At 38.9% G+C, this 144,179-nt stretch overlaps 2 protein-coding genes across 3 annotated transcripts; one reads left to right on the top strand and one right to left on the bottom strand.

The window, feature by feature from the left end:
* Window positions 1-11,722: 11,722 nt before the first annotated feature.
* CEP126 (centrosomal protein 126) lies at window positions 11,723-54,462 on the bottom strand. Its single transcript, XM_030042711.2, has 12 exons — window positions 54,277-54,462; window positions 53,161-53,286; window positions 42,497-42,642; window positions 41,116-41,221; window positions 35,347-35,545; window positions 22,507-24,640; window positions 20,137-20,298; window positions 18,612-18,736; window positions 18,227-18,314; window positions 17,489-17,698; window positions 14,944-15,008; window positions 11,723-13,223 (listed from the first exon to the last, which is right to left on the bottom strand). The coding sequence occupies exons 1-12, from the start codon at window positions 54,372-54,374 to the stop codon at window positions 13,116-13,118; spliced, it is 3,567 nt and encodes a 1,188-aa protein (XP_029898571.1). The 5' UTR covers window positions 54,375-54,462; the 3' UTR covers window positions 11,723-13,115.
* Window positions 54,463-58,110: 3,648 nt separating this feature from the next.
* Window positions 58,111-71,461, top strand: ANGPTL5 (angiopoietin like 5). Of its 2 annotated transcripts, XM_041118528.1 has the most exons (9): window positions 58,111-58,209; window positions 58,598-58,669; window positions 59,959-60,106; window positions 61,094-61,221; window positions 61,794-61,887; window positions 62,809-62,909; window positions 67,776-67,896; window positions 68,939-69,124; window positions 70,346-71,461. In XM_041118528.1, exons 1-9 carry the CDS (start codon window positions 58,111-58,113, stop codon window positions 70,663-70,665), a joined length of 1,269 nt encoding a protein of 422 aa, XP_040974462.1. In that variant the 3' UTR covers window positions 70,666-71,461. The 2 variants fall into 2 exon arrangements, with proteins under 2 accessions (XP_040974462.1, XP_029898662.1); XM_030042802.1 differs by lacking the exon at window positions 58,598-58,669 and having other exon boundaries at window positions 61,118-61,221.
* Window positions 71,462-144,179: the final 72,718 nt, after the last annotated feature.

Raw genomic sequence — 144,179 nt, forward strand, 5'->3', positions numbered from 1 at the left:
TATTACTAGCTCCATGCAGCAAGCCACAAAACTCAAGCTTTTTCTTGGCTTCTCATTTTTGTAGAAGACACCAATATAAAAATAAGTATGTAATGACATTATTAGCAACATACAATAATATAGGTACACAATATAGTATATATACTATAGTGCTTATTTCATATATTTGTATATAAAAATATAAGAGTGTTGCAAAATAGCTTTTATAATGCTCCCCCTCCCTGTGGTGTAGATCCCCAACATTTGTAAAATCTGTGAGTAACAGATTCTGAGCTATCAGTATGCTGAGTTACGAGGGATATCCAACTCCCCAAATGGCATCTGATCTGTTATACCAATTTGTTCTAGAATATAATCATACTTAACAAATGGCATTTGGATTTAGTGTCTCCCAATAATCTCCTTCATCTAAACCCTTAATCAAGAGATTATGTGTTTTATATAGTTTCATTTAAAAATCTTTGATATGACTGATAAGGAACTTGAAATGTGCTTTCCTGGAACAGCCTGTTTGTGTAAATGCTACAAGCCAAAATGGACACTTGCAAAGAGAGGTGAAAGAATCTTAGTATTTACTGTTCTTGTAGGAATAACTGAGCCCAGATGATAGGACCTCAGAAAATAGGCCCTTGAGTCATTCTGCAGAGAGATGGTACTGACTTTCCTTCATGCTGTTCTGGTGTTGAGTTGAAAGTATGGAGTTTTCTTCTGTGTGGAGTCTCTCTTCCTCCGTTAATGGCAGATGCAGAAAAACTTAGAACTGTTCTCAAAGTTCCTTTTTGTATTGGATGAAGAATGGAGATGAGCCACTCTTAAAACAATTTCAGCATAGTTTTCTGTATGTTATTCAGGCCAGGTTTGCCCTGATGATGTTCTCATCATTTGGGTTGCTATAACACAAAACTATGCAACTATATTTGTGCAGAATCTCTCAAACAATATGTACACTATTCCTGATTCTTAGGAATCAGGTGAAAGAAGAGATGAGACTGATTCTGCTCTAAATCCCAATAAAAAGTAACACAAAACTAGGGGCAATATGCTCTCTCCAACTAGTATGCGTGAAGGACAGTTGCATTGGACCCTACACGGTGAATAAAGACCACAGCTGTGCTGGAGGTAGTTCAGTAGATCTGGCTGTTGAAATTACCAGGTGTGCCCAAATGGCTTTTGGCAAGCTCTGCACCTTGCTGCAGGGTCTCCTGGGAATGGTGCTGCCCATAGTTAGCTCTGTTTGCAACAACTCCTCCTTTCCTCTTCTCCTTCCCTGCCTGTGGAAGCTTGGATCCAGAAGTCTCTGCCTCTGGCCCTGCAACCATTCTCCTTAGATATTGCTCTGGCAATGGATTTAAAGACAGTAACAGAAAAAAAAAAAAAAAAAAAAAAAAAAAAAAAAAAAAAAAAAAAAATTAGGCCTAAACTGAGAAGAAAACAAGCTGCTTCTAACTGCAATCAGGAATCCTCGAGATATTAATCTAGGTAGCCACCACCTATGTATCTACGTAGCCACTGTCTTGACGTGCAGTGTCAAGTGCAGTTTCTGTGTTGGAAATGGTCTCTGTGCAGTGTTTATTATAGTGCCATCTCCTCTCCTATCCTGTCATGTTCTCATGGCAGGATAGAGCCTAAAACATCTACTAGGTCCCTGAAAAGAGGGGAAGGTGGGTGGGTATTGTGAGCATACATGGGCTCTCTCTTTTGGAATTATGTATTTTCTATCCAATTACTTCTTATTTGAATGTCCCCTGTCTAAGAGCACTTGGGGATAGCCTGGCAAACAGCACTGTTCTAAGGGTTTTTACTTCCCGTGCTATCCATGACGAGGCTTGTGAGTCAGAGCCCTGAGGTGCCCCAGGTCCCAGCCCTGGGTGTTAACTAACGTGTTCTGGGCTGTGAAGTAGAGCTGAGCCATGGAGATGCAGATCTCGAGAGACTGGGAGGGTGGACAGACGAGGTCTGTGACTCCTTAAGTGGCCCAACATTGGGCCATGGCTGGACTCGATGATCTTAAGGGTCTTTTCCAACCTAAATGATTCTGTGATTCTAACACAAGCTATCAGAGTTTGTGAGCAAGGGGCCTAATAGGGGTTCAATGGCACTGAGATTGGACCATGTGGTTGGACCATGGCAAAGAAAGACTCAGGAGATGGCTGTTTGTTTATTAGAGTGGGATGTAACCTCAATAATCTTGAAGAAGTCTTTTATATTGCTCTTCTCTGTCCTAATTCATTGAGATAATGAAACAGCACAACTGCTATGACTATTGGTGTGTATATATATATATTATACATATATATTAGAATGACTAGAAGCCAGAAATAATTATTTGGTTCTCTGAAGAACCAAACCTCTTGGTTTGGAACCAAACCTCTTAACCTCTGGGAAGATCCAGAATGACATGCACATATCTAAATGGATAAATAAGATCAGGACACAGGTCCAGTACCTAATCCATACCCAGAGTCTGGTTCCTGCCCATGCACAGGAATGCTGCTACCTCGGGTTAACAGACTATCTGGGCATCAGTCCTAGGTCTAAGGCATTTGAGAGTCCAAATCTACATGTCCCTGAGTATATGGGCTCTGAAAAGTGAGGTACCCTTAAAGTACACCTAACAGATGTAGATAACATGGAGCACACATCAGAGCAAGGTAAGGGGTGGAGGAGGTGGCCCTGGTTGCCTTTTGTGTAGGGGTCTAATGCTCAGAGCAGTCCCTCCGACCATCAGTTTGCCATAATGATTTGCTCTTACCAATAGGAGCCTTTCTGTCAATTTTATCTTTTTCAAAACCAAAGTGTGTGGGTCTAATAATGTGGCTCTTACCATTTTGATTGAGTGTGTGAATACAAAATATGATTTAAGAAAAGACATTGTGGGAGCTTGATTCCAAAGCTGAGGCCAGAAGCTTTTGCATAGCATCCTCCTGCATAAACAGCCCTGCTTTTCCTGCTCTGGGGCTAGGTCCTCAAAAACATGAAAAGTGCAGTTTTCAGAGGGGAGGCTGGGTGATCCTGCTGTAAGTACTGCAGTAGGAGGGTGTGAATGGCGCTGAGAGCTTTCCAAGAAGGGAAACACAGAAGACAATTGAAAGTGTTTTTTGGTTGCAAAGATTTAACATAGTATTCATTGCTTTAAGCATTGCCTTGTCAGATTGCTGCACTTTGACTGAGCTTTAGTAGCTGGAGTAGAACAAACTCTCTGGATTGTCTCTTCCAGCTCTTCATACTAACAGAAGCATAAAATGCTAGAAATCAACTGCACTTGGATAGGAAACTTGTAAAGGAGAACTTCCTTGATGGAAAATAAGATTTATGGGAAGTGTGGCTATTGTGGGAGATAAAGCATAGTTAATACATTTGGGGGAAAAAAAGAAGGAAAAGTTCACATTTTTCTGTCACTTAACACCAAACATTCAGCCAAAGGAAAACAGGTACGGATTAAGCAGAAGACTGCCAAAGTTAGTTAAAGTTTATCATTCACATATTGCCTAGAAAATGTCATCCATTACTATCCTAATTAGTCCATATTTGGGCTGTCTGGCATTCAGCGACAAGTCGTTAGCAAGATAGAAAAGCTGCTACTGCAGTACAGTCTGAACTCTTCTGGAAAAAGCTTGCAAAACAATGAATAGCACAGAAAAAGTGAGCAAGATGTTCCTATTTCCCCAGGGTCACCAGAGAGCAAAGGTACATGATATGAAGCTGAGATAACCTGACTCTATTTCAAAATCTGTTTAAAAAATGAAGATTAAAAATACTGTGCAACTGTTCTATAACAGTGAGGCCAGGAGCTGATTGAGAGGATGTTGCACTATTTCTTTTAATCTCTACTAGGAGTTCAGGCAGAGGAGACCAAAAAGAACATCTAGCTACAGTCCCACAATAGGATGTAAGGATGATCTCTGTTGCTAATTCAACATGCAAAGACTCAGCTGTTGTACCTTTACCAGGGAGAAATGCGTCCTATTTTCACAGTACAAATTGAACATACCAGAGATGTCATTGTCAATCTTCACAACACCCTCTTTCCCCCCATGCCCCTGCACTGCATAGTGTTACTGTCTTGCTTTCTACATGTGATATGGTTGATCCATGTTCTTTGCAACAGTAGATGCTATTTAGCAGCAGTTTTCCATGATGTGAATGGAGCTGGCTGCCATCTGAAGATTTGCTTGACATGTTTCTGCTCCTCACCTACTCTCAGCTGTTTAATATAAGTAAACTGGCCGTCGAATTTGGGTTTGAGTGGCCTCTTATCTGACATGTGCATCAGCTGTCTCGGACAACATAGCTTATGGGAGTATTACTACAGCACTCAATATTTGACAGGACTGTGAATAATAGGCTAATTGCACTGTATGCTTATTTATACCAGCAACAGCACAAAAGTCAGTGCAGGTGGAATTGGGAAGTCACATGCCTTGATAATGATAAACTGTCCATGTTTCACAGGAGTATGAAAAAGTGGTGATGACAGCTGGGTGGCACTTAGTTACTTTGAAGCCAGATACCTCCTGTATTCCAGATACACTGTCCTTTAATCTCCTAAGAGCCATGCTGGATTTTGCTGCACTCTGTGTGACTTCATCTCTTGCCGTGACACTCCAAGACAGCCTCCTGCTGAGGTAGCAGAATTGGTCTGCAGGCTTCAGAGCTGCGTTGTCAACACACACGGCTGGGTCAGTCTATTTTCTAGCATGGCAAGACTGGAAAAGGACCTCCATTTTCTTTTTACTGGTGGTCAGGCCAAATTGCCTGGCAGCATTGTTGAAATATTAATTAAAGTGCTGTGCATCCTCTTTTGCGCGCACAATGACTACTCGACTCTCAGCGAAGAGCAGGTTCCAAGGCCATGTCTTTATGACCTTTCATTTAGCACAGAGGCTCTGGGGGCGGCAGGAGAGAAAGTAGCTCTCGGGATATTATTGTTATTCCACCTACTAATGCTTCTTCTGCACTGGAAGAACATTCTCTTGGTGATTATGTATGATTTGCAAATAATAAGCTATCTTAGAGTGACTCAACCATGAACAAACATAAATATGTAAAAAGGCATTTTAAGCTGTGTCTCCACAAATCTTTACATGTAATAAGCTTGAGTGTGACGTTTGATCCAGTAATCAGTCTGAGACTTATTAAGGCCAGAAACATAAGCCGTAGTAAGTGCAGATTGAGACCACTCTATATTTGACTAGCTATTTTCCTGAGAACTTTCTGACCTAAGTGTGTGACAGAAGCTTTCTTTTTTAAATAACTTTATGAATGTTTGCTGGCATGGCAAACCAAAAGAACTAGATACAATAGCCTCTTGGTATAAATCTCTGTTAATGAGATCAGGACTAGAAACTTCATTGTTCAACTCACATTCTGTCTGAACGCAATCTGCTTCTCAAATTATAAATCAGAGGCAAGACACTGTACCATTGTGTAACCCTACACCCCGGCTCTGGAATGTTTCCTAGTCACAAGAGGATTGTCATCATTTCATTTACGAGAGAACTATCAAACAGGCTTGAGCCATATTTGGTCTACAACCCCCCCCCCCCCCAAATTAAGACAAATCCCCCCCCTTGCAGCAGGGTATTTTTGTAGGAACTACACAGAAGCATGCATTATAGTGTGCTACATCCTGAAATCTAAAAACAAAAGAAAAAGTTTATTATGTCTATCATCACTTGCAGAAGCAGTGCTAATTACTAAGGATTAAGAATTTGTTTATATATGCCTTATATATCTCCATCCCTCTAGAAAACAAACATGCATGTGTAATAGGATCATTGAATTGGAAGGTTTAGTTGTGTCTGCAAAGGCATATTGTGTGTGCAAAGCCTCTGCTGTCCCACAAGACCTTACAGCACATTCTGCTTCAGAAAGCAGATCCCTTCTGACGATCTGAGACAGTCAGAGTGAGGGACTTAATCACAGGGTGCGGATGGTGCAGTAATTTCGAGAGGTCTGAAGGACATAATTGCTTTCATGTTTTCATCCAGCTTTCTAACAATCCAAGAAAAAGAGGAAAGACTTACTATATTTATTACTGGCTTAGGAGCTGCCTAGGAAATCCCAAGCTCACTCTTCAGCTCCACCAAACGTAGTCCATTACACCCTTAAACTTACAATCTTTCTGGTCAGACAAGTCACCTTTCGTTTCTGGTAGGAGTCAGTCTACAGGAAGGCTCTCCAGGAAGGGATAGAGGTTCACCCTTAGCAACCTGTGGTCCATCTCCCTAGTTCTGTCTGCTGTTAAGAGCAATATCATGAAAGGTATGTGTAAATACTCATCCTTCTCCCCATATCCCTGCTAGCTGAAACCTCCCTGTGCTGTTCTCAACTACTGAGAACGTCTGTGTTGGTAGTGCCACAGCAGCTGTGCAAAGAAGCGCCATATAGGTCTGTTCTCCAAAGGGAGACTGTGGTCATGGGCTGACTAGAAAATACAGAGATCAGTGTTGCAAGGTGAATAACTAAGGGAAAATAACTCCAGCAACCCGATCAAAAGATCTCTGAAGGCCATGTTCTCCAGTGCCAAACCCTTTGCCTACAGCTGAGAACAGAGTTCATACCTCTTGAGTAGATCATGCAAATAATTTTTGCTTTTTATTAGATGGTCAAATGGAGAAATCAGAAGGGGAAATAATTAACGCTGGCAAGAAATTGCCAAAATATTTAAATGGACCTGAAACTAAATATTTCACATAGCTTTCAACTAATCTGATTAAGTTAAATTTAGGCTCAAAACCTTATCTTGAAGTGAAAAGTCAGATTTTAAATATAAAAAGAAATATTTCAACTTTAGTGATTTTTTTTTTTCTTTGACCAAAACTCTTTGCTGAATATGAAGTATTTCAGGAGCATTTCCTTCTTTAGAAAGAAATGTTTTCATTTATTTCAGTTTGCTTAATGGCACAGTTCTTCAATAACCGACACCATCAAATAACAGACAATGGTTCATTCTATTGGCATTTTTACCTAACTGCATGATAGCACAACCTTAAACAGATTCAGCATCTTTTAGAGTCTCATCCCAGCACCAGTACGAAACATTAAATATGAACAGACATTGCTGAAAATTGGACAAAAGGCATAAGAAAGTGATTTTTTTTTCTTTTTTCTCTTCTCTCCTCTCCCTTTCCTTTCCTTTCCTTTCCTTTCCTTTCCTTTCCTTTCCTTTCCTTTCCTTTCCTTTCCTTTCCTTTCCTTTCCTTTCCTTTCCTTTTCCTTTCCTTTCCTTTCCTTTCCTTTCCTTTCCTTTCCTTTCCTTTCCTTTCCTTTCCTTTCCTCTTTTCTTTCCTTTTTTCTTTTCTTTTCTTTTCTTTTCTTTTCTTTTCTTTTCTTTTCTTTTCTTTTCTTTTCTTTTCCTTTTCTTTTCTTTTCTCTTCTCTTCTTTTCTTTTCTTTTTCCTCTTCTTTCTTCTTCTTCTTCTTCTTCTTCTGTTTCTTCTTCTGTTTCTTCTGTTTCTTTTCCTGCCACTCTGAAAGAGCATGAACTATTGGATACAGATTAAACAAAAATGTTGAACAATTCCTTCCTTCTCAAAACAAACACAAAATTAATATATACAATAATAGAGACTTTATATGTAGATTTGTGTCACCCACAGCCACTTCTGTCACCTGGATCATTGCCACCATTGTTGCTGGCTTGGGATTTATATTCAATATTGAAGGAATCCTGCGGCTATGATTTGAAATACAATTCCAAAAACACTGTGGAGTCATCTCTAGTTATATGGGGTCAAATTCACTCTGGGTGAATAAAAGCAGTGGTGTTAGAGCAGGAATCATTATGAACCAGACTATTATGAATAATATGACGAAGAAAATTAAAGGATATGGAACCTCCTGTATATTTGATCGAGCAGATTTAAGTGTTTCAGTGTATTTGATGACAAGTGAGTCTGATTATTCCCACATACCAACAGCCATGTTTTAGATGGCACTCCCTGTATGCACTCTGCCCATATTTTGCTGATTTCTTTTCTAATGTACATTGTCATTCCTGTTTTGTCTGCAGAATTTGACAGCATCAGCCAGGTTCTCCTCCCCAGCAGTTTTACCACAGCTTCTGCCACACAGGTCAAGACTTGTGTACTAAATACTGTCCTAATACAGGTAAATGCATATTTCAAGGGTGCCCTTTAGTCTCAAGTGCTTTGAGGTACCCTTAGTCCTAATAGCCTATGGTTGTATAGAACGGCAATGTTCACTGCTGCAATTTAACACAAAAGTTGGCTGCCCCCAAACACTGTCATAAAGTAAAGGCTTATTTGTGCCTCTTTTGGCTAGAAAACATAGTGTTTAAAATATTTGAAACATGGAGTACAGCTGTAAATAGTCACTCTGCAAAGGCCTTCATCCCTTCACAAGGCTGCAGTTCTGTCATCCTGTGAATCTGGCAGCTACAGAAAACACTTTTTTCCCATGAAGGCTAATTGGCCAGGAGCAATGGCTGGAGGAGGAAGTTCTCTGGCATCTCCCAGACCCCATCTTCCCCCCCTAAAACCGCTGCAGCTCTTGCCACCACCAAGACCTTATCAACCAGCATAGGCAGGGACCCTGCTGCCTGATGCCCTGGGCTGGCAGAAAACTCCAGAAGAGGATGGAGAATTAGAGTCTTGTTCAGAAACCCCAGGCTGCTGTGGCAGCTCCAGCTGCAGCCCAGCCAGTCCCCGTCTCCCTGCCTGTCCCTGCCAGCACTGAAGACACGGCATAGTTCCCATGTGGCTGCACCTTCACCCAAGCCTCACACCCACAGCACCTTCATGCCTGTCACCGCTGCCTCCAGTGCCAAACGCAAGCAGGGGCCCTTCTCGCCCTGGTCAGGAGGCCTCAGTCCGTTGCCTCCTGACCCCCTAAAACCTAGCCGCAGGTGCTGGAATGGGAGGTGGCTATTAGCCGGCGGTGCCCTCCCAGATGTAGAGGTAGATAATATCCTTCCTGGTGTTGGAGGGCACTGCATAGGAGATGGAGGATAAGGTGGACCTTGGTGGGGGTGGTTTCATGCCCTGCAAACCCCTGATGGGGCATAAAGATTGTGTTAACATCAGCCCCTTTCTTCTAACCCTGGCCTTCTCCTGGCCATGTCTGCTTGTCAATGACCCCCTCATCTGGCTCTGCTCCACTGCTGTTTGCAACCCATTTGGGACATTCTCCCTGGCTGCTGCCTTGCATTAGCTGATGGGCTGAAGACAATGCTGTGTCTACACCACTATTGTAACTTTCCCCGAGTAAAGCTGGAATGGGTTTATCGTTACACGCTCCATATGGCCACAGAAGAGCTGTGGAGCTGCCATCTCATGCTGAAATCTTGCCTTCATTTGACCCTGGAGCTTTACTGCTTGCTTGCAGGCCTTGGATTTGTACCGTATTTATCACAATCAAGTTTTCCTGGGCATTGCGGTAGTATAAGTAAAATATTATGCCATGGGTAAATTTCCCTTATATATCCATGATTTATGGATGGGCCAATTTACTCAATGTTGCAGCTCAAGGAGCATATTAAACTAAGAGGGAAGCTGAGTGTAAAGCAGCAAATTTCTTTCCAAGAAGAAGAACACTTTTGCTTTCTGTGAAAGTTTAATCTTATCAATGAAAAATTAATTTTGTGCTCTGGCTCCCCCATACAACTTGATGCGACCTGTTGGTCTTTAGCCTTTTGCTTAAAGTTTACTTTGTCGCGTGGGAAAGGATACATACTGGGGACACATGGTTATTTTTTGGGACCATTTGCATGTTATTCTCTGTAAAAGCACTGAGCTGTGCTTGCACCTAAAACCATCCCTATGTATGCTCAATGAAGCTGAAAATTAGGCACATAGGTGCACATTTAGAGAAGCTTTGTGGGTGTTTTGTGTTTAGGCTTATGCTGGAAACTATAACTTTAACCTGGCTTTCAAGTTTTCTTTTCATATTAAAATTTTATTGTAGAAAGAAGATGGACTAATTTCTTTAAAAAGCAGCAAAAATGGTAGGCAGAGTGAAGAGTTTTTGAAAGAAATCTAGGGCACCAAGTTTTATTATGTTCATGTCTAAAACAAGCTTGTTGATTTTAACATAGTTACTTTTCTTCATACTTGAAAAATAAAATTAAGCCTTTTTTTTTTTTTTTTTTAAATTTCTATGTGATGAATAGAAAAGCCTGGAAACATCAGTCTGAAGAATAACCATCAACTGATGGGAAGAAAAGACCTTGTTGGCTCTTCACAAGTACTCAGAATCCAGCAGCTGCCTCTCGGTCCACTCTCATAATGCACATTCCTGATGCCTGAGAGTCACACTGTTTAGACACCTAAACAAAAACTATACTTTAGTATTGTCAAAAGAGCCAAAGTGATCTAGGAAACAAGGTTATTATCTTTGAGCTGAAGCTTGTCACCCTGAATCAAATAACTCATTTGAAAATATTTTCCTAGAAACATAAATGCAGGCACCTGTTTTTGGAAAAAATCTCTCCATTTAATTGAGGAAGCTGACTCATGGGCTTTGCTTTTGCCACCTAAACCGATTAACAGGAGAAGAAACCTGGTTAAGCTGGTACTCTGGCTTGCTGACTAGCAGGGTTGGTTTTGATCCATGGCCTCTGGTATTTGGATTATTTGCTTTCTTAATCTCTGTGGGGAAACTTTCTCTCACTATTTAAATATTAAATCCTCGCCATGCTGGAATGTCTCAGTGTACTGCATACAGACAGAGATGTAAGGACTCAGTATTTTCAGTGCAAACCAATTTTGAGTTCCAACTCAGAAGGCCTTTGTTCATTTGCTCTGAGATACATGCATATCTCTTGCTGGGAATTTGACATGTATTAGAGCACCAAAGACCCAATAAGTAGACACACATCAGAATCCTTTAGGCATGTGGACTGCAGCTATAGTTTCCCTTTTCTGGCGGCAGTGTCAGGGCAGATGGCAACAGCGACCATAAGACACCAAGTTTCTGCAACTTTGATGTTTACAGTTTATCTTAACAGGCTCCGGACTGAAGTCAGACCCTTTAAGCCTACCAGATTTTTCCTCCAAAGATGTTGCAATGCCTAGCTAGAGGAGAAAGGTAGCATTATTCCATTCTTGAAAACATTGTTTTGAAAAAATCAATCTTTCCTTAAACCTCCTTTGTAAAATTTCAGCTGTTAACTATTTGCTACATATATAGCTCACCTTAGTCTTGGGACACCATGCACCAGCAGGTAGCTCTAATCCCCTGATAAATTGTCTATTGTTATGATGGGCGCATTTTCCTCTTCTCTTCTTTTTTACAGGCTGGTTCCCTCCTAAGCAATGGCAGCACTTATTAAAGATAATGGTATGATGATCTTGGTATGATGGGGAATAACAAAGCTTCAAAAATACTTTTGCCAAATAATTCTTTAATCGCTTCTTTTGGGAAGATGCATTCCATTTGAAGAAATGCCAGTGTCCTTCTGGGTGCATGTTCCCATGGTTGCTCTGGTACAGCACTGAGCCCACTCCTGAAATACAACTCTCCTAAGCTCCCATACACTTTAACAAAGACGAGCAATAACAGTGTGTGGGGTTCAGGCACCTCTCTGGTGGAAATACGGTAGTGCTTAAGTCCCCCGACAAGCCCCACAATTCTTACTATATAGATACGAATGGAAAATCAGGCATCAAATAGGACTTATAAATCCAGAGATTTAGTAAATTGCTTTTATTGCTTCTAGCAGCTAATTACAAGCCTAGATTTGTTGACAAATTCCATGCATTGTATATACCTTCTACAGCTTGTTTCACTATTTATCTACTATGTACTGAAACAGCAGAGGAAGAGCAAAGAGAGGAAGTTAAAAAGTTACCACTCCTTAGCAATTAACTAACTTCACAGATTGAGGTATCATGCTAGTTAACTAACTAAAGGCCTTTAATCTAGAACTGACATAACAATGCAGACAGGTTTATCACCAAACACGTCAAATCTGTTGACAAGTTAATCATCATGCTACAGACGCATCTAAAATTGAGGGATCAATGTATAATCTGCCAATCCAAGACTGCCAAAACCAATCCGTCTCTCCAACCTAACTACTTGCAAAGACATCTGCAAGTGCATCTAGCTCTGCAGAAAGACACTCAGACACGTTCTTAGACTATATATGTCCTTATGCAGAAAATACTAATCTTTGGCTCCACCTGGGTGTCTTAAACACAGGAATGGAGTCCTCATCTCCAGGCCTGTTGTCCCCACTTTGCTTCCTTTTATGTAGAGATTTTGTAATAGTGATTACAAAGGTAAAGTCAATCAGGAAAACCAAAAGCCAACATTTGCTGATGAGCTAGCTGGGTACTTATGGTTTTGTGTTTCTAGAATAGTTGGTTTAGCCTAAAGCTGACATTGATGTAGAGAGGTTTACCTATGTGCTTCAGTGAAAGTGCATCTACATACCATTAGTTGTATGTTTCCTTCCAAAGCACCTTTCTTTCTAATTTTCTGACAGTTTCAGCCTGGGGTTCTTTACATGAGGAGCTGAGGAAGAATTCCTCTTTAAGTGCAAGTGTTGATAAATGTTGTTGGGAAAATCTGGAGAACAGGAATCTCCAACAAATTCAGCAAGACCTGCAGGAGCATATGCTAGGAGAAGTATGATGTTGGGAGCACAGTCAGTTTTAGAGCCATCAGATGTAGCTACTGAATAAGGGCAACACACAGTCTGCAATAATTTGCAATACAGACACCAATATAAAGATAAAAGGTGAAAGTCCAGGTATTATTTACTGATATCAAATAACTTTTACAATATATATTTTACAAGTGTAATAGAATCTATTAGCGAATCTTAAAAAAATCAAGAAGTTAGGAAAGTAGTTTACACATAATCTAAGTAGCAAAATATTTGTTTTCCTTTCACTTTAATTATGGGTACAGGAAATTTACACAAACAATACAAACACTAAAAATGTGACATATTTTCATTCTTTTAATTTTACAATAAAGTGCATAATAAAATAGACATAATTATCCCCAAAATGCTTACCAGTTAATTGACATTCATTATTTGAGTTACTGCTTTCGTCTTTATTTTGTTGCCAATTTTATAGTGTTAAATAGTATACATATTACTTATAAAGTACATAGAGCTGCAATATCCTGAAGCAGATAATGTCAGTATCTCCTGTACAATTGCAATCGATTGCTAGCTGAGGCATTCTGGTACTGCTGTGAGGCTATTGTAGTGCTCACCAAAGGGGAGGATATACATTGCTGAATACTCTATAATAAAATGGAGAATAATGAGATATACAGGTATATAAACAGAAATGTGATTATGTATAATATAACATTCAAGAAACATCATCTGATGATATCATGTGATCTGTTTTCCATTATATAAGCAACTGTGCAACTTCATCTGGATTTAGAGGTTGCTATTACAGGGTGCAATGTCATTCACGTGAATTACTGAGTGAATATCCATACTTTATTTGGCTGCTCTGAAACTAGGAGAGCTGAAGTGCGTTGTTCTCTTGGTGAAGTAAAAATCTTAAATCCCATTGCTTCTCATAGCGGAAGGGTTGATGAAATCTCAGTCTTCTATACTTTTTCTGCAGCTGGGAACTTGTATGACACTTGTTCACTCTTATCATCAGGAAGAATTCCAAGCCACTGCCTGAGATCTGAATGTATATCTACAGCTGGACACCTGTTTAAATGCTTAAGTATATATTTGTAGGGAAAGAAGGGTCTTAAATGTCCATCAGAGAACTTACAGTTCCAGAGACTGGACAGCCTGAGTAACATCTAGTGTTTATATCTTATTTATGAAACAAAAATCTTGTAGATGAGGAATTAGTGGGAGAAAGCTTTGTCACAGACCAGCCAGCCAAGAAGTCTGACTACTGAAAGCCAGGAAAATGCATTGGTGGGGGGAACAGCTTTTTTTTTTTTTTTTTTTTTTTTTTTTAAGTAGGACAGGCTGTGAAGACAGCCCCAGAGAATATACAAGCTCAAAAATGCTTTAGTAAAACACAGTTAGATCCAATAAAGGTAGCTATGCTACACTAATTGCTGAAAACTACAAAATTTACAAGTTGTTTAGCCATAAAGAATGAAATTTGTAAGGAGGCAGAAGAGAGGAAGCTGAGGTTCGAAGTCACACCTACTGCTAAGATTCACAAGAAGAGAGGTAATGATGTGCTCTGCGTTATTTTCATAGTCCCACTTCAAAACCAGGCAATCATTTTGAATTTAGGAGCCTGGATACTTTCTGGGGTTTTTCAGTCTCAAACTCAGTAAGTGGGAAAAGCCTTCTGAATAAAGTAAAGCATGTGAAGTACACAGTCGTCTGTCTATATTTTTTCCTCAGTACAAATATATAGTAAAGGAGGAGACTGATAATACAGAATTATAAATACTACTCCCACGTTATAAACTGAACACTTGAAATGTAAATTTTGTACTTCGGACACTCATCTGCCTATTCAGTTCTCTATATTCCAGGTATCATGATTATTTTGTTTGAAACTGACAAGATCTAGAATATATGGAACAAAATACAAACACTTATTGAAGCAAGGTAATACCTATCGCTTATAGAACATGGCATATCTGCAGGTCAAAGTAAGAATTCATTGTATTACCAATTACTTTATGCACTACCATGCATCATTCCCCCTTCCCTCTCTATGTTATGGACCCTGTTAAATTACTATTCCTTAAAAGTTCTTAGAACTTCCTGGACTTTGCAAGCGTCTTCAGATTCCAAAAGGAAAATTAAGCCAGAGGATGAGGCAGTCTGGTATAAACTGTTAAAGCCTGTTTACAGTACTATAAAGTTCATATGTATTTTTTTTACATAAATAGAAATCTGAAAATCTGGCAAGCCAGTTGAAGAGATTGATGTCAATATTTTCAATTATGTTTTTACTATAAAATAAGCCATAAGGTCAGTTTGTAGGAATTAAATCTGAACATATTTAAATGAAATACTTACTAAAGGCGTGGTTATCTGCAAAACACTTGCAGCAGATGGGTTTCTGGTGATGGCTTCTTGAACATCTGAAAAGAGCATAAAAGTATATCTTAAATATTATATAAACCAAATACTACAGTAGAAATATGATTCACAGTAAAATATTCAAAACACAACTTCCCAGCGATTGTGGAAAGGTAGTTTAATATCACTGTTCTTTTCTTCCCTACCAACAGCTGCTGAAGTATATGCCGCATCTGTATTTTTAAAATTTGCAATTTATTATCTGAACAAAAAATTTAATGTCAATAAAGAAATCTAAAGCTGGAGAAAAGAATGCCAGCTACTCTAAGCTGGCAACAAAAATTTCAGACTTAGGTTGGTTAGTGACTAACTGTTATTCATTAAAAAGACCACTATGAAGGTACACAGTTTTAGTCGCTTAATTTGGTAACATGTGAAAACAAAGCCAAAAAAGGGGTTCAAAAAGGTCACAGTTTAAAAAAGCAACATACTTACATGACATGTAAGTACTTACAACACTTTACTTACTTACTTACAGGTGCATACTTACATGTACTTACATGTCCTATAAGGCCACCTGTAAAATTTCCCAGCTTTTTACCAAGTAATCCCCAAATAATTAGGCAAGCTAATTAAATTTCTAAGATACATATATATATATATATGTATTACATTAATTTTCACAGTTACTTCATTTGCAATCAGTTAACTCCTATGATTCTTTCATTGTTTCTTTCATATTCCTTATGTACTTTTCTTATAGTTTCCATAGTTTTCCTTTTCACACTTTGCAAACTTCAGCTTTCTTGCTCCCAGTTCTTTTGCTGCATTTACCTTTGCCTCTATTTCTTTGTCATTTCTCTGTTATTTATACAGCAATTTATTTTATATTTTCTTGAATTTCTCTTTTCATATGTACTTTCTTAACCAGAGCACATCATACTAAAACTCCTCTCTGACAAAAGACAGAATTCTTCTCTTCTGTTTGCCTGGAAGCAATAACCATGAGGTACGATATAATGAAATTCTGAACCACTGTTTGACGTGAGCAAGAATTGGAAGCTACCGCTGCAGAAAGTTTCTAAGCGGTTGCAAAGATCTTTTATTCTGCTGTTGCAGTTTACAGGAAACTGAAGCCGTTTTCCTCAAAGTCAAGCAATCCACCATTTAATGTAGAAATGTATGGATAGTGTGCAGAAGCTTAATAAGCTCTGGTTTAGTCTGATTCCAGTTAATAAGGGGATAAACTTGGGTAACCTGACCATGAAATTGTGCAGTCCAGAAGGAAAAGTAGTGGAATAGTAAAATAAAATCAATGGACTTCAAGAAAGCAGACTCTTATAAACTAAAATAATTGGCATGTAAAATTTCATATGAAAAAAGTCTAAGGAAAACATAAAAATCCAGTTGGTAGTTCCATAAACAGCAAAAAATGGCAACCAGAATTTATTCCAATGATATGGAAAGCCAAGCAGTCCAGTGAAGAGACCATGTGGACTAAGTCACAAGGTCCCCACTGATTTCAAATACAGGATGGAGCACACAAAATACAGAAACTATGTCAAACTAATGAGAATTTTTATGAAAGACCTGTATGATCACGTAGGTCAAAGCAAATACTAACCATTAGATACAGTAGCAAGAGACCCAAGAAGGATGTTTGTTCTATGAGTACACTAGTTAAAATAGGATGATGAATGAAAGTGTTAGCTAACTAATCACTGGAGAGAAAAAATTATCAAGAACAAGTACAGATATTTCCCCACATTCTTCAGCAAAATGGAAACTGTGATTGGAGAGCTCATGTAAAAAGCACCACTATGAAGCAGGTAAGAAATCAGCCTGGCATAGAGAAAGAACAGGTTAGAGAACACTTAAGTAAGTTTGACGTTTGTAAAATAGTTACGCAAGTGATATTCACTAAAACATTCAGATTTGGCTGCAGCACTCTCAGAACTCAGTATTTGTGATCTTTAAGAATTCATGGAGAAGAGGAACATTCTAAAAGACTAGAAGAAAGAAAATGAAAAAACATTCATTATAAAGGGTTACATTTGCAAAAACATAGGATATATAATATAAAGGGTAAATATTCGCAAAAATAACTGCAAAAAAATTAAGGTGGATAAGCATTGGAACAGATTCCTAAGTGAGGCTGATACATCTGATAAATCTTTAAAGAACAATTTTGACAAACATCTGTTAGAAGAAACAACAGCTACTGTTGGGCTGAGCCAGTTTCTGAAGGTGTCCTCTAGTCACATTTTGAATGATTTTTTTGGACCAAGGCAAAGTCACCATTATTTTAAATTAATTTCATTGACTTTAAGAAAGGTTTCATGATTTTGATCTACTGTTTGCTACATTTAGTAAATACTACTACTACTACTACTACTAATAATAATTAGAATAAAAATATTTCTATCACAGGATTCATGTTTTTAAAAATTTAAATTTATTAATTTATTTAAAATTAATCCATGACAACAAAATATAGTTATTTAATCACTTGATATAGGATCCTTTTTATTATCAAACTTACTTTGTAGCCTTTGATCGAGACGATCAAGAGACTGGAAAATCTTCTGTTCTTCTACTGAAAGCGTACTCATGCCTGGACGTGGAGCCCTGTGAAGCAGTAAGGGCTGTCTATCTGGTTGCACACTTTCCATAGCTGCCAGGATTTCATCCTCTGCAATGGGTGTACTCGCTAGTTTTTCTGCCATAAGAAACTGAACAGTGCTTTCTGAAACTGAAGAGATTACAGGGGTAACTTCAAATGAGAAGAGCTCATTACATTTAAATATACTGCTTGATTTCATGACTATAGGTCTGTGAAACTCAAAATACACATTAAAAGATCAAAAAGGTTGCAAAGTCAGGAAGCATGATATGTTAGAAAATGACATAATTGAGATCACTAATGCATCTTGCAGTTGGCACTAGAGCAAGTTCTACTGACTTCGGAAATATGTAATGACAGCAAGCAATACCTTTCCATATCCTACAGTTATGTATGATGCATACAGCTGTCATACAGTTAAATACAAACAGGAATGGAATGAAACTTGAGTATACATTGTAATGCACTTATAAAACCATCAATATCATGACACATGATGCTATATCTTACATTTCCGTGAAAAAAATTAGGTTTAGACAACAAACTACCCTTTCTTACTTAGAATCAACGATGCCAAAAGACACAAGTGATGTTACGCAGTGGATATATTAGGTCACTATATATAACAGAGAATTGAAGTGAGATGTGTTACTGTACCTTCATCAGACTTATAGGTGTTATTCATATTTTGTACTGGATCAAATGCAGATTGAACAGGACTCAGCTGGACAGTACATAACGAATTCTATCAAAAATATTATAAGAATATTTTAAGTGTAATTTAAGGTAACTATACTACTTGTGAACATTTTTTGTTTATTATTTCATATTACTAAATAACTTCAAGTGCAAAAATATTAGTGTATACTAATACAGTGATGTATTCTAGTTTGTTTTATTCTTTTCATTAGCAGTGACAGCAAGCTGACTAAGCACACCAATTGAAAATTGTGTGACACTGAACAAATCTTTGGTATTCCTGAAACTCTTTCCATTCTGAAGATAAATAAGATTTTTATTTTTTATAGTATTTAATATCTACCTGCGCATGATGAGTAGGCTTCCATCTTTTAGAGGCTATGCTTTGTCTTCTGTGTTCTGAAAAACCTCTGTGTTTATTCTCATGGTTGTCAAAAACCTGTTTTTGTCTTGTAACAGGGGCAATACCTTAAATGACATGCATACAAAAATAAACCAAAAATGTGTAAAAACATGATAAAGATAGTAGTAGTAAAACTAATAATGGTGAGTAAATGTCTCTGTCCAAATTTAGATGTTTACCTTGTGTATGTTTACATCTGATCTTGCTAAATGTATTTTCTTATAGTGAAAAGAGAGAAACAGGCACTTCTAAGGCATATTTAATTTCATGTTAGCATAGGACTATGAGATACAGAAAGTAATGTTTTAGAAAATAAGAAGCAATTAGAGAACAATCCTAAAGTCTAATTGTCCAACACAGTAAATGCCTGTTGCAAAGATGCTGTATCTTATACCTTAATGGATTCAACATTTGTTAAGATTACATAGCACTGTGCAGAAAACATGTAATAGTTCACACAGTTTATTTGATTCACAGAATCACAGAATAGTAGAGGGGGGAAGGGACCTCTGGAGGTCATCTGGTCCAATCGCTCTGCTCAAGCAGGGCCACCTAGAGCTGGTTGCCCAGGACCATATCCAGGTGGCTTTTGAGTATCACCAAGGATGGAGACTCCACAAAGTCTCTGGGCAACTTGTGCCAGTGCTCCATCACCCTCACAATAAAAACCCAGTGTTTCTAAAGTTCAGAGGGAACCTCCTGTGTGTCAGTTTGTGCCCACTGAAAGGACCAGAGGCAATGGGCACAAAAGAGCCTGGCTCCGTCCCCTTTGCACCTTCTTTCCAGGTATTTATAGACAGTGCTAAGATCCCCCATGGCCTTCTCTTCCCCAGGCTGAACAGTCCCAGCTCTCTCAGCCTTTCCTCATAGGAGAGATGCTCCAGTCCCGTCATCTTCCTCGCACTTCATTGGGCTCTCTCCAGTCTGTCCATGTCTCTCTTGTACTGAGGAGCCCAGAACTGAACACAGTCATCCAGGTGTGGCCTCACAGGTGTGATTTGAATCATTGTTTAAAACCTTAGTGCTACAGCTTGGGATTTTCTAGTTAATCTTACTAATTTATATATCTGTATACTAATTTTAATGACAGTACTGCTATATACTATTTTCCCTCAACTAGAGAGGCCTAACCTAGACACTGTACCTCAAATTTATTTTAGTTTTGTCTGGTGTAATAATACATTTTCAAAATTAAAGCATCAAGTTTCAAAATTAAAATTAAGTTCTTAATTAAACTTTCATGCATACAAACTTGAGATGCAAGTCAGCATTTTCATGTGCAAGTCAGGAATCTACATATCCAAGGAGATATTATATTCTCATTTGTAAATGCAGTTACTTGATTTATACTTGAGAAGAAAAATTACCCATTCATGATTAGACCAAGAGGACTTTTAGTGATTTTAACAGAATTTTATTTCTTTAGTTGTTATTACAGTGATATTTAACAAAGCAGAACTCTTACCATTTGCAGGAAAAGAACACAATTCATTGATCCTAGAAGCAGACTTGAAACTAGTCATCTGGCTGCTGCCATCAGTGGTAACATGGGACACATTAGCTTTAAAAGGTTGCCATTTAGCTATATGTGAATTATTGTAATGTGACACATGGTGCTGAATAGCACCTGAAAAGAAAAGGAAATGTGATCATGTTATATTCAATACAAGGTAAAGTTTAAAAAGAAGCAAAGAAGAAACCCCTTGTTATATTAGTAATCACATAATGTTTTTCTGAAAAATAAAATCCAAAGTTGCTCTATTGATATGCATCAACACTTAATTAGTTTGCAAGACATGCTAGATCTATGCCAAGGAAAAGACTCCTTTGAGAAATGTAAGACAAAAATATAATAAGCAATAGTATCTTTGAAGGCATGAGATACTGAGCAGTCTACCCCTGTTTAACTATAAGGATGTGAATTAGTCCCGTATTTGTCACAGGCTAAATGTTAAACATATTTTTAAAGCATTTTACTGACTGAACACCAAAGAACTTCTAATCTTATATTATGTGTCAGCCAGAAGATACACCACTTGAAGCCTGGAAGTCCAATTAAAGGAAGATCCTCATGGACAACGATTTTATTTATTCATCTTGTTCCCACTTATTCTTTCTGTACATTTGGCCAAGCATTGCAACAGATCACATTTTCTACAGTGTCCTCCCAGACCTCACTGAACTTTGTAATAGTGCCACAGCAGATATTTTACTCAAGAACAATGCAGTATCCAGTCTCTCATAGCAAGAACTTCAGGACAAAGACTATGGTGATCTATGTGCATTTGCAGGCAATAGAACCAATAATTGCAACTCATTAAGAGTTATCTAGAGTATTTAAAACAAAGAGTTTCAAAACACAAGATCTAAGCAGATACTGAGAGAGGGCCATCTACCCAAATTTTAAAAAGAGGTTACTCAGCTCTTCCTCTAAAAGAGCTGGATCTATGTGACACTGTGGATGTAGCATTTAAAGTTGCAGTGAAAACAATATTAGTAGTGCACACCACTTTGACCCACTAAATTTCCTGATTCATTGATCTGATGTGCATATAAGGAGATCAAGAGGCAAGCATCTCTGCTGGAGGCGAGATACGGTAATGCAAGACTTCATTCATTTCCAATGTAAAATTAAATAGGTTAATTTAAGTCACACATATCTTAAGCTCATCTGTTTGACTTTGAACTGGAATGGAGAAGCAGATAACATTTCCCACCCCTGCTTTAGGCCAAGAATATTCACCTACCTCTGCTCTTACACAACAGAGCTCTTCTGAATCACTCCGTAGTTAAAACTATGCATTACTGTAGATAAAACTAGAAATTTAGTTTTTTACGTTATGGGAATTACTTGTGGTAGAAAGTATCTTTGAGCTGCATGGCCAAATCTCGGGGTGATCCCAGTACGTGAAGCAGTTTGGAGTGCTGCTTGTACCTGAAGCAGGGTCTACAGCTTCAGGAGCTCTGCCTCCAGCTGCAACCCTGAACAGGAAGCAAACCAGCATACAACATACAAATTACAAGCACAAGGGTGCCATCAATGCCCAAGGCACAGAATATAGCTAGGCTGCAGGGGTGAAACAAGGCATTAAATTAAAAAGCATGCAACCTATTTTGAAATGTAAAACCCATGAGATTAAAGTTTATTCTCCCAAAATTTCTTATGCATCTTTCCTCTAACTTACCAATCAATCTCTGCATCATATTGCTCCCAAGGTTAATTTTTAGTAAAAGGCAGGATTGGTCCTCAAATTTCTTAAAATTCTTTATAAATCAGACATACTTTGCAGCACAGCAAAATTTGCCTGGTATCAGCTCTTTATTTTTAACTTACATGTAATTTTTTTGAGCATTAATTGTGCTACTGGGACTAAAACTTAATAATTTTAGGCACTTACAGGGTCAGCATTTTAAAAACATGGTAGATCCACATTTCTTTCACTCTCAGGTGGCAGTGACTGTTGGACAACTAGCTATGACTCCCAGTTACCTTGTAAAACTTGTTCACATAAACTTAGTCACTTCCTCCTATATCATTATTTAGACCACCTGTCACATCTGCTCATTAGTCAGGAATATAATCTCAGGGAAAATACTTCCTTTTCATTTAATATTGTAGAGAGCTATTAAAAATGGGGATCGACATTTGAGAGGCCTCTGGGCACCACTAGAATAGAAATGACAATGACAAATGGTGAAAACTTCTTAAAACTGGCTGTATTGTGTGAATGGATGAAAGGCTGGATGTTTTATCTGAAAACAAATTGGTGATGTAATTGAAAAAGACTTTCGTCTGAACATCTCCCCACCCCAAACCCAGAAACTTGACTCTTACCAATAGCAAGGTCTTTTGGAGCTCGGGCAGTATGCGCTCCTTGCCAGGAGGTACTTGTTTTTCCAGCTGCTGGGATATGATGGAGATGTAATCCATTTTCTGCGTTAACAGGTCTTCTTTCAGTGCAGGTTGCTGGATGATTTTGACAGACACTTGTCTGAATGCTATTTACAGAACAAGTATTTTTTGCCCAAGGTTCGTATTTGGCCGTGCTGCAGCCAGGTGTAGATATCGCAGTGGCCAAGTCAGAACGACAAGTAATACTCTCACTGTTTTCTGTACCATTTCTATTTAAAACTCGATCTGCTAACACAACATGCCTTTCATTTAAATCATTCCTGCTTGTAGCGGTAGCTTGAAGGGCTGAAGGCGGCAGTGGCTGACACCCAGGGCTGGCTGCGTTTTTGCCACTTCTGTTTCCCGGCAGAGGTGCGGATGGTGGGTGAGGTGCTAGCAATTTCCCTGGAGCTTTTCGAGTTTTGTTGGCTTCAGCAGCTGACTGCGGTTGGATTATAGTGCCTGTTCTCTTCTTGGGCATAAAACTTGACTGGGCTGTTACAGATGTTGTTCTTCCAGTTATTTTTGCCTTATTTTTGAGTTGATTACCTTCATTAACTTTAGAATTATTACTACATACTGGGGGTTTACTTTCTTCCTCTTTTGATAACATCCAAGCTTTTTCAGCAGGAAAGGATCCAGTAGACATAAATATATTCAGAGGCATGCATTCTTTATTTGATTCTTCAGTATTAACATTTGGTTTTGATATATGAGAGTTTTCCTGATGATTTTTTATGAACATGGGGTTTGAAGGTTGAGCAACAATACTTGAATTAGTCTTAGGAGCATTATTTGTAGTTTGAACATATTGCAGCTGTGCAGAAGATATTTCACTGGTGTTTTTTCCATAGTCTTTTTCATTATTTTCTATTATTATCTGGTTAATTTGATCACACCATCTTAGCTTTCTATTGTATTTTTCATTTTCTGCACTTTTCTTCTTTATTTTTGCCAGTTCTAAACTGTCTCTGATAGAAGACATGGGTCTAGTTCCAAAACTGATCCCGTGGTTCATAACCACAGCTTTGAAATGACTGGGTACATATTTAGAATCCTTCTTTAAGATACTTCTGAATAACTTTGCTCTTTTTCTTTCAAGAATATTGTTCGTCAGGGTTTTGTGCTGTGCAGGAGTGCCAGAACTGAACTCTGTATCAGACACCAGTGACATAGTTTCAACCATATTTCCCTTTTCTTCCTCTTTGTCATTCTGTTTCTTAACATCACACAGAACTGAGGCATTTGGTATGCCCTGAAATAAAGATGATCCTGGATTAATGTCATCAATACATTTAATATTTCCTTCTTTTGTTTCAGTCATTTTTCCTGAGGTATTTTTTAAAAACTCTGTAATGATGTTTTTGTCCTTTGGTAATGTATCAGCTGTGCTAGGAATGCCAGTGGAACATCCCTGATTAGGAAATAAGATTACAGATGTTGCAATAGGTTGACTGGAGGTTTGCATAGATATAGTTCTTTTTTGTGGGGTCATTTTAAAACTTTGATCTTGCATCAGATCCTGAACTCTTTCTCCTGGAATAGAATCAGGGCTGGCCCAGGCTTTGCTAGGATTGAGAACAGGATGACCAGTGGCTAATGTGCTAGCCCTTCCAGAAGATGGCTTGCTTCTTTCTTCTTTTATATTTTGCAGAAACCTGAATGCATTACTTACAGAGCTTTCTTGCTTACCAGAGGTAGAGAACTCTGCAGGTTTTTTTTCAGATCTGTGAGAAGCAGATGATTCCTCTTCTGAACTGTTTACATGTTCAGCAGAAGTTAGAACATTATTTTTAGCTAAAATATCATGAATAGGTAAGTTGTGGTAGTATTGCGAATCTACCTTTCTCAGACAATTATTTAGATGCGTATTTTTAGAAGTACTTTGAGCTGTATAAAGCAAACCATTATTCCTAGTCTGTGATTTTTCTGGATTGTACAGGGCACAGTCACACTGTGTAGTCAAAGATGATTCACTCAGTGTTGTGTAATTTCCATTTTGTTCTCCAGCCTCAAGACTGTCAAGGCTTGACAGGCTTTCTGAATCATCTGTTTTCTTGACATCCTGATGAAAATTCTGAAATACAGGCATAAAACCAGACTCTTACATTTATCAGAAAAGCTTTTTTTTATACTAATTTCTCATTAATGAGAGCTTAGGCTAAAATACATTCAATACTGAGACTGGTGTTTTTATGACTTGGGGTCATAGCACCATGAGTGTTTCCACCAAGTCAAAATTTACCTGTGTTCAATTGCAAAGGAAAATGATGTAGTTTGGATATGAAATTCAGAGGAAAGAGCTGCATAGTTCAACAAAATTAATCCTAAGTTTTATATAAATTCTACAATATCAAAAAAGGAACAAGATTTGTCTAAACAACACTACGCTTTCTGGATTGCCCTATGACACAGGATGGTTTTCGTACTCTAACATGTAAGGGAGTTTACAAAATTAAAGACAATCCATGAAAATGCAGATTTGATAGTGGATCTGCCCCAAACTGGATTTTTTTCCATAATACTAGACTGAATATATTTATTTTCATACAAAGTGCCACAAGTGATGAGGACTTAAGCCTTGTCATGGCAAACACAGAAAACATCTCTCAGCTGTCATAATCACAGTGATTAACACCTCCCCCCAGTGAAACCCCTTCTTCTCATCTTTCAGAAATAAGAAAATACCATCTGATCTATGAGGAAAGATCAGGTCTAAGGGCATATGGGAGTCCCATCTACTCCCCCAACTTCTTCATCAAACTTTAATGTAGTGATGAAGAGCAACTAGCACCATTCAAATCACCACTCGGACAACTTCATGTATGCACTATACAGGCATTTTCTTCACTATTACTTCTCCATCCAAACACTGAGATGCCTGACATGGTTGAAAATACGTACTTATTTAAGTACAAGATTTCAAAATACACATAAATGTAAAGGAAAACAAGCATATCGACTATTTTCACAATCATCTCATTCATTCTCTCTTGTGGAAGTGGAAGTTCACTTCCACACAACTCAGCAGCTAAGTGATTTTAAACCATACATTGGAAAAATTTGGCCCGACAAACTAATGCGAAGCTGCATTAGATATGCAAACTTATGCAATGAAGACTTTTTTTTCATTAGTGACTTTAAATGGAAAATGTTTCAAGTAGCAAAATCTGTTAACCTAGGTAAGTGATTATATATCCCCTGGCAACTACAATGCATAAAATCCATTAGTAAATAAAAACATGTTTTTGTAGTAAACCTTCTTTTGTTCTAATAAAATTGTTATACCATAATATTGCGTAGTTTATAGCTGTACGAATATTTTAAATTGTAGAATAAAAAGCTTAGTGAGTCCTGAAAGACTTTTTATGATTGAATTAAATCTTATCTTGCACTAAATGTTCAGAGGTTGGTGCAGTCTTCCATTATAGTTATGATCTGAGATAAAGAAACTAAATAGAAGAACAAAGAACCAAGTGTAGGGAAAGATCCCTTTAGGGAACATTTTCAAACTAAAGCCATGCAAACCAGTGTCTTTCTAAGAGAAAAGAATAAATAACACTTTGTTAGTTTTTTATTAACCTTTACGTTTGGCTAAATTATATTGTTAACCTCTGCTTGAACTTCACCAAACAAGGAAAAGGCATATGCTCAGAGTTTTCTGTACCAGGCCAAATTTAAGAACTAACTTTGAAATTTTCAGATGGGAAGAAAAGAGTAAAAAGAAATTATAGGTGTCAGGCTTACTTCTTGTCGAATTTGGAAACTGCACCTGTACAGCTAAACATGTGTTTCTAAAATCACTAAGTTAAACAGAGGAAATAATTTGTAAGGATTGATTTTAAAAAACCTGTTCCGATAGCAGGTTAGCTTAAAACGGTAAATCTGGAGCATGCAAGAACAGTTGCAACTTTTAAAAATTAAGATCAAAAAAATTCTACCCAGTTGTGCTACAGAGGTTGAAAATAGACTTGATCCTGCATTATATATAATTTTACTCTCCTTGTAAAACAAAACCTCACGGGAACACAAAATCTCAGTTGAGGCAACCTCCAGAAATAAGTTAGGAACTAAAGAATAAAGAAGGATTCCTCATTTAAACACATACTCACTTTTATTTAGTTCATGCAAAGTTAGTTAATTTACATTTATTTTATTGCATCATACAATTTCATCATTTCACACATTAGAGATGCTTATCATTCTCATTAAAATATTTACATATTTTATTTCCCTTTCTAGCCTACTCTGTAATGAAAATGAATGTCACGTTTTCTTGCAAAAATGCATAACTAGAGCTACTTCTGCAGACCTGAAAAAGCATTCAACAATTATTCTTTTTTAGTGGCCAATAGCTACAGGGAAATAAACCTGGAAATCCCAATGATTTAATTTGATTTAATCTGTGAGAATATTATTGGATGATAAGGAAACAAAAATGTTCATAGAGTGTACTATCTTTTTATTTTCTGGATTTGCATATTGTTTCTGTTATATAATACAATTTATTGTATTACCTGTTGCATGCATTATCTTATGTCCTAATGCATGAAATCTAAACCCAGCCTGTCCACATACTTGGTATGCTAGGAAAGGGAACACTTACAAGGAGTTAAAGAGGTCACTGGGATGTCTTAAGACTTAGAACAGCTGTGTCAAGCAATTTCATTTCAGTGAAGCACTAAAACAAAGAGAAAACATGAGCCTAAGAAATCTTTCACGAGGCCAATGAAAGAACAACATTGCAACAAGTAAAACTTTAAGAGAACCTGACAAGTAAATTTTCTGCCAAAGGACTCTGTCAGAACACTATTACACTAAAGAGCTGCTATATGTATATTTGACATTTTCTGCAAAGGAGTGCTGACTGTTCACAATTCCAAGAGGTGAACAGGAACACTCTTCTGAAGATAAATGTTGGAAAAATGCTATGTACTCTGAAAACCCAGGCCCCTCACCTCTCACACTACTTGCTCTTTTTGATAATTTTGACCAGTTTATTTTCAGGAGTTCTTTCTGTGTTATATGTGGGTATATACAATGTTATATTTCACATTGATTGTGAAGTAAAAGACACCAATGGTCATACAGGTACAAAGCTACCTCTCAAAGCCAGTGAGGTACCTAAACACCTTTACTGCTTTTGAGTTTATCAACTACGGAATGGGAAAATCCATTAGAAAATTAATAACCTCTTTTCTATGCAAGTTTGGAAAACATAATGTACATGGCACTACACAATACTGATTTCACAGAAGATTTGGGAAGACCCAAGAAAGCAAAGGATTTCGGTGCTTACGTTACGCAAGAGATCCATTATACTGTGCCAAACTCATTAAAGAAGATATGGAGGTGTAGGATGACCAGAGAAAAGCTTCCTATCAACACCCTGGCTTTCCTAGGCTAACTCCTAGGTGCCTAATTCCCCCCCAAGCTATCTACAATACAGAAACTAGCTATCTATGAACCTGAGTATTCAAAAGGACCTGATTTGCCTGTTTGGAACATCATCACAGGATGCTAGAAATATGGGTTCAAACTTCTGGGGATAAAAAGAACTCACGTTTCCAATTTCATAGGCACTCAGGCACTTCAGTAAGCCGTACTGTAATGAAGGATTTTTACAGAGAAGTGACCTGAACACTGAATGTCAGGGTTTCAAGTTCTGACTTCCAGTTTTAATGAAGTCCTGAGGTAAATGTACATAACTGTGTAGGAAACAGGTTTTCAGCTAAACATTTCTCTCTGTTGCTTTCTATTAATTAATTTAGCATCTCAATAGTCAGAGCGCTGCTTCTCAGGATCCCTGTTCCAGGTGCATAACTCTCACAGACTAACCTAGTCATTCAGCTCCAGAAGTGGAATTCATAATGCTAGTTTTTAAATACTATTAAAATTATTAAATGATTAAATGTTGAGGCACTGAGCACCACAGTGTATTAGTCCCTTTTTTGTTTCTAACCCATCAATAAATTTGACGAGGCACCATCTACCCTGCAAATTTAAGAGATGGGGTCATGTAAAAATAGCATGGGACTGCATAATTGAAAACCATCATAAGGCAAATAGACATGGAGAGAAATTTGGCGTGCAATATGCAATATTAATTCTAGAAGTTCTTAACTGCTTAACTAATAATAATTTTAAAGTTATATATAAAATGCAATGAGCATTATAACTGAATGAGCAAATTCATAGTTATTTACAATCCACATTATATTCAATGTCATTTTGACAAATCCCCAAATAAGGAGAATGGAGATCTGCTAAAACTTATCCATTTTCACTTCTGTGGAATTTGAAGGTTGTAGGAGAAATTAGGTTTTAAAAAATATTTCGTAGATGAAGTTATTTCTAGACAATACCTTAGAGACAGAAATGAAAGGGAAACAATTCTCAGAGATTTTTTTCCATTTTAAAGCAAAGAAATAATCTTCTCTCTCACTGATGGTTAAGGTCTTAATGATGAAACTCAAAGCCCTGAAATTATCCTTTTCAGAAAAGCTTTCCAACAAATCTGATTTATGGGGAAAGAAGAGAAGAATAACTGATAGAGGAAAGTATTTCTTTGTCTTCTAGAAAACTCAGAATCTGTCTTCCTGGTTTATTCTTATTCACAAATACACAAATAAGGTAAAGCATTAGGGTTGACATATTTGAATGAACTGGAGCTGTAGCATCAAAAAAAAAATTATTAATACTATTTGACCAGTACACACCTCCTAAAAGACCCACAACCATACAGTGTGTGAATAGAATTTTAAAAATAATTCCTAGTTCAGCTGAGGGACTATCCTCCCAGATCTCTCTGACTTGCTAAAAAATTAGTATACATTTTTGCAGTCTATAAAAAGCATTACTTTTTCTTTCAGCAATGAATATATAATGCAAAGATGGAACAGTTTTTAACATGTTTCCACTCTATCTTGTGCACTGCACAGCAGCAACCAAGGTAGAAGGTGGATTTATATTAGGAAATCCTAAAGGTCAGATAGAGAAATACTTTTAGAATCATAGGATATCGTGAGTTGGAAGGGACCCAACAAGGATCATCAAGTCCAAAGCCTGACTCTACACAGGGCAACCTGAAAGTTAAACCATATATCTAAGAGTGTTTTCTAGTATTATATATTTATACCTCTCTAGAAATAAGTTTATCTAATGAGACAGTTTCATGTAATTGCCAACATTCACTGCATGCTTCATTAATATAATTACTTATCTTGAAAAAAAATATTTAGTAACTGTTACATTACCTGTTTTACAAATGCCATTTTTTCAATCAGATATTTTTCAAGACATACACTCCTCTTAAGAACTTTACCGATATGATTTTTAAGAGCATGTACAAGATTTCAGCATCTACCTCTCCCTAAACAGCCTACTGAATTTAAACACTGATTTTTTTTTTTCTTGCCACTGTTTGAAACAGTGTAATTCTTTAAGTTGTTTGTTACAAGATCTTTCAGTCTCCAGGGTCCCAGTTATTCTCTGCTTATTCCTGTCCTCTGAATTCTGGGTGTTTGGTTTAATGCTTTATTTCCCAGTTGGTGAGCCATACTTCCTTATGGAGATATGCCAGTATTGGGCATAAACTGCACAGCAAAGCTCAAACTACTAAATACCACAGAATTGCTGCTGCAGGTTTATAATAATTAACATTAAAAAAAAAGTTGAAAGAACTGATTAGGTTTCTGTGTACCCACGCCATCATGAGCCTACTAGGACAGAAGCAGAATACTGGAAGAAAAAAGTAGTTAAATTCTGTTTTGCTTTCCACTTCACAAAAGGTTTATCTCTTTAAAAAAAAGCCCAAACACAGCTCTGCCATCTTCAAAGCGGTAGAATTACTCTGGACAGTGATACTTTAATCTTGATGAGAAAGCAATAGATTTCCCAACATCCCCTTGAGACATTAATATATACTATCTCTGATAACACCAAGTTGTCATAATATAATATAGTAACCTGGCAGACCAGTATGCACAAACTTTTTTATCTTCCACTCCTTTCCTGCAAGCAAACATATTATTATTACCATAACCGCAGTAAACTAAAGATCAGACACTGCTATTTTTTATCTCTGTTCCTCCCTTTAGCTACATTTATGAACATTTTACTCTGTTACAGTAAAACAAATCACTTCAAAAATAGCTATGAAGTATGGTGGAAATAATTTAGTGCATAGCTATATATAAATATTTCATAGATACATATATATATTTGGATATATGTATATGAATGTAAAACCAAAAATGGAGTCATGCTAATATGTATGGCAGTTCTTATTAAAAAAGTATATGCTTGTAAATGAGGAGCAGGTATGTATTTGAAGACAATTCTCAATTTCCCTAGTTCTGTGGTTTGTGAGCTATGCTGTATGTATAAAAACCCTAACTTATCCACAACCACAGTCTTATTCATATATTAATCTACCTGTGAAACAAACTCTTTTGTCGTGAAAATGCTTGAAAATGCTGTTTCAGCTTCAATCCTACATTATCGCCTGTTCAAGCAGGGCTTTGAATTGAGGCAAGACACTCTTCAAATGACTGAACATCCAGATTATCAGAGATGAAGATTGTAATGTCATTTTATACAACACAGGCTTGGAATAAACCACTATTTTATGTAAAAAAAATACTCTTGAGGAATACACAATCAAAACAAGTTTGACTATTTGGGTAAAATAATTTAGTCTGGAGATACATTTCAATTTACCTTTATAGCAAATGTGAATTTTGGATTAGTGAAATAACGTGGAAGATAGTGGTATGTTGCAATATTGGTTGTAGGCCAATAAAACCTGAACACCTCTGATCTTGCCAAAAGGAAAATGAGTAGGGAAATCACTCAAGTTTGTCATATAATTTGTGATCAACATAAAATTTGTTAACATTCACAGTTACAAGTAAAAAATGGCCAATGTTTCTAGATTTAAGGTGACCATAGAAACGTATTCCAAATTTTGAACGGTCTCTTCAAAATCAAGTCTGACTTCAGTTCCAGTGCCATTTTATCCTAACCTTCCCCTTAAGAGTCTGTTTTCCCACTAACTAGCCCTGAGCATTCTACAAGTTCTTGACACTTGGGAGAGACTCTGTACACAGGCACTCCTTTTTTCCATGCTGGTCTTGTCTATGCCTCTGAAGAGTTAGACTGATACAATACACCTTGCAGAAGGAACCCTTGTTTAACTCATTCCACTCATACTACAAATGCACTTGAAAATGAATTCAGTTTTTCCATCAGTTACCTGAAACATCTCCATTTCATAGACACAGTCCAACCCTAAAAGCATAGTAACGCAAACAGCTAACATTCATACAGCTCAACTCACTCATTTAAGTAAGGCGATGTCCATGCCAGTGTGTTTGCAACATCTGTTGCTTTCATTCAGTGGAACATCACTTGGAAAACATTCTTCCATTATTTCTCAGAGACTTATTTAATTCTATATGTAACATACACGAACATACAGTATAACAGGATACAAAATTTTATTGTATTAGAGATAATATAGGAATAACCCTCTGACCTCATGGTTTGGGTTGCAATTTCTGAGAAATTATACCTGTGTTCCAGTCCCTATTTCAATAAATATTGAAGTATTTTATGCCAAGGGGAACAGTATCCACAGAAAGACTGATACTGGGTACTTCAACGGCTGCACAATATGCTTGGGAAAAAAGGAGAGCCAAGGTAAAAATCCTGCTTCAAATAAATCAGAAAGGGGTTTAAATTTGAATTTCACAGATACTACTTGAATAACCTAATTATGGTCATATAAAGAAGGGAAGAGGAAAATACAGTCTCCATGTTGTAATCTATACCTGTTTTGTCTGTGAATTAGCTCTTACATCCAATTATTTTGTTTAAAAAGTGAAACAATAGAGGTAAAATATTATGTCAATCAAACAGTTTAATTCAAGGATAATGTATTTTTCTGGAAGAGCATAAAAATATTGTAATGAACAGAACAATTTTTTATGGCCACTAAATTAAAGACTTAATGAAAAAAAAAAAAAAGACAAAAGATATCTGAATAATACTATTCCTTGTCACAGTTGAGCCATTTTAATGGAAATTTTCTAAATTATTCAGTTCAAGACAGGTGCCAGAAATGGAAAATTTCAATAAAAACAGTTAACATTTGGAAAAATTATAAGCACTTGGGAGTAATATCTTTTGGTGAAAAGCTGCATGCAGCCTTAGATAAAGATCGTACTACCAGCTCCACCTTAAAGATTTTATTTATGCCTGCAACAAAACCAGGAAGGGACTGTGCAACAAAACCTTTGATTGCAAATGAAGTTAACAATATTAATTTCTTAAAAACAGAACATACTTATGGACATATAACAAATAATAATTTGATGTGCTGGCTCAGACATAACTGTTGCACAAAATAAAATTTACAGCTCTCAATATTTAAGCCAAATAATTTGCTTAATTGGTAGAAAGAATGGTAGAAGGGTCACTAAAAACCTTGGCTTACTGCTGAAACTACACAAATTTTTAGGGATGGAAAGCAGGTAACACACCAAATCTACCGGTACGGGTCTACATAGAACTTTATTGCCCTGTAGGAAAGAAAAGAATTTTAGGAATCTTTATAATCCTGCTGGGCCTGTAAAAACAGAAACAAAGAGAGGTCAAAGGATCTCAATGGATGGTTAGGCTGCAAAGCATGTGCACAGTGAAATACTTTGACATTAGTTTCAGAAAGGGAAACACTGTTGAAATTACTTTGGACGACAGACAGTAACAAGACTGCTGAAGCCTATTCATGTCACTAAGAGTATTATAAATAATTATAAATTACAAATTTTATTAGTAAAAGTATTATAAATACTATTTCACATCACAGGAAGTCACAATACACATGCACACCAGCACAATCCAAGTATTAAACTTCCAAAACTCAGGCCTTAGAACAATGACAATAGCTTTCTTGACTATTTTTCTAATCAGTCCAAAGCATGCAATTTCAAGAAAGAAAGTCCAAATGTTTGAAGTATAAATATTTACAATTTGAAACTATTTATCAGAGGGAAGAAGCTGAGCAACCCCTAGTGGTAGCAGAAAAATATGTTCTGGGAAAAAAAGCAAAATTTTTTGAGGAACAAAGCATTTTCAAAAAGACATTAGTTTGTAAACACAAATTCCTATATTATATGCAGTGTCCAAAGCTGATGATAACATTTAGAAAAAACTATAAGTAAAAAATCAAGCATGACTCACAGCAGTTTTTCCCTGGAATTCAATGAGAATTTGATAATTGTGTTTGATAAAATACACTACAATATAGTTGTCTTAGAATATATTTAGAATAACTTTTTAATACATTTTTCTCAGAGAGATTGCAATTTTTTTCCTAATTCTAAGATGTCCTAATGCAGCTTCTGCCAAATTCAGCATCATCATGTAGGGAGGGATTTGCAAATACTATACCAATGAAATGCACAACGTGGTATTAAAAAAAAAAAAGCTTAGACCTTTTTGTATTTTGTTTGAAAGTGGTTATCCAGAATTCAGTTTTATCAGCTCTCTTCTATAAATTGCCATTTGCTCTTCCTTCTTTTATGCTTGGAAATAAGAATGAACACTAATCAACAACCTTGCAGTACAAACTGTACTTTCTGTCTTCTCAACCTTTTTGAAATTTACTCCCGTTGAGTGAAATTTTCTGTGTCAGCTATCAGCTGCTCAAGATCCTCATGAATAACCATCAGAACAAAGTAGGTACAAAGACAGAGGTCAATGTGCCTGAAAAAACCGATATCAAAGAACTTGAAATATATCTGAACTGTATACAGTCTTTCAAAAGTTATCCATACACATGTATTAAAAGGAAAAGCCCTTGCTCTATTGCCACCAATGATCCCATGCCTCTAACCATCACCAGTATAAAGGGACAGTGTTTCGTAGTGAAGGTCATTTCAGACACAACGAGTCCAGATACCAGTAGATAAAAGTACAGAAATAAAAGAATGAGTCCAAAATTATGTCCTCTTCTTTCCAAAAGATGTAACATGAAGACAATATTTCCAAAATCAAAGACAACACTGACAGACCTAAAATCACATTAAAAGTTCAGTTATAATAAATCACTTTGGAGCTCAGTTCTTGATTTTCACTGTGTTTCTAAGGTGGCTTTTGAAACTGATTTTGGGTCAAAAATCAGTTTAGGCAGAAAGCTAATGGGCTTATTACTGGAACATCTGCATCTATTCCAAAGATGACAAAAAAGGATCTCAAGAAACTTGAAGGCAATCCCTAAGAAATCACCACACATTGGGAAAAAAAACCCAAGAAACAAAAAACCCCAACATTTGACCTACCATAATTATACTGCTATAGCATTTTGTGCTGAGCTGTAGCAATCAGCAAAGCAGAAACTTAAGCGTAAATTGCAAGCTGCCAATTTAAGTCTGCACCTAGTACAAGATTCCTGTGATAGACTAATGGCTAGCGACTTCACAGCCAAGAAGTCTGACATACAAATCTTACATTCACAGAAAGAAAGACAACATGAGAGATATCTTGAAAGAATTTCTGAAAATATTCTTACAAACATTTTTAAAGATCTCTGATTTCTTACTGAAAGATATGTATAATTTTACTTTAAATAATCTATTGGTAAGGCATAGTACAATGTGCCCTCAGGTGTTGTCTATTTGGTAAAGAGTGCTTAACAGACCTTTCACTTTTATCAAACTGAAGAAACTTTCTATTACATTTAAGGACCATCATATAATGAATCACATGGAAATATCATACCTCCAAGTTGCTGAGATGCTGTTTTTCAAGGAGTTGTTGTATTTCTTTCACATTTTTCTGGAAGAGAAGTCGGTTACTATCCACATTCATTCTACTGCTCTCTTGTATTGTTTTATCCCAGCCAACCATCGCTGAAATCTGCTTCTGATGGAAAGAACCTTTTCTAGGAGCTGATGAGGATGATGTGTCATCTGTGGTTCTTGATGCAAGCAAATAACTTATTACTTTGGCTTATTTCTATGCATCAACTGTACACTTTTAAACATGTTTCTTTCCGAAAGTATACATCATCAGTAAATGCCTGGCAAGTGAAGGACAGCTGTACTATATGTAACCACAGGTGGTGCTGTTAGTACTACCTAAAACTGTCCAACACTTTCCATTTTAAACCTTCTCTTCTGTTATTTATAAATAGTCAGACTTTTCTGATTGGGTTGTTGGGTGACTGCCTCGGGCTGAATTAATCTGGAAAATGTCAGCCAACAGTTTGGTCATTTACAGAAATTGAAAATGGAAGGTTTTTGTTTAAAAAAAAACCCAACAAGCAAAATGGCCTTTGTTTTTCCATAAGGTTGGTTTATATAGAGGACAACTATATACTGATGCTCTCAGATATTCCCTTACTTCAAATAGCAAGAAGGCTTTGTAGTATCTAGAGAGCCCAACTCTACTGATGATGTGTAATGTCAGCAGTGTGGTACATTAAAGAATTTGTATTTGCTATCTGAAAAAAAATATCTTTGGAGTTGCTAGTGTAGCTGGGTATAGTGGTCAGGGTGAGCCCAAATTAAGATAGAGGAAACCATCAGTTTCTACAGGATGAGAATTAGCAAGAACCATGGGGCTGGTTGCCACCCAGGAATCAAAGAAGCCAAGCAGCATGTGAAGACAAATGACAAGGAAAATGTGCGATCAGAGACTAGGAAGGCAGGGAGTGTGTAACAAGATATGTTCAAGAATAAAAAGCAGATAGAACTGGAACAAGGCTGTGTAAGATCACTAGGAATAGGAACCAAGCTTTGGAAAACAAGAAGCAAGAACTAGGTAGATATCAAGGATGACAAAAACAAGAAACAAGTAGCTTTAAAAAATAAGAAAGGTAGGCCTTAAAAAAAAGCAAAAATAACCCACACACCAAAACCAACCAGCTCATAGTTAGATCAAGCTTTAGTCTTCTGGAAGTATAACTATTACCAGGTTGCCAGTTATGCTTGACTGCCTATATGGAACAGTTTAGCAAAGAACACTGATCCTGTCTTTTGGCTCCAACCTGGTTTGAGGGCTCTAAATGCTCTTAATCTGGCATATCCAAAGTGGCACTTACAGAAATCTCTCACCAGACCCATGCTTTGAGTTCTCACATCTCTTCAGTAGAGCCATAACCCTTACAAATCATTAGAAAGCCAAGCTTGTCTCTCTGTTTTAGGCTCAAGTATTTGTTGTACTCCACAATGATTACAGATGGTGGTAGAAGGAGGATAGATCTTGGAAACAGATTATCAGTATAAACTTTCAGTGAAGGTATTTGTAAAATGGGTATACCTTTACCAAAAAGGGGAGATCCAGCTTTTATTTTACCAGGTTGATCAGGCCCAATATTTGAAATGATACTTTGTCTCAACAATCACTGGATTGAGTAACAAACCAAACCTTTTGTCCGTTCAATATGCAAATGCTTTCCAACATTCCCAGGATGCATTTCTCATATATGGTTCCTTAGCAGCATCAACATGATCCCTTAAATGCTGCTAAATTAGGTGAAGGTTTTTAGCTAAATTTGTGGCAAAAGTGAACTTTTAGTCTATATGCAACTAAATGTGAAAATCATATATTCCCACATATTTCCCTCTTTTTTTTTAAATTGAAATCTGGCCTGACAAGATGATCTACCACGCACATTTTACCCATCCTCATTTTCAGTGAACGTGATGGTGAAGATGATGGTTCCTTTCATACATGGGCAATATGCAGTGTAGGAACTTACAAGACGATATGACTACTCCATGCGACGCAAAGCTATCTTCCATTAACAGCTGGCAACCCTATTGAGTAAATCTGAACAGTGCAGTCACACAATACGTACACAGACTCCTCCTCCTCTACGGCCTATCCAGCAGAGATGCATTATTAGGAAACATGTATTGTTCCTTGCTGGAGATGGCTACCATATGTCTAATATATGTACAGAAACTCAATAACCCCTTTCCTTCATTCCTCTCCATTTCTTCAGCTAAGTTTCCACAGTTCCTCCTTCTCAGCCTTCAGCTGTTTCATCCTCTTTCTGTATCTAAAATTATACTCTGTGTTAAAATCCATCTCTTCTTTTTAGTACATCTGTGTCAAATGGTTAAATAGTCTAAAGAGACCTTTTCTGTATTTATTACAACACTTACAATTTTAGGACAATGGAAAACAGAAACTTTCATCCCATCAAGATGATTGTTATTCTTCAGAATATTTTATACAATAGTCCAAAAAGGTTGGCTTAATTGCACTGACCGAAGCAGAGATATATATTTGCATAGTCTAAAAAGGAATTTATTATTTCTGATGAGATGGCTGATAGCAAAAAGGGAGAACAACTTCTCATTTATTTATAGAACTCATAAAACTGCATTCTCTATTCTTTTGAATATCCTCCCTATCCAAAAACTTTCTGTACTTATCCACTTTTAAAGACTTTGTTACTGTGGACCAGACTGATATATACCTGGCCCCCCCCAAAATCTGGTTTTTGGGTGTTTTTGGTTTAGTTTTTTTTTTTTTTTTTGGCGGTGGGGAGCCGTTTCTTGATATCTATTTGGATGTTGAGACCTTTTATATTTTATAAAAGCTTCTACATTCCAACTTTTTTTCAGATAACATTTTTGATTTGTCATAATTAAGCTTCTATCCCAAAAGCCTAATCAAATACAACTGTTTTTAAACACAAACAGGGAAATATATCTTGTGCAAAGAGCAGCACACCATTTACACACTTAATATGCACACATCCCAATGCCTGTTGGCTAATGAGTTGACCAAAATCTTTGCTTCAGCATTTAATAACGAAAACTTATTAGAAGCAGAGTAGCTCTACTGCAAGCACAGAATAAAATCTCTTACTCATTAGGTGTTTCAGGATTTTTTGCCTTTCTCCAAAGGGGGGTAACATGTCTCCGTTTCATAACTTAATTTTTTACAACTTTTTAAACATAGACATTAAGAATTCTCGAACCTTATAAAATTCACCTATATCCAGTTGGGTCTGCAGCCATATTTATCTTCAATACTTAATACAGTATTCATTTCTTCCTTTAAAATGGAACTGTCAATGAATTCTATACGTTCTATTTCTGAGAGAGTGTAAATTCTAAAGATGATAGAAGATTTTTGGTTTGACTGTTTATAGAAGTGTAAGAAGAGATAGAAATACAAAAAGGGATCTACTACCTCACCTGAGTTAGTTATTAGCTGTCCCAAATTTCTGATTAAAGGGATTATAAGACATTATTTTAAAGATTTACAGCTCAGAACTGGTGAGTTTTGAAGAACCTTCACCTTTGAGAACCTTCTCAAAATGCTTTTCTGTATGAAAACTTACTTTGCTGTACTGATTTGCAAGAAATTTATTTGCACTCTAAGAGAATTTTGCACAATTTTTGGAACCAAGTCTAAAAACACAGAAATGCCACTTTTGTGACCCACACAAACTACGGCTCCCAGACCAAAACTATAAGGAACAACCCTGCATTAACATCTTCTGCAGCAGACCTGAAGAATCTATGCAGCATAGCACGTATTCAGTTTGAAACTCAGTGCTTAGTAAGGTATTGTGTGAGATGCAGACAAAAATGGATAGAGTATTTTCTGTCACAAAGAAGGAAGACAAACTGTTAGCGTCAGAATACGCAAATCTTTATTTTCTATTAATTTGTATACCTTGCCCCTATACAGAAGCCTGTACTGCAATAACTTAACTCTTTTTGCCTTAGTACCATACCTCTAATATTCTTTACATCCTCCTTCACCCACCCCATATGGCTCCTACCCAAGCTTCCTAGTTACCAGCTGGGGAAAAGGCAGCACATTCTGTGGCAGGTTCCGGGATATTCATGTGCTGTCTTACCTGTATTAACTGGCTTGTGACCTGTCAATAGGTCAATGTGGACTCAACTTTTAAACCTTTTTCATGCTGGGGTCACTTGTTTGAATAATTTCTTCCTTCCAAATTGCCAATTTCAAACTTGTAGAAATATAATTATCTTTGAGATTCTTAGCTCTCCCTCAAATTTTGTTACTAGGGGAACACAAACTGTAAAAGAATATGAACATATAAATTTAATTTCCTTAGGAAATCAGGTTATGAAAACAAAAATCAGGAAAAGAACATACTATCATTATTACAGGATAGTGAATTTTTAAAATCATACAAATATAATATGGAGTGACAGCAATGTTACACTGTAAGAAATGGTAAATGGTTTGAAGAGGTCCTGAGAGAAAAATGTGAGCCCCTGAGACACAAGGAGCAGTTTGAAGAAAGATGAAAAATAAAGGAACAAATTATAAAGGCAGGGGGAAGAGGCACTGAGCTGCTGTCCTTAAGTGAGCCTCTGAGTGAAATGAGGAAAACGATCAGGAACCCTGAGGCAGAGTTCAGAAACATCTACATTTTTTCACCATAATTTCAACTTATATTTAGCAGGTAGATTTTTTGTTTGTTTCTATTTATGGCTGCAATCCTCCTTCATTATGTTAACCCAGTGTAGTAGCTACAGAACTATATGCATGTTGACTGGCAGATAGCATGAGTATGTAGTTCTCAGAGGTATGAAATATTTTGTCAATTGCCCAGTTTATTTCCTGCAAACATGTATTAATCAGCAGTAGATGTGTAATCAAACTGAATATTGACATTACAAAGAAGAGCACACTGAAGCTCAAAAGTAGGGAGACCCCTTTTAGACAGAATTTATCTCTATTCTGAACATCTGTACAATTTACAGCATGCAGAAAATAATTATAATAATAGTAATAACAAAAGCAACAACAATAACAACAATAACAATAACAACAATAACAATAACAACAACAACAACAACAAACCTCCTGAACTGAAACATTAAAGAAATGAGAGATTAGGGAGGAGATAATCGGGAAGGAGTATCAAATACAGCAGATAGATAAATTGTGCATGAAGAAACATTCTGTGATAAGTCATGGTATCTTAGAAAAAGTGCTTGGGTAGAGTGAAAAGTATGCAATTCAAATTGTATGCGATATAAAATGAAATTGCAGGCAAAATTGTTATCAGGATGCTTAAGATACATATAGAGGATGAGAAATTTAAAGGAATGACAGCTGGAAAGAAGATAAGATCATGGGATGAGTGTACAAACTAAACTATCCTTGAATGTCAAAAGGAAAAAATCTGGATGAGAATAAGAAATCATCTAGACAAAATACTTTATAATTCATGGAACATCAGATGATTTGATAACTATCGCAACCTGAGTCAAGCTATAACTGAATGGGAACCGGGTTAGCCCTGACTATTCCCAGAATTCCACTGAAGGGAAAAGGTTTGTGTCATCTCCTCTGCCGTTATACCAAATGGACACAAACAACTCAAGGATGTTTCATGTTTCATTGGAACAGTTCACAGAAATGTTTTCTTTGCTACAAGAGAAATGGTCTACAATTTCTTAAAGAGTTATTGTCTGCTGTTTATTGAATACACTAAGCAATCTACTTCCTTTGATCATCAGAGTAAACAGAAATGCTTACCCGAAGTTGGTTCTGTTTCTGCTGGGCAAGGACAGTCCTGGTGTTAAAACTGATCCTTTAATTTGTTCAAGAGCTTCTTCTAACTGAAAAGCTGCTTTTGTCTGGACTAGAGGGATTAGAGTAAAAAACACAATGGAAAAAAATATTTTAAAAATTGGAATATTTTACTACACACAGTTTGGTTAAGTTTCTGAATTTGGAAGCTTAAATCTAGACTGTTACAATAAACTGGGTTGTTTAGCATCATTAGACATGCTGGGACAGCTCTAGTTCCTCTGAAAAACCTGGTCTATTTAAGTGTTTACAGTAACACATGTATTCAACAGTTTTGCTATTTGGTTTTAGACTGCACTGTTGGATAAGTAGGAGGTTAAAAAATCTAGCACTAACTTTGTTTTTACATTATGATTCTTCTGCTCATGCACTAAGCCGAAGTTATGGCTTGCAGATATTTTACAGAGGCCAAATTGTAACTTAATAATCAAATCAGTGGAGAAAGAAAGAGTCCAGACAGGCACAAGGGGTTGCCTCTTTCAAGTAAGTAAAAGTAGGGTAGAAAGTGGCAGCAGCAGAATTGCTATAAAGAAAAACCAAGAAAAAAAATTGTGATTCATTATATTGCTACACAGTCTGGGCTGTCAGTAGAGCTATGAAGAAGTCCTAAACCAGTACTGTTCTATTTTGTTATTTTAATCTGACATTTGATCTTGAAGTTAGAGACATTACCTCACAGTTGGCACAATTGCAGTTGGGAGAGTAAATCTGTTAAAGAATACCTAAGTAATATACCATATCTTAAGAGTTTCAACACTGGAAAGTTAACTGGAAATCAGACTTGGCTGATGCTATTAAAAACTCCTGCCAATCTGCACTGATTCCAAGAAAGCAGGAACTGAGTTGAAGTGATCATTACTTCCCGGCAGTGAGAGAACAGCTTAAAAAGCTGACTAATTCAGCAAAAGTTATGTAATACATTAATATATGCTAGGACTGCTTTTACTTAATGATAAACAAAATGCACATTCTTCAATATTTCATATTCGGGGTTCAAATAGCAGATCGTTATACTATCCTAGTAAGTAACTTTCAGTGGTTTTGTAACACCCAAGAGCCAGCTGTGAAAGCACAGTATTGTAAGCAAAAAGCACGCTACAGTGGAAAAAGTGGGGAAAACCCATACAACTTTTAGAAAAAGAATGTTGTTTTTTCTAATTCCCTCTACTCAGTTTTGTCGTATCAGACCTGAGCTTCTTGTCAGTTAAGTTTTGCTTATATGAATTCAATTAATTTTAGTGGTCAATTGTTCTGTTTGCCTCAATTATATTCTATTAATAGAAAAACACTTGTATTGTGAATAATCGTTAAATTTTAATTTCCAAACCTATTTGCTTGTGCTGAGAAAAAGGCAGATGAGCACGCTGGAACTTATCAGTTGCTTCCTGAAGTTTAATTTTCCTCTGCTGCAGAACTTGTTCTCTAAATCTTTGTTCTTTTTCTTCTTCTTGCTTCTGTCTTTCTTCAAAGGCTCTGTATTTAAGAAGCAAAAGTAGATGATCCCTTTGTTTTCTAATTACATTTACCAAAATATTAGTAACTCACTTGCTTATCAATCTGCAATTTTAGTACAAAAGCTTGCTTGTCCATAAATTAAATGCTATAAACTTCAGCACAGCTGGATTTTTATGGTTTGTCTGAACGTAAATGGGACAGTGGGTGGTAAAGAAGAGACACACCATAACATTTTTATTTTTTAGCCTCAGCCAGAGATTTTATTCTTTCTTATATGTGAATTAACATGCAGACTCAACCAGTTCTTGTCACCAATGTGACTTTCACCACAGTCTTTACATTACCATGTAAATATATCACAGTGGGCAGATCAATAGGAAGGTGAACTGCAAATGCTCTGTGTGTGTGCCTTTCATGAGCTGTTGGAGAAATAGTAACAGTTTTAAAGTTGTTATTCAGAAATAATGCAAAGGAACTACAGCTTTTACATATCAGTATGTAAGAGTTAGTATCAACTTCTAGTTGTTGAGAAGCTTCCTGAAAGACAATCAGATTAGTAGCACAAAATGGGATAAAACAGTAATGTGAAACTATGATTGACAGAATCAGTTGTTAAATATGTTAAACATGTCCTTCTACTGGCTGGAAAGCAAAGGAGGCTCTAATCGAAAACAACCATCATCAGCTTTCCTTCGGTAGGTGCAAGCTTGATGAAGCTATGTGGAATTTTTATTCCTGATGACAAAATCATCAACTTTTACTGACAAACTTAAACTAGCTCTTTTAGTGAACTATAGCCAGTAAATTTATTGGCACAGTGCCTATGTAGGCAAGTCATATTTAAATAATGGTTTTAAACTAAAAGAGGGTAGATTTAGAGTAGATATAAGGGAGAAATTTTTTACAAAGAGGGTGATGAAACACTGGAACAGGTTGCCCAGAGAGGTGGTAGATGCCCCATCCCTGGAAACATTCTATTCTAAATACAGTAATACCGTAAAAGTAATACTTTTCAAATTAAACTTCTGAAGCCTGCCATGCAAGGTTCACAACTGGGAGCTTCCCATCTTTAAAGTTCTCTGTGTGTTAGAAATGTGATTTGATAGGTCACTAGTATGCTAAGCAGGGTCCCATTCCTAGCCAGCATTAGTGGAAAGAAAGGTAGTAATGTTTAACCATTTGTTCTCTGTTTCTCTCATCACAGTAAGATACATTCCCATAATTTTAATCACTTGCAGTTGCTTCATAGATCTTCTTGCTCAATGGAGCAAAGCTGCTACTTAACAAAGCTAGTCCTTAACTCAAGCTATTTTAGTTATTCTTCGCTTTGCTTTTCAAGAAAAAAGTTCAAACTGAAATATTCAGCTTGACCCTCCCTAGTATCCCTTCAAAGTACTAACTGATCACCAGTGAAAACAAACAGAAAAATAATTTGAAAGAGGTACTTTTTATTTTAGAAAGTCTAAAGGCTGTAATTGCACAATACTAAAAAAATAGGAAAATTGCCAGCTAATTCCCAAGTACACACTTTTGCAGGAATATCCACTTTAATCCACTTGGAAGCCAAAGCATAGCAGAGAGAGACATAAGGAACTTTCAGTATTTTGAAAATTCATATATGTATGGTTGTCAACATATACTGAAACTAATGACTGAGATTTCCCAATTTTATGGACAAACTATTACATTTCATTAATAGAAACTGAAGAAAAAATAGATACTTTTTCTTGATTTATTTTTAAGTGGAAATGCACTGTAAACAGATTCCATGAAGCTATTCAAACCTTAAATCTCAAAGACTATGTACTTGCATTCCTGCCATCATTACAAGTGCACCTTAAAACTCCTTGCTGTATCATAAGGGGAAATGGAAGTTGTGTAACATCTGATCTTCCTTTCTTCAGTACTACACCTCCAGAACTACCAATGTTAAGCTCAAGAAAGACAGTGGTGGAGCATATGAAAAGCCAAAAGCAAGAAGAGAGACAAAATGTGCAAAAGGATCCACTGCTTTTGCTAATGTATGTAGCACTCTGGATTAATGTTCTCCAAGGTCAGAAATCAAAATGCCAGTAAACAACATAAGCAATTACTGCTTCTACTTTGGAAGTACATTCCCCCCAGAAAGCTCCAGATGTCCCAGCAACAGTATTCCTCACAATTGTCTTGGAGCACAAGAACTGCTGAGGCGACATCCTGTAACATATACAGAGAGTAGCTTACATTTTATTTTAACAACCTGTTTATTGCAAATGACACTTAATAGTTACACTTTCAAAAATCCAGGTAAATTTCTACAATTCAAGGTAACTCTTCTTCTAGAGATGAAGTTATAAAACTTTACAGCTTCAAATGAAGGATACGACAGAAGATTGACTTATGCAAAGAGAAACTTATGCAAAGAGAAATTAAAATATGATCCCAACAGTGCAAGTTTCATTTGCAAACTTCAGTTTGTCAGCAAGCAGGAATGGCTTCACTTGAGGCATGAGGTGAAGCCAGACAAGCAGTTATCCAAAAATAGAAAAAATCTGCAGAGAACTCTATCCACATAAAATGTCATATTGCAATTTGCTTAAAATTTCACAGAAACTTTAATTGTTCATACAATCCAGAAGTTAAAACTAAAAAAATAGAACTAGAGTTCATTGTAAACTTTCAGTATTCCTGTATTTCACTCACATTAAAATCTGATATGGAAATCTGCAATACTTTACATCTTTATCCTGACTAAAGAAATAGGAAATCACAACAGAGGAAACAGACTTGCTTATCCTAGTAAGTACTTTAAACACATTCTTCTTGATCCCCTTATTTCTAGAAGTTGCTCAAGAAGGCCTTTAGTTGAACTGTAGTTGTTAAATCCAGACATGTGGGAAATTCTACAACTTTGCACCTGGAGTAATTCCAGCCTATAACTCCAAAAAGGAAAGAGTAAATTCTGACAGAGTTTTTATTTATTTATGTATTTTAAAAATTATTTTGGAGCATGACTTAGCTGCACTCTTCCATATTCCTAATAACTGGCACAAAAAAAAGAGTGTTGTTCCATATAGCTGGAAATGGGCAAGTCCAAATGCTGATGCAAGCGGTCTTTTTCACCACAGCTCATCATGATCAGTATTTGGTTTGGATTAAGACATGAGGGAGAAAAAGGATCTTATATTAAATGTAAGGAAATGCATTAAAGATATTCAGTGAAGCCTGCATCATTAACTTCTTGACTTCACAGAACGTAAATTGTGACACCCAGCTGCATTATGTAAAATAAATAATTTTACAAATGCAGATTGACATCTTATAGAAAAACAGTTCAAGCAAATGGTTTTTCATCCACTCTCCTTAAGCCACCAGCTTAGGTTCATATCACAGATGTAACATTGGCAAAAGACTATGGCTTTAAGATGGAGAGTTAGCAGAAGAATTTCCTGACCGGTGTTTTTTTAACCCAGTTTTTCTGTCTACTATAAACAACCCAGCAGTGCAGCAATTTTTGAAACGGCTGCCAAAATGTTTATAGTGAATTTGGAATATGAAACTTAAAATATTTAGCAGTTTCACATATACAGACAGTATGTGGAAGGTATTTTTATGTTAAAAACTGTATGACTAGATGGTGGAACTATTTCCTGGTTAATTTTATTAAATTATCTTCACAATGAAGTGATGGATGCTACATTCCCAGGTGGACTAAATACTTACTACTACCTTGGATGAAAATTAAAAAAAGGAATATATACAGTGCATATGGAACGCTATGAAATAAACCTTTTGATACTGAGTTGATATTATTCATCCATTGCCATATCATGTTTGCAAATCAGTGCATGGTAATTTTAAAATTCAGGTAGGAGGGTATTCATATACTTAATGACTACAGCAAAATCAAGAAAACACAAGAATGGGGTGTCACACTCAAAATCCCCTTCATGATCAAACAGGAAACACACCTGATATCCCTAAAAAGATCTGTGGACTTTGCCCATAGATCAATTTTTTTCTTTAAGCGAGATACTTACCAGGACCGTAGGAACACATATTAACTCTATTCCCTCATCTTCTTTGATTATTGTATGCTGAATACAAAAGGACAGACTGAAATTGCTGTAAGGGCTTCAGAAGGACCAACCCTTACAATGCTGTAAGGGCTCACAGAAGGCTGTCCTCCAGAATGCCCCAAAGGTTCACAGGAGGGTTGCCTGCAGTATCCACCAGTTTTTACACTCCAAGTCTTGTTTATAGGCAAAATGCAAGCACACCTTATATAAAGCCAAGAATTTTTCTGTTAGCATAATTCACATCTTAAGAGTCCAATCATTATTAATCCAGACATAATTGTTACTGAAAAATAGTTAGAATACTTCTATACAGAGAAAGCATCAATAACAGTGATAAACCAGTTGAACTGTTTGTTATTCACACATTGAATTTCTACCCCTTTTCCTGATGCTCACACTTCCATTGCTCTTCTGCCATCCCAAGGCTGGTAGTTTCATTCTGGTGGTGCTGGGATGTTATGGTGAGCTGTCAGCATCTGGAGTCCCTTCACGAGGAACAATATGATGTTCATGTTAATGCTTTCTTCTTCCTCACCTCAGGATCCACTTGGAGTCATTTTTATATTGCTAACATGCTTTTACACGTTTGCTCTTTCTTCATCAATCTGCAGGTCCACAGTACCTCCAAATATTCCATACATGGTGCCTTTTACATATATTACATACTATTCTTTTGTTCTCTTTGTTAGCCCTAAAGCCAGTTTTGTTAGATCTAGGTCTGCATTTCTTTAACCGACTATCAGTGAGTTGTTTACAGCTGTGGGGTCTCCAGTGCCAAGCCTGTGCGCCATCTCTTATCATCCCCTCCCTGTACTCCTCTACGCCGCATCCTGCACCTCCAGTTCTCAAGGCCTCTGCTATCGTACTGGGCCTGTATTTCCCTACACTGTATCATTATGTTAGTCATAAATATCTCATTCTCTACATAGAATAACTGCTTGTTACTGCTATCTATATAAAACTATGGTCATACCATAAAAAGATAAACAAAGGCAAAATAAATTAGCCACAGACACCTGGTCAATTAGAGAAATTGTTGTTGCAGCTAAACCAAGCAAAACAAAGCTGCAGGCAGGTCAAGAAAAGTTCAGAGAGAGCAAGCTTGGCAAGCATCTGTCCTGAGGCCTTGCAAATTCATCACAATCCTATGGCCCATTACCAGAAATGGCACACTGTATTTCAGGTCTACATGGTTACAGTGACCACTACTTTTCACAGATTCATTCTGATGTAGAAAGCAATACAAAATTCTTAACACTTTGCCCTCTCTGTTTACCAAGTGCTAACATTTTTCTCCTATTTCTGGCACTAAACTGCTGTTCATTCGCTATCAACAACACTGATGAATAATTTAAAGAGCTTTTGTTAAATAATCAATGATAATCAGCCAGTAGGTGGAGCACAAAGCTTGTGCATATGTTGAAAATAAAGTAGTTTTGAAAAACAGTAGCAATGGGAATAGATTGGAAACTGATAAATTGGGAAAGCATTTCCTTCCTCAATTACAACAGATGGATTAGCTATTCAGATTTCAAGGCACTTCAAAACACTGAACTAAGACAGCTGACTGTAAGGTTCATTTAAAAATGCACATAGACAATTGCATTTCCGGAACGAACCAACTACCTGCAGACAGTAACATCACAGTAAAATGGGATGCCCATTTTGCATTGAGCAATAACAGCAGGAAGGCTACTGTCCCCAGCAAATCGGCAGCTGGTATTTAGAAAGTAGTGTGGTATATAAACACAAAATATGATATCCTATTCATTTACATCAAGTATGTGCTTAGTCAGTAGCTCTTATTTCCAGAATACTGTTATTTAAACAAAATATGTCAGCTACTGCCCCAGAGCATATTTAATTCTTAAGCTGACCTTGAAATCGCAACTTCACGTATCAGTGAGACAATAAAGGAATTACTTTCTTGATACTCAGGGAACTTGTGTAAAGATAAGCAGTCGGCTGTTTTTTCACTGTGTTGAAGTACTGCTGTTAACACAAAACTAAGGAGCTTGGTCAGTACAAGAGATGCAAAGAAACTGATGGCATCAGATAGGAATATAGGTTCCTCTAAGTATTCATTTTGAAAAAGATCTGAAAAAGAGTTAAGCTACTGAGATTTTCCTTTCCAAAGCTATACTTACTCTTTTCTGAGCAAGGGATGTTTTTGTCTTCTACTAATAAACCAATAAACTGAGCACATCTTGTCAGAAGTTGAGTATTTTTAATTCTGAAGCTGCTGCATTTTAGAGGTATTGACAACAGATCAATACAACACTATCAGGGAAGTTTCATTACAAGTACATTTGGAAAAGGTTGAAAAGAGAAGATAATCTGCAAGCTCTCTGTATATGCAGTTCTCATTAGCTTAAAAAGTTCTGGGCACTAGGGGCCGTCATACTTGGGCTCAGCCTTGGTATAACCTTGTTTAAAGGTGGGCGAGTGGTGGTTCTTCAAAAAACACCAAAAAACCCCCACAGAAAAGTTTTCCTCCACAATGCAACACAAAGACAATGAACCTAAATGACACAAGATTGAGAAGAGAGCAGAAGCTCTGCTATATCTTCCCTAGATGTATTTGCTAAAGGGAATTCACCGCTATTACTTTTCAGCAGAGGCTTTATAAATTTGAGGTTGACATTAAATTTGGTCATGTTTGACCAACTTGATAAACTTCTGCAAAGAAATGACTGGCTTGGTAGATGAGAGGGGAGCAGTGGATATTGTCTCTGTGGGCTTCACTAAGGCTATTGATACTGTCTCCCACAAGATCTTTGTAGACAAGCTGTTGATGTACAGGCTGGATTAGCAGACAGGGAGGTGGACTGAAAACTGCCTGAATGGCCAGGCCCAGAGGGTGGCAATTAGTGGCACAAAGTTTGGTTGGAGGCCAGTACCTAGTGGTGTACCCCAGGGGTCAAACTGGGCCCAGTCCTGTTTAACATATTCATTAATCATAGAATCACGGAATCATTTAGGTTGGAAAAGACCTTTACGATCATTGGGTCCAACTGCAAACCTAACACTGCCAAGTCCACCACTAAACCATGTCCCTAAGCACCACATCTACATGTCTTTTAAATCCCTTCAGGGATGGTGACTCAACCCCTTCCCTGGGCAGCCTGTTCCAATGCTTGACACCCCTTTCAGTGAAGAAATTTTTCTTAACATCCAAGCTAAACCTCCCCTGGTGCAATTTGAGGCCATTTTCTCTTGTCCTATTGCTCACTACTTGGGAGAAGAGACCGACCCCCACCTCGCTACAACCTCCTTTCAGGTAGTTGTAGAGAGCGATAAGGTCTCCCCTCAGCCTCCTTTTCTCCAAGCTAAACAGCCCCAGCTCCCTCAGCCGCTCCTCAGAAGACTTGTGCTCAGGCCCCTCACCAACTTGGTTGCCCTTCTCTGGACACGTTCTAGCAACTCAATGTCTTTCTTGTAGTGAGGGGCCCAAAACTGAACACAGTATTCGAGGTGCAGTCTCACCAATGCTGAGTACAGGGGGATGATCACTACCCTAGTCCTGCTGGCCACACTACTTCTGATACAAGCCAGGATGCTATTGGCCTTCTTGGCCACCTGGGCACACTGCCAGCTCATATTCAGCTGGCTTTTGACCAAAAATGATCTGGATGATGGGGCAGACTGTACTCTCAGCAAGTTTACAGATGACACCAAACTGAGAGGTATGGTTGGTACACCAGAGAGTTGTCCTGGTATCTAGAAGGACCTCCACAGGCTGGAGAAATGGGCTGACAGGAACATTATGAAGTTGAACAAGAGGAAGTGCAAACTCCTGCCCCTGGGGAGGAACAACCCCAGGCACCAGCATGTGCTGGGGGCCACCCAGCTGGAAAGCAGACCAGCAGAAAAGGACCTGGGGGTCCTGGTGGACACCAGGCTGTACATGAGCCAGCAATGGGCCCTTGCTGCAAAGGCGGCCAATGGTGTCCTGGGCTGCATTAGGCAAAGTGTTGCCAGCAGGTGGAGGGAGGTGATCCTTCCCTTCTGGTGAGCCCTGGTGAGGCCACAGCTGGAGTGCTGTGACCAGTTCTGGGCTCCTCAGTACCATGGAGACATGGACATACTGGAGAGAGTCCAACAAAGGGCCATGAAGATGATGAAGGGACTGGAGAATCTCTCCTATGAGGAAAGGCTGAAAGAGCTGGGACTGTTCAGCCTGGGGAAGAGAAGGCTCAGGGAAGATCTTATTAATGTCTATAAATACCTGAAGGGAGGGTGCAAAAAGGACGGAGCCAGGCTCTTTTCAGCAGTGCCCAGTGCCAGGACCAGAGGCAACAGGCACAAACTAAAACACAGGAGGTTCCCTCTGAGCATCAGGAAATGCTTTTTTTTTACTGTAAGGATGGCCAAGCACTGGCACAGGTTGCCCAGAGAGGTTGTGAAGCCTCCACCCTTGGAGATGCTCAAAAGCTGGTCCTGGGCAACCAGCTCTAGGTGGCCCTGCTTGAGCAGGGCACTTGGACCAGATGATCTCAAGAGGTCCCTTCCAACCTTAACCATTTTGTGTGAAGGTTAGAAGTAGAAAATGGACTGTCATACTTCACAGTGCACTCATGTCTACTTTCCATGTGTTGAAAAAAAAATATGAAAGAAACAATTTCAGTTTTGAAATTATAAACCACCAGTGCCAAGAATAACTTCTGATACATGCCTGTAAGCCCTGTCAGGGAGAATTTAGGCTGCTGCCAGGTGAGAACGTGAAGCTTGAGGAAGTCATGCTACCCTTGAGAAACCATCATCATAGCTAACACCTTTACAAGTGTTACAAAGCTAATGGATCTTGGCTCATACATAGATTTGAGACATGACCTGATGGTTGATCAATCGCTTCCTACCTACATAACTGTCAGGAAAAAAAATTCAGTTTCAAGAAACTTTTTATTTCCAAATTACTTTCCTCTCTATATGCAATGACCTTTAATTTTGAATTATATTTCACAGCTTATTAATACTGTATGCACTTACTGCCTTTCTAACATTAGACAACTAACTCCTTTTCAGTTATTAGGGGAAGACTTGTCACCATAGACTTCCATTTGAACTGCTTATTATGCTTATAGTTATGCCATTCTCAATTATCACAAATGGAAACAATTTCATTTTATGAATACCATACCTAAATTTTTAACTGGCTCACCTGAGTAACTTGGATTTATACTGTGTTTCTTAAGGCTGCAATGAAATACATATGGAAATGTATTTATGTATCAACGAGTATTAGTTTAACTACACCAGTCTGTCAAAAGTACGCAGGCTGTCTGGTATTTGCTTTTATATTAGAGTATAATATTTCAAGACCAGTAATACAATAAACAGTGTTCATCTGAGATGCATAGTGTTACAGTGGTACTATTCCAGAAAACCAAATAAGGTATTTAATTTTTCAGCTGAGACTCAGCTTATTATCTGCAAAGGCTGTGGGTTGCACAGTCTTTAATCACTCCCAGGTGATTATATTTCCTTTTCCATTTTTCTTTACATTTCAAAACATGCTGACAAGCACATACCGTCAAGCTAAAATTGCAGTATAAACAATATCTACTGCCTCTCTTATGAGTTATCAACACATTTCAATAAGTAAACATTGTCCAACAGAAATCATCTGATATGGGAACTATGGGGGATGAACGTTAATGAGTTAACACTAGGCAGAAGAACCTGGTCTTGAGGCTGGGGGCTTGCAAGGAGGAACACATCTACCTCTGCAGTATACACAGAGGAGTCTCCTGTGTGTGCAAGCATGACCTCAATGCTAGGGAAAAGCCCTCTATGCCTATTAAACTACTTACAGCACTTCACTGAAACATCTCAGTGTATAAATTACTTAATCCGTTTGTCACAGAATATTTCATGAGTTTGCATTCTCATGTATGCAGAAAGACAGAATATTCAAAGATCTGCTTAAAATGTCAATACAGAATAACTTTATCATAAATACAATCCTGTACTAGAAAGACTTTGCACAGTGTTTATTGGGAAGTGGGGGCACAAAGCCGCACCACGTAGGGGAGGCTGTGCAGCTGTTATGCCATGCAGACAGAAAAGCATACACTTCAGAAGGCAACGGCAACTGCCTGCCTGCTGACCCGTACTGTACATCTGAATGCATTTTTCACACATCCATTGAAGCTACTAAAAACCAGAATACTAGAAATGCAGATCAGAGCCACAAGATGAAAGAGCTACTTACCTTTACTTTATACAGTAAGAGGTGACTACAGTGAGTTTCCAAAAAGTAGCGAGTGAATCAGAATACTGTTCTTTTTGTATTTGATTTGTCCTATAGCAAGAAACCAGATTGGTGAAATTTTTCAGCCTAGATTCCTCAAGAACAAAGCAGTGAGGCTATTTAACAAAGTGAACATGCAAATAGTAGAAATATATTGAGCTGTTTCAAGGTTTTGACTCTTTTTTTTTTTTACAATCTCCCACCAAAGGAACCCTACTTACTTACCTTCTTCTTCTGTTTGTCTCTACCAAGTATTTCTGTGCCCTACTCCTACATATTTTTTGATCTTCTTTCAATGCCCGACGTTCTTCTTCTAAATCCCATTCAAAATGAAATGTTAAAGCTCTATCCCTAGTATTGTGTTAAGGAGAATGGAAACTGTATTAAACAGCTCATTAAAAGATATAATAGCCTGTTTGACTGACTTTATATACCTTTTTGGGACAGGGCAAACTTTATGCATGAGATACAAAATGCTGATATGCCTTTTGACTAAGTACACAACAGTTGGTCCCATAATTGTATATTATAGTCATAACTAACTTTATGTTCATCCAGAAAAAAATATAATTGCATTTTCCTGTTTACAGTGATTTTAACAGAGGCTTTGCACTCATCTTTCATGGTATCAGCAGATGAAAAATCTCACCTTTATTATTTTTATTTGAAGAGACATCTTTCTGTTATCTAAATCTGTAACATATGGATACATGTATCACAGGGAAGACCTTTCAACAGTGAAAACAGCCCCCCTCCCATCTAAAGGATTAGCTGTTTACACTGAAATTCATTAATACCACTGGATAAAAGCTCTCCACAGAGCACCACCAGTCCTGCCTCATGTCAGTAATGATTTAAGTAGCATTGTACAGGTGAAGCTTAGAAGTTGTGTCCGTATTTCTTATTACTTAAATTCAAGAAAATAAGGATCCCCAAGTTCGGATGGAAAACACAATTCCCAATGGCAGTACCTCTTAGAAGAGGGAAAACAAGAAAACTCCGAAGCTGTCTGAGAAGTCAACTTTTCTACAGCCGTTTAAAAAACCCAACGTACAAGTTTTACGGCAAGCCACCCCTGAGGGGACCCCTGACGGCGGGGCGGGGCGGGGCGGGGCGGGGCGGGGGCCCCCCATCACCTCCCCTACCCCACCGCCGCCGCCGCCCCCCCCGGGCCCCGGGCAGCCCCGTTCCCCCCTTCGCAGGACGCAGGACGGCCCCCGCCGCCCCGCGGGCCCTGCGTCTCTGCGGGGAGGCCATTCCCGAGGCGGGCCGCCCTCACGGACCGCTCCACCGCCCGCCCCGAGAGCCCGCCCCAGCCCCTCACCGCCGGCGGAAGGATACACAGCAGCGCGTCGCCCCGCACCCGCGCGGTGGTGGCGGCGGCCGCCGGGGAGGTTTTGCCCCCGCGCCGCCCCGCCGCCCTGCCCGCTGGGCTCCATTCAGCGCCCCGGGCCCGCCGCCCCCAGACCGGAGCTGCGCCGCGGTCGGTGCCGGACGCCGGCCCTGCCTCAGCGCGGTCCCGGCCGCGCCGCCGCCTCCGTAGCAACCGGAGACGCCGCTTCCTTCGCAACGGGGCGGGGCCGCGGCTGAGGGGACGGCGGGGCCGCGGCTGAGGGGACGGCGGGGCCGCGGCTGAGGGGGCGGCGGCGGTTTGGCGGGAGCTGCCTGTACGAGACATCAAACCGGGCGCGAGGGACAGGGCGGGTGGGCTCGGTAGGGAGCGTTCCCGCCGGGGCCCGGCCCGGTCCCCGGAGGTCCCCGGAGGTCCCCGGCCCAAGGTGGAAGCCAGGCGCGGGCACCTCGCTCCGCCGCCGGGCAGCCTCCGTGTCAGCTCGCCTCTTCAGGGACACCGCTCCCGGACTGCGTGCCAAGGCACGGTGCTTGGCTCTCACCGGGCTTTCCGTCCTCTCTGCACTTTTATAAATAACAGGATGCCATTAAAAAAAAAAAAAAGAAAAAACCAAACCACAACACCACCCCTCCCCCCAACCCCACAAAACAACGATATCAGAACAAATACGTTTCTCATTAGTTTTGCAGGGCAAACGAAACACCTCCCTGAGCCCGTGTGCTGCTTGCGGGTTTGCAGAGCTCTCTGCGGATGTCTGTTAAATCTGTTGACGGTAAAAACAGGGTAAACTTTTTGTTTTTAACCACAGGGTGCAGAAATCACAATGCAAAAAGAAAAAAAAAAGTAAAATTGTATAAAATTTTATAGAAAAATATTAAAAAGTATATTAAAAAGTAAATAAAGTTAAACAAAGTAAAAAAAAAAAAAGTAATTTGTTTGTAAGACTGCAAAACTTCATTTTTGGGGGGTTTCAGGCAAAGCAGGGTGTGTTGTCTTGGGATATTGCCATGCCTTGGATGAGCTGTCAGCAAAAAGCTAAATGCCTTGGTGATTTCCTGGCGAGACATTCCTTGGCTGTTGTATTTGAGCTTAAACCAATTCTTCTCTTTTTCAGTGTGCAGCTGTTCTATGTCTTTGACTAGGAGCATAGAAATAGTACTTGGCATTTGTAAAATACTTTTCTCCACAGATTCCACCCCCCCCCCCCCCCCAATATTTGTAGCACAGCTTGTGAAGTAGGTGTTACTATTACCATTTTACAGTCAAGACCGCTGATGCTCAGGTTGCCAAATGTGCTTAATATTTATAATATCCCAGTTACCGCAGTTGAGAAGATGACCATAAAAGGGATGTCTTTTACTTCTAGTTCAGAATACCTGCCTCAAATTCATCACCTTTTTGCCCAATCTGAACTCTTCTGTGTTGCAGGTAGAAGACTGGTTGTCACTTTACTACCACGTGCTTTTCAACCCACATACACTTTTAAAATCCCAGTTGGCTTGATAAAATGCAGTGTTTCATTCAGGATGCAGTAGAAGGATTTATCAGTATGGAGAACTGAGCCACCCAAACAAGACTGAAGCAGAGCTGGGAAACAACTGCAGAATTTGAGCCCATGTCACAGCTAGGAAGGTTGAAATTCATGGTCAACTCATGCTGGCAGAAATTGAGCTGCTTTAGATTTACTGCACATTTGATCTTATCCAGCACAACTTGAAGCTTCATCTTACATACCTTCTGCAATTTAGAATTAAGAATAGTGTTTATATATCTTTCTGTCTCCCTTTTTTACCTTTTCCTTTTTCTTAGTTCTTCATAGCCCTCCTTTATGGTTATTAGACAATTCCTCCTGGTGAGTAACCTCACATCTTTCAGACTGCGGGATGAGAAGGCGACTAGCTGAAGACCATGTATTTCAGAACTGTATGATTATTCTGGGACAGCAAGCAGCCTGATGTCAAGTGGTTACAAAATAGAAGGTCCCACTCTGGCAGCTGGTTTGAAAGAAGTTTCATAAATTTTACTCCGGGCTAGAGACTGATATTCCAGTGAAGGATAAAGATCAGCTCTTAAATCTTTGTGGGATAGATTCTGAATTTATTACAAATCTTATTTGAAGGCTGGAGCATAGCTATGCTGCTGCAGAAACACATTTTTCTTTCCTTCTTGTTCCAACGGGGGATTAATCTGTTAATGCCCTTTAGCTTTCCTCCAAGCTTCAGTTTAACTGTGTAGGCGACTGTACAGGAGAAGGAGTTCAGTCAATGTTCTGATCATTTTAACCATTCCTTCCTGGAAATTGTCACCTCTTCCTATTTCTGTGCATAGGAAGAGGAATAAAAACTATTTGTTCCCCCCTAATGTCATATATGGGTAGCCATGAAAATCTTTTCACCTTCTTCCTGAGACTGAATTATGAATCGCAACTTGCATCTTCTTGAGAGAGCTTCAACTGAGGCACTAGTTAAATTCTAGTAATTCTTATATTGGAAAACTATGATATGCCATGCAATACTTTAAAACAAATTAAAAAAATTGATTTTGAGAGGTACTGAAGAACCAAACTTGTTAAAAATTTCACAGGCAGTTGAATGTGCTCCTCTAGGGAGAGGCCAGGAACAGGTGCTTAGTGTCCTTTAGCTATTAAATTTAAAAGAAAACATTGGATTAAAAACTGGATTAAAATCTGGATTTAAAACTGTATTAACCCCCCTCTCCCAATTTCTTTCAGATCTCTTTGTAGCAAAAGCTATTTCCAGTGTATTCCAACTTCAGACAGGGATGGAGATGAACCACAGTATCGAGAGAAATTTGGAACATTGTTTGGCTGTACCAGTGTAAGGTGATGTTGAACAGTGTATTCTGATGATCCTTTAGACAGTGTATCTCCCAGGGGTACGTTAGAAGCTGAGGTTTCATTTATTCAGCCGGATCACAATCTAAATTCTCTAATGTGTATGAGGAGTTGAAAATCTGTTGGACCTTTATGAACTTTCCAAATAAACTTTCCGAATAATTAATGCTTTTTGGTTAAAGTATCAGATCCAGTTTTTAAGATACAAAAATAGTGGATTTGAGTGTGTGAAAACTGTAAGTGCCTCATAGCTTTAAGTTTCTGTGGACTACATTTAGTTTTCTTCTTTTTCAGGACATTCTCTTGTACTTTGACATTTTTCAGGGATAAAAATCATTGTATTTGAATGATTGTCTCACTCTCAGTACCTGCGTTCCTACAGATGGGCTACCAGCGAGACCAAGAGACTGCTATTGTCCTCCCAGTAAACAATTTTCTATGTAATACAAAGCATTACTTTAAAGTAACATTTTTCAGTTTTCTGTTTTGAATTTGCTTTTAGGACATATTCTAAAATTGCCTCTACAGCCTGTTCTAGTGCACCACCACCACACCAATAAAAACACCTTCATTTTAATGATAAAAACCTTTGTAAAAAGATGAAAACATTGATTAATGCTAGTTTTTCTTTCAAGTAGCCCAGACTACTCAATACCAAATAGATACCAATGCTCAAAAATGGCATATAAAAAAAATCTGTCACAGTTTTATCACAATGAAAATAAATATGTTTGATGTGTCATGTAGAGGTGATAAGCACTAATTGCTCTCAGGATACAAACAGTAGTATATAAAATCTACTGTGCAATTGAGATGTGGTTTATTAAATCCAGCCATTAAAGGAGTGATGTGTTGGCTGCTTTTTGTGCTGTAGACATTCCCAAATAGTTAGGTCAGGACTTCATAGTGTACAATCCTTTCCACCGAAATCTGAAACCCGTCAAAACGTTTGCATTTCTTCGAGTAAAAGATGAACTGCTTTAGAGTAACTTCACTGATTTGTCTTGAAATTTTTTTGTTCAGTTTAGGAGAGACTGTCATAAGTAATGTCAAGCCTTGTTCATCTAAGGTAAGATTTTTAATTACATTGCTTAGATAAGGTAATGAATTAACTGAATTATTTCTCAGAAAAGTGACAGATGTTTTTAAAATGTGGATTGCTTTATTCAGGATAGATACAAAAATACAGAAGAATCAGGTATTTTCAGATAGAGAAAAGAAACTACATTGAAATTGTAGGAATTGAGTATATTAGAACATTTTTGTGTTAATGTCCTTCATCACAGCTTAGTTGTTAGGCCATATTTTCAATCTCATCTGCATGACTGTAAATGCAGAGTAACTTGTTTTTGGCAGAGTCACAGTTTTTGCTTGAATTGCTGAAGTCAGATTTAATTGCCTGTTTCATGTTGGCTTTTGTTAAAAATAAATATTGATTAAAAATATTTGCTTGACAGTATTTAATTGAACATCTGGTAAGTAGCTGTGATAAAGCCCTGGAACAAACCATAGTTTCAAGTGATCTATTTATAAGTTTCAAGTGATCTATTTATAACTCTTATAGAATTTTTCTTCCTTTACTTTGTGCTGATTTCAAAATCAAAGAAACATACTCTTTTAGTTCTCTAGCATTTATTTGTGGACACAAATGCAATTACATTAATAATTCAGAAACTTTTTTTTTTGTAAAATCTCCTTGTTAACAGTTTTACGTAATTTTTACTTTCACTTTTTAAAGGCAAGGATCAGGAAAAAAACTATGCAGTGCTTTGCCAATGTAGTGCCAATACCAGAAAGAGAAAACTGAAGCAGGAAAGGAGAACAATTATGTTGAAGATATAATCAAGTCTAAATAAGTTTTCTTTACCATTAAAATCTTTACGTTTCTAAGGATCCTATTTACATTTGAAAATACAGTATATGAACATACTACAATGTTTTGCTGAGATTATGGAATCAACAAACAAAGGCTTAAATGAAAATACGTTTCTTAGTCTTTTTACAATGACACATATTTCAGGAATTACTTTTAGCATTTTTTTAAGTGATGAGTCAGAGGCATTCCCTTATTTTATGTCACATGACACTATGGAATAAAAAATATTAAATATAAAAATATTGTTTTAATAGAACATTAATAGGTGTAACTACTCTTACCAATGCTTTTATTGTTACTGTTTCAGATAATTGTGTAACTGTGAATAGTGTCCCTTTATTCTTTCCTCTATAGGAACATTTAAAATATTTTTTTAACGCTGAGTTTGTCTGCAAATCTGCTTGGGACTGCTTGTGTGCATAGATTAATAACTTGTGCAAGTATTTCCATTATTAGAATCTAAGTAACTAATTTAGGGACTTTCAAGAGTGAAAGTGTTTTGCTAATATGTAGTAAATCCAAAAGCCTGCTCCTTTCCAGTGAAAATAACTTCATTAGCACTTGAGATGTCTGTTGGGTGTGGTGATACTTAAATGCAGGATTTGCAGTGTGAGCTTCTTAAATGCAGGATTTGCAAGCTCTTGCCTCCAGTTCACAGTGCTCACGGGTAGAATACTTTACCAGAAATGTTGGTGGTATTTTTGAAATTTATAGAGGTTATTCTTTACCTCTGGCACTCTCTTTCTCTTGTGAGTTATGGCTAAGCAGAAGACAGCTAACAGGCCTTGGTCTCAGCTCTGTCAATCACCGCTTGATAAAGCCTTAAAAAAACAGGTTTTGAAGGAAGGCCCATGGAGTAATCTACTTCATTTTGGCAAACCGAGCTATTTTATATATGCTTTATGATCAATTTATTTCCCCCTCCGTTGTTTGGTATAACAGGGCACAAGGAATGTTGGAGCTGTGGAGGAACCACTCAAGGCAGAAGAGAAAAATAAATCTGCAGATATTTCAAAACAAAAAGAACAATGCCTTATACCATGTGATGTTCAAGCTAAAATTTTACGAGGGGAAAAACATTACATGTGCAGTATGTATTCATAAAGAATACTCTCAGCAACAAGCTATGCAATGCCATGCTATGCAATCCTCTGCTATGCTACGCTATGCTGTGCTAATTTATTTTTTAATCTTCTGGAGCACATGTGACAGCCTTTGACCCTGCTACCCAGGCTGAGTATTGTTCAGAAAATTTGGGGTGCCATGTTTTGGGGGCGCAGCTGGTGTGACAAAGTTAAAGTATAATCATGCTAGTCTCTCTTTATAATCACTGGTGAAGACAGGCAAATCCAGGCAGCAGCTCAGCCCACCTAGATCTGTGTTACCCTCTGAGTGTTGGTAGCTCTCTCAGTTAGAAAGGAAGAGTAGGGTGTCTGTGCCTCATTTAAACATCATAGTTAAGTGGGGGGGAGTTAAGTGGGAGTTAGTTAGCTGGTTAGTTAGTTAGTTAAAGTGGGAGGAAATCTATACTTCAGCTTGCCTTTTATAGATACTTATGCAGGACATTCTCTATTCATTGCCTTGACAAACTAAAGAGCAAATGATATAATCAGCCTCAGAAAAAAAGTCAAAATTCTTGTCTTTCCCATATAATTTTTTAATATGTATTATTAATTAGCTGACAGGTTTACTTTTTTTTTATTTTTAGCATCAGGGCAAAAACCAGGAGTAGCAGAGTGAATGAGTAAATGTGGGATGACAGGAAACCTTATATATCTGTCTTTTATTATTTACATTTGTATTTCTGTGATATCCATTAACTGGGCATCCAGGTTGCTCAAGGATAAGATGAAATTCTTCTTCAAATCTTAAGAAGAACATCACTTCTTAAGATGTCTTCACTGCAACCGACGAGGCTGAGGTTTTTAGTATCTTTGGCTTTAATCTGTGGTCTCTGTACTACTTTGGTTTCACTTTTAGGTACCCTAAGGTTAAACACCTTCAATATTCACTTAGATATCATAAATAAGTTTGTTGTCAATCAGTCAAGAGTATTTCTAGATTTATGATAACAAAGTGGATGAACATATTTCTTTTAAAGGAAATTTGCAGAACTCTCTTGTTGAATATGCAAGAAGTACAAAAAAACTGGTAAGAAACATGATGGATGATCAACAGTCTTCTTTGGATTACCTTTCTAATCAGGTACTTTTTTCTTTATCATAAAGATTTTTATTTATTATTTATCTCTACAGGTATTGACTAACTGAGGAAAATTAAGCATTTATCTTTCATTAAAACAGTAGAATTAAGAGACTATCACCATTCATTGTACCTCACATAGGGTGTGAGTTCCATTTCTACGAGAGGAGTGATAAGCACCACCTGGTCCACACCTTAGTGGCATACATGGCAGTAGGGTAAGTGGAGGACTATTCCTCCACATTGGTTGCTATATCCAGTCCTGTTGTATTGCAGATGACATATTATATTATTGTTAACTCTGATAGTAATAGTTTACTGTGCATCAGTCAGTACCTATAAAAAGCATTAACCAAACTGAAGGACTTTTTTTTAATTCACTGGAACTGTGCCTAAAAATGATTTTGGATGAAAAAAGTAAAAAATCAGACCAATTTACCTAATGAAGGTACGAATCACTAACACATCACAAAAATGAACTTTAGATTATATTTACTAGGAGTCAAAAAGAACATCTTTAGAATGTAAAATTCCTCATTGCAATGCAATTAAATATCTTTTATTTGAATTGGCAGGTAAATGAACTCATGAACAGACTTCTTCTTTTGAATGCAGAAGTTTTGAGAAAGCATTTGGATCCACTTCCTTACAAAACAGTTCAATCTCATGGTAAGTATTTTTCGCATTCAGTCTTGACCTCTTCCCTTTTAATCTTTGTATCTTGACAAAGAACTAATTAAAGCCAATGTAAGCAATTATAACATTTATAGGATTTATTCTGTGTTAATAACATATAAACTCTGGAAAATTTGCGAACTGTTTAAGAATGTCGTCATAAAGACTGCTTTAAATCATTTGCAACTGATAATTCTGGGCATCCTGTTTAGCATCTTGTTGATATTTATGCAAAATACCAAGTATGATGATCAGTTCTTAAGTGATCTGATATTGCTAAATGGCACTTTCTTTTGCAATGAAATAAAGTGTGCTCTGCGTTTGCAATATCCTTCAAATGGGATGGAAATCTCTTGTACACTGGACAGTTAATCTTCTTTGTAGTGTCCATCCCAACTAAAGGAAACATTACCTCTAAGCAGTCCTACTGACCATAGAAATTGCTTGTTTGAGTATGTTTAACACAGACCTGGCTTAACACTTAGAAGCAAAGGGGGTTTTATGTATATGTTATGATGTAAAGGCTTTTACAAGTATAAATACGAATATCTGCAGGAAAAAGGCAGCCTTCCCCAGATAATATGTTTTTTCTTAGTACAAGTGTTACCTAAATAAAATCTGTAAAATGACCCAGATACATAATCTTTAATTTCTGTATCATATCTGTTAAGATCAGAAAGAACTTTCTCTATACAATAGAATTTATACTTCTTTCTGAGCTTAATGGAGTTCATAGAATTTTCATTTACAAGGTAAATTTGTGACAAAACATGATTTTAAAGTTTGCATGACAAGAAAATGCACTTTGAAATCATTCATACCTTACCAAGAAAAGCAATATTTCTGTGCTTAAGCTGTATTTGTTTCTTTTAACATATTTTGCTAATGAACTTCATCAAATACTTTGCTCTCTAGGGTTGGATTGCACTGATATTAAAGATACCGTTGGTTCAGTTTCAAAAACTCCAACTGGTCTGTACATTATCCATCCAGAAGGATCAAATTATGCTTTTGAGGTAATAAATTTATCTCTCAGGATAGTCACAATTTGCTTGAGAATATGCACTTAGAATGTATTTAATATATTTGAAGTGTTTTCCATGACAATTTCTCAACAGATGAATAAGAAATGTATTAAATCATCCAAATGTGTCTGCCATTACTATAATTTTGATGAGTTTCTCTTTTTATACAAAGAAACTTAACCTCTGTCATAAGATCCCATTATCAGTTTTCATATACAGTGAAAAATGTACCAAAGAGGAAAACCAAGGTATTTTCCAGCACCCCTTTTGGACATTGAAAAGTGCTGTTCTTTTCTATTTTAGAGACAGAAAACTGAGGAGCCAAGTGACTGATCCATTTGGCTCCTAAAATGGGACCTTTGGCTTTTTTAATTATTCTGCTGGATGACTGTATAGTGTTGCCTTCTCCTGACAGGTTACTCCGCTGATGCCTATAGCTTGGATCATGATATTGTATAGGCATCTAAATATAGGTGCAGATGTACATTAGCTTGAGGAGTAGGTGATTAGCTCTTGTCTGAGCATCATTATAACTCAGTCTTGAGGCAGAGAGGCATCTAAACTTTTAGTTTGCATATCCAGTTTGCAGGATATACGTTCTTAAAGAAAAAAGGATGAAATTCAGCATGAACTGCAGCAGTCACGCTTCCTATCACTACCTGCATTTTCTGTAATTGCTTGGAGTTACAGTGCTCATCCAGGAGAAGAGAGTTTGGGGTTAATTTCCTCAGGCTTAGGACATTCAGATCCATGCAAACACAAGGAATGCTTTGTTTTGTCTGTTTATTTCCATTTCAGGCTGTTCTACTTAGAGAAGTCCTTATGCGTAGTGGAAAGACAGATATGGCACTTTCAAACCTTTAGTTTTGCAGTACATGCTGGGGTCATTAGTTTTTGGAGAAAACATGTGGAGTTTAAGCCAGCTAATAAATAGCGAAATTTAATATCTAACTTTATAGTCTTCCTTTATATATAACAAAGGAAGGATGAATCCCTTTATCTCTAGCCAATTGGAACCCTACAAAATGCTACAAAAATAAACCTCAAACTGGTTACGAAAAGGCTTCAGAAGTATGCTGGGATCTCAAAAGAAAAAATGAACTTGGTTCTGCAGACCCCTGATAGAAAAACCTGTCATTCTTTCTATACAATGCAGCGAGCTCAGGGAAAAGATCTGTAACTCATTGGCAAGTTCCTTCTAGGTAAGAGAAAGGCAAAGACAGGTAGAAGTGTTCACAGAACAAGCATATTTATAGTATGAAGAAAATGCTGTCTTCCTCACCCCAGGATGAACCATAGCACAAAATGCATCTGTTTCAGAATTTCTTCTGGATCAAGGGGGATTCCATTGAGGAAATATTCATACCTCACCCAAATTACTTTTCCTGAGAGATGATATGACTATTCTATGAGAAAAGTGATTTCTCAGTTCATTTATAGCTTTTGGTGAATAAATCTGAAATGATAAAGTTCCTTTCACTTCAAAAGTATTTTTGACACTTTTCCACATTTAAAGTTACTGCCAGAATCTGAGAATCAGTTATATGAGTGGAAAGGTTCCTTAAGGAGAACAAGATACAAAAAGAAAAATTATAATAATTTGATTAAAAGCACAAGGTAACAATAAATAATGAGAAGAAATGTCTGCACTCATGAAATGAGTGTCTCATTTCTCGTCTGGTAGATGTTACACAGAACTGAAAAGTTAGTGCCAAAAAGTTCTCAGAATAAAATACCTAAAATATGTGTGTTCCATAAAGAACGTTATTTTAAGGAAAACTGTTTAATGCAAATTATTCCATACGTTGAAGCATAAAAAGGGTACAAGAGAAATGATAGATGAACAAAAATATCAAGACATTAAAACATAAACAAGAAATTGTAATGCAATTTAAAGGGCTAAAAGCCAAGAGTTCTGGAAGTTATGCAGACTAACTAACGCAAAATAAGAAAAAATACAAAGAGGCAGAAAACCATAGTAAAAAACTAAAAAACAGACAACAAAGCCAGCATGAAACAATTTATTTCAATGATGACCTTTTCAGCAATAATCTGCCCTTTAAAAGTAGCTGAAACTAAACAAAAATGTCTTTGGAATCATTTGCATAAAGATACCAACAAATGAAGAAAACTGTTTAGACAACTTGATCCTCTTCTCATGGTTTCAGGTTTGAAACCTCATGTTTTCAAAACTGAGTATAGATTTTGATGCTTAACTCAGGCTAATTGAAACCTGAATTCCAGGAGCTCTAAGAATATCCAGTTTCAGTGATAGTGGCAGGTTCTCGTCATCTCAGAAAACTAGTCCCAAATGGGCTTTTGTCTGAGCATTCAAACATGAGGCAATTAAAACCAATTTCACTTCTGGAAAATTGAATAATGATCACTTTCTGATACATTTTTCAATGAGTAAATTTAGATCAATGATATTTCTAAGGTGGGTCAGACAAACTAAACAGTGGTTTGGAATATACCTCTTATACACACTAAAGATGGAAAGGGAAGAAATATTCAGTAGAAGAATCCTCCTGCTCATTTAATTTAAATTTTACCTGGCACAGTCATGGCCCTCATACCTTGCACAATATGAGACATAGAACAAGCTGTAAAGTGGATTAATTATTATAAGGCTTTAAGGAAGAAAATTGCATCATTTCCAGCATATAAAGGATTAAGAAACTACACAGTGATGACTGGTTTTTTTTGTATCTGTCTCATATTTTTACTTAGCTGGTGTATGTTTTGGTGCTGTATCTAATTGGCTGATGACCTTTCATATAGAACCAAATCTGCTCCTTCTGAGAATTATCAACACTCCCACTGATTTATACTGGACTGAAGATTGATGTTGTGACCAAGTGGGCTCTTTGTATTTCTGACTCATAGTGAGAGGAGTAGCCAAGCATGCAATCATCTTCTCAAGACAGCAGATGAGGCAATGGGATTATTTTTAATGAGTTTTAGGTATTTGCATCTAAATATTCATTTTGGAATCTTCTGCATTTCTTTTTATTCCAGTTCCACCCTCCTTGGGTGACAAATAAGCATGTGATTCTCCAGGGAATAAAGCCCATAATTTTCTTTCATGCATATGCCCTTTACTATGATGCATTCAGTATTTGTGTTGCAAGGATTGCTCAAAGCATCCAATGGCATTGACTTACTTGAAGCTCCAAGATTCCTCAGGTTGTATTAGATCACATTGCAGCTCTGTCCTGTTGCTTTCTTGTCGTTCATAGAAAAGATGTTGTTAAGTCACAGAGGTTCTGAATAAGATGTTGATGTGTTCCTGCCAAGGAACAAGTCTTCGGTTTCATGAAAAATGCCTGGCTGGTACAGGCAGTGGGGTTGCAACATATAAAGCTCAGATTGCCACAATTTTTTTGAGGGTTAAACTGACTTCCACGTAGACTCCAGTTTTAGCCACTGGCTAAGATTGCAAATCTCTCTTTTCTGAAACGTGTTTCATTGTGTACATTCCCTGTAACCTGAACAAAAATTTCCTACTTTACTCCATCACTTGTGCATCTACTTACTGTTATGATTTACTGATAGCCAACATTATATTCTGAACTTGCTTTTGTTATCACAAGTAGTTTAATGGCACCATAGCTATAAGTTTTCCAGGTTAATTCTCCTGATATTAGTCACACTGGGAGACACTTACAAAGGAGCCTCTGTTTTTAAACACTAATTAAGCATAGTATCCCCTAAAACTACTTTGAACAGCTTAGGTGGTGCCGTGTCTAAATGTGCAATATGCACCTTTCTACATTAGGGTGCCCAGACTTTCTCATCCCTATTAGAACTGGTCAAACTCTGGCACTGGGGACATACTTGAAAAAAACCTAGAATGACCTCGATACATTCCACTTAACTTTGTGCAGTTAGCTGAAATCCCCAGAGAGCAGCCAAAGGTCTAGGGGCCCTTTCTGTAGACAGTGGAGGTGACTAACATCTGTAGAGGGTGAATTACATCTTGGTTTCCCAGAGCCACACTACGAATGCACATTTTTCTGTATAAGGGGGATTACAAGGGAGACAAGGGCAATAAGATTCCTAACTTAGGGAACTCAATTATGTGCCACATAACGTGACATTCCATAGCAGAGCAGAGGACAGCTGGACCACAGCCATTGGACTTGCTGTTGGGCACAAATTTTAGCGAAGACTCATAAAGACTCATAAATACTCATAAATTTGAGAGTTGATCTTACGTATTCAGTGGGACTGCTCAATAGCAGGCTGTTAAACGTTCATATTGGGACTTCCCTGGATTGGGGCCCTTTCTTATGGGGAGTTTTTTGCTGCTGCAGCATAAATTATTATACACTGGGTTACTGCTATCACTTTTCCCATTTCCTTACCTTTATTAAGGGCTCTACATTTCCCAGGCATCACAAACAGTATTTCTGGGGAAGAAAGTATGATGGTGAGGGGGAACACATAAGAAGTTGTGTCTATTTTGCTTTGCTGAAATAAAGGTATATTCATTGTTAGTGCCTGTATCTGTAATATTTTGCATGATTAATACATGATATTGCATGTTGCTTCCACTTCATGCTATTATTAATATACAGTAACATTTATCGAAGCTTATTTATTATTTCCGATATGAGCAGACATTTGCACACAACAGTTCCCACTGGTTGAGGAAATATCCAAATCAAGCAGTCCAACAAGAACATATAAGAAAATACTGCAGCTTCATTTTTTATTTTCTTTGAGCTTTTTGTTAAGATGTTTGAAAGGTATGTTGCTTAGCAAAACTCTAAATAGTCCATCTTTATTTAATTAAAATGTTTTCTTCATAACAGCTGCTTCAAGAATGCTTTATCATATCTATGTCTATTATAGGTTTTGTGTGACATGGATTTTCAAGGAGGTGGATGGACTGTCATTCAGAAAAGAACTGATGGAATCATTCCATTTCAGAGAACATGGTCTGAGTATCTGGATGGATTTGGTGACCTTTCTGGTATTAATTTTAAATACTCTAAAGTGCTTTGGACCAAACGTTTGCTGTCTTCATGTCAGCTACATTCCACTAAATTGTGCGGGATTTTTAGTCATATAGAGAGTAAAGTTCTTGTTTCTTAAAAGTCTTATTTATACTTAAGAGTTTTTTTCATCAAATCTATTATGTGATCTTCTCAATAATGACTATCACCCTGCTAGTCTTAGCCATTACTCATCCTCAGTCTCACAAGAGGTGTTTAAAATGTTGTGATATTTTCTTCCTGAAATAATGTATAAATTGTATTTCCCCCCTTTTCAAGTTTTTTAAAAAAGCCTTAGTTGGTTTTAATCACATTTGCAAAATATTTCCTTAAAGCAGAAAAAAATCAGTAATATTTCACCATAGGGCATGAGAAGTTAGAAACAGAATGGAAATATTTCAGTAGCTAATAACAACACAACTGTGTTATTACTTTTTTACTGCCACATTTCGTCCAGCAAGTCTAAAAACAGTTGCTTCTTCAGTTTATCTGGGATTGCAGTGGAAGCACACAACTTTTCAACTATACAGAAAAGTGCAGCTCATTTGGGGCAACCTTTCATGGAAAAAAGTGTGATTTACAGAGGCAGCAAATCTCAAGAACAGGGTTTGAGTTTTGTTGCATTTCATAGAATGCTGACATTTATCATTTCTCAATATTGCCCTTAGGAATGCTACTGAATTCTGTTTAATCAAGTGGATCTTTAGCACATCCAGTTTTTGTGGTCTTCTAAGGTATATTGAAGATGAACGCTTGAAAGTTATCATGTGGACAATTTTCTAAAAATGTCACAGAGAAAAAAGATGATGTGCACATGTGAATTCTTTCCATGGATTTCCCAATGAAGTAGGAAGATTACTCTGCACCTTCATTAGTCTTTCAAAGGAATATAAGCCTATCATACAACTTTTATTGCACTTGGTTCAGGAAGAAAAGTAGAAGGACTGGAAGAATCCATTTTTTCTTTTGCGCTTTCCATTTCTAGAAGTTTATTGACTCTATATTATATTTCTGTTTTAGGGGAATTTTGGCTTGGACTGAGAAAGATTTTTCACATAGTAAATCAAAAAGCCACTAGTTTCAGTCTTTATGTGGATTTGGAATCAGAAAATGATAAGCATGCCTATGCATCATACGATGGATTTTGGATCGAAGATGAGGCATGTTCTTTTAAGATCCATTTGGGGCGTTATTCCGGAAACGCTGGTAAGAACCTCCTTCTTTAAAGTATTTAAAGATAGCTGCTGCCTTTCTTGATGTGAAAAAATGCATTCAAAAGAGTAATACTTAATTAAGATAACTGTTTATTTCTAATCTGTTTTTCTCTATTTGGTGCATAACAAACACTTATACAGATAAATGGTTAATGATGTAGTGTTTGGTTATGCCAACATCTTTACATAGTAAAAAATCATTTTATTCTATTGCTTCAAGGTCTTTAATGGAATAATTGAACAAACACTCCTTTAATAAAGAAAATGAATAAAGACAATAAAGGAACTTTAATGGATTCAAGTCCACAGAATATATATATATATATATATAAAATACATAAGGGATTTTGTGTGTGTTTGTGTATACCTATGTAATGGTCCAATTCTTTAGATGTCCATTATCTCAAATTTGCTGATGTTAATGGAAATCTTCCTGATGTTGCTTTGGTTAGTTCAGAAGTGCCCAGACAGTGGCGTACAAAGGATAGAGAAAGAAACTGACCGGAACAAATTAGGCCTAGTGTATAACAGTTACTGGCTGATATATACACACAAATTAATTTACAATTCCAGACCTGCCTTAATATCATAGCTATACCAAATGTGCAAAGATTTGTGTTCAGTAATGCACCATGTCTTACTACTTTTTTCTAATTTTTTTTGGCATGTTTACTAATATGCAAGACTGTTCCTTATTACCAACGTAATAGTTATTATCTAAATCTGTTGGTGCTTTACTCTACCTGCATTTGTAAGAAACATTATTTCTTTAGTAAGACAACAGAACCAGTAATCACTGACCTTTGTTTTAACAATTCCATCTTATCTCATAACTCCCTCTGGGGCTTCGGTCACATCACTGGAAAATCTGAAGTTAACAACCCTTTTCCTTTCTTTTTTCTTTTCTTCCACTGTCTTTGAGAACAGAAGCCTTTACCTTCATAGCTGGTGTGCATCACTAAAAGCAACAACAATATGAAGATGTTTCATCAAACTTCAAATTCTTCCATACTTCTCAGTATTTTATACTTTTTCTTTCCTACGTCTTTAACACACTGCCAGCTCATTATTTGGTGCTTTTGAACCACTTTTAAAGAAATCTATTTTTCTAATAAATTCAGAGGAAAAGTTTGCGAGGTATGCAACAAGTAAGAAATGTTATGTTTCTCCATACATAACTCTTTTATCCTTCTGTTTTATCTGTTGTACTTAGGTGATGCATTTAGAGGATATAGAAAAGAAGATAACCAGAATTCAATGCCTTTCAGCACATTTGATGCTGATAATGATGGATGCAGGCCAATGTGCACTATTAAAGAACAGCCTGTAAAGAGCTGCAGTAACTTCAGTGATAACACTGGATGGTGGTTCAATCAGTGTGGCCTTGCAAATCTTAATGGTGTTCATCGCTACACAGGTAGATTTCTTGCAACTGGGATTCACTGGGACACATGGACAATGAACAATAAACCAGTCAAAATTAAATCAGTTTCAATGAAAATTCGGAGAACATACGATCCATATTTCCACTAACCTACGAAAACAGAAATATATCTCTTTTTGCAGTTATGTGGGATAATGTATCACTGCATCATACCTTTCATTTTCACTTGAACAGTTCAGTCTTAAAACTATTAAATATTTCCATAATAGAGTTACTAATTTTTATTATGAAATGTCAGCATTTTTAGTGTTCCCGCTTGAGTAAGAAGGTCCTAAGAAGAATAGGGTTTTCAGAAAACGGATGGAGCTTAGTGTTTGTCAGCTTTTATTCAACTGCCTCTTATGCAATCTCAGAGCCAGCGGGAAAATTATAAAAAGGAGTGTAATGCTGACTTTTGAATGTGTTTTTTCTATGCTCTCAGCATATCTGAATTGCCAAGAAATTTCAGCAAATTTTCTTTTATAAAGCCATATACCTGTCATTTCCATCATTATATTTTGGAAAAATACCTTTTCTTCACCTTAGGTTAATTTTCCAGAATCAGCTCTTCTTTCTATATTCCTTATCAGGCAAGATAACACTGACTTATTTCAACACATATGTAAGGTTCTATATACTCTCAGGGCCTGATCTTTATACAGGTAAGGTAGATACTGACATACAAGAACTATGGTCTGTTTTGTATTTAATTTTCACAGTCAATGTGTTTCATAATCACAGTTTTACTCTACCATTGCCTATTTCACAATTCAGTACAAATGAACACTTTTTTTCAAAGAAAATGTGTAACATTTCATATGACCTTTGGAGTTTTAATTTTTGGATATATGGGTCTGACCTGATGTTTTTCATTCTTATTGGCATTCACTTTGTGAACAATCATGTGGTAATGAACAAAAACAATCTGAGTTGTATAAGTACATTTTTAATTGTGACAATTGTTTGAATTTCTGTCAGTAAAAATAGAATAATATCAATAAAAATATGAATATTGTCAGTACAGCAGTGTTTCTGGGACCTGGCATCTATTCTGTAGCAACTAGGCATGGTATTTCTCATCTCTACTCCAGTTTCAGTAGATCAGCTCTGTCGTAACATGTGGAATGAAATCAGTTAAAAACTCTATGTGTTTCCTCTTTGCTGTCTCTCACTTTGACCAAGCATTAATACAGTGATCAGAAACCATCATCAGTTCAGAACCACCATGTTTTAGAACTTCTTTCCAAAGATACATGTAGCTATAGGAGGAAATGAAGCTTTTGATAGGGTATGTTACAAGGTTAAGGGAGAGAAAAAAATTCCTCTTTTCTTCCATGCTTGACTAGTCCTTAACAATTGGAGGTAAAAAGTGACTAAAAGCAGAAGGTTCCTCTCTGGTAGAGAGAAACTGAGGACTATCCTTATAGTGGGGGCCTATGGTAGCATGGTAGGAAGTAGCTTGAGGAAAAATACTACAGGACCTGTAGAGGGATTGTGAGAGAGAGGGTAGCTCACGCTCTTGGGGGAGACTGAATTCTCTGAGTGTGGGCAGATTTTTCTTGTCAGACCCTGTAGTCTTTGGAATTAGAGGTGGAGAGATAGTATGTACACCCTCTTTAGCCCTCCCTCTCACTCCAGGCTTATTAGGAATGCAATCCCTTCTAACAGTGACAGGGACCCAGCAGACCTATAAAGGTAGATACTAAAATGAAAGAGCTTCTGCACTAAGATTAACAAGCATTAGAACACTACGTGATTGTTTAAAGAATATTAATTCTGGTGGCAAGCCTGGATGTTGTCACTGTATTAGGGCTACTATGTCAGAAAGAGTCCCCAGGCTGCAGTACAAGAATCCTACTAGAGAACGCCAGTGGCTAAATTTCATGGAAGTTTAATGGCTTTGATGAAAGCCTCAAACTTTGACAGTGGGACCTCTGCTCTGACAACCAGGTCCAAGCCTGTGAGCAGAAAGGAAGAGTGTAAGTAGGGAATCTGGATGCTGAGTGTAGAGTTAGAGTCTGCTGACACTCTGAGGCTCCTTTTGGCTTTATTAGAATCCCTGCTCAAAAATGACAATGGAAAATGAAGAATGTAGATCTGTGCTGGCAGATATTAACACATTTAATTACCAGGTTTAATCTCTCCTTTGTCAAAGTTGATTAGATTAGCTGGCAGTAACATCACAGAGGAGATGGGCCTGAAAAGATAACTAAATCTTGAAGGATCATTCTTGCAAATAGACATTGGATCTTAAAGTCAAGTCAAACTGTAAACCTATAGAAAAAAATGAATCAAATTCTCAATATCAGTACGGGGGGGTGTGGGGTGTGGGTGGCATTTGAATATTTACTGTTCCTTGGAAGACAAAAACATTTCCAAGACTATTTGCAGAGACTGCTTGGACTCAATACATATGCTTTAATACCATTAAGTGCTGCTCTGCTAGCAAGGTCACAGGTAGACACTGTGTTCTGTGGCTTAGAGTTCATTCCCTTTGTAGATAAAATGAATTCATTTTGCCCCAGGTTTGACTTGTGTCTTTGTTGTGCTGTGACAGCTGGATCTGCAGTGTAAACTGCAAACAGGATGAAGCCCAAAATTGCAAATACTAGTCAGGTTTTAACTCCTTTAAATCATTCAGGTTTGAGTTTTCAATATAGTGTTCTTAAGCAAAAGATGGTCAATGCTTTATTCCTTTTTCAGATTAGAAACCATATACAAAAATATTGTTATGAATTTCTTCTCTTGTATTTGCCATATTATCTACTAGTCATGATCATGCCTAGTGCTTCTGTGGCACCAAACCAATTAGATAATAATTAATATCATTTATTGATTTTATTTCTTTCATGGAGTCTAGCAGCTGAGAGGATCTAAATAAGGTTTCTATGAAAAGCTTTTGAGCATGGGAATCTCATAGTTTTATCATCATTTGAATGTTCTGAAATGTGAGTATTGGTATAGCCTGTTTTTGTTTTAAAATTTAGCGTATGCTTAGAAAAGCAGAGTGCTAGATATTAGTTGGCAGCTTGCTTTGTGCAAATCTGAAATACAGCAATGACAATAGAACATTTTCCATGTGATAGATGGCTACTGTCTGCAAAGGTTCATTCCATTTCCTCTCTAAGAATAAAACAACTGTGAAAACAAAATTTTTTAGTTAAACACAGAGAATTTACAAGGACATTGAACTGATTCCAGGGGCCTATGTTCCATATTTACAGCTGATGGTTCCCAACCACCATACATAAGATTTTTATGGCCATATATTTAGGACTGGTAATCAACCAGTTATTGCCCAAACAGTCTTGTTTCAACTAAATAAAAAGGAACATGTAGGGTGTAGCATATTAAGAGAAACTGATTGAGTGTTCCAAATAAAAAGTAGCTTGGTTAAACTACACTTAATATCTATACCAGGAATGATACTCCAGACTATGAGAAGTTGTCTTTAAAGGACATGTAATCTCTGATGTTATGAAACTGCATTTCTTTCTTTTGTTTTCTTTTTCCAAGAGTATGGCTTCAATTTGTAAATCTCAGTTTGGCAAACTCAAAGTATTTGACCCAGTTTATGATGCTACAGTAATATAAATAAATGACAATGTGGTTTCCACAGCCTGAGTACTACTGACGTGGCAGTGCAGGGTTCAGTGTATTAGACATCTGGAAATAACAAAATAGTACAACTAAAGGACTTTCCACTTGGAAAATCCTTAATTGGGCAGTAAAAGATCCTCTAAACTACTTAGATTACTTCTTTTTTTTTTTACTGTAAATTCTGGCATGTATTTAAAACTTTATAATCAGTCATGTTTCATTACACGAAAAACATTTTGGTTTTATTACTGGTCTCTGTTATGGAACATATTTATGAAAAAATACTCTAACACTACTTTGTATTGATACTTCACTACAAAATACATAGCATGTTTATGTGCATTGTATAGTACTCCAAGTTGCAAGCAGGAAACTTTGATTCATAGTTTGACTCTAAATTTTAGTTGGTTGCATGCAACAGTTTCCATAAGTCTTCGAGTTATTTAAGGATCACTAATGTAATGCGCAATTAACGTGCAATTATTTAAACTACCATCTCAAGAACTCTTGCTTGAAATCTACTGTGTTGGATGTTCTGCAAATGTTGGCAGCACGATCATTGACATGAAGATGCTGCAACCTGAAAAGCATGATGCCAAGAAAGTGTGATGCTTGCCTCTAGTGGGTTAAAGCAGAGTACACAACTCCACTGCCAATGTACAATGTGATACTAAGCACAAAGCTATATGAAGAAATTTTCTGAGACTGAAGGAATATCTGCTTTTCCCTTCTCCCCATCTGATACATAAAAGATAAAACACTAAAACACTAAATGCAGTAACATGGTAAAGTTCCCTTTAGCCTCACTCTAATCTCTGTAGGCTCCCTTGAACGGAATCTGAGGTGGTTTTAATGGAAATATTAGCTTGTCGGGATGCGGAGCTTAACAAGAGCTCAACATTGTAGTGAGCAAGGAAGAATGGAAGGTGAGATGAGACTGGGTCTTTAACTTGTACATGACTGTGTTTTGAAGACAAGATTGAAGAAGTAATGGCAGATGATTAAAATTCAAGATCTCCCCACTGCTGCTTCTTTTGAATGTCTAACCCCACTATTCATGAAGGCTGTAACTATCAATGACATGTAGTTCATCATGTAAATGCCCACAGCTTCATCTGGAAACTCTGTTCAGTGACTGGTCTGTGTAGAGTGGGTTAGTTTTCCTGCTTACTTGAAAGTGTACAAACTAAGCCTGTAGGTAGTCTAATAAGCATGGGCTCTCATTCTCCCTGACCAAGGTTGCTGGATGATCCAATAAAATAGAGACAGTCCTGACTTGCCCTGATCTTCAGAGGAAATAGTGATCATGTTTTGTACAAGTTGTCCAGAAATATCAGTCCCAACAGGTACTGTCTTTTATCAGCCATTACCTTTAATAGAAAACGAAATAGGTACTAGTAGCTCCTTGTGACTCCTGTGGTCAGATGATCTTGCTGGCTCTGTTTAAGGGACCAGACTCCATTCAGGCTTATATAAAGGCAGGAGAAAAAGCTTGTGTCCTTTAGAATATTTGTGTGTGCACATGGCATTGCCTGCATTTTGATGCTTTAACATGTATTTTCTGGGAACCTTCACTATAGCCCTTATTGTCTCTTGTCTGTTCTAATTACAGTTTTCATGGTGCATGTAAAGAATGTAGAGACAGAAGTATTCGTTATATGGGATTATAAAACAAGGTAAAGTTCATAGAATCATAGATGACCTCCGGAGCTCATCTAGTCAGCTCCCTGCTAACAGCACGTCTAATTAGATCAGATTGCATGTCTAATTAGATCAGAGACTCTTCTATTCCAGTCTTGAACACCTCCAAATATGAAGATCCCACAACCTCTCTGGGCAACATGTTCCAGTATTTGGCCACCCTCATGGTGTTTTTTTTTCCCTAATATCTGATTGGAATTTTCCATGTTCTGACTTGTGTCTGCTGCCATTTGTCCTATCCCAACTGACTGACTTCTTGTGTATGTCTGAAGCAGGTCAAGTGATCCCGAACTCTCTTCCTCTACTGTGGGTCCTGCTTCAGTCCCATTGACTCTGCTAGTAGGCTTGGGGGACTAGGAAAGCCTAAGGACAAGCCTTACCAGTGAAAACTGAGGAAAAAAAGCCCTTTAGTACCTTGTCCTTTCTCATGTCCCCGGTCACAAGGTCCCCTGCCCCCTTGAGCAATGGCCCCACATGTTCCTTACCTTCTCTTTTGCTGCCAATTTTATATTGGCATTTATATTGGCATTGGTATTTATAAAACCCTTTCTTGTTGCCCTTCACCTCCCTTGCTAGTTTCACCTCCAGCTGAGCTTTGGCTTTGCAAACCCTACTCCGACATGTGCAGGCAAAATCTTTGTGTTCCTCTCAGATAGCCTGTCACTGCTTCCACCTTCTGGGTCCTTCTTTGTGTCTGAGCTCAGTCAGGAGCACCACGTCCATCCATGCTGGCCTTCTGTCATGCTTGCTTTATTTCCCATTCTTTGGAATGGATAAGCACATATATGCATTTTGGGGTGTTCTTCTAGGTTCTAAAGCTCTCCAACAATCATCTTTGTTATTGTGTGGGGTTTTTAATAGCAATTACTACAACAGAGCAGGGACCAGGGCCTGAGGGCATTACCACATTTCACCTACAAGAAGTCTACTTTTCTAAGAATTGATTACTTCCCTTTCTGGAGAAAAATCTGGCTCTGCATAGTATATACTAATTCTTCAATGAAAAAGCCCCCCAAGTTCATTGCAGTGCAATTATTTGTTACAAAACTGGTGACATCATCCCGGTTACAGAACTACAGACCAACAGCAAACAGTAACATAATTTTTCTTTGTAAAGTCAGGTTTCTGCAACAAGTCTCTAATGCATAGGGAAATACTTGTGAGCTCTTCCTGTCATAATAGTAGATTGAATGACTTTGCCAGGAATGAAACAGGAGGATAGGATTGTTCTTTTCAAACTTAGAATAAAACTTCCTTAGAACTTCTTCACATAATTCTATTTTTCCCTACTTCCAAAGTTGTAAGGTGACTGAAAAGTAATGTGACAATGACAAAAAAATAAGCCTTTAGCATACAAAATATCTACCCTGTAGAAGTTACGTTCTTCAAGTAAGTACTAAAATTGCAGTGTGGTGATTATTTTTTTGAATCTCTGCCTGAACTAGGAACTTAAGGTAGGATCCAGTGTCCACAGCGTAGGCCCAGATGCACTTGAAATTCAGCTGCCTAGTCCTGAGCAATGACAATGACACTTTTTTGGGGGGGTACTGTTTTAACTTCCGATAAAATCAGCAGAGAGAGATCACAGAATTACAGAATCATTGAGGCTGGAAGGGGACTCTCGAGATCATGTACTCAAGCAGGGTCACCTAGAGCAGGTTGTCCAGGACCACGTCCTGTCTCCTTCTGAGTATCTCCACAGATAGAGATCCCTCAAACTCTCTGGGCAACCTACTCCAGTGTTCAACCACCACCACAGTAAAAAAGTATTTTCCACTTCCCAGAGATCCAGCTTTTGAAGCCCTCCAGAGAGAGTTCCAATGTTTTATTCCCTTCATTGACTATACAGTAAAAAAGAAGAAATTTTAGTGCCCTCATTCACTCAGGATCCTAACTCTTCCCCTTTTGTAAGGATACATTTGGATTTTTTATAAAAAAAAGATAATACAGTGGAAATGCTCCCTGTTTGCATAATGGCTTACAGTTTTCAGTGTCTACAACACTTTGCCATGAAGTAGGAGTTTAGGTCAACTTGAAGCTTAGGGTTTATATCAGATCACCTGTATGTAGGAGGTTATTTTGGCTATACGCTCTAGAGCAACCTCTTTTTGGAACTGGCCACTCAAGAGTCATGAATATAATAATCAAGGGATGAGGTAGAGACTGCTTTCGGTAAGAAACTAGTCTAGTAGATAGAACATGGTTCTGGACTTCCAGCTGAAGACTGCCTAAAACTAGATGTCCTGTTTCATGGGTGGCTGCTCTAACCACTGATCTGTTAGGCAGAAGATAGTTGTCATCATGATAAGCCATTTCATGACAAAAATCCTTGAATGAATCTTTTAAAAAAATGGTAGGAAACAATACTCTCTGAGCTGGCACTACAACATAGCTGGATTTTGAGAAATACAGTTCTAAACCACAATAGGGGATTTCACTCCCAGTAATAGACAAAATCAGGTTTTGTAACACCATATCTTAAACTAAAAGCCAAGAGAGCGAACTCAAACTTTGTGTTCCCTACAGAGAAAAAATATAATTGGCTTCTGATGGTAAGACAAGAGTATTACTCGATTAAAGTCTAGTAATGATTCAGTAATTGAATCACTGTTCAAGCATAAGGAGAGATTTATGTGCATAAAAAGTTCTAGTATGCAACATCCCTATGATGGTAGTTGGAATGTCACACAAGAAAGTTGATAAAGGGGTGAGAGGCCTAATTACAGAATTCCCATAGGTGAAAGATATTAAAGAGTAAGACTGTAAAGATGACACTGGGAGAATATTATTATGAAATGCAAAGGAAAGAGACCAAATTAGCCAAATCCGCACATTCTGTGGCTTGACTGAAAGGAATCTGTGAAGGCTGTGGTGGAACGTTCTTGTCTGATCAAAATAAAAATAAAGCCACTCTGTTAAGATGTCATTCAGCACCGAGAGGAGATTGCAGTGGGTAAGGAAGTTCTGATGTGTGGGTCCTTCTCCTTGTGGGCAAAAAGAATGAATCCACTAGGAAGAAGTGAGATAAAACAAGCACATGTTCATTACATCTGGAGACCATGTAATGAGATTTTTCCAGGATTAAAACAGAGAACAAAATCATTACTTCTCTGCTCAAAACAGTGATCTGACCAGGTTAGGCCTATCACTTAGTCTTTTATTGCAGAAAAAATGATACAGGAAATAGTAAGATAGTACTCTTTTGAGTGGCTGCTCCCCCAATATGAATAACAACAGGCAACATTTTTTAAACTTAGCTTTAGTTAGATTAGTAGGAAATAAGATGACTTGGAAAACATTGCAGATAAGAAGTGAGAAATAAACCAATACTTTCCACATGCAAAGGTCAGAAAGCCAGTCTTAACATAAATTAACGAAGTTTTCTGAACTTGCATACCTCAGGAGAGGATAATATTGTTGATTGCTCATGACTTTGTACAGATCAAGATTATTTTCTGTTAGTGGTAAGTCAGTAAAATAAGGAATCTGCATCAGAGTGGTGCTGCTCCAGCAATGAACCTATGCTTATGCAGAGGTTTCCACCTGCCGGTGCCCTGAAGTTCTTGTTGCTTACTTTCCGAATTTGTGAACAGTGCTCAGGCTTAACAAATAACAATCTGAATAGCCAGGACTTTATGCTGGCCTCATCACTGGAATAAAAAAAAAAGTTTAAACTCTGACATGCTGAGACTTTTAGCTTGGGAGTGTAGTTACTCAGTGCTCCCCAGTCTCGTCAGCGGAAGGCATGCACATCAAGAGCTTGAGCCAGATCTTAAATGGCCCTGAAGAAAGTCAGATGGTCTCTGTTGATTAGACAGGGAGCAAAGGAAACCTGCACTTCTTACCCGAGCTCCCCTTGGAGGGTGTTGGGAGCTCACCAGGACAAATCAAGTCCTGGGGGCACAGAGACCTTCAGAAAGGGATTCATTTGCCTACACGGAGGCATCAGAGCCCTTGGAAATGTCCTGGCACAGGCTCTGTCTGTAAGGACAGAGAAGAGGTTAGCAACAACTTCGATTGTGACATCCTGGCAGGCCAGGCCAGTATGAAACAGGTCTCCATGGGAGTGAAACTGTGCCTCCCCCTGAGGTCTTATGAGATACAGACTGATGTTATCTGTTCTCTCTTTTAATCTCTGCAGTGGTGGTTCATACCAGAAATGCTGCCATAGAGGTATTTGGTGTAGTGACTGCAGATGAGCTTCCAGCTGGCAAACTGCATTGAGCTATACATAATCAGGGAGTTACCAAGATGTTGCACGTACACCAATTCTACTTTTGACTTAGAACCTTTCTAAATGAAGCCACTGCAACTGGGTTTATATTTACTACAGCAAAATGTGAAGAATAGGAGCTATTTTACAGTTACAGTGAACCAGAAACCTTTCTGGTGACTTTAGTTTTGTTTTGCACTGCTCCCTCTGGAACATGCCCTGCAGGAGCCCCATTACTGACTCAGAAGCGATAATCCATCAGCACAGGAGAGCTGCCTCTTGGGATTTCTGTTTGCTTGGCTGTACAGAGAACGGACGTTATTTACAAAAGAGGTACTGGAAAAATGCACACCCATTTCCAGGCTGGGTATTGATCTGCCACGTGTTCTAATCTATAAAGCCAGGCTGCACTTAATTTTGCAGCTCATTGTAAAATGAGTTAAAATTGAGGCAAGAAAGGCATCCTTGGCTTTCAGCAGACACAAGTTTTGCTGACGTGTTCTATATTCATCGACCAGAAGTTAAGTTCTTACTTTACAACATGCTCTAATAAATACCACTTACACAGAACAGTGCAAACGACACTGTGCTGTGCAGTATTGTACAAATATATAATTCATGTAAAGAAGGGAATAGGCCTTTCATTAGAGAAAACTTTTTTTCTCCACGATTTCAAATTTTAGCTTCGGCTGTGCGAGTGTGTATGTAGAAATCACAGGTGAGCAGACATTACCCAGGTATGCATTTCTAATGCACTTCTCAGTGAGAGAGAAGTCTGGTCAGACCAGTCTAAAACGGGCTTGCAAGCACGCATTTTCCATGTGCTTTTCTCCATTGCCTCAGCTTTTCCCCAGCCTCACATGGTCTGACAACTTTGATTTTTATTTTTGCAGAAGGCTGTCCTTGGCAGGTGGCTCGCAGACAAGACTGCGTAACAAAACCAAGCCCTCAGAAGAAAATACCAGGCTCGGCTTCGCGGCCGGCAAAGCTTTGTTATAAAAACCATCCCAAACTTAGAGAGCTTTTCCAGGTACACCTCTTTCCTCTGTCAACTGCGGAGGACTGCCGAGTGCCTAAACTCCACTCGATTTCAAACCCCAGGAGTGTGGCGGGAGGGCCCGCCCGCTCCCGCCCGGTTTTGACCCAGCGGTTCCGTGTCTTGGCCAAAACCGGCGGGACGGCCCGGCTCGGCCGGCGGCGGGGCCGCCCGCCAAAGGGCCGCCGGCTCTCTCCCGCTGCGCGGGTCGGCCTCTGGGGCGTAACTCCCGCGCAATCGGGGATTACCGGCCCCCGGCAGACCCTGGGTACCCCGCGGTGCCCCGCGGGGTGCGCTCCCTCCGGCCCGGCCGGGACGGCGCCGACCGAGGCCCCGCCGCCGCGGGGCAGGGCTGGCCGCCTCCTTGCCGCGGTGGCCCCCGTGCCGCCGAGCCGGCCCTGCCGCCGCGCGGCGCCGGCCGGCAGGGGGCGCCAAAGCGCCGGGCGCGGCGCGGTCGGACCGCCGCGGCGGCGGCCGGTGCCGGTCCCCGCTCCCCGGTCCCCGGCCCCCGGCCCCCGGTCCCCGGTCCCCGGCCCCCGGCCCCCGGCCCCCGGCCCCGCGGGCCCCCCGGGACGGCGGCCCCGCCGCCTCCCGCTTCACACAGCCGGGGCTCCGCGGTGCTGACGTCTCCCTGGGAAGGCGGTGACCCGCCGGGAGGGCCCCCGCGGGGGGGGCGGGGGAGGAGTTGTACTTCCCAGCCTCCCTGGTTCCGCTTTCCAAGAAACGTTTCTTTTCTTTTCTTTTCTTTTTTTTTAAACCCTAAGCATATTTTGCACACGGTATCCTCCAGCTGTGATGTCACTTGTTACCTACCTGCATGGCATCAGCCCAGGAGGCACGGTGGCGGGAGGCACAGCCTGTGCTGGGCTCTCCTTGTAGCCCAGGGCTGCAGTCGCTGGTGGTCGCTTTCCGTGAGAAAGCCCATCAGAAGTTCCATGCGCTCTGGTTTCCATGCACCTCCTTTTATTTTTATATTGTATGTTTTTGTATTTACTCTGTGCAGTGCCGTGCAATGCTTTAGGGGATATTTTATGTTTAGCACTAGGGAGGAGGGGCTCATGGCAATGAATCTTCACATATAAAAGTAACTGCACTGAGTTCTCTGCGGCTCCCATGGAGCAGAGGCACCGAATGTTAAACAGTAAAATGGAAGGTACGAGTGTAGTTGCACTGGATGTTTCCAGGGTGTTCAAGCTGTTGCAACTAAAGTCACTGAGGCACCTTCATAGGGTCCATCCACAGCACAGCACGGAGGCAGCTGTGGCCGCTACCTGCCTCTGGATGGGCAATGGAACTTCGGGGCAAGTGCTGGAGTGGCTGGGAGAAAACTAATGACCCTCTATAGGCAATATGACACATGAAATTGGGGAAAAACCCCACCAAATAAAACAATGAAGCCACTCCCAAACTTTCTCAGAGCCCAAGCAGAACCCCTGGTGGTGAGGCAAGAATGGGAAGCTATGTAGTCCAGTAGCCTCAATGTTCATCTCATTTATATAGTGGGACCAGAGCTGATGCAAGCTACAAAAAAAAGAAGACAAACATGATTCAAGTTAGGGAATGGCTTCCATGTGGGAGCAAATAAATAGATTAAGACTCTTAAATAGGTTGACCGACTTGGGGAGCAGAGAAGGTAAAAGGCATCTATAGCATCCATAATAACATGGAAAGGGTGAAGAGGGAAGAGCTGTTGTGTATCTTCCAAACCAAGACCTAGCAAATAAAATCAGCAGATAGCAAGTTCAAAGTAAACAAAAAGCAGTATGTCTGCACAAAATTTCTAGTGAAGCTTTGGAGTTTGCTAAAAAGACAGTAAAAGTTTGCATGTATTCAAAAAGGACTTGCACAGATTCATGCAAGACAAATGTATGAAGGCTATTACATTCACAGACATTGACACGAGATCAGGAAACCCCTGCACCAGTGGTTTCTGGAGGCTGCCTGAGTCTTGTTTTATCTTGATAGCTTCCACAGGCATCTGCTATTGGCTCCCATCAGGTGTGGGCCTTGCTTAGATGGACCTTTGGATGAAGACTGTGTGATGGGAATGTGTGGGATGGGTAATCTCCTTCTGTAAGTGCTCAGAAGTTGCATTTTTAGTATAACTATGGGAAGCACTTCCTAGTTCCTAAGGTGGGATGGGTAAGCTTTGGCAGTGGCTTAATGCTGCTTCTGCTTAACTCCTCTTGTGCTCGGGTGCATGCCAGACCCTTATTCCTCTTATGCACCTGGGTTTTCATGCAAAACTAACAACGTGGCATTTCCTAGGCAAGCGTTACAGCACACTTTGACCAGGTGCTGGTCAGAGCACTCGGCAGACCAGGACTTCTGAGTTCACCGTGCACCCACACCCAAATGCAGAGGGAGAAGATGTCACCCTCTTCCCTCCTTGCGTCTCTTTTCCTGGACCATGTACAAAAATGTAGGTTTGTGTCTCGGTGCTCCAGTTTGAGCTAGCATGTGGGGCGTGAGGAGTGGCCAGTGTGCTGTGAATGAGGATGCACCTCTTTGTGCATGCTAACGTCGGCTGGATGCTGTTGACAGCAGCGGTAATCAAGTTAGTTGGCACTTATGAATGTCACCTCTGTTTCTGATGTATTTGTGTCATTTCCCATAAACTAACACACGGACACATTATTCTGAGACAGCAGTCCCTGAGTTTTTGTTAATATTATAATACAGTTCAGGCCATTACCACTAGGCTTATGCAAAACCTTTTGTAAATTTTCACTGGTTAGGAACTTAGGAAACAGCTAATATGGTTTTTTTTTGCCTTTGAACAGCAAATCAGGAAACAGTTTAATTGCCAGTGCCAGCAGACATCACTTTTAGGAAGTTGTTTCATGACTATTCTGCATATGGCAAATACAAATTTATAAATGGACACAAGAAGACATTTTCTTTATAAAATAATTTATTCCCAACTTCTTTTTCTACTTTCACCTTAACCTTTTTTGCAAATTGTGATTTCATATTTTCTTTCAACACTCAGTTGACAACACACTTCTGACAAAGCTGTTATACTGAACCAGGGATGGGGAAACTATGAGATATACAGGAAAATGCAGTAGATGTTTCCAGTTCTCAACTATTTTGTGGTACATAGCTGCAGATAAAAAATGTCAAAACCCAACTAATTTTCTACAAGGAACAGATATAAAATAGAAGTTATTTTTTCTTCTGTGTTTTTTTGGTTGCAAAAATAAATACATGAGTTAGGAAGCTGAGAGCTCAGCATAGACACACAAGTACAAAACTAAGTATTTAAAAAATAAGGCTTCATTTTGTATGTTTCCTGCCTATGACAAGAGATTCATTTTTACATTTGCAGCTGGTTTTGCCTCATAATATTCAATAAAGTCCTGCATTATTGCAAGGTCAAGTATTTTGCAAACCTTTCTAGTGCTTTGATTTAATTCTGACCCAACCACATAGATTGACAGTCCACTAAAATGCCGAGAAATAAACAGAACAGAATTCAGCAGACCAGAGTACAAAAGCTGAGAAGGTCCAAGTAATATAAAAGAATATTTTGACACAAAGCCTGTTAGATATTACAATTTTAATAACTTTTTACTTCAGAAGAAAAAGCACAGTCTAATTTCTAGTGAAAAATTTGAAGGAATCCAGCTATATAATTTTTCAGATTTTGCTTTCAATTCTTTTCCTAATATCTTTTTAGATGTTTAAATGATTTGTTTCCACTTCCTTTCTGTCCTTTTCAATTAATAATTAAAAGGCAGAAGCAGAAATACCTCCTTCATTCTAATGAAAATGAATGATTGATTAGTGCTCATCATTCTAAAACACTGTATTGGGTTTGCGTGGCAAGGTTTTGGTACCAGGGGGGCTACAGGGGTGGCTTCTGTGAGGAGCTGCTAGAAGCTTTCCCCATGTCCAATACAGCCAATGCCAGCCGGCTCCAAGATGGACCCAACACCGGCCAAGCCCGAGCCCATCAGCGATGGTGGTAGTGCCTCTGGGATAACAGATTTAAGAAAAGGAAGAAAAAAACCTGTGCAACAGCAGCCAGGAGCGAGGAGTGAGAATATGTGAGGCAACAGCCCTGCAGCCCCCCAGGTCAGTGCAGAAGGAGGGGAGGAGATGCTCCAGGCGCCGGAGCAGAGATTCCCCTGCAGCCCGTGGGGAAGACCATGGGGAGGCAGGCTGTCCCCCTGCAGCCCAGGGAGGTCCACGGGGGAGCAGATCTCCACCTGCAGCCCGGGGAGGACCCCACGCCGGAGCAGGTGGATGCCTGAAGGAGGCTGGGACCCCGTGGGAAGCCCGCGCTGGAGCAGGCTCCTGGCAGGACCTGTGGACCCATGGAGAGAGGAGCCCACGCTGGAGCAGGTTTGCTGGCAGGACTTGTGACCCTGCAGGGGACCCACGCTGGAGCAGTCTGTGCCTGAAGGACTGCAGCCCATGGAAGGGACCCACGCTGGAGCAGTTCGTGAAGGACTGCAGCCCGTGGGAAGGACTCACGTTGGAGAATTTTGTGGAGGACTGTCTCCCATGGAAGGGGCCCCACACTGGAGCAGGGGACGAGTGAGGAGTCCTGCCCCTGAGGAGGAAGGAGCGGCAGAGACAACGTGTGATGAACTGACTCCAACCCCCATCCCCCTGTGCCGCTGGAGGGGAGGAGGTAGAGAAAATCAGGAGTAAAATAAAGCCCAGGCAGAAGGGAGAGGTGGGCGGAAGGTGTTTTAAGACTAAGTTTTTATTTGTCATTATCCTACTCTGATTTTGATTGGCAATAAATTTAATTTCCCCGAGTTGAGTCTGTTTTGCCCGTGATGGTAATTGCTGAGTGATCTCCCTGTCCTTATCTCAACCCACCAGCATTTTGTCATATTTTTCTCCCCACCTGTCCAGCTGAAGAGGGGAGTGATAGAGCAGTTTTGGTGGGCACCTGGTGTCCAGCCAGGGTCAATCGACCACAAACACCTTTTACTTAGAGGATTTAAAAAAAAAATTCAGGTGTGACCTATTGTACAAATCACTGCTTTGGTATGGTGTATATCAAACAAGCACTGTAATTCCCAGTGACATACAGATACCATCGAGGTGAAATAAAGCATTCTGCTCAGTACCCTGATCCTGATTTCGTAATTCAAGGCAGGCAGCACCTGATTTGCACCTGGCAGCTTACCAGGGCATTTCACAACAGCTCGGCTCTGGCAGTGGGCATTAGCAAATAGCACAGTGTTACAAACGTGTTCAGCAGGGATCTGTCCTATGAGAGAGAACACCTCCTGAGTTGCCTTTACACTCACCCTGCATTAGAAACACTGGTGTGTGTAAACCCATCTGCAATGACATAGCCTCTGTGTACAAAAAATAACATTTAGTTTGGTGGAAATACTGAGCTAGTGCGGGGAAATACTGGTGCTTAATGGTCTAGGAGGTGCTGGAAATACAAAAGCTGGCCCTGCAATTATGGCGTACTCCATGGGCTATGTAGAAGCTCTCAGCCCTGTGATGGGATAAGTCTCCGGCACATAAGGCACAAAATACTGGGGTTTTCAGTAGCTGGGCACAATACCCTCCCTTGCTGGATATTGAGGTTAGTGCTTCAATTAATCTCAAAATGACAGTTACATTTTTAATGACAGCAAACAGATGGGAGCTTGCCTTATTGATAGGCCTGGCAGGAAAAAAAGTATCAAAATTGCCATGTGAAGGAAAATGTAGACTCACAGGTCTTCAACCAAAATGTTCAGACATTCCATTTTTTTGGACAAAAAGTCAGGTTTATCTTGGGGGAATCATCTTCCTCCTGTGCTCCTCACATGTGACTGAGCAGATGAGCGTCACAGGAGCCCGCAGAACCCCGCAAGGCTGCTACCGTGCCACCCTGTGTCTCTGTGCTGCCTTGGTGGGCTTAGGTGCAGTTTTGTAAAGTTCCCTGTTTCTTAACTTCAGGAGTCTGTTCACTGCTACTGTAAAATTATAGTCTCTTTTATCTCATTTATTTCAATAAAGGGAGGTACAAGACCGGGCAGAGGCGTACCAGTGCTGCAGGTCCGACAGACACCCAGGGGAGCCCGAGGTTACAGGAGCGAGGAGTAGCAGTCTGGATGTCTTGAGTGTATGGAAGTATAAGTGATATGTTGCATAATAATTAATATGAGTGCATCAGCTGTGTCATTTGGGTCTCAGTTGGATAAAGAGCCAAGTAGGAAGTGGACCAAGTAAGAATACTATGAATTTCCTTTTACTAGCGGAGGTGCTTGGTTTAAAGAAAAACCACCGAGCTGTTTGGCTTTGGTCGTGTGAAAGTGTCTAACTGCATGTGAACGATGGCCGTCAGTCACTGCCCTGTACATGGGGACGGGCGGGAGAAGGTAAATAGGCATTTACATCTGTATCCCAGGCCAAGCTCCAGGAAGATGTGCGTGGGTACAGAGTGAGGCCACGCTGCGCTGCAACCTGCGGTCTCTGAGCCATCGGGCTGCCGAGCCCTGACCAGCTGCTGCGAAACCGCCGTGGGTCTGGGGGCAGCTTTGCTGTCAGGTCTGGCTTTGTGGAAGGAGTTTCCTCCATGGGGCGCAGACCATCCCAGCTGAGCAATTCCACATGGCCTGTCCAGACCCAGACAGTGACGATGGGCATATTGGGGTAGGCTGTGCTTAATCCACCTCCAAACACAGGAGGTGCTTGAACCCTTTTATTTATAAGCTTTTTAGTTTGGAACTCTTATTTTAAAAATCAGTGAGGATTTAATCTGCACATCTTTATCATTTTGTCATCTTCTCAAGAAATTTCTTTTCCTTTGGAGGGTTCTCTCACTCTCACATCCACGCAAGACTTAGTGAGGTGCTGCCCTGCACCACGTGCCAAGCTGCCCCTACAGACCATCAAGGTCCCCTCTGTAGGGCAGACAAGCTGCGGTTTCGGGGGACTTTAAAGCGAAAGAGAGTCCATGAGCCAACTGAAGGGAGTAAAAATCAGTAACCTAATCCCATTCTCCCATTTAATACAATCTGACTGGCTTCAAATGAAAGATGACTATGGTCAGAACATTTAGGGAGAATTTTATAAGTGTTTGTAAGAACAGAGAGAGGTCTGCTTTCAGTTAGCCCACTGGACTAGGCTGGCTAAGTTCAGGATGTAAAAGCAGTCTGTTCTTAACCATAATAGGATTTAAAAATGCTGTTGAAAACACAAAGCTGAGAGGAACCAGAGAAATACTAGTTGAATTTACGTTTTATCTATGTAAATCCCCAGTAAGTCCATTTTTTCCCAGTGCTAGGTAATTTTTTAACGAGAGGTTTTCTCAGAAGTGTTCCCAATTGGCCTGTCTTAACTCCTCTTAGTGTCTTTCTAATTCCTCTGTGATTATGGAGAGGATTTATGGCCATTTTGTGCTGGCATGAGGAATGGGATTCCATCAGTTTGTATTCCTATGCAATAGTTAATCTGATGTCAAAGAAAGAGGCAGTGCAATGAGGCAAACAGGTTTTATAAAACCGCCTCCATTGAATTATTTTATTTCTCAACAGTGTCTGTCCCGGACACACACTTGGAGTGGGACGTGTGGCGGAGGCTCTGCAAAGGGGCATCCGTCTCCGACCTCAAAAGTGATGGTCCTCTGCTGTGGTGGGCTGAGTAACACCTGCAGCATGGTCAGGCCCAGCAATAAATAATCATTCATGGGCAAGTTTTAAGATATCAGTCTGGGGGAGGTGGGGAAGAACAGTCTTAGAGTACAGACTGATAGGATATTAAGACCTAAATTAAGTTACATTTTTTAAGAGAATAAAAGAAATGGCTTCAGGCTCAGGACTTGTTTTCCATACCACTAACAAAATTGGATGTGAATATGAAATGCATTGGAAGTGACAGATAAATAAAAAGTAAAAAAGAGCTAGTTCAAAAAACTTTGTCTTATATTTATTTTGCTGTAACTGCAGGTGGAAATTTGGTCATGTTGCCTCAGTTTAGTGTCTGTGACAAATGTGATTTAGCCATATAAAATAGTCAAAGCCTGCAGCCAGCTGCCCTGGGAACATAAGTCCTTGTTTTACACCTATAAAAACTCCTTGGAGAGATCTATAAATATCACTTTTTTATGTTATTGTCTTGAGGCAAAATACCTACACATTTAGATTTTAATCTCCTGCTTGGCGTTAATTTCTCTGTTTGAGCTAAGCTTTTCTCTTTGTCTTTAGTGTGGCAAAAAAACAGGGGGTGTAAATTTGTGGTGTGACAGTTGTTGAGTCTTTTTGCCATATTGCAGCTACAGCCCAATCTCCTAAAATGAAATGGAAACCTCAGTGAAATTAAGAGATTAAGCACAGCCAGTAAAGCAGAGCCAGCCTTCTGGTGTCCTCTGGGCTCTCACAGGTGAAGATGGGTACCCAGGGAAATGCTCATTCCTTGCACTGGGTACCTCTGTATTGGGAATTTGAGGACTCCTGGACTGGTGCACCCTGGTTTTGCCTATCTGAGCCCTGGGAATGGATCTTCCCTTTGCATAGCCGGGGCCCTGCTGGGGCCAGAGGGTGGGAGTGCCTGCACCCTCCAGGGGCTCCTTGCTTCTCCTGCAGCTCGGGCACCCCTACCCCAACTAGCTGCAGGTAGAGTTAATTATATATTTACCAGAATCAGTGGCTGGCATTTTTCTGGAAACTGAAGTCTCAGTTTAGGACCCAAGATTAGTCAATCAAGGCAAAAGATCTTTAGCTGAAATCTTTAATTAAATTTCGTATCAGACATATTGGTGCAAGGTGTTCCTTTGAGTTGCATTTATAGAGTGTACTTCAGCTTCGTTATAAAGTGAAATCTCTATTGAATTGAATTAACTGTGATTAAGCTCCTTCACAGAAGTAACTATACAATAATTTTAAACCTAAAAGGCTGTATGTTTGTGTTGACTTTGAAGAATGTACATGACAAGCTTTGATTTGGTGAGTTTGTGGATAACTTTTAAAGTGTTACTTGGAGAAAGCCTTGGCTTAATTTATTTTCTGGGCTGTAATGAAAGAATATTTAAAAGGATAGGAAAATTCCACACTTAATTCAGAGACAATCAAATATACTTTTATTGACTAGTTGATGCTGTTCATTGTAAAACCTCTGTCTTTTCCTACATCACTACTTACAGGGTTACTGAAGACAGTCATTCTATGTATGGCTACACTAATAGATGTAGTTAATGTCATCGACAGCAGATATAGTCCAATTATTTGCAAACTTGCTTTTTCAGATTACATCAGAAAAGGAAGTGCTCAAAATCTAGATTCAACTTTTTTAGAAGCCACCCAGGAGCAAGGAAAGCTCACAAATATGCATCACAACCTTGAGCCAAATATGTACCATTTCCAATTAGAGTTATGGGAAAAAATTTTGTGGAATATGGACTCTTCCTGTAAGGAATTTTTCTAAGTCAAGGATATGAAGGAGGGATATATGAGTCTGCCTTAGGCTTGCTCCATGGTGCCTGGCAGAAGTTAGGTATGTGAGTGCAGCATCCACAAAATAAAAACATCAACTAGAGAGGCATGTAAATTAGCTACCGTAGAAATGCCCCCAAACTGAGCAGGTGCCATGTGCCTGCCCGAACTAACTCGCAGGCCCCCTGGGGAAGCCACTCCTGAGTGGAACCTGGAGAACGGGGACATGCTTTCAGGATCAGGAGGAAAGCCAGGGGAGGGCCAGGTTTAAGCCATGCCCTCTTTCGCAGGGTTTCCTTGACTGGCTCCCTGCTGTCTCATTGGAGGCACTTTGCCGTGCTGGGGCTTCGCGTAGGCAGGTACTCAGGGCTGTGGGATCTTAGAGGGGGACCTGACGCTTGCAGACAAGTGCTGTGGTGCTCAGTGGTGCTGTGCCTAAGCCACATTGCATGGCGGACTCAGGCCTTGCTGCTGGACTTGGTGCGGGATGGACCAGGTGAGGTTTTGCTGGGCAGCTGTAGGCTGGCACCAGGGCGGAGAGGGGAAGAGACCCATGGAGCAGTTTGTTGGTGGGGTGGTGGAAGGAAAACACTGCTTGCTGCCCAAACCCCTGCCGCAGAGCTTTTTTTTCTCTTTAAATAACTTCAGAGCTGTATCTGGAATGCTTCAGGAATGCACCGGAGCACCCCGCAACACCCGTGCTGGGGGCTGCGGCTGTGCGTGCAGCTGGGTTCAGTGCGATGAACACCTCTTCCTCTGCCACCCCAAACCTTCATCCGTCATTGCACACTAGATTCGGGGGCTGGCTGGTCTGTCAGCTCGTGCTTTCTCTGCTCCTGCTGGGGTTTACCTACCACGAGTTTCTGGTGGCAGTTCTGGGTTGGGACAGACTCTGAATGCACCGTGAACTTGTAGTAAACTGATGGCACAATATGCAACGCAGTGACTAATTTGGGGCATTTCTTTTCTCAAAGGCCAATGAATACTGTGCAAAACACACTTATGTCCACTATCTACAGTACACTGTGTGCTTCTGTCATGGTTTAAGATGTTCTGATAATGTTACTCCTTTGGTGGCAGAAAACTGTGAAATTGTGAAGCCAGTATAGAGGAGATGCTGTTTCAGTCATGCTGATGTAACACCTCTAATAGTTTCCTCAAACTTGAACCCGAAGTTGTTTTCAGAAACTCCTATCAACTCTGATATAACTAACTCTATTTTCTGATATTTGCTTTCCTGTGATTTAGAAGCAGAGAAGGAGGAATATGTTATACCCAAACAACTTCTGTATTTATGAGACAGGTCTTCCACTAGTTTGTGTCTTTATCTCCTAGAAGTAGTGGATTGAGTAGATGAAGACATTTTGTCACCAGGTTTCTTTTGACCCGCCAACTATTTGAGTTATCTGGGACTGTGTGTCGGAGTGACACTGTGGCAGACTCTCTCTTAGAGTACTTTCTTGAGTTTACATTTGCTGAGAGCAGAGATGCCATTTGACATGGCCTGCTATGGAATTGCAGCCAGCAAGTACACCTGCAGACATCAGTGACCTCTGTGTTAAAGACGTAGGGCAAGAAAGGACAGTATATGTCCAGGAAATGCACTGGATATTGACCCACAGCCTATTGAAGTCCACGGAAAAAATAATCTATATAAAAAAAATTCCTTTCATGAAGCTATATTAATTGGCAGATCTGCAAGGATTTTAGTTTAGGGAAAAGATTTGCATCTCAGAGAAGAAACAGAAATAGCTGATGTGATCTTGGACAACAGGAAACCCCCAAATCACAGCCTTTCCTGGAAACACAGTGAAGGACAAGGGCATATTACCTACTTTGAGCCATGGGCTGGACCCCCTCCAGACAGATGTTGGCAAAGAATAAAATGGAGTTCGTGCTCGTCCTTTCACTGGGCATGAAGAACATCTGTGAATCAATATTAATCACTGAGAAAGCTTTACAGAAATATGTACATTTGGGAATGATTCTCCAGTTATCATCTAGCAGATTTTACACCCACTTTTTAGCTAGTCTCTGTTTAAATGACATATTAGAGTCCTAGTTTTTATTTAGCAATATTAAGCAGTAGCAAAGTGGATGCCTTATAAACTCTTATATTTTTGCTTCTGCCTGCATAAATCGGGTTCATAGTTTGATCATGAAAGAAAATCTAGTTCATTTGATGAGATATGTTTCCTTTAAAGCCATGCAGACTGGTATTTTGTTATTCTTGTTCTTCTGTATTAATCAGATCCCTTATAGAACTTGCTATTTTTTAGCCTGGGATTGACATCAGGAAAAAAAAATCTGTCATCACATTCTGTCAGACAACATGCTTGCCTTTTTTTTTAGTATTGGTACAACTTTTGCAGACCTTTAGTCCCCTCATATTTCAAGATATATTAAAATTTAATACTAGTAAGTCATATTTCTCCTCATCAAAACTGTCTATGACATGTCCATGCAAATTAATAAATCCTGTTGATTTAAAATGCTTCTGCCTGATAAATGCTGTTTTACCTCTCCAGTTAATAATGCTAGAACTTATTTTGCCATCCTCCTGTGATACACCTATTGGGTTTACCTGGAGCCAGCTGCATTTTCTCCCAGATGCTTATTTGTTTCTGCACTGGGAAATTGGAAGGACAGGACTTTCCATGTCCGCGTGTGTATGTATATGTATTTATTGTATACCATATGTGTACAATGTATGTATGTGTAATACCACTATATGTATTCAGCAGATCCAGGAACAGGTTCTTGACAGCCCTGTGAGCCTGACAGTTCAACCAATTTTCAATCCACCTCACTGTTGTCTATTTATCTAGTGCATAATTCCTCAGCTTGTCTTGAAGGAGGCAGTGGTGGGAAAGATTGTCCAAAGCCTTGCTGAAGTCAAGATAAACAATATCCATGGCTCTCCGCTCATCCACTGAGCCAATCATCTCCTTATAGAAGGCTACAAGCTTGCTCAAGCATGGTTTCCCCTTCATAAATCCATGCATTTTGGAAAGGTGCCCACTATTCCTGATTTCCCAGAAAGGGTGTGAGAGCTTCCCCCATTATCCTATCATCTCACCACTTCTGTATTTGTGTACATACACTTGAGGTGGGCCCCCTTCAGCCCTGTTTTGCCAATTATGAGGTCTCTCTTGTCCATGTCAACCTGTTCCCTTTGCTTGCCAAGCCAGGACACCATGTCCTTCCTCACTTGGTAGTGATTTATCATCTCCCTTCCCTACTGCTCTTAGTTTAGTGATCTCACAGGATACTCCTGAAGCCTTGTAATTATGGACAAGTGAAGCAGAGGAATGCAGATCTCTTCTGAAAATCCTCTGGGGAACGAGAGAAAAAAAGAGAAAAGTTGTGCTTCCTGAATGGAAAAGTAAAGAGCCTTGAAGTACACTGAAGCATGTAATCTTAGATTAAGAAATGGGGCTTTTTTGAAAGAAAACCTTCAAAAAAGATTTTAACTGGGAGTAGAGTATGTTTGACTGTAGTTCATAATAGTCAGGATTATTCTGGAAATAGGTCTGCTGTAAAAATATGTGATTATTCTTGTTGCTAGGTAGGCAGACCTCAGCTGATCCATTTGGACCAGGTATATTTGTAAATTGTATAAGACTTTGGAAGAGGCTGATCTTTAGGAAATTTCAAGTTTCTTAGATATAAAGGAAACACCAAAAGTATTATGTAAGTTTTTGAAGGCATTTCTACAAAATATCCATCATTTGAGGTCTTTACAGCTGTGAGTATAATGAGTTGCTTACATTCTTGAGGTAGCAGGATGTTTCCTTGTTTCCAAATTTGCACACTTATGCAACAATTTTCTTCAGAAATACTGAAAGCATTTTAAGGTGTTTTCTTGGTAGCTGAACCTCCGTACATTGTTCTTAGAGAAATAAAACAAAAATTCTCTTTTGCAGCTGGGGAAACATAAATAAGTAAATTCAGTAGAACTGGCCAGAAGTTTTTCTGACCAACAGTTTTCTATCGAAAAATGTCGGTTTTAGAAGCTGTTGGAAGTTTGTTTGATATCTCAGTTTCTATTTATTTGCTACTTTTTCAGCTGGGTTCTTCAGTCGCTCTTCAGAAGGTCAGTGTGACCCCACAGGAGATCTAAAAATCTTCTTGGCATGTGGAGCAGGAGCCGCAGTTAACTGAGAGGTAGCAAAAGCACAGCAGTAGCGAGCAGGGCCTGCAGCACCTCTTCTGCTCCAAGGAAATTAGCTGTACCCCCGGAGGAATTGGCTGAGAGCTGAGACTAAACAAAAGCCCTGCTCCCCGTGCGTGGCCCCATTGCCTGTGCCGAGCCCCATCCCCGTGTGTCCCTGTCCCCTGGCAGCAATGGGGCTGGGGGCTGAGGGAGCCAGCACTCCTCCATGCCTTCCCAGCCCCTGCTGCAGAAATAGCTTTCTTCAACAGGATATTCTGAAATGCTGACTTTGCAGTTGTTTTCCAAATTAATTTGACCCCATGACCCTCCCACCCCCACTATTTCCTGTGGAAGAAGATTTGGGGAGGAGAGGCTGAATCGGGGCAGGATAAGATTTGCTAGAGCTTGGCATGGATATATCTGGGGGGGGAAAGGAAGACAAAATGATAGCAATTTGTTGATCCAGACAGGGTCAGGGAACCCTGCTTTCTCACATATGTCATATTTATCTTTGGCCAAGCATACTCCCTTAAAATGTTTGCATGAGCATGAAACTGTGTTCACTAGATACCTAGCATGTATCTGTCCCAGGAGGAGCCCTATTCATCTCTCTGTCCCCTCAGTGCTCTGCCAGATGTTGGAACCACCTGATCCACATCAGGAGAATCATCGCCTACTTGTAGCTAGGTCCTCTTCTTGCCTTTGCTATCTTGTCGAGTCTTTCTAGTTCATTTCTGATCTCAGCCTGACCCCCAAAGCCAGTCCCTGCTCAAGGGAGAGCATGGAAGAGGTGTCTGGAGAAACAAGTCACAGGAGAAATGTGTATATTTATGTCAGTGAGGTAAGGCAGGCTTTCCCTTCCAAGATTATTGACCTGACCCCACTCTCAATACTCAGGCATTCTACTGTAGCCTCTCAGAGTGACTAGCCCAGAAAGTGGCTAATTCTGGATGATGTCCACTTTGGGATTAATATCATGATAGAGAAGTGCCTGCCCTGAGCTGATGATCTCATCTGAACAGATAGAAGTCAGACCACCATAAGGGGCTTATCATGAACCTTGCAGTCCAAGTCATGAAGGCAAGACAGTGAATTTTTAAGGAACTAATACAGAGAAACAGAAAGTTACCTAATGGAGAGGGACTAGGAATCTGTTCCATGTGTTGGCAGAAAACAGGTACAAAGGACAGGAGAAGGTGCAGAGGTAGTCGAGGAGAGGACTGGGCAGAAGGTAGAGATGGAGAGAAGTTGATGATGAGGCACAACTGGAGACTAGAGCATGGGCAGCACCCTCCCTGAAGAATTAAGAAGGTGAGGTCAAGAAGTTTGAATCTGTGACAAAAATGGATGCATGGAAAAAGGCAGGTATGTATTTTTTTGTAGCTGTGGTTAGATAGATGTAGGATGTTGTTTTGATTTTTAAACTGAAGTTTTCACAGAGCTACAGAAAAGAGAGAACCAAATTTTGTCTTTGTCAACAAAGCTTAGCTAGCAAGAACGCATTGCCATGAAGATGCTTAAGCAATACAGTAGCGTCAGTTATACACATGCCGAGTTAAATGATATCCTGTTATGCTTTTCTTATAGAAAAACAAGTTGCCATTTTGAAAATTATTGAGGCTGGGAAAATATTCTTTATGAGTTCTCATTTGACTTTGCACAAATGGGAGGGAGTTTCCTGCCACTGTTGTTTTCCCTGAGGGATTGTTCTGCCCTGTCCGCCAGATTTATGCCTGCTGTGAGTAAAAGCTTTTATATGTTCACTCATTTACTTGAACAAAACCTGTCATCAAATCCCAGAACTCCCCAGACAGTAGGATCGTGTGAACAGAGGATCTTGCTAAAGACTTTCCAACTAACGCTGGTTTGTTGAAACGCCAGTGATAACTTGAAGATACTTCTACTTTACGTGAGTCACTCCTAACTCAAACAAGTAATGCAACATCAGTGGAAGGACTGTGCAACTTAAAAGCAGCAGGTCCTTGAAGCAAAGAAGTTAAAAAATGGAATCTAATTTTTATTGCATTTAAAAATTACTATGCAAATACATTTAATTCACCTTTGTTTTCAACAGTGCTTCAGTAAAAGATTATCTTAATACAGTATGTGTCATTAAACAGCAAAATTGTGAGGTTCGTTTCCCACCATTTGACTATTAAAATGTTACAGGAAAAAAGAAAAGAAATGCTTTCAGAACTCCTCTGAAAAGAAGCAGGGCTGATGGAAAAAACAGAAATGCCACTGCATGTACAGAAGCTCCAGCAGAGGAAGCTTTTGGTATACTAATAGCAATGCAATAGGACAGGAAAAAGAGGAGGTAGTTTTTAATGCTAAAAGTCATTAATGCAAAGATTTTGTGAAGTGTTCCTATATATGTATAGATAGATATGTGCGTGTGTGTGTATGCGTATATATAGGTACACACTTCTGTATATAGTTATGCATGAGTGTATATATATATATATATATAAAAATATTTTTATTGAATGATCAAAGAGTGGGAAAGTTTCAAGAGCAAAGCGCTTGAAAATACACATGTGCATGACTAAATGTTTCATGACATGATCATGTATTCTCTTTGCAGAGGTATACTGCCTCATTCAGTACACAGGATGGACTGACTGTGTTACACTGGCCAGTATTTTGTTTTATATTCATTGTTCAAGCTATGGCCTTGTCCTTTATTTACTACACGCTTCTCTGAAAATAAAACTAATCATTTCCTTGTGGTGTTCCCATGGCAATCATCATGGGGAATATAAGAGTTTCTGACATACGTTCAGTTTCACAAAAATACTGTCAGGTGAAGGACTGTTTTCACCCCCCATTGCACATCTTGGGAACTGAGGTACATGGAGATGTCTACTAAAGACTAAGCCTTTTCAAAATACTTTGTATCATATAACACAGATGAAAGTGCTCAGTGCTTCAGAAAAATAGACCCCGGGGCTGCTTGTCAGATATCCAGAAAACAAGAAGCATGCAGTTTAGTTACACCTCATGAAAATCTTGTCTTAACTTAGTTATGCATAATCAAACTGGCATTCAGAGGCAGATTCACGAATAAATCAGTCTTTCAGGGCAATCATTGAGCTGATTTCTGACACTAGCTTCACTTTTCCTCAGTCAGCATCTGCAGTGCATGACACGAGCTCTTAGAAACAGGAGGGCTCTTACTGCATGTCCCTGGCCCAGCCTCGGTGCCTTCTTCCTCCTGTGCATTTAGAGAGGGACTCCTCTCTCTAGAGTATATCTAGCCCAGCCAGGAGGAGGGATTGTTGAACCTGGAGGTGGAAAGGGGGAGGACTTGTCTATTTCTCTTTTTCCCATGTGAGACCAACTGGGAGTCACAGCTTGAAACCCTATCCCTGATTTGGGTGCTTTAATTGTCTTTTGAACTCTAGACAGCTAGCTCATACTTTGTTTTCTGAATGGCAGCTGCTTTTTACAGGATGAAACAAGTGATTGGAGAGCTCCAGAAAGTGGGCTGCACTCTCTAGCCTGAGAGGGATCAAGCTTACATTTTCCATAGGTGCACGGTTAAGTTTGATGATGTACCCAGAGGCAACATTTCATATTTCATTAAAGCTTCTGTTTCAGCTTGAACTCAGTCACCCAAGAGATTGCTCCTGCTCTGAATATCTGCTGTGTATGGCAGTGATGATAATAATGATTGTGATTCTCCAGCTGAGGATGGTGTAGGTCTGTGTGCTTGGAAAAGTAGGTGATCGGTATTCCCATACACAAAATCCAGAAGTATGGTAAATCAGACAATAGAGACCAGACTAGACAAGTAGGTAGAGGTGAGTGGGGTGACACTCTGGAAGAAATAAACAAAGAAAAATGAGAAAGAATAGTAGAGATTATTGTAAATATCCCAAAGAATTTTATGACATCATTTATTTATTCATACTGGATCCTGCTTCGTTGAAGATAATATTTTCAACAAAAATGTTGGCTGGCAAGGGGATTTTTGTAGAAGATGAGAGGAACACAAAGTCCTCCAAGCCAAATTTTGCAATGAGGCTATGGCAGCCATGCGGCTTCCAAGCAAATACCAGGAAGGAGTCATAAGATGAGCTGGGATGTGGTAGTCACAGAAGAAAGAAGCTTCATTTAAAATTTCACCAATACAAGATGTTCTTCATAAGGAGAGACAGTATCTTAGCAAAACAGACAGCCGTCTACAGAGACTTAGAGAAGGAATGCAGATGAGGGCTCTTTAACCTAATCTAAACATAAACAATTTATGTAAACTGCTTCAGCCTTATAATAACTGTGTAACACAGATGGACTGCAAATCCATGTGTATCCAGTCTAGGAATGATGCTGCTGACTGGTTGCTTTAATAATGTTCGGTAATGTTCAGTTCATTGTATCTGGAACCTGTAAAAGGATCCACCTGTGCAGGTCCTTAATCCTGCTCATAGCAGTAAATTGAGGCAGGGATGCAGTCGTTTACCCCTTCTGCTCTCCGTGCACGTTCCAGCACTTTATCATCAAGTCAACCCAAGTTACTGTAGTCACTAATAAACATCCCTAAACATGGATAAGACCATCCAGGAACACTGTGGGATGCATCCAGAGACAGTGGCTGTCCAGGTTCTTATGGCTCTAAGTTTCTTAGGGCCTCACATCATTACTGCCTACAACAGGAGCACAGATCTTTGTCAGATCCTTGATGGTTAACTCTGTGTGGACCTTGACATTCAAATAGTTTTGGGAACAAGTTGCTACATTGTTTGATTACTGTTCTGTTGCTGCAGAATGGGACAATGTAGATGACATTCAGTGGGGACGGACAATATTTAGCTTTTGGTTGCATACTGTATGAGTGATTTCGCTCAGCCTGGTAACTTATTTAAAGGAAGAGCAGAGATAAACATACCTGTAAACTTGAATTTGGTGTTTGGTCAGCTGAATTGGCCCAACTCAGAATGAAATACCAATTCCTTGTGTAAGAATCTAAGCCAGTTCTTATAGGGACAGAGTACCAACTCCCCAGTAAATACATCAGTAACACATTTAGACCAATAAGATGTTCAATGAGAGGGCTTTAAGAAGAACTTCCATTAAAATAAATGTGAAAGATCCAGCTTTTGCCCCGCCTAACGTTGTACTGTGAACTAGGTGGAGGAAACATCTGAGGGTAGCCTATACTGGACAGATCTCCTACTGTAATAGTTTGCTAATGTGCACCATGGAAATACACCGGGCATGATTCTGAATTTTGTTGGTTTTACAGCAATTTAAGTTCATAGTTCTTAGTGTTGCTGCCACAGTCTTCCTATGGTATGAATAAGAAAGGAGAATTAATAATACTTAGGGGATCCTATCCTTTGTTTACTTATTCTTACCGTAAAAGGAGGTTAAAAAAGAGGTGGTTTTAAAACTTACAAAAATGGGAAGGAAAGAGCAACTCTTGGTGTTCTTAGTGTTACTGGCTAAGCTGCCAAAGGTTTACAAAATATTTACTGGACTTCTGGAAATCGAAGGATTTGATTACTGGTAATGTCTTGAGAATTTTTTTGTGCTCTGATAAAATTTGATTTTCTCTCCAAAAAAATCCATTGCACTCACCCTACTGTTTACTTGCTTTTAACTTTTACAAGGTCACCTTCATCAGATTCATATTCTAAATACTCCTCTTGAGTAACTCTAGTGGTCTCAGACTTCTATAAATTTTACTTAACCAATCAACAAGATTGGATTAACCACTATCCTATTTCATCATAATTATGAAAAACTGCGCTTACAAATTTAGTCAATGCCTTAATGAGGCACCATTTCTTGCTAAGTAGTTCCTGAATATACCAAATTAGTATTACAGAGCATTATTCTTTGCTTTTACTTCCTGACAAGAGTAGCAATAGTGTAATTTCATGAAGACTGGTACCCAGTAAACTGGGTAATTTCTAACTCTGCGTAATAACACCTACTCTGATTTACAGTGAATTACTTTGTGATTTATACAAGTATCATGCTTTCTCTTATTTCCACCCAGAACAGTAGCACACATAAGGCTGGAAGCAACACAAAAAATAGTGGTTCTTAACAGATGTCTTTGATTCCTCTTGAGTGAATGTTGGAGAGTAATTCAGTTTTTAAGAAAAAATTGCTCCAGAAGGACATCTTTAATTTATTTATATCCACATCTTGTTATTCTTTAAGACTATACCACCAGTGAGTTTAAACTGAGTAAACTCTTATGTAACATTGCTTTGACTCTTGAAGACAGAAATGTTTTCAATATGTATGTGCATATGTATGTGTGTATATATATATATATATGCAATCACACAGAGCTATACTATACAGATAAATTGTAACAAGTAGATAGCAGTATTTCCATCACAAATGGAAAAATACTGATGTTATAACAACAAACGTATTAGCACTTGGTATCTAATATTATTTTTTAAATGCTACATTTTCTTTCTTGGGGAAGTGTGGGAGATTTTAATGCAGAAGAACAAAACAGTGAATCAAACTACTAAGCCAGTGTTAGTATTGGGAATACCATTTGTGTTTTATAGGTATTTATATGGCCCTCCTCGCTAGGGTAACATCTGAATGCCTTGCAGTTTTTAATATGTTCTTCCTTACCTGTAAAACAGAGGAATGTTGTTGTCTACAATTTTCCAACTGGGAAGTTGAATCACACACACAAAAAAAAAGCAAACACAGGGATTTAGAAGGCTTAAATATCTCTTAGATCTCTGATCTTAGTATCATCTGCTGGATGTCTGTGAAACCCATCAGGCCAGCTAGAGCCAAACTGCTAGAAAATTAGTCATGGGGAATTGAAGCTGTTTGACTATGGCCTTACCTACCTTCTCAAAAGAAACTTTTGGTTAACAATAAGGACTCAGGGACTTTGTTTTCCAGATTCACTGTCATGCCTTAATCACTGGATCATCAGACCTGATTTTGACCCAGAGAATGGGAGACTCACACAATTTCATTGAATCCAGGTTACTTATTTAGCTTACTTGTAGGTTTTGGTTTTTACACTTAGATTTAAACAAAAAGGTCCTTCCATGAATGCTGGAACTGATGCAATATTGTGCTTGAAGGCTGAGCTCCTGTGTGAGTCCTCAGATTTGTAAGAAGGACTGAGCCTGGAGCCATTCCCTCAACAGAGGGAAATGGGAGTTATAGTAAGCTCTAAGAAGCCCTAATGTATTCAAATAAGTTACAAAGAACTTATTATAGAAATAAGAGTTTTAATACAATTTATCTCCCTGGCTGCTTAAGCTTGCTATACCTGTGAGATTCTTACTGCAGTTGAATTTGACTGAAGTTGACCAATGGGTTTAAAAATCTTCAGAAGACAGAGAGAGAAGAAAGGGGAAGACGACTGGCAAAATGACAGAGGTCTAGTCAGTTAACTATCATGCCTGCACAAAGAAGAGATGGGCACCAACACTGCAGAACGGGATGCGTTGTTTAGAAAAACTAACTACATACGAGTTAACAGTGTGACACCACTGTAAAATATCAAGCCTTATTATGACATCTAATGTCTATGGCATTAGTAGGACTGTCGTCCATAAGACACCACAGACTGTCATACATGTTGGTGCTGGCATGGCCTCTTGCCATCTGACATACTGTCACCATTTAACATGCTTTTGACAGAAAACAGAAAAAGAATCTCGTGCTCTGTGTAAAATAAAGAATGGAGAATGAGAATTGCATTGCTTGAAAAATATTTTCTACTGACTTGCCAAAAAAGCACGTGCTGTAAAGACCAGTCGGGACACCCACCCAGCCAGGGAAGGCCTTGGGCAGGGCACAAAGGTGGAGCAGTGGCAATGCCTGCCTGGGTGGACAACTCTACGCAGAGGTGGAAAAAGGGTATAAAACAAAAGCCGAGTGAGCCACATAGTAATGACAGCACTTCTGAGGCCAAACAGCCAGACAGGAATTTTTCTCAAGAGGATCATATGTAAAACATGAAGGAAGGGAAAAGGCCCTGGAAGGGGACAGGGCGGGTGTAGGAGGATTGTGAGGAATTTTGCTATGTTTTTACTACACACAGCACATTTTTCTTTTTTTCCTGTCACAACATCTCTCCCTTCTTGGCATGCTGACGTACCTTAACTGCAGCCGAACTTAGGGCAATCATTTCATGTTTGACTAAAGGACTTAATACCTATTCCCTTTTACTCTTGTAGGGGCAATGGTCCTCTTCAGGCAAACTGCAGCATTGTTGAACATGTGCCTGTCCCATTTTCCCATCACTCTTTGGCTCTACTGAAACTTTTGCCCGGTGTCCAATACCAGTGGGTGCACAGGGAGGATAGTACAGGTGGCCGGTTTGCCTGGCAACTGGTATTTTTACAAAAAAATCTCTACTGTTGTGATTTCGTCATTTGAGCAGTGGAGAATCAGGCCAGAGATAACATTGCTGAATTCACTACTGAGAAGACAGTCTCACAGCAGTTTCTCACTTTCCATGGGTGCTGGTGGCACCATGTCTCCATAGCACAGATCTAGTGATAGGAATGCAGTTGATCATTTCTGTGATTTTCTATTGTTGTCATAAACTTTCAGCATATGAAGTGAGAGAAGCTGATCCTGATCTTACACTGGTGTCACATCATAAGTTTCAAAGAAGAGGCTTTGATGTAAGATTGGTGCAGTTGACTGGCAAGTCGGGATCCCTCTTTCCATTTGTTTGATAAAAATGTCAGATATGAGAACTCAATGCTATAGGTAGACACTAGTGCAGAAATTATTATTAATTTTATGCATAAAGGAAAGAAGGCTGTAAAAATGTAAATTATTTTTCAATTGGAATAAAAGAAAAAGAAAGCAAACCTTGCTATGTGCTACCCAGAGATCTTGAGCTCTAGTAGCTAACAGAGAGCAGATGAAGAAAACCGAGGTTAGGTTTTGACATATTAGAATAAGATTATGAAACTACACATTTTCCATCACAGTAAAAAAGGGATTTAGTTTCTTAACATGAGACCTGACTCACTTCATTTTGTATTGTTGGTAAATTGGAACATTTTTGCCCCAGTGATTCATATTGCATGAATAGATGGTCCTCATTAGATATGCTTCTTTTCTCATTAAAATAAAATCATGAGCTTGTATCACCCACCACAAGCTATTTAAAGAGTTTCTCAGTATTTAAGGTCACTGGATTTCAAACAGGAAATGGAGGCATGCTGTGGGAAAAATCTCTTGTGCAAATGTTTGAACAATACTGACATAGTGTAAAAATCAACCGCACACAATTAGAATTAGAAGTAAACTCTTAGTGTATGTGTACACCAATGATATAAATCTGGCAACTGTTCAGATAATAATTTAATTGCTATTATGATTCTTATGTCTATTTGTTACCATGATTCTTCTCATTAACTAGCCATTCCCTCAGTAAAGATCACGTGGATGTAGGCAATCTCCTGCTATTATTTATTCACATTCTTCTTAAGATCACCGTGTAGAACAATATTCTGATGAACTCCTGAGTCACCCCAAGAGATGTCTAGCCCTGCTGCCGCATACCCTTCATTCCTTTGGCAAAACCCCTTGATTTGAAATGGCCGGGCCACTGTTCAGAGAGGAAGGAAAGATTTAAGGGGACAGAGACAGACAGAACAAACAAGAGGAAGCTTGGCTCCCAGGTCTGGTGGATGGGGACTCTCCAGAGAGAGGAGAAATCCTGGTTTTCATCCTTTCTCTTACTGCTGACTCTCCAAAGAAAACGTCTGGACAGATTGAGGAGAAGGGATGGCTCTTAGGGAGTTTTCATCCCAGTACGCTTCTGCATTTGGTCCCTACTCTGTGTTTTTTTTCAGTCACCAGGATTTTTGCGTTGCTCTCAGTAGCAATGTGCCAACTTGTTTCAGTGATGACCTCTCCAGAGCTTCTCTGCAAACAGCTATCTCAACACAGCTAATGGGGCTGCAAGCTATGGCACTGGGGAAGGAAGAGGTTGGAGACAAACATCTTCAGATGAATCATGAACAGCAGACCCTCAGAATGAGTGATCTGAGCCCGACAGATTCAGTTCCTCATCGGTAGTCCTTGGGGATTTGGTGCAGAAAGGCTATTTTACCTGGGATGGAGCTGTTGCTGGGTTCCAGCTCAAGCTTAGGAAGTTGCCCTTGCTAATGGGATTTCATATAAGTGCAGAGAGCCACTACGCTGCCATCACAGCTTGTTAAGAGGTAAGGAGAAAGGCTTCAGCATCATCTTCAAGATCAAAGTTCAAGAACTTTATACACTCTGTTGGGATTAGTCAAAGGACACCAAGCCCCAGTAAGAAGTTGCTGATAGGCCTTATATTATGTTTTGTGGCCAGCGCTGGTCCTGAGCAGCCATGAGAACAACAGGGAAAACACTGCCCCAGGGGCTCTGGGCAACACCGCTCCAGCAGCTTGGATGAAAGTGTACAGGGCTGAGAGTCGAAAGCAGACTGTAGGGTTGCAGCAGAAGGCCCTCAGCAATACAGAAGGTTGAAGCACCTTAGGCAATGTGCAGCAATGGGAAATACATGGTATTTTGGTTTTGACTTTACTGTTTGGTTTCAAAAGGACTTGATAGTTTCAGCATTGTCATACTCTGGGCATTGGTATTGTTTTAATTTTTACAAAATTATGTGAAAGCATAGACATTGTGTGAATAAGCATAGCCATTTGCTGGTATGATAGAATAGCTATATCAGTAAGATAAAAGAATATAAGGTTGAAGAATAAAAATCTAGCCATAGGAATCTACCCATTAATTATTTAAAAGAAAGCAAACTGCTACCCCAAAGACTATTTACAATATTTTAAGATTTAAACAAGAGCACTTTGTAAATTGCTAAAATATTCTTGGCTTCATTCTTACAAATGAACAAATATAGTGACTGCTGAAATGGGATATTAGACTTCTTGTGGATGTGAAGAAAAAGGCTGGACTGATATTCTCCATCCCTCCTGCTGCAGCTGGGATGGCTATGCAGTAATGACTACCAGATTCGTGGGAACTGGGAATGCACACCTAGGTCTATAATGCTAGAAAGTGAAAGATCTGTTTTCTTGTGCCTGCATCCAGACCCTTTACAATTAAGCACTCCATAGATAAAATGTTTAAATGGTCCAGGTAAAGAGGACTGAGCTCAGCATTCACATGCGTAGTTGAATACCATAATCACTTGCTACAGAGGAATACAGGTGTCATGACCAACTTCAGCAGAGAGGATGGAAAGTATTCTTTCATAGCCTAACCTGTAGTATTTTGGTTTACGTTATTACCTTTATGCACGGCAGAATGATGACCTTACGCTCAGGGCTTTGAACTCAAATCTGGATGAGTGCTCTTAGTGCCATAAAAGAGAGACACCACAACTGTCAAAAGTGTCTTATGTAAGGAGCAGCCTTAGTGGATCAAGTCATTCAGGGGTCTTACCTATTCATAGAGACCTGTCTCAGGGCAGGTGAATTCTGCCTCTATGCATCTGCAGCTATACATGATCAGAGCTGCCCAGGCTAAGAGGTTCATGTTGTGACTGGCTACCAGGGACTAGACTTGAAAAGTGAGGTGATGTTCTTCACTGGCTCAAGATAAATACTAGCTCAGGTGTCTAGTTCAGATGTAGGAGTCAAAACCCCTGATATTTAAAGTTAGGTAAGACAAATTGCAGTAGTAATGTTGGACTTAAGTTCCTCAGTTACTACATTAAATGGCCAAGTTATCTGTTGAATTAAGTCCTTGGAAGAGAAAGCTAGCCACACCCTGTGCTGATTTGCAGCATGGAAATTAATGAGTCTAGACTGGCTGGCATTTCCTTCTCCTTTTCCCTTCCCTCTCTCTCTTTCTGCCATTTTTTATTTTTTCCCCAACAAATAACTTTTCTGCCAGAGTTTATGCATGCCGTCAGATACAGATACCAGTGAGAAATATTCATGGATGTGGACTTGGCTGAACATCCTTTGTGCAACACTGTATTTTTCTCTTTTTACTGTACCGTACCTGTACCACACAGGTATGTACTTGCATACAGACAAGCATGCACACATACTTCATCCCTTGATTAGCTGATTCTTATTAATGCTTTTCACTGTATCTTCTATAAGACATTTTCCCAGAATACCTTTTTAGGACTGACTCTATATCTGGGACTGCCAAGCAGCTGGAACCCCAAAATAGCCATTTTATTGCTGATTACCTTGCTCCACTTTTCCAAATTATAAGTAGAGTTTAATTACACACATGTCCCCCAGGATCCTTCCTTGATGAGTATTCTAAAATCTATGCATTTACAAAACATTGACTGGGAAGAGAACACATCTTGTTAGGAAACATGTAAAGACTGGCAGTATTTTTCATTGTTAACCAAAAAGTATATTCTCAGCCTGAGGAAGAACAATGAAGATCTTAGAGAAAAGATCTGAACTCGCAGTTAGAAACAAAACATTTGAGAAATGTCTATGAAAGACAAATCTCCTCTAGGCCTCTGTCTTCTTTCTGTGATGCCTGTAATATTTTTCCCTGGGTAAGCAATACAAAATGTCGATGGAATTCCAAAGAATCCTACGGTTTCAATTCATCCAAATTATTTCCATTATATAATGAGCTGAAACCTACAACTTTGAGGCAGACAATTCCTACAACATGTGCATTGCAGAAAGAGAGGCACTAGAGTACATGGTTAAACATGACTCAGCCAAAAGTTTGTTTGGTCATCAGGGATGGAAAACTGATACTGTTCTGCAGTTCAGGCTAAAACATTTATGACTAAGGAATTGCAACAAAATCCTTTCTTCACGGGAGGTGTAATGCGTAAAGATGAGCTCCCAGTCTTTAACACTCCTCCAAATAGGGAACTTGAAGAGTATAAGCTCTCAGTAATGCTCAGCATCTTTTCCTAACAATATTAAGTATTTTAGAGACATCCCCTGCCACCAGAGATACCTATTGTATTGGACAACTGACATGCAGTGTCTCAATATTTTTTCTGAGTAGATAATGGGGAAAGAAGAATGAGTGGATTGTGTTGCAGGAATAAAAGAGAAGCTTGTTGTTCCCAGATGATGGAAATGATGCAATTCCTTGAGATTTTTTTGGGTTAAATAGTTGTCTTAACTTTGGCTTGTACTTCTGAAGCGTACCTCCATACAGAGTCTTGCCCCTGAACGCTGTAAAAATTGAGAGGAATCGGGACTTTCCCAGTTTCACTAGTGCTCTGCTTTAATCATACCACCTTTTCATACTTCAATTTTCCTAGCTATAACATCTTCCTAGAAGTCTGTGACACTTTATGTGTTAATCTGAATGTTTTGAGATCTTCAGCTGAGAAATATGTAGGTTGTTTTATTACTGTTATTAACTCATCTCAGTTGGAAATTACTTGCTCCATATTTTACAATTCTTTGAAAACATGCTACACTAAAAGCTGCCTTAGTATCCTGAGAATCAAATGGTGAACATAAAGCAGGAAAAATGTAGAAGAAGAAAAGCAGAAATACACAGAAACACACAGAAACATGTAATTTTATTTAGCCTCTGCTTTTCTGTACTCTTATACTTCATATCCAATATTTTGTTGTAAATAATTGGCAATGAAAATTAAGAAATTCATACACAGAAGTAATTTGTGTCTACCAAGTGCTCAAAAAATATAAAACAAGAGCATGTGTACCTTAAAGAGCTGTTCCATTACAGGTACTCCATTTTGATGTGTCTCTGTCCATTGACACCATAACCCTAGGAAGTTGGAGAGCACATACCTCTGATGTTTACTTGTTATTTGAAGAAGAGGCAGTGGTTGCTGAGAACTTGTCTGCACATCAATTATTTGTCTCACTTGAATTATACAAGCAAATCTAAAGTACTAATCTTCCTGCACCTGGAAATGATAAACCTCTAAATAAAATAATTTTATATTGGAACACCAACACCTACAGGAAGAGAATACAGGGCTGTTGGGAGATGTTCATTCACCAAACATCTTCATGGGTTGACCGGCATGTCTGTCTTTCTGCTACAGCTTTTCCTGAAGAGTTGTTCATCTCCGAGCCCTGCAGTCTGCTTCAAGAAAAACTCTTTTAAACAGTGTAACAAAGGATCTGGATTGTTCTGACCAAATAGACCGGGGAGCATCCACATGAACCACTTCTCTGAAGGAAGCTGTAGGGACAGTCATCTTCAGCAGGGAAGGGATGACAGGGACCTGGACACAACCAAAAGCCGGAAAAGTGCTGCTGTCTTTATTACACACCAGTATAAAAACTCTGGGGCAATCAACCTCCATTCATCTGGATGGCATCTTTCTGATAGTGGATTCCTACAGGTGATTGAATCACTTCGGTAATTGAAGGTGGATTGATACAGGGATAACTTGGAGAAACACTGCGAGCTGAGATTCAGTGTTACTGAGTGCTGGCCCTGTTCTTAGCTGCTTCAGCCATCAGCCTGACTCTCGGAGGTCAGCATTACTGTGGCTGTGTGTCTCAATGCCCCAAAGGCTAAAAGCTTCCCTCCTAATATATGGTATTTTCATTTGTCTCCAACTCCATTTTTAACACCAACAGAAGGTCAATCGACTGCTGCACGAACAAGAATACTGGAGACTGGTGTGCAGCAAATCTGTAGCCTTGAATAGACTGGCAAAAAGCAAACATAATTATTATCAACTTTATTTAAAATAACAAGCCTGAAATAATGCCTTGGCTTTACCAGCTGGTGTTTTCTCTAAGCTAATTTAAAGTGCTAAACCTGTTATCAGGCGTTCATTCCAAAGCATTTTTAACTGCACTAATGGATACATGCACAAGCTTATTGGCTCGATATTTACTGTCAGTGCATCAAATGGGACTCGTAGGGGGTGTGCATGAAATCTCATTGCTGTTAATGACGGCTGTAATGCTATGTTGAGTTTTGGGGTCCCCAGCGCGTAGTGATTGTCTAGCTGTAAGTGGTATCGTATGGGCTGTGCTTTAGTATTATTGTCAGTACTAGGTACATTAGCAAGGGTATTGTATCTCTTTTGTGTTCGCTCCCTCTATTTTCTCTGATAAGGTACTGAGTACAGCCTCTGCTGACGCAAATTAAGTTACCTTTCATTAGTTTCAGTGGGAGCAGGTCCCTAATGACTGCATTTGTATGCATATGCATCTAACACATATTGCTAGGTTTGGCAGTGAGTAGGGGTGTCCAGTGGGCAGCTGGAAAATTTCAGCTTTGTGTGAGCACTGCTGACGTGAGGTCTTCGCATCAGAGGCCAGGAGGAATTCCAGAGGTCCCATGGTCAGAGTTAAGCTGGTGACAGTATACAGGGCTATACTGCAACAAAGTGAGTCGGTGCTCTCTCTCTGTCCTCTCAAAGCAGAGGTGCATGATTGCACATCTTCTGCTGACTGATGAGCCTGTGTGAGACACAGCCCAAGTGGGTTGTAGCTCAGTAGAGGTCCACTTGCAGTCATTGGAGTCATGTTGAGTGTGAACCTTGTCAGGACCTGAGCCAGCTCTGCGCCTCTTGGGCTCGGAATGGCTGGAATATATCTCCATCGGTGAGAGCAGTCAGAGCTTAATTCAGGCTCACCCTGCTGCCGGCAGGATGGAAGAGCAGGGTGTGGAGGCACCCAAGCTGGCTTAGGATGAGCTGATACAGATTGGGTGTAGTATAGCCACAGTCACTCAGTATTAGCCTCATATTGCAACTGAGAGCTAAACACATATGGCAAGAGCCAGTACTAATAATAAGTACTGCCTGAGCACAGCAAACCTATAGCTGGATCATCTCTGATCAGTCCTCCAGGCAGTGCTGTAGTAGTTCAAAGATATCTGCCACAGGCTCCTTTTGCAGGGCAAATAAACTTCTGTCCTTCTTCTTCACCCTCTATGCTCTGACATTGTAGCTGGAGTATTTAGCTCTCTATGTTTCTGTTTAGAGAGGAGGCACTGTATAGCTTTTAAAAAAGATTTTTATTTTGAGGCTCCTGAGAAGCCAAAATTATCTGACATCTTGAATCGAGCACTTGCAAGTCTCAGTTGAGAGCCAGCAGCTGAAATATGCAGGAGAGTGAGGCCCGTGTCCTTTCTGGAAGTTAATTTAGTTCATTTAGTAGGAAAGCAAAAGCTGGCTTTTTCCAGCAGGCTGAGTCACTAGAGAAGGATTTAATTTCTAAATGGTAATAGCAAGTGATGGCTTTTACTGGTGAACTCTGCTTGGAAACTGGCTTCCAAAGTAAAGGTAACACAGGAAAGAGAAAAAAGTAGGACACAGTCAGCAAATTGTTTCAAACGCTCACTAGCTGCATGGTGATGTTGAACACTAAAAGCTTTTGATAACCACTGAGCTGAATTATTTTTGTTGATACCATGTTGCTTCTGCCAAATGGACTGTGCCTGGCCTATAAAGAGTAGAACCATGGTTCGCAGCATGTAAGGTTGAGCAATCACTGTGACTGGCTGGTGTGGCAGTCTAATGAAATACACTGGGTCATTTTGACTAGCACAAATCTATCTTAAGATCAGGCCAAAGGCAACTTGTTTTTGGTAAACTTCTGTGAGCTGATTGTCGTCAGACTTCTGATCACCGTATACAACTAATTTCATGCTGCTGGACCCTGTCTTTGAATTAATAATGTTATACTCAGCACCACGTCTCTCTCTAGTGCAGGAGAGTGAGGCAACTTTGAGTGCATCTATGCTAGCATCTTAATTTAGGTTAGGAGTACACTTCAGAAGTGAATCCCAGTCTTAACGTACTTACTGTGCGTCAGTTCATACTGTGGTTTGGTGTCACAGCACACAGAGTCAGTTCTTTCTGGAGAAACTTAAACTGGGAGATATGGTCCAAGATCTCATCCAATGCACTCTGCCTGCTAAGGGGTGTTAAATTCCCAGGACCAGACTAACTCTAGTCTGAAGTTAAACCTCCCAGTGTGCATCTATTATGCACATTGGGCCCTCGGTACCAGTCCACTTCCATTGCACTGCACTGCTTTTTAATGTAGGGTAAGTCTTAGGATAGGATCCAGTGCATGAAGCAACCCCAGTCCCCCTGCCCACCAGGGAGAGGACTCACAGACGAAGCAACAGGGAGGGCAGGAGTGAGCAGTCAGCTGTGCTCAGCCCAACAGCCTCCGTCTGCCTGAGAACTGCAGGCCAAGACCTTTTCTGGAGATAAGTGCCCTCATCTTTTTCTTTCAAAATCCAGAAAAAGGGTCAGTCTTCATAAAAGAAAGAAAAACAACAGCTGGGGTGATGGGCCTTTGCTGATGCCCTTTTTCTTCAGCAGCTAGAAGGTTAGAAAATATGCTTGTCTTTCAGATGGTTTTTAAGGTGGGAGTTGAAAGTTTTCCTTTTTGCATTTGAAAGCTAGATTTTTTGCATGTACTTTTGTATTAAAGCTCCATGGACACACCACTCCCTTTCCTGTGTGCCTGCATTGCATATTTCTTTTGTCCCTGATGAATCATGCAGTAGAGATACCAGACAATGTTAAACATATTAAAATTGGTAATGCCACACGTTCAATTATTACACAAATTTATTCTATACTGTTACTACTAATTTATTACATTAACATTACAACATCATTGCCTGAAAATGTACTTAGGGACACCTTCATTTTGGTAAAAGTCTAAAAATATAGTGTGAATAGATGGGTGACTCACTAGGTAGGAACGTAGCTTTTGCTTCCCATGACCTGTCTCTATATTACATTGAATTTGGAGGGTGTTCCTCCAAATTTTCTAGTTATTTCTTGGAACCTCCATTATAGAAAGTGAAAATAATCTACCAGTTTGGGACCAATCCCAAAAATGTTGACAAAGTGTTCTGAAAATGGAAAAGCATCATTTTTGGCCTTGCAGAATACAGGATTCCCAGAAGGGGATGCAGTTACATGCTGCTTCGTGCTCTGTTTCTGAGCGCTGGTTATTCTACAGTAACCCATTTACAGCGTTTTTTGAAATTACTTTTTGAAAGACTTGAATAAACAGGCTGTTTGCAGTTTCAGGGCAAGAAGAAACCACTTTGCAAGGTATAAAATCTTAAAACAATAACAGGCCTGTGTGCTATGACCTCCTCAGTATTTTTCCAGTCCAGTTTTCTTCTCAGACACAGAACTTGCACATCAGAGCATTAAAGACAATGGATTTACAACTGTACTATATTTCTCTAGCTGGAAAGTGGGTAGAACGTATTTTTCTCCTCTTTTTGTCTGAAGAATAGCAAAACTCCCTCTCCAAATAGGTTTTATAACAAAACTCAAAAGCCAGAACTGAATTTCTCATATCAGTTTAATCAGTAATTTCACTATATGGAAAAAAAAGTAGTAGTGGCATGACAATTGAATCCAATGCTTTTTATAGTTCATGTGCAGCAGCAGAACTAAAGTCTAAAGCAAAAAAATCTGGATTATTCCAATGTGATTTATACAAAGCTTAAAGAGACTTGTTTTAAGGATTTGGACCAACTTTGTTTTAAACCAGTTTCAATTCATTCACTACTGACCAGTCTAACACTGGAAAACTATTAAGTTAGCTTGAACTTACATTCAAATGTGAAACTTCAGTCAATGTAAAATAAAACAAGATGCTTGTTAATAAGAACCTTAGCAGACCAAAAAGGCTGAGTTTTTCACTACCCTTGTGTGGACTACAGCCAGCTGCTTTAATTTCAAATACCATAACATTATTAAAGCAGCTTCAGATTAGTTAATGTGATTTAGAAAATGTTTGATAAAACCACTTTGATGTAACTTGTTACAACATGACTTGGAAGGAAGTCTGATTTTGACCTTGTTTGTAGCAACAAATAAAATATCTCCCCAGAAATTGGTTACCTTTACAGAAATTTAAGTGAAAACAAACCAGCTCCATGAAGTGCACACTTTCAAATCATCTGTTACAAAAGGTAGTATGAAAAGAAAATCAAGGTCTTGTGTAGGGTACACTGTTCGGAAGATCTCGCGATGTCACGGAAAGGTAGAAGGCTAGTCATCGCCTCCCTATGACATATCAGTAATCCCACCTACCGTTGTTAGTATAAAAGGAATTAACTGCGCAATAAAAGACGGAGTTGGCACTCACACCATGTGTGTTATCTGCCTCTTCCCTGGTCCGGGCCGACCAGTGATCTAATCGCGGCACCTTGATATGTAGCACTGCTACAGTCTTGCAGTTAATAGAGTAATTGTAGAAATGCAGCATGAATAATGTGAATCAGGTTACATATTAAGAACGGGGAGGAAATTACTTTCCTTCCTTGCAGCAAATTTTGAAAAAATTGAATCCTGTCTGAAACTATCCTTAAAATTCTCAATGTTTTCATGACTTAGATTTAAAAACATGGTCTGTTTTGGACAGTAGAAACTTTTGCTTTGAATTTAATACTTCTTCTAAAACTTTAACTTTTTTAGCTTAGAATATACTAGATTTCATAATGGAAACAATTTGACTTAAAATCAGAGTTCTTCATATGGAAAACAGGTCACTCTGACAATTATGAAATCATTAGGTGACGGAAGGAGAACATAATTTTATTTCCATCAGTTTTTTCATTAAATTCATGGCTAAAATGAAGAGGTATTTTTTGACAAAAAGCAGTCTTTGAAAATTTCCTAATCAATTGTTGTATATACATTCCACTTTTAGAATACCATTCATGTGATGAGTCAGTTTGAAGCACAAATCCAGTTCACATTCTATGTTTTTATTATGTTGATTTTACTCTTCTGAAGTATGAACTTTCATGATTTACGTTATCTAAAGACTTGAATGACTGCTGTGAATTACCATATCAATGTCTTCTTCATGCAGAGGCAATGCTGTTGGGGGAGAAAAAGAATAACCAGTCAGAATTGTCTTGTCTTCTATTAAAGGAGACTAGGAGCAATGGGCAAGTCTGCAGCATGTGTTTGTTTAAAAGTCAGAATCAAGTGCTAACTTCTGATCTTTTGGGGTGGTTTTCCAGTCAATCTTTGCCTCTTTAGTTTAGTATGATTTGACCCACTTTGAGCCCTGTTGCCAGTTCTGAAGCACCCAGTATAAAGCTGTGGAGCAATCACTCTATATAGCTGTTGAGTAAAACTTGTCCACTTGTATTAAAAACAGTTTGTGCACATGGAAACATTTAACTTTTCCTCAGGGAACAAAAAAAACATACAGAAGTCTTGTAGTTCCTAGAATCTATGTGATAGAAAGCACAGTGCTCTTTTTGAACATATCTCTTAAAGGGAAATTTGTGAGAAGACTCTAGAGATTGAAGTCAACCGTATTGATATTGGCAGGTTATCTCCTGAGGGCCCTGTGGTCAACAGTAAAACTCTTGTGACTAGGATGTAGACCAGCCAAAATTAATACTATGCCCATACCTCTAAACAAAACATCCTTGGTCTTTGGGGGCAAGTGGCCTGCAACATGAAATGTCTTCTTCGTATTAGTGTAAGAGCCATAAAACCTTCTTACAAATGAGTATTTCCTCTGACCCATTTCTCTCTGACCCATTTTGTATGTCAGTTCTGGCCGAATCATCAGATCTTTCACTGCTCACAATCTGCAGCTAGATGTGAAGTTGAAGGCAGACATGGTGTTCCTACCACTCAATACGTGTTTATTTTTATCAAACGCAGGATTTTACTCTGTCAAGTCCCCTTTAAGTGGATGAGATTTCTTTTCCTCTGATTTCATTCCAGCTTCACTTAGGAATAATAATATTCTGTGGTATGATATAGTGGACTCTCATGTAACAGAAAATAACTGCTATTGCCTCTCCGTGAAAACATTGCTAGTTTGGGAAAAGGTCAGAGAAGGGCTTCTGTCCAATACAAGTCTTGTCTTTACCGAATGTAACAAGAGCTGGTGAAATATAAACCAGATATCTTTCTGGATACTCCTTAGTGTCACCTTTTTGGTTTTAATGATTTGTATGTGATTTGTTAAGTGATGGCTTCCCATTAAGCAATGTATTGTCTTGATTATCCATCTTAGATGCTCCATAAATAGCAAATAGAGAGAGACATAGTAACTCAAAAGGTATAATCTCCTGAATTTCCTAAGATTTTGGGGAGGTGTTTCAGTGTGACTGGGATTTAGGCTTTGATATTTAGGCAGCGTTGACAGGCCTTACTACATGCCCTGTAGTTAAATTCAGTTCTGTTGCTTAGTTTGTTACATCTTAGATGAAGAGCTACCTTTCATTTGATCACAGAATAACCATTTAATGTTTCCCACATAAAATAACTGGGATAAAAACAGGAGTGAAAAGACAAATGGAAAAACTAAATTTTGGGGAGAACTGGGCCACTGATCATTGTAATATTGATAGTTAGAGATTTCCTCTTTCAGAAATGTCTTAGTTCATTTTGTGAGTATTAAAAATGCATAAATTATTTGGAACACTGGCTGAATGTAGACACAAGGCAAACCAGAAACCTTTAGTAATCAGCTTTGTGATTTGCATAGTAGAGAGCTCAGATACTTGCCAAAGCCCTTGAGTTAGAGCCACTGGAGTCATTGAGAATAATCCATATGTAGCGTGGTTGCATTGAATTTTCCCAGGTGGCTGTAGAAAAAAGGGAGTGGTAGCTTGGAGAAGATTGCCTTAGCTGTGACTCATGGGGTTTTTGTCACACGTCACTGTGCATCACAGAGTAGCAATATCTGACTGCATGCATGCTCTTACCTCCTTGAAAATGTGAGCTAATGTGGAATAGCTACAATCTGCTTCATCAATATGTATTATCTTGTTTTCCCAAAACTGAGAATATAAACATGATTCATGATTGCAGCTCAGCTGATGAACAGCAGTTTATGAAACTGGGGAAAACTTTCCTGTGTCCCAAGCTTTAGATAGCAGGTAACTGGTGGTGAGAGTCCTTCAAGATGAGGTGTCTTACCAGTGCTCCCTGCTCTTCCTCCCATATTTGGGGTGAAAGGGTAGAAATCTGTGTACAGCCTGGCGGAGGGGATTTACTTTATTTCAGTACTGACTTTTGTTGAATGTGTTAAAATGATACTTAGGTGGTTTTAGGGCAGAGTGCTCTGCTCCATGGCCTCTTAAGTGCATGGGTTAAAGGTACCTGTGGGAGGTGAAGAGACTGTAAAATGCAGAAGTATTCCTCTGGAGGAAACTCTGGGTTTGACACTAGACAAGTATCAGGCCTGTTTGGTACAGTTCTTCCAAATACAAGTGTGGCCTTTGTTAAGAAAATGTTAAATTTTGGTTAACAGCTATTGTACATTTTATTTCGTGAAAATATGGAGCGCTGTCGATCTGGGCCATTTTACAAGCTCCACGTAATGGTAAAAAAGTCAGGAGAACTTGTTGAACTTATACTGGCCTCCTTTGTGGAGAGCAGTTTGGAAGCAGTTTGTTCAAATGACTCAATTTCAGGATCATTAACCTTATGCCACAGGCCACAAAAAACTTCAAGAGAATCTGACTAAGCCTGTGGATTTTAGAACACACTTTGATAGTGACCTTTTAAATCATTCTATGAACTGGAAATAGTAGTGTTACACATAGAAAGGAAATGTACAGTACACTTAAACAAGAGGATCACAGTAGGTCGTGGAAACAAAGACCATATAACCCAAGGGAACAATTCCACTCTGGCTCACAGTCTCTATTTGTAAATGCCATGTGGCCTGGATGTCAAAACACTTGGCATCTCTGCTTTAAATTATTTGTCATGATTGCTTTTAAAGTTCAGAGCACTTGTTCATGGCCTTTCTTGAAAACCCACAATAAATATTATCATTGCAGATGAACTTGATGGTCTTTGAAGTTGTTTTGATTCTAAAAATGGTAATAGATCCTATGTGCAATATTTCATTTTCCAAAATTAAGACTCTTGTATACTTATAGCACGAAAAATATGTACAAATCCTTTTTTTTTTCTGCTTGAGATTCATTACTCAAGAAGTACTGTGGTAGGCTGCACTCTGCTAGCACTTTTCATTCCAGTGTGATTTTGCACAGGGAATTTCATTCTGAATGGCAAACAAGATCACGAGCCTGATTCTGCATCATTAAACCCCCAAACCTTTACAGCTAGGCTTAGTAGAAGCAATATCAAAGCTAAACCCTTTGGTGGCAGGACCACTGAAGCTCCACTGCACAGGGAAATCAGTAGAGACACGGTAGTAACCAGTTTCAGGAGGATGAAAGCTGGGAAACAAGTCTTACAATTTTTTTTCCTTCTTGAGTGAAAAGTAACCTCAAGAGTCATTGTAGAGTAAACTAGTTTGACAGCAGAAGGGATGATTGTGGGATGGGAACTGCTGGAAGGAAAAATGCAGTTATCTTTTTGGCAAATAACAATGCATCTAACATGCAAAAGTGTTTTTTCCCTAAGACTAGCAGAAAGAAAGGTCTAAGTCTGGAAAGCAGAACACTGGGAAGGGTGGTTAGAAAAGTCTCAGTTAAAAGAAGAAAGTTTGATCTACAGCCATTTTGTGACTTGTGATTACCAATATTTCCAGTCCCAAATATTGAACAATGATGAAACAGGACCTTACTCATGAGAATGGCTTTAAAGTTATGTTTTGTTCTGAATGTTCTCATTCATATGCTAAGTTTATGCTCATCAAGCTTAAATAAGAAACACCTTTATGGTGTCACAGGAGGTTGGCAACACTACATTTTCTTGAGATAACCAAGTTGCGTTTTATCCTTAGTAGTTTTCTTTTACCCCATCTATTTTGCCATAAGGCAGCTTTGAATTTCAAATACTATCTGAGAAAAAAGTCTGGAGGTTGTGGTCTCATTTTTCTAAGTAGATTAAAGTGAAATATTGGTGCTATGACTGTCTAGATGCATTTTTTGCTTTTTGCTTGTTCTGAACTAACCTACCAGGATTTCTTGTTTCTTCTTGTTCTTAATTTGTTTTGATTCTTAGAATTTTTTCCTTAGGTTTGTCCTTGTTTAGTTTTGCTTTTTATTACAATTTTGTTGGTTGCATTAAGAAAAATCATTCTATCATTCTTTCTTGCTTTTGAAGGTATTTCTGCTTTGTTTTTCATGAAAGTAACAGAATGAAGCTGCGGTTTTGTGCAATTCCTTTGCTGGAAGCACTAGTCAATCTCAGTCTGACCTAACCCTCCTGTCACATGTGTTTAAATAGTAAAAAAAAGGCTAGGTTCAGTTTCTAAGGATTTCCACTAAAAAAAAAAGTTAAAATAACTGCAGCTCACGTTCCATTCCAGATACTAAATTGCACCTTCTGGGTGCTTCAGAAAGGACAGCACTGACACACGGATAACATTTGTAAAGGCCTTAAGGAAGATAAAGTCCCTCTCTATCTGAGGGAAGGAAAGTCGAGTTATAATATCATCTTGGAAAAACAGCTGATAGAGTTAAAAGTGAGAAGGACTGGCACTCTTGAAGAAATGGTGGTAACGGTCCTCAAATGAGTACTCCTCCAATGAGATTTCCTGACGTGGTTAAAGCCCTTCTTCCCTGTTTACGTTGCAGTAGGTGCTCATTGCCTACCTCCTAGTCAGCTCACTACCTCATTCAAAAAACTACTGCTTGTTTTGCCTGCTATCCTGTTGCTGCTCCTTTTACTGCCTCTGAACACTGTTTTCTATTGCTGTTTCTTGTCACATTTGCTGTTGCTATTCTCATTTTGCTGAACACATCTCAGCACTGCAAGATTTCTTCTCCCTTGGGGGACAGCTACATCAGGTGTGGGTCACAGCACAGGTCTAAGCCTTAGCCCATAAGTCTTGACTTTAAAACCCCAAATCCAAGTTTGACTACAGGTATTTTGAATGAGATTAATCTCAGATAGCTTCATCTGTCTCTTACAAAGGCACTTATGTCTGAACTAATCTTGCTTGGCTCCCTCTATAGTTAAAAGAGAAAGTAACTACTTTTAGAGCATGATTTATCACTATCCTGATAGTGATGCTTAAAGTAGGTCAGGCAAATTTCACCAAATGCATGTTCCATATGATGGGGTTCCCAAAGTGATTTTCTCAGATGTAGACATCTTTGTTGTGTATGTCTAAATTTAATGAGAACTGAATCAGGAGGGTATTAGAGTGAAGCATCATATATGAATATCCTGTTCTTTTTCTAACAGTGGAAAATGACTTACAAACAGAATGAGGATCCTTGTCTAGATGGGCTTCTTGTTAGACTCAGTACAGCCATTCCCATGTTCTGGAGGAAACTCACCTTTTGTGTCTAAAATTACATTTATATTGTATATGCAGAAAAGTGGGCGCAGAGGTCTAAATTGAAAGACCAAAGGATAAGCTGTAATTTAAGCATACTGCTGGGGAGGAATAAGCATCACACAAGGCCTCTACTTCATCCTTCCTGCTGACAGTGAAGAGTCTTTTTCTCTTCTGTTGTTTCTTACCTTGTTTAAACTGTCATTCTGCTGTGACAGCTGTGTCATTGCTTGGTGTTACTTCTTCACCTCCAGCATGGAGCAGGATGTCCAGTAGTCTCTTAAATAAAAACACAGATATTATATTAATCCCATCTTTAAAATGTAGGATTTTTTAACATAAATGACCCATAATGTATGTAAGGTACAAGAAAAGAAAAAAAGAAGAGAAAACTACAGAAATTAAGCAAATATTAGTCAAGCCATTTCCTCTTGTCTTAAAACCATGAAAATACCAACCAAACAAAAATCAGGCCAAACAGACAGGTTGATGTCAGATGAATTTCATGAAAGGAACAAAATATGTAATGATTTTTGAATTTACTCAAGTCACTTTAAAACTTCTTCTGAAACTATGATGTTTTTTCTATTTTATTCAAATTTGATTCTATTTTAATCTCATTTAAAATTCAACAATTCAGAGAAATCAAACATATTTTGTCTGCCAGTGAATAGGGTGGAGATAACAAAGGCAGTGAGACAGCACTCATATGGAGATGAGTGCTAGAAAGCTAAGTAAAAGAGTCCACTGAGAAAGGATTTGACACCATATGTAGTTTCTTTCTTACAAAGCAATAATATTGCAATGAAAAAGGCATGATTATAGCCTGAAAGTAGTTTTATCAGATACAGATAATGGCTGATGTTGGAAGGCACCTCAGGGGATTGTCTAGTTCAACCACCCTGCACAGAGCAGGGTCAGCTAGAGAAGGTTGCTCAGGGCCATGTGCAGTTGAGTTTTGAGTATCTCCAAGGAGGGAGTCTTCAGAGACCCTCTGGCCAATCTTTTTCAGTATTTGACCACTCTCACAGTAAAAATTTTTTTTCTTATGTTTAAATAGAATTTGCTGTATTTCAGTTTGTGCCCATTACCTCTTGTCCTGGGCACCGCTGGGAAGAGCCTGGCTCTTTCTTCTTTACTGCCACCATCAGGTATTTATATCCATTGCTAAGGTCCCCCTGAGCCTTCGCCTCTCCAGGCTGAACAGACCCAGCTCTCTCAGTCTCTCATTGTATGGCAGATGCTTCAAGCCCTTAATCATCTTCATAGCCCTTCACTACAGTCACTCCAGTATGTCCATGTCTCTCTCGTACCGGGGAGCCCAGCACTGGAGACAGCACTCCAGATGTGTCTCAGCAGTGCTGAGCAGAGAGGAAGGATCACCTCCCTTGACCTGCTGGCAATGCTCTGCCTGATGCAGCCCAGGAGGCCGGTGGTCTTCTTTGCTGCAAGGGCCCATTGCTGGCTCATGGTCAACTCGTCCTCCGCCAGGACCTCCAGGGCCGTCTCTGCAAATCTGCTTCCCAGCCAGTTGGCCTCTGGTTGGCCAGAGCTGGTTGGCCAACTCACCAGCTCCCATTGGGGAGTTTCCATTTCCCAACCCAATAAGCAGAGATGCTGCTGGCCCCTCCCTCGGTGCAGCTGGGGTTGAAGCTCACGAGACTGCAGGTCTCAGAAAGGATCCACCCACTCTCTCCCTCATCATCCTGATGCCGTGCAGGCTTCTGGGCTCCTCCCGCTGCAAGGGTTTCCGGGTGGTCGCAGCCGACCTTTCCCGGCAGCAGCAGGCACCCTGGTGTTCCTCAAAGGGTTCCCAAGAGTCCCTTGACAGTCTCAGTAAAAGTTCCCAGAAGACATACAGGATCTCAAAGTCGATGGAGCCCAGAAACGGCTGCATGATCTGTGGTGTCTGCCAGCTGTGCTGCAGGGCTCTGTGGGACTGGAGGAAAGCAGCTGCTGTCATGAAAAGTTTTTTGAGAAAAAAAGAAAAATTATGAGCATCAAGGAAAACTAACCACAAACACAGGAAGACAAATTATTCTTCTGTGGATAATAATACACACTTCTAAAAATACTTTTAAAGGTCTTATCAGTCCTTGAAATTTCTGAGAATGTTTGAGAATCTTGATATATGTGTGTATTATTGTATTAAAGACCTCTGAAAACTTTTCTCTTTGAAAAGCAAAGATCAGATTAAATCACACTATTGCAGGAACTGCCAATTCTCATAGGTGCTGTGAGTAGCTTCTTAATGGAGTATTGTGATAAAGCTGAAGTGCTTTGTTCTGCCTTTATCATGTTGATTTTTATAGTATGATTTATCATGGAAAGCTTTAGTGAGAAAAGCCTTTTTGATTTATTGAAATGAAAATCCAGATAATATCCAATATTTCTGAAGTGAACTTTTCTAGAAATTTCACCTCGTGGTAGCTTTCGACATTTTATTTCAATTTCTGTCAAAAGGAAATGTTGAAGAACTAAATGGCCACACAGAACAGAAATTCCAGAATTTGGTCACCTGTGACATACTTTGAGCCTGTCCTATTCATTTCATGTCTCTTATCAAGTTTTAGTAGTAAAATCGGTACTGGGCAAGTAGATTTCAGTCTGCGCTCTAATGAGCTTCATGTGGGAACAAAAAGTCTGTGTTTGCAGAGTTGCTTGCATAGATCTTACATTTCTGCTTGCATCTTCCATGTTTGCTGTGTGAGCAGCACCACTATATAAAGGTCCAGATTCTCCCTGTGGTCTCTTATGAAGAAGACTGAATTGCTTTAGGAAACAGGATGAGTTTTGTCATTGAGAAACTAATAGTTTAAATGCTTTTATGTCTAATATACTCAATGTTTTCTCCTTTCTGAAGAACAGTTAACTATAGTGAACTTATTTTCTGTTACTCTTGACCATGAAACAATCAAAAAACTGCAGCAAACAGAACTGTCTTCCAAAGACATGTGGCATTACATTCTGTGAATTGAAGTTAGCTAGAGAATATGGACAGAACTGATTACTCAGGCAGAGGCTCAGTTTTGTAACTCCACTAATTGTTCTGTTTTGCAGAAAATAATTTCTGATCTGCTCTTGCAATAACTATCTTTAAAAGGTTCTTTCTTGGAAGTTTCATTTGAAGATGTTTTCCTATTTAAAGATCATAGGATTAAAAAAAAACCCCAAACATACTGTGAATAGTATTTACTCCTGCTTTAGTGTGATAGGCCCATGAAAGTAGAATTAGATGTGAGGAATATAATATTTAATTATGACCATATCAGCTTATAGCTGATCCCTGGATCTAAATCCTGAGGTGAAGAACTAAACAAATAAACCCAAGTATTTCTCTGAAATTTCTTCATATTTTCCTAATTATTGCCTCTTAGAAATGTCACTGCAATAGGTAGGTTTGGATATGAAGGCTGTTTCCACCTCCTTGGTTCTTCCTGTATTAAGCCTCCCATATGACTGCTTTCTAGTGCAGCCTTAAAATAAACAGCCACATCACTGAGAAGTTGTCGTTTCAAATGCATCCTCCTACTCTGTATAAAAAATTGGTGTGAAGGTCCGTGGTATGAAGGAGCTAACTTTTAGTACTGAACAGATTCCTAATCCTTGGGAATTTTCTTTCTATGATTTCCCTAAAGAGGTTCTTTATGGGGGCTCAATGATCTTTTATTAAGCAAACAAGATGGGAGCTCAGGGGCCAATGAAGACTCAACAGTCTTTATGGAGCTCTCTAGGAGAAAACAAGGGAGAGTTTACATTTCAAAGTTGGGGTGCCTTCCTTTGTATGCCTACCTGGTGATGCCTCACTTTTTTGACAGTGCGTGTAGGAAATCAGATCAATTTGCAATGTGGATGCCTGAATTAACTGCCTAGAGCTAGCTTTTATGTACTGGTGCCACAGCTTCCAAACAGTAACAGGGAAAAGGGCTGACACTTTGCTTTCCAATGCAGCAATCACTGGTCTTCATTCTCCTGTTAGCTGAAGGTTTCCTTTCCAATGTGTTAGGTTTTAAAACAATGTGATATCTCTGCAGCCTTTCAAATGGTCATATATCTGAGCCCCCCAGCTCTAGTGGAGGTCTGTGAGCTTTGTATGAGTTTTTGTATTACAAATGAGCATGAAGACAAGGCAAAGTGGCCAGTTAAGGTTTCCCATAGCATTACTGGGTCAGTGAAGGAGTGGTGCATAGCTGGCCTGGCTGGTGCTAACCTACCTCTCCTTCCAACCATCCAAATCTGAGGAGGAAATCAGCTGGTACACCTCCGAGTGAGGGTTACAGCACCTAAGGACAGGCTACATACAGGCAGACTAATCTAGGCTGACCTCACAAGTACTTCACTTTGCTTGCAGAGGTTGAGTGATATTGAACTGCTGACTAAGATGTTATTTTTAATTGGGATGCCCAGATGAAAATAGTGGCAGAATTTAGGACTTAGCAATGTACCAGCATTTAAAATAATTCTTTGATTGCTATAACACACTTGCAATTTTAAAGTTTCTTTTATTATATTCTAATGTTTGTTTTAAAACTTTTGAATATTTTGCTGCCCTTGATTTATTTAATATTCCTAGTGTTCTGCCTATTTTTAGGCAGTATACCAGGAAATAGTCTGTTAATTTCTCTATTGTCAGAACTATTATTTATGAGTTTTGATGGCTTTTTTTATGTCTTATCCCCCAAATCAAGAGTGGTTTGTTTAACTTTCTCACATTTCTTGATTATATTTTTGCCATGAGATAAGGAGAGAAATTTATTGAAGAAGTATTGTCTGCTTTCATTACCAAAAGTTTTTATAGAAGATCAATACTGTTATTATGCAAAATGAAATGAAAATGGTGTTTTTTTGTTTATACAAAAAATGCTTAAAGCAATAAAAAATAAAGCATACTTGAGCCTTTCTCACCAAAATTCAAATACAGTATGATTTAACACTAATTTGAAGTGATTTATCCCATAGGATTATTCCCAGGATTAATAGTATTCCAGCATGTGCTGGAATCAGGTGCTTGATTCATCTTCTTAGCTGTATACTCAGTTATTTTCCAACTGAGATCATGAAATGTGATCCTACTCGGAATGAAAACAAATTCTGGGTTCCTCCTCCCAGTATGAGACCCTTTGTAACACAATTTTATTTGTATGTCATGACAGTGTGTTTCAGATACGTCTCTTTTCTGTGAATAACAACAACATTTTACAGGACATCTCCAAGAGACAACTACTGTGGGTCAAGGTCACTGGAATCATATGTCCCCAGAAGACAAGTTTTGAGCATCTGTCACTGAGAGCCTCACAGATGTTAAGTTCATTATGCATTCCTCATTTTTTGGCACTATCATTTATTTCTCTGTAACCACTGGAAAAAAAAAAATCCATTATCATTTCCAGTAGTAGTCAGAAAGTTAAACCAGACAGTTAATCACTGAAAAAGCCATTACCAGATCATCCTACAATTCAGTTCATGCCCAAAGCAGAATCATTACTACATAGTTCCTCCCCACACCCTTCCTATTTTGTGGCTGACCCCTAAACTTTGCTCCTTGGGTCTCCCTTCTCCCCACCCCTGGTCTTGGTGGGTGCCTGAGGACTCCTGTTCTGGCTGCCCTCCCTGTCCCATAGATGCCCTGGTCCCCACCCAGGAGTATCACCTGCCTACATTTGTGAATGCAAACTGAAATCCTATTTTAATTTCCCCTAGTTGGTAGGAGGGCTGGAACAAAAGCCTAAGGGGGTGAATTTGCACTGATCTTTGAAAAAAAAAGTTGAAATAAATGAGAATCTCACTGTATTTTAATAGAAGCTGAAAGCTAATGAGCTTATTTACCCTTTTACAAAATTGAATATTTGGAATAAACAAAATTTCAGAGTAAAAAGTTACTGATTTGGGAATTAAATTAATTTGTGAGAGTTAAAACCTCTCTCAAATTTTAAAACATTTTATCCCCATTCAGAAGAAGATGCCAAAACCTCAGAATACCTCACAGGCATACTCGGGTGCTAAAAAACACTGAGCATCTTCTTTGCTGCTGCCAAACCCAGCAACTTCCACCACAAAGTATGACAGTGAAATGATCTTTAAGTGACCATGTCTGGTAAACTGAGATCAAGAGTGACATCAGACATGAGGCAGCTGTACGATGGGTGATGCCTGATAATTTTTTCAAGTAATTTGATTCTTCCATTAAGAGCCAGATTTTCAAAAGAGTTCATAGCTCAGTAGCACCATCTGCAGCTCCAAAAGCTAAGGCCAGGCTTGAAAAACTACCTCCCTATGGACACTTTCTCCCAAAGTTGTGGAAAAATTCACTAGTACTGCACCCATGTGAATTGGTGAACACCACAGTACTAACCTGGTGGAGAACTAGTTGGCATCTTAGCTTTCTCATTGCTAGCTTGGGAATATCTTATTCAGCACTGCCCTCAACCATGTATAGAAGACTTTAAATTTTGCATAATACAGTTTGGCTTCTGAAGAGGTTCTAGAAGTAGAAAAACAATTAAGTAACTCAAACCTGAAGTGCATTAACAGATTTATGTGGGGAAGTTTTCACAGTGCCTTTGCTCTGTGCCTATATTAAACCAAGGCTATTAATAGGGTGGAAATGTTTTGGGTAAAAGTCCCATGAACTTTCACATCAAACTGAGACTGAAACTTTTAAAAGTAAATCTTGAAAAAGCTCTCATGTACTTTTCTGTGACTTGTTTTGCTTACCTCTGTGCTTCTTGTTTACTAAACAAAACAAGAAAGGGAAGGTTCAAAATACCACTTGAGGAGCTGTTCTCATGGTGCTCCTGACCTACCCAACAACCAGAGCCATCAGAAATTGCCAGAGTACTTAGCTTTGCTCTACAGAAGAAAGGGCCAACCATGTTCCTGATTAGAACTGGTAACCAGAATAAATAATGCAACAAATACAGCTCTATTTTAGTTGGTAACCACTAACAAGACATTCTGAGAGATGTGTTGATTGTTTGAAAGCCAGTGAATACTCTAGTCAAAAGTAATGAGTATAACAGATATCCAGCTACAAATGTCTGAAATATCAGGGGGTTGACTTATGCCAGTGATTCACTGTTTATGACTGCATGTATTACTGCAAGCGTTCAGCACTCAACTTAAACCGAATAGACACATTATGGTAAAATTGAGAGAAGTATCTCCTGTGAAAACCTGAAGTTTTAAATATGAAATTTGCTTTCACAGCATGCTGACTCATCATTTTTTCATTTTAGCTATTATCATCACATTGTTCTGCAGGTAATAAGGTATCTGTCATATGTGTAAATACAGTGCTAACCATTTATGCAGCAGTGTTCATCCACGACAAATTCTTCAACTCAGCAGTTCAGCCAATACATTAATGCGGGACTACACTTTGCTGGGATTTGGTTCTCAGGTGTCAACCAGCAAGACACTAAATAGATTTCCCAGTATGGGTGAATTTTCTGAGATTAAAAACTGTGATTACTATGTCAACTAATAAGCAGAATTAAAGTAATGTTACTCAAAAGAAGTATGACTGCATATACTGAAGGTTCTCAAGCAGCTTTTTTAATCTGCAAACCTTTTTCTTCTTTGTTCCAACATAGGATACCAAGTTATGTTTAAAACTCTGCTTGTCCTGGTCACACACATACTTATTAACATACATGAACATGTGCACATGATTTTATAGAGGAACAGTTATATAGTGTTTCTTTCCATTGGTTTACTGCATGAGGAATTGTTAGTGTTCTGTTTCAGGCATTTCTAGCTGGATATCTCTTACAGTTATTAGCCTCTTCCACTGATATACTTGATTATGAATCAGAACTAAAATTAACAAATTACTAATTCAAGACATCAGTTTGTATCACTGTGAAGCATATGGTGATAAAAACATTCTCTGTTCCTGGGGAGACTATGGGACTATCTTTATGGAGAATCTTCTGTGCATCATTATACTTATAAAGCAGTATCATTCACATTCCCAGATCTGACCACTGATGTATCCTTCCTTCTCTCCTTCCTTATCCATTTTAAGTTTAGGTTCATGTATAAGTCCCATGTTGTCCATAGTTTCTGAGTTAATTTGTAATACTTTCTGTCTTGCATTTTATCCATTCACTTGAAGAAGAAGCTTGCATCATCCAAGAGCTTCTCCACATATTCCAGTCTCTTGTATTCCATCTTCTCTCCCTCATTCCCGTCTTTACACCCATGTAGTCTGTCCCAAAGACTATTAACACAGAACAGACTATTAAACAGGGAAAGGACAGAACTGACAAAGACTATTAACACAGAACAGACTATTAAACAGGAAAAGGACAGAACTGACACTGTCAAACTCAACAGAAGGACTGTTTAGAAATGTTTTAATTTTCTTACCATGATTTTGCTTCTTAATATTTTTTCTAACTTTCAGATTCTGTAGATTCGGCTTATAATTTCTTATGTTTGTTTTTTAATTTGAGAAGAAACTTGATAAAGCAATTTCTTTGGGTTACCTCAGAATTGCCTGCTTTTTTGTCTGTTTCCAGAATTTTCTATATTAATTTAGGCAGATTCTTGAACTTGGTAAAGATCAACACGCTGCTAGTGAGTGGCAGAGTAAAGGATTAAAGTTTCAGGTAAGTGGTTCAAATCAAAGTGATGTTCTGTAATTCTGGTTTAAATTATTATGAGGAACTGACTGCTCAGTACAGGTAACAAGATAACAACATAACGGATGCCTTGTAAAAGTGCAGCATTACAGGGAATTAAGATACGTATGGTAAAACAGAATTATGAATTCTCAGGTAAACAGGAAAATAACACAAAGCCAAGAATGACCAAAAAACCAGAGCAGCACAGTAATTAGTTATAAATAGTCTTGATTCAAAAGTCTTAACTTTCTTTCTGTTTTGGAGCATATTTCACAGCAGTGTATAATATGCCTTGAAGCATAATTGGCAGGAAACATAGTACAAGGTCATGTAATGCCTGTTTTCAAATATAGTATCCTAGAACCCTGCTCTCAGCTGTGCTATAAATACAATGTTAGCTGTCCCTCCAAGAGGTGATAAAACCTCACAAAAAAACCTGCTTCGGTTCTAGTACTGTGTGTAGCTTTGGCTGTTGGCACTCACCCTTGTGCCCACAAGAATTCAGGTTACCAAATGCTTCCAAGAGAATGACCACGGGTCCGACTGGACAATTCATAGGCACTACTGAAATACACAGTTTTGTTTGCATCCATTAGCCTGGTTGAATTCCAGGTGGTTTTTTTCAGGATGATAAGAATGCTTGGCAATTGCATTTTGCTTTACTTTCCCTATTGGTAAATAGGAAAAAGGAAATTAATATTGGTTGTTAATTAAACATGCTGTCCTTAGCTTAGTACCCAAATAGCAACCCAGCTACATACAGCAACTCTCATACGTTACTAAGTTTCCTGAAATAAGGCTACGTGCTGCATGAGTCTTGCCTCTGTGACAATTTCCCTGTTTGTTGATATTAAAATCTTCTTCCCAGGAACATAAGTATCATGCAGTTCAGAATGGCACGTACTAAGCACAAAGTCATACTGGTTTTGAAGGATCTTTAACACAGCAATGATAGCCCAAAAAACTAATTTTCCTTTTTTTTTCATATGTAATTACACTGCCATAAACACAAGAGAGGCATTTATTAAACAAGGCCGTTACTACCCCAGTCCGAAATAAAGTTCCATGTATTTTGAATTTCAGGTGTAAAGCTTGATTACTAAAGACCCCATCTTGCCTGGAAATCAATGTAGTGTCTGAACAGAATAAGAGCCCATATCGATAAGGCATGTCTTAGGAGAAGTGTAGAGTGTTTGCATGCTGACAGGGTGTCTGACTGGCTCTTTGTTAAGATTTTTTAAAAAATCCTATCAATCACACATGTTTTGCCTGACAGTTCCTCTAACTATGTATATTACTACTTATAGCTTCCCTAGATTTAGAATACAAACCTGAGGACCCATTTTTGCCTTTATGGGTCTATATAATTCCTACAACAGTAGGATTCTGACAAATGGTTTGGAGCCACTGATGCATACTGCAGCACAAATAATAAATTGGTAATAAGGTGGTTCAGGATAGCAGACAAATTTTGGAGGTTGCTGACTCTATAAAGAGGAATCATTTCAATCACAAATACAAATAATGTAATGAGGATACTCTAGTCAAATGTCTACAGGCCAATGAAGTGTTTCATTTACAGCCAGGCTGGACAAAATATCCTGCAGTTAGAAGCAACCCCATATTGGTAGGGACATGAAAGGTCAAAATGCCAGACTTCTAATATTGGTTTGTTCATGTCTCTTGTTTAAAATTTAAAGAGACAAAATTAGAGCAGTTTTTAAGTATATCAGGAATGGTTTTCCCAGATGTCCAACCACACATCTCTGAAAAATCATTGCACGAGGCAATGGGTGAGATAAAACCAATTCTGTACTATTTGCTTCTACCAAGAGGTCCCAGATCACGGTGGCAGACACAACAACTCATTTTCCTCTGGTCAATATATTCAAGACTATCTTATACATTCCCCCACTGCCTGGGGAAGAAGAAACATTCTCATGATTACTCCGTCATCTTGTCCTCGTGTGCAAAACCAGTGCAAGGGTCCAATACGGATAAATCATACTATATTTGTCCTCCAAACTATTTGCTGACACACACACTGTGCAAGGTCATTAACTTCTAGTGGGGCAGCAGGAAGCATATAACCTGGATCAAGTTGAAATACATTACATTTTCAAGGAATAGAAAGAAATATATGATGTTTCCATTCCTTGGGAAAAATACTAAAAAAGCTCACAAAGGAACAAAAACCTTTTGTCAATGCGGAGTCAGGTATCACTGTTTTGTCAGTCCTTCTAGTACATTTACTATTCCTATGTCGTAGGCACATTCTTAGTACATAGGTCATGTGAACATGACTTACAAAGCTGTATTTTTAGCTTGAATGAATACATATTTTATGAGAGGAAGAGTTTCCTTCACAAAAAGAGCTTGCAAACGATGTGAGACTTAATTTTTTCCCACAGCCTCTTACACATATGTTGCAGACATCAAGAGTAACAAAAGCTTTTAATCTGGCTAGCTAGGACAGCTGCATGAGTTAAAACACAGCTCTAAGTTCATTGGTAGATGACTCTGCTACCAGATGTTCAACTTGTTTGCCCTGATACTCACTGAGAACTGTGTAAATTAAAGAATAATCTGTGATTACATTATGCTCTCTACTCTATTGCAGTATAGATTGTAACAATTCTCTCAAAAACCTGCCCAACAGTTGCGGAACTAATTATAGCTCAACATATGCTGCATTTGCTCTGTAAACCTTCTTTTCTCATGCAGAAAATGGTTTGGTTAAGGCTGGCTAAATGACATTTCTATTGCCTCACTGATTTCACATGAACCTTAGAACCAGCCTGAGGTTCCCCAGGTCACTGCTGTACGTGTATGAGCATTTTGACTCACAAATAAAGCAGAGTCAGGTCCACAATTATGAGAGTGCTTATATTAACTTCACGCAACGCAATACACTACTCTTTCTTCTCCCTCATCCCACAAAGGAAATATAAATCCCCCCAAACATGTCACAAAGGAAATATAAATTAGAATTTATTTCAATGCCACTTTCCAGTTTTTACTTTCCTGCTTGTTTGGTTGGTTGGTTGGTTGTTTTTTTCCCCCTGAAGCTCATTAAGTCCTTCTGTCCAGAAGTGGGCAAAGGTTTTTAAGTGGGAGAAGAGGAATAAAGATGTCTGGCCATGCTCCAGTTTTTTCCTAATGTGGTCATGGTGCCCTGGTTTCCGATCAGTGAGTTTCCCATTATTTAATGTGAGAAATCCTGAAAATAAGCCAGTCTCCAAACAGGCTTTTAACAAAGCCTAAGACACTAAGCACATTTACATAGAAATGATAGGTTAGTCCTGACTTAACATGCTGGGTGGCAGTACCTTAATCACATTAAAGCACTTGCGAGTTGACCAAAGTCGAATCAGGGAAGTTGGACTATGATCCTTGCACTGAATTTGCTGCTTGGATGTGAGATCTGGAGACAGCCAAGGCAAAATTTCTTCCATTGCCTTTCAGCTCTAGCAGACTGCTGAGGGGACTGGGAGTGTCAGGGCATGTGCGTTAAGCTTCACTCACCTCTGCAAAGAGGGAAAAACTGCTTAAACTGCTGCTAAAAGTTCTGCTGAACAACAACACCTTCTGGGTGAGCTGAAGGGGGAAAGCTCCGAGTGCACTAACAGGCAAGAGGGAATTCAGCACGTCTGGGAGAAATACTAAGCTCTGGAATTGAGTGAGCTTCTGAGACAGCATATACTTTGGTCTGCTGTGCCTCAAATTAGGATCAGGCATGTAGTTGGATGGCCCTGTATGTATGTTTACTTCACTCCATATCACCACTCTGAAAATCCTTTCATATTGTAAAGTTTTGCTGGTAGATAGAAGGGAATGAATGTGATGGCAGAGAGGGTAATCACAAGACTGATAGGGTGCATCAGGTCCAAAGTGCCAGACATGCATCTTCTACAGAGAAACATCCAACATTTGGAGACTTACTACTTGCATCTTGCAAATATGAACTCCGAGGCCAGAGGTTGTCTCCGGGAACAGAGCATTACTAGACAGAGAGGTCCCACACTTGTCTTACTTTTATTATAGTTACTGTTTGCAAAAAATGGATAAAAAACAAAGTTTCCATTCCTAAAAACTTGCAGCATCATTTTAGATGTGAAATGACAGTGAGAGAGAATCTGTTGAAGAATGGAAGATGAGGGGTTATGGCAGTAGGATTATGTCACGGTGCAGCACATGCATTTTCAGGCAGTTTGGGGATTTTAAAAGATTTTTATTGCTTCTCAAATAGTGTCCAAGAATTAAAAACTACAGTGAAAGAATTAAAACTTACAGCGAAGTAAGAAGAGTCAGAAGAGTCAGAGGGAGAAGCAAGTTTTGTATTGCATAGAGGGAAGGGGATTTTTGGCAGGAGCAGAGAAACTGCATTGGTATTAGCACAACGTAGCAGGAGTTTGGTTTAATAAGAGGCTGGATTTAGAGAGAGGAAGAGTTACGTGAAATATTCAAGGCAAGGACAGCTCATTTAAACCAGAAACAGCTATTTACACAAAATGTTGTGGTAACAGCAGTCTCAACTTGAGACATGAGTCCAACGGGTTCTTGTGTGCGAAGAAGCTGACTAACTTACTGAAATGATTGCTTTAAACAAGGACTGAGTAGAGCTGGCTACAGAGAACATCCTTAAAAAAGCAGACTGAATTAATCAGGATTACATTTTTTAGCAACCCTGGCTGTCAGGCCAGTCCTTTAGAGCCTACGTTGTTGATCAGACTCACACATAACAACAGGAGGATGTAAGATTTCAGTTACATATTCAGAACAAGCTGAATCTGCTGTCACAATAATCTCTTCACTCTGAATTGACACAGCAGGGTCTCACATTAGTGACCTCCGCAGGTATATCAGACTTTGTGCTGAAAGGATGAATCTAGGTTTTATGACTTAAATCTTGGAAAATACTGTTCACTCACTGAACATTGAACCTGTCGTGTTACAAACCTGTTTCACTTAGCCTTTCTTCACGTCTCACAAATGACAGGGGGCCGAGAAGAGGATATAAACCCACATGTAATTCAGCACACAATGAAAAGTTACACTGGGGAAAGGAAATTCTCATATACAACAGTAACAAGAAAGAGGTAAAGGCCAAAACAAAATTTAATTGAAAAGTTAAATGTTTCAAAATAACCAGTGATCTTCTAGTGATGGAAATTACAAGGTCATCATGAGGCTCTGAAAAGAAGTTGCTCAGTCAGTTGGCAACCTCTGGTTTGCAACCCATCAAATTTGCATCCTCCGATCCTATTTCCCTCTCCTCTGATGGATAATTCTGGCAGTCAGTTCTTACAAACAGACACCTAATATTGCAAAAATTATAAGCAGCCCAGAGTGCAGTGAGTGCAAAGTTACATGGCCTAGGACCTGCCAACATTGCATTTGATTGCCCATATTTCATATAGTATTCAAATTGCCTAAATATAATGCAACATGAAACGGTAATGTTAAATAAATTCACAAGTGGTCAAAACAGTGGATATTTTGTATTATTTTTGGAGCAGAATCATATTTTTATGCCACAATACTAAGAACAAGTGAAAACAACTTGCAAACACTATTAATTCTATAAATGCAGATCTACTTTTCTGTAATATCACATAATTTAAATTTTAAATTACTGTGAGGACTTTCTATAGACCAAATTACCTTTTCAGTGTTAAGTTTGTAAGAGTGAGCAATACCAGAGGTCCCATTGACTGATTTAATTTCTTTACAAACAGGTTTGCAGGAGAAAAATGTTCAGATGGTAAGATACAGATACTTTAATTTTGTCTCATATTCAAGTGGCTACAGCTTCCATTCTAAGTATAAAAGACTTAGACTGAAAGATTTTTTATAAGAGTTCCAGTGAAGGAAGAGTATGACCTGAGTCTGGACATTTCACTCAAAGAAGACAAACTTTGCTCCCTGGTGTGCAAATAATACAATAGACAGCAGAGAAAATTGAATGGAGATTGGTATCTCTTAATGATTTTCATTTAAAATCACTGGTCTTTACTTATTTCTTTCAATCAACACTGAGGCAAAGAGACTTTTTTGTCTTCCCTGGCAAAGTCTGTCTTTTTTGCTTTGGCGTTGCAGAGGGAGGTTATGTGTGGGGTCTTGACTCTTCTCTCTTTTTCAGAAGGATTATTAAACTTTATGGGTACAAAATGGAAATAATTTTTATTTGGCTTTATCATTTCCCTTTATATATTCTGTAGTGTGGGAGGAAAGAGCTAGAGAACATTTAGAGCTCTGGATTGTTGTTTTCTGGAAATGTTTGTTTCATCAGAAATATGTGAGTGCTTTTACTGTAAGTTATAGGTTCTTACCTTCCCAGACTGATTAGGGAAATAGTCTAAACCCTGGAGAACTTCCAGTTTTAGATGTACTGTTTTCTCCATGAGTTATATTCTTCAGTGAGATTATCCTAGCTGGGAAGTCATATGAAGGAAATGATTATTTTATATTTATCCTGTTGCTTATAGTCTTTCCATCAAAATTTGCTGCTTTTCACTGTTGGAGACAAGATAATGTGTTTGCTGTCAACCTTTGGCCTGACCTTGCCAATCAGAAGTTTTGAACATGCAAAGCCACATAAATCCTGGTTTCTAGTCTTGACCTATGCATTTTTTAATTATCAGTCTGGACATCTGTCTTTGTTCTCTTCAAGTAAGTCATTAGCAGAGGCATGAAATTTTTCCCATGATGTTGTGGAGCTAGAGAGAATACACTTGCCCTCCCAATTTTGCTTCTTCTCAGCTCCATTTCTATGGAGTTGTGTGCCATGATGAAGCTGGTAGCTCTTTTATTACTGGAGGATATGGCTTGATTGTTCCTCTAATGGATACATGGTTGAGCCGCTCCGTAACAAGGACAGGTTCCATAGATTCTGGCTTCTTAGTATAGGGTATGTTGACCATAATTTCTGCGTATAGAAGACATCAGGCGTTAACATGTCAGCACTTTCAGTTTAACATTAAATGCAATCAGTCAGCCTAAACTAAGGTGAGACCAATCTCCATAATGAATTTTAGTTCACTGGTGGAGAGCAAATGAATCAACTCTTTCTTCTCTTTACTTCATCCTCTGTAGATGTTAATTTAAATTTTGTCAGTGGCAAATGTTCTCTTTTTAATACATTGACATAGTGTCCTCTTCTTTTTCTCCTTGCTTTAAGTCTGTACATCTCCCAATTTCCTTTGCATTTGAGAAGCTGTTAAGATATGAGGTAAATTGTTTCTTCCATTGAGGACCTAATTGGTTTTGCTGTAATAACCTTCTCTACTGACAGCAGTAGCCTGCTTAAAAAAGGATTAGGGGGAGGAAGGAAGAAACGTACAGTTAAAGGAGTTTGTTGGTTTGCTGCATGACAACATTGTTCCAGATCAACATTATGAGCAAAATCTTGAGAGTTGTATTCAAAAGTTGGTATTTTTTTAGAAGTACAAATATGGATGTGATTTTCAGGAATTCAAAAAGCATATAGTTCATGTCACTAGTGACTATAATTGTCCAGCATTTTATAATGTAGTAATTGTAACTATTATAATCATCTTCTATTTATACTTGTATATTTGAATATAATTATAACTATAAATCAGACTAAAGGTCCATCCAAAGCTGAGGACTCCACACTCCAGCTAAAAATCCTCATAAAACAATTGACTGTTATACAATTTGGTATATAGTGGGAATCTCATTCTTCTTCCATCAGAAGTACTTTAGTCACAGCTGCAAATGCAACCCCTACAGTTAGTTTAGATAAGGGAAAATATCTATTAGGATTTAGCTTCTATTGGGATGCTAAATTGTATCTCAGAGAAATCGCAAGTCAATGAAATTTGGTAAGTCTAACAGAATCTGATGAAAAGCACCTTGCCAAGCACATGGTGCATTGTCTTTATGTATTCTCTATTTGACTTAACCAAAATGGCTCATTCTTCTTTAACCAGTTCACTGGAGTCAATTGTCTCCTCCTGTCTTTCTCTATTAATTCTGTGGTTTTCAATCTGTTTTCATTTGTGGAACAATAAATATTTTCCAGAGGAGCTATGGACCCTAAATTAACAAAGTCAGGCCATAATAGTATAGACTTATTTTCCTTAGGGTGTAGTTGCACTGATATTTTATCCAATAGGAAAAATGTTAAAGAAAACCTACACCTCCCCCACAACAGCTTCTTGTTTCTATGCTGTACCACAGTTAATCACGCTCCTCAGCTTTGTTTACATAGCAGATTGTTGAGTCAAAAAAAAAAAAAAAATGACATGGTTAAAAAATAAACCTAGCAGAAGAAAAATGGTTTTGTTTCTTTGCTTATCATCTGTTCACTCTTTTTACCTCCCTGAATTTCACTTTGTTTCCAGGAATTACCCTCTTGGCAGTCTTCACACAACTTTCTAGAGATATGCCATAGATACCAAGACCTTTATGATCATCTTGTGACCAAATTATCTCCCATGGTCTAACTTTGTACAACTCTAGCTTGGCTATCATATCAATATCAGCAAAACTGTACTAGCAAGGGTGAAGCCTGTATTAGTAAGACTGCAGCCAGCAGGTCCAGTGATCTTTCCCCTCTATTCTGCATCTGAGAGTCACATCTGGAGTTCCGTGTCCAGTTCTGCACTCCCCAGTACACAAAAGATATGGACATACAGTAGTGAGACTAACAGAGATAATCAAGATGGTCAGGCAGTTGGAGCGCAGATATGTGGGGAGAGGCTGAGACACCTGGGTTTGTTCAGCCTGGAGGAGGTAAAGACCTCATTAGTGTTTTCAACTGATTGGAGTATACAGAGAAGATGGAGCTTGACTTTTTGGAGGTGTATGGTGATAGGATAGAAGGCAATGGACACAAGTTGGAACATGGGAAATTCCAATTACATATTAGGATTTTTGTTACCATGAGGGTTCTCAAGTACTGCAACAGTGTCCCAGAGAGGTTGTGGGATCTCCATCCTTGGAGTTGTTCAAGATTAGCTGGACACAGCCTTGAGCAACCTGATCTGATTGGACCTGATTTGAGCAGGGATTTGTGCTAGATAAACTCTGGGGATCTAAGTTATTTTATGATTCTATTGAAAAACTATTAAAAAAATATTTCCCTAAATGAAAAGTCATCTTTGAAAACCAGTTTAAAGGGTGAGACTTGTTCCACCTAAATACAGCTTTCTAAACCTGAGGGGACTAGTCTAAGCCAGCTGCCTAGTCTCCTCCATAGTCCCTGATGATAAAAAAAACATTTCTGTGGGGTGATTAATCTTATCCTAACTTAGATGTCTAAAACATGTGAGATTAGATACCTTTTGGAAGTGCTTGTCTCTCTCCATTACAATTGAAGAACCAACAAAGTTTGCTTAAGTTAAACTTCTTTTTTTAGGGCTCAGAAGGATCCCACTCAACAATGAGAGGGTATTAGGACTTTGCCAGATATGAAGAGCAGTTATTTATGGTCGGGTTTACAGATTTTGCAGAATACAGGAAATGTGTTTTCAATAACATGAGGCTTTTTATTTGCACTGCTATAGCTCTCATGCTGCCCTAGATGTCATGTGTCTGATGATATTTGAGATGACATGAAGACTTACAGCCTCATGGCCGTAAGACGACACGAAAAGTTAAGGGATTTTCAGAAATTCTCTCAATATTACCTGGTATTTATGTAGCTTCAATGGGTCAAATGATGTGAATCACAAGCTCCACGTATTATCACCCATATTGCCTTATAACTTTCCCATAACATAGCATGTATCCACACAAAAATAAGAGATCACACAACTTTTGAACACTAACATCAGAATAGACATTCCATAGAGCTACTCAGATGTCCTTTTTAATTATTATTACCTGTACTATAAAGCAATTGAGTCATATTTTTTGCTATTCTTGAAAACACGGGCTTGAAAGTAGAACGCTGAAGTGATTAGTATAATGGTTTGCAAAGTGAAGCCACCAAGCGTATTATAAAAAACAAGAAGGAAATGTCAAGACTATATGACTGAAATTTGGGGAAATACTCCATGTTACTTCTGCAGTGTGGGTCAGAGCCCTGACTTGCCAAAATAGGTGATTCAGGCACATGTTATCCAAGTGAGCATTTGTAACTTAGAGGCAAGAAAAAGGAAATTCCAGTTTATTGTGACTGCTGCTAATCATTTACCCAATGAAAATATTAGTGTCCCAAAATAACTGATGTTAGCCAGCTGCTGTTTCTCAGCTAATTGCTGTGTTAATGTACAGGCGATCATGCAGCCAGTGATGGTGTAGAGCAGGAAAGGAGCGGAGAACTGCAAAGCTTTCCAGCCAGCTCTTCTTACCAATCGCTAACATACTTGCCCTCGCTGCCAGTGGTAGGCAGAGTCCATCTGCCTGTTACCTACTAAAAGATCATTTAAACATCTACAAACACTTTTTTTTTAGTGTTTGTGCAGTCACTTGCCAATTTATGAAAGGCTGGATGAGCACCTGTGAACTGGGAAATCAGGCTGCTCTGTTTACAGAACAAATGGTTCAGTGCAACAGCCCTTACTGGGCTCCCTTCTGCTGCCCTTCCGTCCTTGCTGTGACTGCCTGGGGTGTCAGCACCAGCATTTGTTTGCCTGCTCTGTCAATCGGACCAGCAACAAATATGGTGGGTTTTTTTTTTTTTTTTTTCCCTAACACGTTTTTCAAGGTTTTCTTTAAAGCCTGTTGCAGGCACAGGGTGGGAATGAGCAGGCACGAGGAAGAGAGGGAGATGGGCTACCTTACACCATCATCTCTATCAAATGTATTGTAAGCTTAATCCACAGCCTAAGCGTGGACTGGATAGCTCTGGAAAGATTAATGTAGAAAACAGGGACAATGAAGTTACCTGAATTAAACTAGGACACGCTTGTCTCACTATGCAGGTAGGTTATTAACCTTAGGGGAGCAGTGGGTTTTGAAACACAAGGTTAGGAGAGCCAGGACACAGGTTTGGGACTTTACCAGTTTAATTGCTAATTGGATTAGAGTTTAAAGCCTTATCTGACTCAGGCATAAAGACCTGGTTTTTACAGTTCGTTATTCACCTTCCTCTGAAAAAATCACTTTCTTCCAGGTTACTCAGTTCTGTATCATAACTTTGCAGCCTAAAGAGGCAACATTAATAAACACAGGAGCATTTCAGAAAAGTTGGAACAAGAAAGAGAAAGAAAAAAAAATGTCTAGTTCATAGAAACAGGACTGGTTTTGGTTCCATTCTTCCCATTTGGGAATGTGATTAAATGCAGAATTAATTTACAAATAAAAATGCTGGGTTGGTAGATGTAGATATTTTTATTGCTACAAAGAGCAACCAGAATACAGAATTGTTCTTTTTATATATAATTTGTCAATTGGCTTCCCCTTGAAAATGTGCAGAGGAATCTTGAGGCCTTTGACTTACTAATATCTAGTAGATAGAAAGAATCTATCCAGCCTCAGAAACTGGGCTTATTTAGTACTTAAGACACCAAGCTCAAAAAAATCTTGCTTGTGTTGAGCATTTGCCAATTCAGCTTTTCAGACAGCTAAAAATGTTAAATTTGGTTTGACAGGTAAGAATCCACTGTAGATATATGTAAACTATATATACAGAGAGACACCAAGAAAATTAGTGGATATTTATAAAAAAATTAATTCTCACACAGAGGTATGAATTTTCTTATTGGGAAAGGGAAAAATGACATCTTATAGGTGCTGTCTTGTTAAAGCAACAGTGCAACATACACACTCAAAGTAGGAGATTTTTTTCTTTTGGGGCACAGTTGGAAACATGGGTGTTAAGAGACAGACCAAACAATTGATGAGTTGTCCAATTATTTGGGTCCTTTTGCATCTTTACAGATAACTAGTGTTCCTAGCATTTCCTGTAAATGATTGGGATATTGTAATTTTAGGGAAGATGGAAGATCCATATTTAAATACTGGCTTTGCTGAGCCATCTCTGTGTGGTGCCACCTGTTTTTACTCTGCTATAGCTTTCATTACTCACTGGCTATTTTTCACTTAACGCATCTGCATAAGTTCCATTAACATTAATGAAAATTCCATGTTCATGTCAGATGGAGTCTAAATCTTGAAGATTGGAAATACTAGCTTTAATATTCCCTGCAAAGATGTCTGGGGAGAAGACAGGTTTAGTTCTAATAGCTACTTCTTCCTTCCCTGCTCGTTATGTCCATGTATTTACCTCTTAATAGAAATTGTTGTTTTGAGAGCTGCTGTATCTTTACTCAGAGGAAAATTGCATTACATTTAACCAGCAGTAGAATTTAGACAGATTCTAAAATATGAAAAAATATATAGGGTGCTTCGGGAACTCTTAGAAATATAATTTAGGTTAGAGAAATGCAGAATAATTCTATAAGCGCATACAGACACAGATTTCTCAGAAGGAATTACAAGGCTTTGCCTATGTGGCATGCCAGGACAAGTCCATGTCTTGTGATGCAACTGTGAGTCTCCTGGCCTCTCATTTACTCATACCTGCAACTGTTCCTTACCTTATAGTCCTTTGGACACAGAAGATCAAGGACTGTTAAGGATCTGCATTGCACGTATTTATCATTTACCTATCTACTCTTATTTATTATCTTAGGTTTAGCTATAAATGCAGGAAATAATTTAGTTTTAATCTACTGGAGAAAGTGTTTATCGACAAAATTTTTCACATCAACAGGTGGCACAAATATTTTTTTACATTCACTCTGGATAGGAACCAGGCTGCCAAAATCCCATCTAATTTGAGACATAGACACCTAAATCAAAGCTGTCTGCATTTCTCCTAGACGGCAACCTAGACTGGCAGCTTTCAAATACTGCCTAGTCCTGTAGGCACTTACCTACTTAGCCTGAAAGTCCTCTGGGTATCTAGCTTTAGCTCTTCAAACATGCTCCAAAGTGCTTGCTCTAGGAGGATGAGCACGTATCTCCAGGCTATATTTCCATCATAATCCAGGTTTAGGCAGACAGCCATCTGCAGTCTGTGCAACTTCTGGAAGAAGAGGTACTACATGTGTTTTTTGCAGTAAACATTAGTGGGTAAACCACTCACTAGCACCTTAAACTTTCCCCAGTCCACTGTTTCCACTCACTCTCCCACCTCTGAGAAAATGCTCTCACCACAGCACTGTGGGATGTTGGAGTGGGAATGCTTCCTACAGCTCCTCATGGAGCTGAGCCTGGGATCCAGGGACGTGAGTCACAGGGCCAGGGGAAGAACAGACACAGGGAGTCTGATTCTAACCTGGGTCTAGGCACTCCTGAGAGGCTAATACTGTTCAGTCTGGACTTAGTTCCCAAAGGCATTTTTTTCTGTAATCCATAATTTCTTTCTCCATTCAGTGTCATATTTGAAGCAGGGTAGATGCTGCACTAGAATCTGCTGGTGAAAAACACCTGCAGGCTCAGCCTTCCAGTCTGAAGGGTTTGAACAACAAAATCCAATTCTACTGAAATGCCACTTTAGGCATCTGAAATTCTTCATCAAGCTCAGGCTTAATTTTTAAACATGCTTGTGATTGTGACAGTTCTTTAAAGATGAACTGAAATTTTTTGTTCCCTGCTTTTATCAGCCAAAGTTTACCTTTAGTGTTGCCGTGATGCTTTTGCAATAGTTGAGATGCCACCACTGTGTGAGCTGTAACAGGTCACAAATCTGTGTTATTCAGAGTTTATATGTTCTATAGAGCGGTGTGCTTAAACACAGTTTCCTCTCATAGTTCATCTCCCCTTTTACTGTGTGATTAAGTTCTAACTTCTTCCAGTGCTGCAATTAATACTGTGAAAAAAATATTAGAATAGCATTTATAGAAACAAGACTAAAATAACCTCCACTGCAAGATTTGTTTTCTTTTGCTTATGTTTTCCCATTTTATCTTTTTTTCCCTTTCTTTTCTTTCCTGAACTGTAGAGATTTGCATTAGTTAGAACCCACTCTCCCTACATAACTCATAGCTCCTGATACTACTTGCCCTTTGTAGCAAATTCTCTAGTATTTCCTCTGTTCTTCCACATTTTGTTAACCCTGCTTTCACTTCCACAAGAACAAAACCAAACAATCAAGCAAAAAGAAAAACAAAGAAAACCAAAACCAATTAACCAACCAAATCCACTGGCTGAGCAAAGCGCAAGATAATTATGATCTCTTTTTTTTTTTGAAAAGAAGAAAATATATTTTTGAGTTATGTTGAAAAATCAAGAAAACCCAAAAGCATCAGAAGTAGCCAAACATAGCACCCTTCTCCGAGAATATGGATCTGAAGGTTTGGAAATCTTTAGGCTAACAAGGATATAAAATTCAAGGGTCCCTTTTCCCTACTGAGTGCACTGGCCACTAGGCTGTTTTAAGTGCTGTGAATGCATTTTAAAAAGAAAGCAGCAATGACTGGATCTTGTGAGGGACCTAAACCAATTAGGGGTCCCAGAAGACCCTAGGTTTTGGCTAATGGTTGTTATTAGGCAGGAGTTCAGCGCCCAGAAACCTAGTTCAGTGTGCTGATGTGGAATGACAGTTTGGGATTCTTATAAGTTAAGCGAGGGACACCCAGCAAACTTTGGTGCTTTCAGGATTAGTGAGGCACTAAGGAAAGGCAGTTCTGGCCTTTGGATCCAGAAGTTCAGTTAAAGAATTTCATCCAGAGTGCTACAGCCCTTTGGTCTCTGCTCCCCAATTCCTCCTTTTGGTTCTCCTGTACCTGAAACCACCTTAGACAGTACTCTGAAGAGAGGAATCCAAAGCACTTCAATCTATGACTATGCTCATGCTGAGTTATTAATACCTACCCTCTGCTCACTCCACAGCCGTGGCACATTAATCCTGACTTGGAAGACTTTCAGCTTTCTGTAAGGCTACTGCAAAGCAGTTTAAAGAAATGACACCTGTTCAGAAGCTGTGATCTGATCCGTTTTGGGGAAGCCATTCCAGCTAGCCACAGGGTAGCTATTATCTTCCACCATTCAAGCAAGAAGAAACAATTAAATTAAAAAAGCCCACCACAAACCCCAACAACTGGTAATGCTGGGGAGGGAAATTAAATAGCTGCAGCAGCAACTGAAAGAAAAGCACTCAGCGAAGATTAAAAGAGAATTAAGCAGCAGGTCTTACCTGCTGCCCAATTTTACATCAAAGATTTGTGTGGTACTTGCTGCTGAGATTTGTGGGTTTGAAGGCTAAATTCTGGAAGAAAAATGCTTGTCAGGTTGACTGAAGGTATTATTTCACACCTCTGGAGTTAAAGACATGCCCAGCCCCAAACTCTGCAGCCACGAGCATCTGACAGTGCTGAGGATGTTTCAGTGTGAGCTGCAAGACTGGCACCTTTCTCTCCCTGAAATGAGCTGAAGATGTTGCCAGGGGCTGTCCTGTGCTACATCAGCTGGACACTAGAACAAAAAAGATAGATTAGCTTCTATATGGTTCACTGCAGACTGTTTCATCCTCTGTAATGTTTACAGATAAATAGGATTTACAAAGCGCCTCAGCTTTGGCCTATACTGAAATCTGATGAAGCTTTACCACTGGTAGAAATGCAGTGCAAAATCAGGCTAATACCAGTTGTAAAACCTCCACAAACTTCAGTGGGAAAACATCTAGGCCAAATAAGGCTGTCACTGAAAAATGAGACCCTGTAGACATAACCCCCCCACACACAATGTAAATATAAATAATGTAAATATTTATATAAATGATACATTGTGAGCCTGAGGATGTATCTCAGGAGAAAAATCCAGCTCATAACCAGAG

The sequence above is a fragment of the Aquila chrysaetos genome, chromosome 19 (genome assembly GCF_900496995.4).
Source record: "Aquila chrysaetos chrysaetos chromosome 19, bAquChr1.4, whole genome shotgun sequence".
Lineage (NCBI taxonomy): Eukaryota > Metazoa > Chordata > Aves > Accipitriformes > Accipitridae > Aquila > Aquila chrysaetos.

Excerpts from the sequence above, each read along its gene's own strand:
- ANGPTL5 (XM_041118528.1), top strand. The coding sequence starts at position 58,111 with ATGAACTGCTTTAGAGTAACTTCACTGATTTGTCTTGAAATTTTTTTG. Across the intron at positions 58,210-58,597 it reads TCAAGCCTTGTTCATCTAAG|TATTTAATTGAACATCTGGT; the intron begins GTAAGATTTTTA and ends TTTGCTTGACAG. Across the intron at positions 61,888-62,808 it reads CAAAACAGTTCAATCTCATG|GGTTGGATTGCACTGATATT; the intron begins GTAAGTATTTTT and ends TTTGCTCTCTAG.
- CEP126 (XM_030042711.2), bottom strand. The coding sequence starts at position 54,374 with ATGGAGCCCAGCGGGCAGGGCGGCGGGGCGGCGCGGGGGCAAAACCTC. Across the intron at positions 20,299-22,506 it reads TCCAAAAGACCTTGCTATTG|GTGCTATTCAGCACCATGTG; the intron begins GTAAGAGTCAAG and ends TTTTCTTTTCAG. Across the intron at positions 18,315-18,611 it reads AGCCTACTCATCATGCGCAG|AATTCGTTATGTACTGTCCA; the intron begins GTAGATATTAAA and ends TATTTTTGATAG.